This window comes from Dendropsophus ebraccatus, chromosome 4 (genome assembly GCF_027789765.1).
Source record: "Dendropsophus ebraccatus isolate aDenEbr1 chromosome 4, aDenEbr1.pat, whole genome shotgun sequence".
Taxonomy (NCBI): domain Eukaryota; kingdom Metazoa; phylum Chordata; class Amphibia; order Anura; family Hylidae; genus Dendropsophus; species Dendropsophus ebraccatus.
This window is the reverse complement of record NC_091457.1, coordinates 141,619,756-141,750,904: the sequence shown is the minus strand read 5'-3', so window position 1 is coordinate 141,750,904 and position 131,149 is coordinate 141,619,756. Positions and strand designations below refer to the sequence as shown.

Sequence of the window (131,149 nt, the reverse complement as noted above, 5' to 3'; positions counted from 1 at the left end):
CATATAGAATAGCCCCCCTACATCCCCCTCCTATATAGAATAGCCCCCTGCATCCCCCTCCCATATAGAATAGCCCCCCTGCATCCCCCTCCAATATAGGATAGCCCCCCTACATCCCCCTCCCATATAGACTAGCCCCCTGCACCCCCCATATAGAATAGCCCCCCTGCATCCCCCTCCCATATAGAATAGCCCCCCTGCACCCCCCTCCCATATAGAATAGCCCCCCCTGTGCATCCCCCCATATAGAATAGCCCCCCTGCACCCCCCTCCTATGTAGAATAGCCCCCCCTGCATCCCTATCCTATATAGAATAGCCCCCTGCATCCCCCTCCCATATAGAATAGCCCCCCTGCATCCCCCCCATATAGAATAGCCCCCCTGCATCCCCCTCCCATATAGAATAGCCCCCCTGCATCCCCCTCCCATATAGAATAGCTCCCTGCATCCCCCTCCTATATAGAATAGCCCCCCTGCATCCCCCTCCCATATAGAATAGCCCCCCTGCATCCCCCTCCAATATAGGATAGCCCCCCTACATCCCCCTCCCATATAGACTAGCCCCCTGCACCCCCCCCCCATATAGAATAGCCCCCCTGCATCCCCCTCCCATATAGAATAGCCCCCCTGCACCCCCCTCCCATATAGAATAGCCCCCCCTGTGCATCCCCCCATATAGAATAGCCCCCCTGCATCCCCCTCCCATATAGAATAGCCCCCCTGCATCCCCCTCCCATATAGAATAGCCCCCCTGCACCCCCATATAGAATAGCCCCCTGCATCCCCCTCCCATATAGAATAGCCCTTCTGCTTCCCCCTCCCATATAGAATATCCCCCTGCACCCCCCTCCCATATAGAATAGCCCCCCCTGTGCATTTCCCCATATAGAATAGCCCCCCTGCACCCCCCTCCCATATAGAATAGCCCCCCTGCATCCCCCTCCCATATAGAATAGCCCCCTGCATCCCCCTCCCATATAGAATAGCCCCCTGCACCCCCCTCCCATATAGAATAGCCCCCTGCACCCCCCTCCCATATAGAATAGCCCCCCTGCACCCCCATATAGAATAGCCCCCTGCATCCCCCTCCAATATAGAATAGCCCCCTGCATCCCCTCCCATATAGAAAAGCCCCCCTGCACCCCCCTCCCATATAGAATAGCCCCCCTGCACCCCCATATAGAATAGCCCCCTGCATCCCCCTCCAATATAGAATAGCCCCCTGCATCCCCTCCCATATAGAAAAGCCCCCCCTGCATCCCCCTCCCATATAGAATAGCCCCCCTGCACCCCCATATAGAATAGCCCCCTGCACCCCACTCCCATATAGAATAACCCCCTGCATCCCCCTCCCATATTGAATAGCCCCCTGCATCCCCCTCCCATATAGAATAGCCCCCTGAATCCCCCTCCCATATAGAATAGCCCCCCTGCATCCCCCTCCCATATAGAATAGCCCCCTGCACCCCCCTCCAATATAGAATAGCCCCCCTGTATGCCCTTCCTGTGTGGCCACATGTGAAGGGGGTTAAAAAACAAAACAAAACAAAAAAAAAACATTCTCACCTCACCTGGCTCCCCAGCAGCTTCGTCCTCCTCGTCTTCGGTCCACGACAGCGGTGCCAGCAGCCCCTCTCTTCTCTCTCCTCCAGGTCCTCAGTGGCGCGTCAGGGAAGTGACGTCACCGCTGGGGGCCTGGTGGAGGTGGCTGTGGAGGTGGCTGCAGACGTGTCTGCGCGCGGCACGTCTGCGGCTCTCAGCACTTCGGGGGGGATCAGGCGGGGCAGAGACACACCACCGCAGCCCCCTTCCCCCACTACTGCCCGCACACCTCGGCCCGGCTGGCCCGCTGGAGGAGCACGTCAGGAGCGGGCCGGGAGAAGCAGGCTGCGGTGGCAGGAGCGGGCCGCAGCGGTGTTTTTTTTTGTTTTTTTTTTATTATGCGGCCCACGGACTGGTAATCTGGCCAGCCCAGCGGGCATTTGCCCGCCTTGCCAGATTACCAGTCCGGGCCTGCTGCTGAACTTGGATAAAGCTCTAAGGTTGTCTGGATAACATGGATACAGCCAATGACTATATCCATGATTTCCACATAGCCTTAGGGCTTTATCCAACTTCAGCAGCCACCACTAATCAAATGCCGAAAGTTCGGGTTCGGATGGACTCAAGCATGCTCAAGGTTCGCTCATCTCTAATAAAGACATTTTCCCTACAGCATGAGATTTGTTTAGACCGATTTTCTTTTTTTGTGAATCGAAAAAATTTTAAAACCGATTTTTTTTTTTTTTTGGTGCAGAGGTAGGTGATAAATCTGTAGGTTTCTAGGACATGCCGCCTTTTTTAAGGAACCGATTACAATATGTAGGTTTTGATTTTAAATGTTGGACGCTTCAACCATGTTCCAAAAATTCTGGCGCACCTAGAAAAACATTTGGGTTTGTTTTTGTAAATTCCCCCCACCGAGAGGACCGACTTTATCCTCTCTTTTATGTTCTCCCCTCTATAACCTAAACCTCCACCAAACCTAAAGGCCCAATTTTTGGTAGGAATTTTCCATTTGCCGTGTTTCACAGCTCAGCACTTTCCCTTTTATCTGCAGGCTCATTTGCGTTTTAGACCAGACGTTTGTATTTGCATGTAAGGGCGGCCGTCCCTGACCTCCGGCTGTAGAGACGCCGGCTACAGCACTTCCAGGGAATGTGTCATCAGAAAATAACCTATTGTTCAAATCAGGTTTTCATTTCAAAGTGTACCTATCATTTAAACAAATTTGTGACGTGTCATAGCGGCTTGTCGGAGGTTTTTATCACTGGGGGTCCAGATGCTGAGACCTCGGGCCGTTCCCTAAAAGAAAGGGGCAGAAGCGCTTTGCATTGCACGCTCTGCCCCCTTCATCTCCGCTCTCAGCGGTGGACAGGGGTCGCCTAAAGCCATTGGAAAATACATATTTCTGACGGCTTTAGCCACTGAGAAGTTGCGCTGCTGTCTGCAGCAGCGCTATGTAGCTGGGGCGCACGCCGTTATGGATGCGCGTTCTAAACTGAATGCCTGCGTGCATGCGCAGACGTGATTGCATCATCCATACGGGGCCTAAGGGGTGGGGGGAATGCTTCATAGTCCATAGCACCGCATTACGCGTGCCTGGCGCTTGCTGACGTCATCAGTGGGTTTATGCAGCAAACGCCGGAGGACAGGAGCCTAGGAGGCGGAGAGCCAAGAGAGCCTGCGAGACAGCCTGCTAGTGTAAAAAAACTCATGAATGAAAAACAGTACACACACACACACCATACACACAATACTGTGTAAGGGTGGGTTCACACTACGGAATTCTCACGGATAAACTCAGCGGAATTCCGCCGACTGTACGCGCTCACAGACGCGCGCCTTTTCGCCGGCTCCATAGACACCATTCTATGGGCCGGCTGATTCCGCCGAAAGAATTGACATGTCAGTTCTTTTGGCGGAATGCGAAATCAGCTGGCCCATAGAATGGTGTCTATGGAGCCGCCGGAAAGGCGTACGTGCGTGAGCGCGTACAGCCGGCTGAATTCCTCAATGTCAACTCACCCTTTAAGTGTAAGGTGCTTTGTGTGTAATCATTACATAGTACACAAAGCAGCTTACACTTATACAAAGCACCAATGAGAATACATAATGCCGTCTAGAGGAGCAAACGAGCGCTCTCAGCGCTTGTTTGCTCCTCGTTTCCTGCTCGCTGCCGCCGCTATTCTGAGCGGCGGCAGCGAGCGGGAGGGGTGGCGGGGAGCTGCGGGGGGGCTGCTCGGAGGATCGCTGATCGTCCGGGCAGCCCATAGGATACAGCAGCGTCTGCTGCCGATGCTCCTATTCAACAGAGCGACGGCAGAAGATCGTTGCTGTATCAGTCGCTTGTTTTTCAACATGTTGAAAAACAAGAGACTGCAACGGTCAGCCGACATGAACGATGTCGGCTGATCGTTGCACTCTACATAGTTGCCGGACTATTATACGGAGCGACAATCTTCCCAATTGGTCTGATTGGGCAGATTATCGCTCTGTGTAATAGGGCCTTAAGCTGAGACTTCCTGTCCTGTCTGTGGTGGTAAGAGGAGGCTGCTGTAAAGTGATCTGTACAGCATTACAGCAACATGTGACACCATTATATAGCTCCCTGTGGAATGACCTCATAAAAATGTTCAACCATTGTCATTGCTCTGATGCATTTATAATAGAAAACAAAATTAGCAACTTTGCAAATAGTGTTCCTTATGTCATGTATCACTTTCCTCCATGTGCTTCCTCTTTTCTAGGAAACGGTAGAACACATGACTGCAGGCTCAGACAGCACCACTTGGAGGACATATATGTCTACATAGGAAATGGATACACAAAAACTGTAAGAGTAGTAAAAAATCCTGCCCATTTGCAATGTTGACTATTTTTTATTTGACAAGGATATGAGGCTTACTACAGGACAGCATTGGGTTTCACAGGATATTGGCGGCCATGTTTGTTAAGGAGATGAGGAACTACGTTGACAAATGATAAAAGAACAGACTGCAGATTTTAAATGTTTATTGTAGCTGACTGTGGTCCTGGACCCTAAGGGCCCTATTCCACCGGACGATTATCGTTTGCATAATCGTTAACGATTAACGATCTCAAACGACCTCTATTGCGAAAGACCTGAAAACGTTTACTCATTTCCATGGAATGATAATCGTTACTTATGATCGTAATTGCGATCGTTTTTTCTTCGCTATTTTTCGTTATTGCGTTCGTATCTATTGCGAACGACAGAACGATGTCTTATTCAATGCGAACGTTTTGCGAGCGAGCAACGATAAAAATAGGTCCAGGTCTTATAAAGCGATCAATGATTTCTCGTTCAGTCGTTAATCGTTAACTGCATTTCAACCGATCGATTATCATTTAGATTCAAACGATTTAACGATAATCTGAACGATAATTGTCCGGTGGAATAGGGCCCTAAGGGCCTTATAAGATCTAGAATATCATCCCAATGCTTGTCCATCAGCTGATCATGGGGTTTTGCACTATAAAATCCCGATTTATTGGCCACACATCTCCCATGTAAAATGGCATGTGCGGCTAAGGAATGAGGGCAGCAAAGGGCCACCCGAACCATCCGACCATCATTTGTGCGACACTCCGAGAATGTTAGTCGAGCCTTGTAATTGTCCCAATAAAGAGATTGGCCCTAATATTAACTAAAAAGCTCTATGGCTCCTCAATGTACCTTACTACAACTAGGGATGATTGAACAGAAGGAATTTTCATGTTCGAACTCGAACCATCGGCTTTTCATTCAAAATCGATGGTTCGAGTTCGAACAAACCTGAAAATTTCCGCTGTTCGATCATCTCTAACTACAACAAGCTTGAGGTGTATAGATAGCTGAGTAAAGATGAGTTAACCTTGAGCGCGCTCATCCGAACTCTCTGCATTCGATTACTGTTGGCTGAAGAAGGGACCAATTACGCAGCCCAATTACTTTCTGTAAGAGACCACCTAGATCAGCACTTGTTACTGAGCCCATGCACTGCCCCATAATCAGGCTGTAAGGGCTTTCGGTGTCTGATGTCCGTGCAGTCCTTGTAAAAAATAAACTCCGACATACCTCTCCACACTCCCTGACGTCCTGCTAGCTTCGGCCCGCTCTTGGCACTGTGTGAAATCAAAGGCCGCTCAGCCAATCACCAGGACAGTGCTGCGGGGCTGTCCCAGTGATTGGCTGTACGGCCTGTCACTTCAGACAGTATCAGGAGCGGGGAAAAGCTAGCAGGACGTCAGGGTGTGTGGAGAGGTATGTAGTAGGAGGTTTTTTTACACAGTCACCAGCCATTGGCCGCACATCCCTATTACACGTAGCGATGTCAGCTGATGAGCGTCGTCTCTATTACATGAAGTGATAATCGGTCTGATTCTGGCCGATTATCGCTCCATGTAATCGGACCCTAAGGCTGCATTCTCATGTTCCTCACGGAACACGGACATGGAATGCCCTCGCCCAGGCAGCATCTGTGATAAGGTGCTGGGAGCAGGAGAACTGTACAGACATGCTCCGCGCTGTAGTGACTTCAGCGCAGCACATATCTGTACAGTTCTCCCGCTCCCTGCATTTTATCACAGATGCTGCCCGGGTGGGGGAGAGTCCGTTACAGGCATTCCATGTCCATGTTCCGTGAGGAACACAAACCGTGAGAATGCAGCCTAAGGCCCCGTTCACACGTAGCAAAACTAGTGGAATTCCGCGGCGGACAATGCCGTTATGCTCCCTCTCATAATGGGAGTCTATGGGAGGCGCGCGCTGCTGTTCTCACAGTGTCTCTCCGCGCTGAAGAATGAACATGTTCATTCTTGAGAGCGGGGAGAGAAGCAGCGCGCACCTCCCATAGACTCCCATTGGCCATATCCATGTTTTCCAAGACTCTTTAGGGCTGCACCCAACTTCTCCAACCACTAGTAATGAAATGAGTTCGGGTGAGCGCGCTCGATGTTAACTCATCTCTAAAGCCGAGCACTGTAGGCGTCTTCAATTATTGGCCCATCCTTATGTTTACGTGTGTTGCATTTTTCAGTAGATTCTCGGTTGTAAAGAGCCAAGAATAATGACATCAGGAAAGGAAACAATGTTTCCGTGTTAGTTCTGGTAACATTGTTTTGTGCAGGGAGAGCGAGTACAAAAATATTCAGCGTCCGATGAGTCATGAGATCCCGACCTTTACAAATAGAATCGGTTACCGCTGTAATAGGAGACAACAACGTAACCTCCTGTCATGTGACTACTGCAGATTTTGTATCATGGATGATTTTTTTTAAACAAGTATTTCTTTAATAAAGTTTTAAAGAAAGAAACATAAGAGAAAGCAGACGGACAAGAAGTAAATTCTGGTATAGAGGGTTTTGGGGGTCAACTAAGCAAGATTGTCCGATGGCTGAAGAAGTTGGAAGTAGCCCTAGGAAGTCCTGGAAAACGTGGATATTGTCTATGACTGTATCCATATTTTCCAGGTAGCCTTGGGTCTGCATCCAACTTCTTAATAAGCTACGGTAATCAAATGCCAAGCATTGAGGTTTGGGCAATCCCAAGTGTGCTCGAGGTTCACTCATAATATTGTGCAATGAGTATAAATGTTATCAACACAAAAGTATGAAAATAGGAAGCAAATAATATACAAGAAAATATTGGTAGCAAATAAAACAGCCTGAATAGTGTAGTGCAGATAGCCTATTACACAGGCTCAAAGGGGTATTTCCCTCAACATAACTTTTCATATGTTGCTGCCCATGGTGAGACTAACCGTTCCTTCCATACTTGTTATTATCTATTCAGTCTCCTTCCCCTAGTTCTCAGCTTCTGCTTTCTGCTGAAGACACAAAGATCTGTGTGTGAGCTTTTCTTTCCATACAGAGCTGCAAAAAACCCCACACCCAAACTGAGCACAGGAGTGGCAATGTTTTAGAAAGAAAGAGGCCATGGTTTTTTTAAGCCTGGACAATCCCTTTAAATATCTGATGTTTGGAGGCATTTGAAGGAGCAAAGCTTGAAAACATATACGAGAGCTGAAGTGAGATCTAAAGTAGGAAAAAAAGACTTGGCTAATATCAAATTTTTCTTGGAAGAATTTTAAAGGTGACGGATAACTAGACTAACTAGGTCATAAAAGTGGCATAGGTCAGTGTTATACCAAGGACCAGACACGGAGGAGGTCAGACTCCCGCTGAGAGGGTGTAAAGTTGTTTGTGATCATTTCCAACCACTGTTTCCTGCAGACTATGTCTTGTGTATGTGGAAGGTGTGGACGGAGAGTTGTAGAGCGCACAGTCACTATGAGACAGCAGCTTTGTGCTAAGTCCTGCCCTCAGGCTGTGGGAGTCCGTTTACTAGTGAAAGGGGAAGTAACTTTTACATAGAAAATTGAAGTGAAAAAGTCCATTCTGAAAAGCACCTATTATCTATAAATAAGCAGCCACGCTGATAGTGGAGTTTTCCATAAGACAATGTCCGGTATGTTAATAATAAAGTCCACCATCAAGTAGATTGCGATACTGTGGACAATAAAGTTTTATAATAAAGGGAACCTGTGATCACTTTCATGCAGCCTGAACCATGAGTTATCAGGGCAGTTCCCTGTGGCTTCTGCCGGCCCCATACGGCTCGATCTCACAATTGCAGATCTCAGACATGACACGGTCAGTTTATTTGACAGTGGCACTTTAAGGCCTATGCACAGGAACGTATCACAGTCCCCTACAGCTTGCACAGATCTATGTTTGTTCATGGCTCCAAAACTATAAAGAAACCCTGCGTAGTCTCATCCTGCAGTCATACCCTCTCCCATCTGTCCTATCCTATCTTTCAATCAGAAGGTAACAGAAGATCAGACTACACAGGGTTTGTTTGTAGTCTGTAACCATGGAGATATAGATATCCAAAGAGAAGCTGATGTCCAGTAAACAGGAATAATCTATTGAACGTTGTTCTTTGTTAACCACTTAGCACAATTTCACATACATGTACATGTTGTCACTGTCGTCACTCGAAATCGCGCAGTGCCAGTTTAAAGGGGTTATCCAGCGCTACAAAAACATGGCCACTTTTCCCCCTACTGTTGTCTTCAGTTCAGGTGCGGTTTGCAATTAAGCTCCATTTACTTCAATGGAACGGAGTTTCAAAACCCCACCCAAACTGGAGACAACAGTAGGGGGAAAGTGGCCATGTTTTTGTAGCGCTGGATAACTCCTTTAACATAAACTCCAGCCAGCAACTGGTCACGGTTAGCCTCGGCCAGGGATCGCTGTGATTGGTTTGTCATTAGTGTTAAGCGGCGAGGCTGAACTGTTCAGTTTCAGGATCTGACTCCTGGTGGCTGCAGAAGCTGGATGCAGCCCTAGGGATTCTTGAAAAACATAAATACAACCTATGGAGTTAAATGCCGAGCTGTTGGATTCAGAGAACGTTGTTAAACCCAAACAGTTCGGCTTCTCCAATCAACACTATTCATTATTGCAGATGGACCAATCGCAGTGTATAGTGAAAGGAGAGGCTGGCTTTTGACATCCTTTCCAAAACTGATCTCCTCCGTTGCATGGAAGAGGACATTAGAGCCAGGAAGACAAGTACAAATACAAAATTAACCCTTTCCTTCCTGATCATCGCCCCTGTCCCGTTGCTGTGTTTGATCGCCGCCCATCACTGTACCTGATTGGGAGCTGATTGGAAACAGGGGTTGCCTCCCAGCTGTCAATCAAACAAGGTTGGGAATGGGAGAGAAAGCAATGAGACATTACAGGCACCAGAAGCTTTGGAACGCCTCTTTGACACTTTGCAACAGAGAATAAAAACATTTTTATATGTTCTGGAAGCACAGATGGATGCGCGGTGGGTGACTGATGATTTTAGGTTTGGGCCTAAATAAACGACCAGTCGATGACATGATCACCAGCTAATCGTTTTCTCTAATCCATTGAGCGATAATCGTCCGAATCGGGCAGATTCGGCCGATTATCGCTCCGTGGAATAGGTCCCTATGTTTGTTTTTTACCCTCTCCCTGGGTAAAAAAACAACAACATGCAATTCAATACACAAAACTAATTCTATTCAGATACTAGACTGACATCAGCGAATAACATTAGAGACAAATAAACCATTTACATGAAAAAAATGCTTTATTCGAACAATATAAAATACACTTATAAAGGGACTTTAAAATGCTTCAGAAAAATAAATAGCATTCACTATATTTATATACACACATATATTAGATATATGAAAATGTTTAATACATGTGACTCGTAATACAGAATAAGTACTGTGCACTTGTATCTGACCCACACACAGATACTACACCTGAAATATGCCACACACCTCAGCTGGTAATAGGATCCATAAAGAGCTGCGTAGCCACTGAGTAAGCCATGGACGGGCAAAGTAGGAGCTATGGGGTCAACAATGGGATTACTGAACCCTCCTCTTGCCAAGGAAGCCACATCTGCTAGTCTAAATATGGGCAATGATATGGGATAAAGTGGATAGACTGGAACTCGGAAAAGTCTGATGGACCACTCCAGCTGGAATATGCATGGTGGCCTGAGCTAACTACACTATCTAGACTAGAGATGCGGAACCTTCAGCTCTCAAGCTGTTGCAAAACTACAATATCCATCATGCCTGGACAGCCTTTGGCTGTCCAAGAATGATGGGAATAGTAGTTTTGCAATAGTTGGAGGACCGAAGGTTCTCGACTCCTGATCTAGTCACACATCTTTTTGGGAATATGGCAGCCATTTTTGCCTAAATAGTCCTCAAATTAAAAAAAAAAATTGTTGCATGAGTGCAAAAGTGAACGCTGGTGTATTGCAAGAACCTCCTATGCGGAATATAGACCACCAAAGGGGGCCTGGGGCAACAGCAGGGGATTGAAGTTGCCCTGTCTATTTTGTAGGTGCACCAGGTGGGACTGCCTTCTTGTAAAGACAAACCCTAACAGGGCACATGATAAGCGGAAAAACCCGAAAATAATAGGGTTTTAAGGCGTCTATGGCAAACAAAGGCTGTAGAAATTTATTATTTTTTTTAGGGGACTTAAACAGTTCTGTGCTCTTATAGCAAATACAGGAAATGCACCAACTGGATGGAATAAGTCATTTGGGTGCTAGAAGTGAACTTAAAGGGGTTATCCAGGGTTAGAAAAACATGGCCACTTTCTTCCAGAAACAGCAGAACTCCTGTCTCCAGTTTGGGTGCAGGTTTAGCAACTGCATTACATTGAAGTGAATTGAGCTTATTTGCAAACCGCACCTGAACTGGAGACAAGAGTCGTGTTGTCTCTGGAAGAAAGTGGCCACTTTTTTCGAACATTGGATAACCCCTTTAAAAACATCGAAATATTTAGACCCCACCTTCAGGACCGCCTTGAAATGCCCCCATAAAGCAAAGTTTGCATAAATTTCTCCCACTTTGTGACCAATTTCAGAGAGATTGCCCTCAGAAAACTGGGACTGTTGGGTCTAGGTGGCTTATTAAAAGGGGGGAGGGGGGTCTGCTGTTTTTCCAAAATTGTTGCCTCTCACCTCTATCATCTCCATTCAAGTGAACTACTAGAGTGGCTCCATTTCTGAAACTAAGCAGACCCCTTTTCCCCCTAATAGACAACCTCTCTAACTTTTTGCAGTGTGGCTTTCCAATGAACACACCAGCCTTTAGCAAGCAGCAGAGAGCCATTCATAAGAATAAGCCTTCCTATATAAATCACTCAATAGGTCACCAACCCCAGTGAGCAGGTATAGAGTATCCGATTATTATTAACAGCAAGATGTCTAAAAGGTTCTAAGTGTCCGAACTTGTGCCTGTCACTTACATTGGAATCCACGAATCCCACTAAAAATTATACGCTCAAGTAGTAATGCTATCATTATCAATAACCATTAACAGAAATCAATTCTCCTATAAGACATAGCAAACATTTAAAATAAGCATTTCCCACCCTTTACCCTAAATTCTTTAAAATAAAAATATATAAATATGCAGAAAAATAAACGTCTCAAACATAAATAAGAAAGCAAAATAAGGGCAACCGGGAAAATCAGAGAGAAATGGCCTGGAAACTGAGGTCTGTGACGCCCCCCACCCCTCCCCAGCAATGTGAATTCTCTGTCCCATATTTTGTCAAAATGATTTTTAATTATTTATTTATTTATTAAGCAGCTAATAAAATATTTAGTTTTTTTTTTGTTAGAGTTTCTCCGGAAGAGGTGGAGCAGACCCATCTCGCCATAAGTAATATTACACGCGGGAGCGGGGTACTTGTCGTATGCCCAAAACTGGCCACTTTAAAACTTACAGTAATATCATAGCATGATGTCTAAAAAAAAGACATTAAAGTACCTTGCACCAGTATGGGCAAATCCACACGCGGCAGCTTGTTCAGAAATCTGCCTTCAGATTCGGATATAGATTCACAATGGATTTTGCCCCTGTACATTGAAGGAGTAAAGTCCATGGTGAATTTTTTTTTTTAACAGAAATAAAAAAAAATGTAAAACATTTTATCCACATCTGCCATGTGTGTATTTACCCTATCAGTATGCATCAGCATGAGTCCCCTAGCCAGGACAACGCACATGGCCTCACACTAGAGATGAGCGAACTGGGTTCGGGTTCGAGTCCATCTGAACCTGAATGTTCGGCATTTGATTAGCTGGGGCTGCTGAACTTGGATAAAGCTCTAAGGTTGTCTGGAAAACATGGATACAGCCAATGACTATATCCATGTTTTCCACATAGCCTTAGGGCTTTATCCAACTTCAGCAGCCACCGCTAATCAAATGCTGAACGTTCGGGTTCGGATGGACTCCAGCATGCTCCAGGTTCACTCATCTCTACCTCACACACATCCATGTTATCAAGGCTTGGAGTTCCTGGTGGAGATTGCTCAGGGTCCAAAAGGATTTTGGGTCTGCCATCGACTAGCAATGCCTTGCTATTTTCACATTAGTATAAGTCACTTCCCCTTATTCTTATCCATTCAATAAGTTTCTTCCAACTTGTTGAAGTCATCATATATACACCATGTCGTGTATTACTTTTCTTCCTCTTCCTCCAAATTTCTAAGCCACCAAACCAACTGAGCCTGCTAAAAAGGGAGATTAACTCCCTCCATCAGCTACACCACTCATACACTGCTGATCGCATGCAGCATTCCTACCTATAGGTCTTCTCAGGCAACAATTACCGCCAAGAACATACACATAGCAATCCTATAAAAAGCCATTAAGGCTGCCTTTCATTATCATTACAACCAGGAGGACAATAGCCCGTATGACAAAAAAAGAATTAAAACTATCTGCAGCTCTATTCTACCAACTTTATAGCTGCCATGATTACTTGCAATTTCCCCAAGTCTATAGATATATTTATAGATGCCACTAATTCCTAAACATAGTACCACAGAAATGGTGCCACATATTTGTAGGGGGGGGTCTATACACAAGAAACAAAAATTCTCAATCCCCCAAATTTTGGCACGAACGGCCAAGCATCTTGTGTATATGGAGGTTTGCCAACTTGGAACAATCGGGCAATGTCCGAACCCTTTGTCTCAAGGGAGATAAGCCATCCCCGATGTTGTATGACAGTGGCTTAGTCCCACTTTCCCATTGAGAACACATAATCCACATTATGAAGAGGTATAGTGGTTAAAGGTGCATGACCACCTTTAGACTACAGCAGGTTATAACTGGTTTGCCATCGCTACCGTAACCCCCTGACCTGGTCCCTAGCTGAGAACATACACAATTGAGTAGTCCCTTCCTATATAGGTCACATTAGAAAGATCTCAACTTTTTTTCCTTGAATTAACCTTCTCAGTACTATAATATGGTTCCTTCTTCTCAGACCTGAAACTCTCCTTCCACATTTTAGTTTACTACATCCTGTTTTCCGTTCCCGTCTCACATTCTCTTACCTTTGGACAATATCTATTTCACTCCAATCCCTCACATCTTTTTGGACCAATAAACCCCGAAGGATCTGAAATCCTGAAGCAAATCTCCACGAGGACCAGCAAGGCCATGTATAATGATCCATTGTCATTCACCCTCTCATGTCGAGGTGGCGTTTTCCAATTTCGAGGTGGTTTCTTAAAGTAAACCTGTCATATAGGTAATCTGCAGCATTTATACTATAATAAATATTGGTAAAATAAATTAAATATTAACTTAAGGTTATATAATAACTTTGGGGTTTATAGATCCTATCAGACGGAATGTTAAATGTTTCCTTACTAGTAAGAATGAGGATACGATTTTGCATTAGCTAAACAACCAGTACAAAATATAATAGTCAACATATTGTTGGGTCAGGTTTACTTTAAGACGACACCACTGCTTTGCTGAAAATCACAATATTTCCGGACGTATGGAGCCGACATCTTCTTTTCGGAAGAGACGGGTTTATGGTTCATACTGATGAATGTTTGAGTCTTTGGGAGACTTGCTCTCTGGTGCGTGGCTTGTAGGTCTTGCCGAGGTGAGATGGGGTTTGGGTTCTCAAGCAATTGCCTGTGTTAAGAATAAGAATTCCCGGAGGACTTCACGATGGTGATGACGCTGGTGGCGGCCACTTTAGCTGGAGTGACGGCGCCTCTGGACACTGAGTGAGCAAAGTTCTGCAGAGCCTCATACTTGGCCCTCAATGCGTCCAGTTCCAGTTTTATGGTGGAATTCTCCTGTGCCAACTTCTCCACTTCCTGCTGTAGGTCATTCTTCTGCTTCTCCAGTTCCTCCTTTTGCGACACACGCTTGACACGGCAGCTGGCGGCGTAGCCCCGATTCTTTAGGGTTCTCCTCCGCTGTTTTAGCCGGACTACCTCCTCCTTGGATAAGCCACGTAAGTGGTGGTTAAGCTCCCGTACAGACATAGACATTAACTCATCGTCTGAGAGCACCGGCGTATTCTCACCCATTTCTCTTTTCACCTGTGGGGGAAAAAGAAGAAGAAGAGCTTTAACATTTTATTAAATTCTACATTGCAATGACAAAAATAAGAAGTCTTTAATTATAACATAATGTATAGATGCAACCAGTCCAGTTACGGAACAGTAAAACCAACCAAAACTACAACAACTGACCAACAAACAGTCTACATATTATATATAAAGTGTCACTGTTGTTTGGGAAAACTTTTGACAGTTCATAGAGACGTCAAAAGTTGTGATCTGTACAAGTCTGAATACTCAGACCCGGACCAATCGGGAGAACGAGCTGGGAGAGGACCATGCTGAAGCATGTGCTCTCCCCGCTCTAAGAAGAAAAAAAAAAAAAGGTCGGGCTCCATAGACTTACATTATGAGTCCGACTTTTTTTTTTTTTTTTTTTTTAAACACAAAGCGGGAGCAGACGGCGTTGCACCACATCCTCTCCCAATCAGTATGGGTCTCACTCAGACCCAAACCGATCAAAACTTTTGACATGTCTCTATGACTGGTCAAAAGTTTTCCCAAACAATAGGTACACTTTAAATTTCCAGTCATGTTTTAAGGCTTCTAACTAGAGTCTTAGAGAGGAAGCTACCTCCAAAAGTTGGTGTCAGAGATCTGCTTTGCATACCCTTTCTCCCACAAAGTGATGGTATAATGTACAGATATGATTGAGGAAAGTCCAACCTTAAGGACCTTCACCAATCCTGGGAAAGAAGGAGTCGCAGTGCTATTAGCAATATGCCATAACTTTATGAGATTGAGTAACACTTTATAGGAGTTACCCAGGAATATTGGTCCTAGACAGAACCTAGATGTGTAATTGGGAGGGTGCAACTGATCAAGTGTATGAGCCCAAGTTACAGTAGGATACAGATCAATATACTGATGTCTAACTGTATCCAAAATATTAGTTAGATGTTATGGCTGTCCAGCAAGTGCCAATCCCTATGGGTCTGCTAAATGCAATGGTCCAAATTTTGGACCCCTACTGATCACATATTGATAGTTAGTGTTGAGCAAACTTTCCAAAGGTTTGGGTTCGGCTGACCCGAAATGCTCAGCATTTGACCCCCACTGCCTGGAAAAGTTGGTTGCAGCCCTAGGCTGCCAGGACAACATGGATACAACATATGGCTCTATCCATGCTTTCCACAACTCCTTTGGACAGCATCTAACTTCTCCAGCCACCGAGAGTCAAATGCTAAGCGTTTGGGTTCGGTAAGTTCGCTCAACGCTTGATGGTCTATCAAAAGGCTAGACAACTGATTACTATGTATTATAATATTGTACGCCTTATGTTTATGCACCTTACTGCCACTTTAACACTTCCATCCTTCTAGCTGTGTTCTCCCAACATAAACTAGAAAATCAAGCTCCACTCTTGGGCCTCCAGCATCGCTTCAAAGGCTTGAATAAGATTAGGATGAAGGGATTATCTTCTTTCAAGAAACAGCACTACGCTTCTTTATGGGCTGTGTCCGGTACTGTGGCTCAACCCCATTTACTTCAATAGAAGTGCAAGAGTGGTGCCATTCCTGGTTTTTCTAATTTTATCCACCCTCCTGTACTAGCGTATTTTAGACGGGGCCACTGTGGCTAGTGAAAGTCGTAAAGAGTAATGGCATATCTGCTGATACATGTAAACCTTCACTTATCGTCCCGCCACTGCTGACTACAGCCAATACGCAACACTTGGCCGCTCCACGATAAGAGACAGGAATGCTACCTGTGACTCCACACCCAGCAGGCTATAGGAGCTTCTAATTACCACCATTCACATGCCCTGCCCATGTAAGAAGAAACCAGATAAAGAGGAAGATAAGGCGCAGAGCTGGCACATGCTTCAATAGTCACTGAAGAGCTTTATTATTGTTTCTGGGATGGAGTTTTGATGGTTGTTCAGTGCGCAAAATTAACAATAGATAGGGTTTGCCAAAATCGTCTCACTTCCTGACATTCTATTCAGGGTGTTGGCAGCGAACAGCAGAAAAAGGATTTCTTGTGTTAATAGGCTGAGCATGTAAATATATATATCTCAATAGAGAGACCATCACTTGAAATACCCGACACCATTGGATATCCTTTTACAGTTTATATACAGATATCATCCACTGTATTACTTATACTGTGCTGATCTGGAGTTACCTCCAGAGCTGCATTCACAATTCTGCTCTCTGTCATTGACAGGCTCAATGACCGATATCCTCTTAGCTGAGTTCCTATAATGTAATTTATTTATCCCCTACATCAGATCACGGTACAGGGGCCGGTGTATAGACTACAATTCAGATAATGAAAATCCGCAGCCATTGGGCCAGAATGAAACGCAGACCAGAATTAGTACAAAATAAGTAATGCAATGAATACCAACACGTAAACTATAAAAGAGTCTAAATGTGAACGTATGGTTTTGGGTGCGTTTGCGTGGATTTCATACTGCGCGTTAAGTCCTCACAAAGTACCCCGAAAGGGATTTACTGTGTAACTGAATAAAAATAAAAAATTCACTCATCCCATTCTCTTCTTGTCTTTTAGAGGTGCTGCAGTCTCTAATGATAATGGCACTGACCACATTACATTATGATCAGTTGGGATCTGCAATCCCCAACAATACCAATGAGAAATGGCCCCATATTTCCTTCACAATGGGCAGCTGGGTCGGGAACAGGGAGGGAGGTGCAATGAAAAATCTTTGAACGGTTGGCATCTATCCGAGGATCATAGGGTCCCTGTGGATGGACGCCTACTGATCAGGAAGTGATCACATATCCTAGCAATATGCAATAATTTTTTTTAGAGGAAAGTCCCTTTAAGCTGCAATACACTATTCAACGCATAGAGATTTGATTGTAGAATAATTGCTGAATAGTGAAGTTTAGGGGCATCTACTGTACTGATGTTTTATGTTCTTTACAGGGCAAACTGGAGGTAACTAGCTGATCACCCCCCCACACACACACACACTCCCTGCAATCTTGAGGATTGGAGTCTCCCATTAAGGTCTCCATAAAATCTTGTTAGCCGTATCCACCACTCGCGGGGATACGGCCGACAAGGGTTTGGCTGTCGTTGAAGTGTGTATGGGGCAGTGCTGACCGCCCACCTACAGATAATGTCGATGGTGATAGGGGTTGGGTGTGATGGAAAAATCACTGCCCGATCCCTTTGTTCTGGGAGAGATAAGCTGCAGCCATGGTCAACATAGCACATATATGATATGACTAAATGAAATGGCTCACAGCACCAGGCCCACAAGTGCTCATGTATAGACGCTTGGTTTAGGTTCAGAATGGTTGATGTTCTATCAGAAATATAAGTTTGGCTAATATGTGAATGGATATAAAACTAAAAGTCATATTTGTATTTTTATATTTATTTTTCTATCTTTTTAGTCGAGATAACTAAATTATAATGTCAAGTGCAACTACATGCAGTACCTTCAATGCCTTGGCTGACAGTCCATCAGACGACATTGTCACCCGGGGGTCACGACCTGTCTGGAAAATTGAACAATTTAAATGCTATGAAAGATAAAGCCGTATGACAATACAGCAAACATTGTCCATATAGACGGGACATTCCTGTTTATTAATTATTAACTGGGTCCACAGAGGATTTCCACCCAAATGGCATGTCAAAGTTATTTTTCATGACTGTGACTCTTTCATTTCAGACATCCAACATGTAAAAAGTTATTGATCACAGCAAGTCCCGGTGCGGAGACCCCCTGTGATCAGGAGATATAGTCGTGGAGAGAGAGAGGCAACAGAGCCATCCACTCCCCAGCCACTTGCTATTTCCGACTATGTAGTAATATAAAATTACATTGTAGGAATTTGCCATTGTGGGCATCTGGTCAGGGAGTGGATTGCGCTCCTGCCCATCTCTCTCCCTGACTATATTTTGCGAGACCCACTGTCATCACATCTAAAAGTAGTAGCCAAAGTTCAGCAGATATGTTTTAAAGCTATTGACATTTTCTTTTACGTTGCTGTGCCCGTTTTTGCAAGCGTGACAATAGGAATTGCCGCCATATTGGTTGGCATTGTTACATTTTGGGTGGAAATCCTTCATCTCCATGATGCACACAGAATACACTCACAATCAGACATCTAATAAACTCAATAGGATAGAACATAAAACAATATACACTATCTATCCATTGGGCCACCAAGCCAAACATAATCCATTATGCAATCTACGTCATGTAAACAATTTCAGAGTAAAAGGTTCTGTCAGCGCTCGTTTGCTCCTCGTTCCCCGCTTGCTGCAACCGCTATTACACGCGGCGGCAGTGAGCGGGTGAGTGCAGGAGGGGCCTCGGGGAGCTGTGTGTGGGTCTCCCGGGTGATCGCTAGATTGTCCGGGCAGCCCATAGAGGATAGTGGTGGTCTGCTACCGCCACTCCTATTCCACAAAGCGACGCCAGCAAATTGCTGCTATCACAGTGGTTTGTCTTTCAACATGTTGAAAGACTAACAACAGCAACGATTAGCAAACATGAACGATGTCGGCTGATCGTTGCCTTCCATTCCACAGGATGATTATCAGCCGTAACGGACGATAATGTAACGGAATAGGGCCTTAAGATAGCAGGAATATGCTGCCACCGCTCCGTGTAAGGCTTCGTTCCCACTGAGCAAAACTAGCGGAATTCCGCGGCCTCCCTCTCATAACGGGAGTCTATGGGAGGCACGTGCTCCTGCTTTGTCCGCGCTGAAGAATGAATATGTTCATTCTTCAGCACGGACAGAGCAGGAGCGCGCCTCCCATAGACTCCCATTATGAGAGGGAGGCTAACGGCATTCCGCGGCGGAATTCCGCTATTTTTGCTCAGTGGGAACGAAGCCTTACAGGAGCGATGACAGCAGACCGCCGCTATCTTCTATGGGCTCCCCGGACGATCTAGTGATCACCCGGGCCCCCCCCCCCCATCTGCAGCTTCCCCTGACCCCCCCGGCTCTTACCCACTCGCTGCTGACGTGTGTAATAGCGCCGGCAGCAAGCAGGTAATGAGGTGCAAGCGAGCACTGACAGCGATTGTTTGCTCCTCTCCATCACCCCGTGAAATATAGGCTTAAGGCCGGGTTCACTTCAGCATTGTATGGTCCGATGAATGGTCATTTCATAGACACAACCATATACAGTACAAGTACTTTCACACCGGCCACACATGATCGATGGCGCCAACGAATAATATTTCTGGGAATATTCTGAAAATACAGGGGATATCTATTGCACTAGTCTTATAATAACATTAACATTGTTGCCCATAGCAACCAATCACAGCTCAGCTTTCATTTCTCATATTCCTCTGGTAATATGAAAGCTTGGCTGTGATTGGTTGCCATGGGCAACAACGTTAATCTTACTATACAGCAGCGCAATCAACCTTCCCCATTGTTTTTATTGTTATATTTCACCCAATTAATGTCTGTTTTGTTTTTTTTTTATAATTTTTTTTATCTAATATGTATAGGTACGTCAACTCCTGTTACAGCTACTCTGGACCTGTCATGTCCTACAAGAGAAAGACTGCCAGTCAGGTTTCCAAACAAGTCTGAGTCACAGCGACTTCTGACACAGAGCTTCATATACTACAAACATCCATTCATACAATATATTGTGTTTTTCAGGTGCTCAAGCTTTGTAATATTGCAATCTACTAGATCAGGGGTGTGAGACTTGTGGCCCTCCAGCTGTTGCTAAACTACAACTCCCATCATGCCTTTGGCTGTCCAGGCATGATGGGAATTGTAGTTTTGCAACAGCTGGAGGGCAGCGAGTTGGACACCCCTATACTAGATGGTGTAGACAAGACTGGTCCTCCTATTTAGGTTGCATTGAAAGAACACACACCAAGTCAACCTTCAGTCTTCATTACAGGGAAGCCAGTGAAGACGGGTTCTGCTGTGTCCACTATATCCTATGGAGGGGGGAGGGGCCGAGAGAGATGTGTGAGCAGGAAGAAGAGACATGAAGGTCAGCTGTTTGTAGACTGGGCACCTAAAACCCTGGATTCAGGGGTCAGAAAGGTCAGTGCTTATCTAGGAACTTTCTGAGAGGAGATTGCAGGGTGTTGTGCTGTGCAGGACTTCTCTGTGCTCACTCACTCCTCTCAGCCCCTCCCCTCTCCATAGAGCATAATGGACACATAAATCCTGCTTCTTCTGAAGTGAGGGGGGAGCTAGGAAACTGCTTTTTCAGTACAGAAGGAAACTCTTGCTAAATAAAAACTATTACAGAGTTTCTTAAAATCACTTGTACTATAGATATTTATTGTTTTCAGAAAAATGATATTGAAATGACAGTTACCCTTTAAGAGAATAGGCTGCTTTCAGACACCTCTGGTGGTAGCTGATCCCCCTTGACAAAAAGAACAGATCAGGCAAAGAAAGTGAACATGCCTGATCATTTAGAGTCAGCAAATACGCTTTAGCAAGTTCAAAATCTCATACCTGCTATATTATCTGGACTCAGCAGAGAGTTATTTGCAATACACATAGGCAGCTCCCAACTACCGAGGATGATTCATGCAATCTTACTTCCTCAAAATGTCACCTGCATTGCTGGAGCTTCCCCATTACGTGTTATGTAACAAAAGGAGACCTACACAGAATAACAGACTGAGGGCAAGGCACTAAGCCACAGATAATATATATATATATATATATATATACACACCAACATATAGCCAGTGGTGGTCAGTGTCACTGTTTTTATGCATACTGTATACTATGCACTGTGAAGCAATTGGGTCGGTCCCCATCCCATATGTGCCCCTATCCCTTTGTACAAGTTTCACAGTCACCTCCACGGCCCACCCCAAAAATGTATTCTTCACTCAGCTGATAATAGAAGAATTATAGTTCTATAGTTCTCTGTGTTCCCCTATTTTACTGTGAAGCAATGTAAACTAAAGTTTTGATATACTCTGAAATAGTTTTATCCATTTAAAACCTTAAAGAGCATGTACAATCAAGTGTAAAATATCAATAGAGCGGCACTGACCGGGGGGGGGGGGGGGGGGGGGGGAGCTGGTGCCCTGTTCCTTTTTTTAACCACGGCCCAGTTCCCGCACACGACGCTGGTACATTACCAGCCACCAGCCGGAGCTGAAGCACTGGAGGTGGGCCAGCCCGCTCCCAGTGAGAGGAAACCCCTGCCCCTCTGTGACGCTGCTCCATTGACTCTAATTGACTCCAGTGCTTTAGCCCCAGCTGGTGCCCTGTAATAGACCGGCGCCGTGCGTGGGAACCGGGCCATGGTTTAAAAAAAAAAAAAAAAAAAAAAGGGCTGCGGCACTGGCTTACCCACGTCGACGCCGTTCTATTGATATGCTACACTTAAAGCGAATGTACCTGATGGTACATGTCTTGCATTCTAAACACAAACTACATCCAGAGAAACACATTAAGCACTGCCAGGGCATGATGTAATAAGAGCTGTTCTCCTATGCAAATGTATCAGTAAGCGTATTGTATCAGCAATGCAAACAACAGATCTGTGGCCATATAGGGCTTCTCCCTATTCCTCTCCCGCAGCGGGAAATCCCAGCAGAGTCAGCAGCTGTAATACATGCAGCCGATCAGGAAATACAGCCTTGTCTGTCCAAAGCTGCTAACTGACAGCTATTCTTCCTATCTACCCTAGCAAGTCGGAACCTCTGGAAGCAGTTAAGCATCCATAATAACAAAAGGATTATTCATGTTAGAAATGTCCGATTTCACATTGGCTAGATGGCTGAACTTAAAGATTGGTGGGTTTGGCTGTTGTAATATGTATGGGCAACTTAAAGGGGTTGTCCAGGCTTAGAAAAACATGTTTGCTTTCTTCTAGAAACCGCACCACTCTTGTCCTCAGTTTGGATGTTTGTTTTTTGCAGCTCAGTTACATTAAAGTGAATGGAGCTAAATTGCAATTCCGCACACAAGCTGAGGACAGGGGTGGCGCTGTTTTGGCAAGAAACCAGGTGTGCTTTTTTCTAATCCTGGATAACCTAAGGTGTCCTGCCCTTGTTGTAGTAGAAGCTCTGGTGTCCAGCCACAACCAAGCTCCTGCTCTAACAGACAGAACTGAAGGAACCACTAATACCAACAATTTAACCCCTTAGATGCTACAACACCCTTTTATTTTTTTAGGGAAGAGGCTCCCTCTGACCCCTTTAAACATAAGAACAGGGTACCATCTGTATTCTTTTATTTCTATATTTAACACCGATAGAAATATTTTAGTATGTTATGTAAGCTATTAGAAGATCAGATGATCACATCAGCTATTGGGACTAAAAGTAAAAAACATCAATGAAGTTGAAAACAAAACAGAAACACTTTTTAGGCCCCTTTCACACATCAGTATTATACAGCACCCACTGTAGTTGCTACATATCTGTAAAAAGGCCGTGATCTGTACCTATGATTGGGTCCATGCAATTGTGGACGGCAGTGCTGTCCGTAGCTGCGGATGCCACCTTACTCTTATACTTTTACAAAATGCCTTATGGGGGTGGGGGGAATAAATTCCCTAAGTTATGTCTCTCATAATTTTATTTTTCATCATGTTTTTTATTGTGCCAGAGTGGTAAAACGCTAAAATCGTAGTGACGTATTGCACAATAAATATTATATATATACCACTTCGTGAACATAAAAAAAAAAAAAACTATAGATCTACCATTCTATATTTTGCTTTGTTTTAACTTCAAACCCCTCTGTCCCCCCTCCCCAAGACCCAAAGTAAGATAAATACATGCTAACCCATAAGTTCAAATGACTCTAAATACAACTCGTTGTTTGTTGATGCCAATGAAAAAAAAATAAACATTTTTCTATGGCCACCAAGGGGTTAAACTAGTTTGCATCCTCCACAAATGGTCGGCCGCTGTTGGCAAACTGTCTTGAGAAATAACTTGTGGTTTTGTCTGACAGGGGAAGGAATTGGTGAACATATAATACAAAAAAGTCATTGTTATTATTTTGCTTTACTTTAAAAGTTGGGGGGTCACCTCTTCTACGTGAACCAGCATGTCGCTCTGTTCGGAGCCTCCGTCATGTGTGACGGGAAGAATAGCAGAGAAAGCAAAGCTATAGTTTTTGTAAGAAGGATGGACTTCCGATAGAAGCCAATGACCTCCTTCATTATGTTGGCGTTATTGAGACTCCCAACAATTGCTATATATCTAATATATATATATATATATATATATATATATATATATATATATATCCATCCATCCATCCAGGAGAACCAGTCACTAGAAATTTTATAGAAAGTCTATGGTCCTGTTCCCTGTCGTGCGCACAGACTGGGGGGAGCTTCCGATGAGAAGGAATAAGCTGCAGTACCAGGCGCAGCCACTATATCCCATACGGCACTAACCAAAACACAGCAACCCCCTCGATCAGCAGGTGCTCGGAGCAAGACCCGCACTATTAGTAACCCGGACCATCAAAAATAGAGTCCCAGAAAACCCCTTCAATTGCAAAAGTTAGTTCTACCCACAATAAATGACATTAACTAGATGTATACCAGTCAGAAAACCCCTATAATCCAAACCTGTGCTGGCGTCTTCCTTGTGATATTTTGCCATCTCATCCTATACCTGTACGCTGCCCGTACTTCCTGCCTCCCCTCACATGAGCGGGATGGTCACCGCTCTGTGACTAAACATTAACTCGCCAACAGAAAGGTTATAAATTCTTCTTCTAGAAGGGAAGTTACTAGACCAAGAAGAAGAAATGAAAGCTACAGAGTATGCGGAAGTATCTGTAAAAAGAATGTGGGTTATATCTTACAGTACAATTCACAAAAGAAGAAACCGTCGGATTAGAGGATCAGCGTCCATAACAATATAAAGAAGAACTCCGATGTTGTTATGCTCATCGAGTGTGTTATCACAGCCGACTACTTCTATATAGTACAGACGACTGAACGCTTGTTATATTCCATTCAGTTGGGACAACCAATATGGCCACCATTCACCATTGCTGTCTGTTCATTGCTCGCTTGCTCCTCTTTCCCCAGACCGCTGTTGGCGTGTGTAATAGCGGGAGGAGGAGCAGGCAAGAGCAAGGGAACTGCAGGGGGGGGGGGCTTGCTGCCCGATCATCCAGGCAGCCCATAGGAGACAGCGGCGGTCTGCTGCCGCCGATCCTATTTCGTGGAGCAACGTCGGCAGATTGTTGCTAGGCTGATCGTTAGCATTTTGAAAGACAACAATCAGCCGACATGTGTTGTCTTCTATCACACAAAGAGATTATCGGCCGCAGTCGCCGATAATCACTTTGTTTAATAGGGACTTTAGTCCATTCCAGCCCTAAAAAAATAAGCGTTTTTGTTGTTATGTAAAAAAGGCTAAAAAGCCCAGAGGGTGTTCCCCATCATGGCAAGAGCCCAGGGATATACAACGTCCACTTTACTTAATGATTCAATAAAATGGGGTTGGTGGATGCAAGTGGATACAGAATAAGAATAAGACATGAGCTGGACTAACCTGAGCTTTTGCTTGGCTGGGAACACCCCCTGGGCACTTGAGTCTCATTACCACGTGTCTATTTTTCTCCTCCGTATTTCTGCTAACAGGTCCACTTTAAAGGGAACCATTCACCCCGTGGCCCCCGGCAGAAACTGACATACAGTGACATAAAGGTCAATATACTTACCACATCGCTCCCGGTCCCGTCCCGGATCCCGTTGTTGACACGGAGAAATCGCCGATTCTTCTTCTCCCGCCCATTATGGTAATGAGCTGAGATGAGTCCAACGTCCATAGGAAACGACGGACGAGTCCAACTTATTCATGAGGTCCTCTTCTCGTCGCCGCCCATCCACGCCTCCTGGAACTTGATTGACGTCTTGAGTCTTCTGCCGAATTCCCGCGCAGGCGCCGCTGCGATGGTCTCGTCACCTCTTCTGCGCCTGCGCGGTAAACAGGATACGTGTTCGAGCCAATCGGCGCACGCGCAGTAAACAGTGAAGCTGCGGAGCGGCTTCAATTGTGAACTGCGCATGCGCCGAACACGACTGTCACGGCGCCTGTGCGGGATCCGGCGAGAAGAAAGAAGACGAGGAGGAAGAGGACCTGGCGTCAATCAAGTGTCGGAGGCGGGGAGAAGGCTGGATTTCGGACCCGGCGGCGCTCATTACCATAATGGGCGCGAGAAGAAGAATCGTCGATTTCTCCGTGTTAACAACGGGCTTCGGGACGGGACCGGGAGCGATTTGGTAAGTATACTGACCTTTATGTCACTGTATGTCAGTTTCTGCCGGGGGCCACGGGGTGAATGGTTCCCTTTAAGTCTCCATATTTCCCGGTTTTAAACATGAAGAATGGGGAATCCTATCTGCGACCCTCCGCCTATTGCAAAACCACAATTCCCATCAAGCCTGGACAGCCAAAGGATGTAGTAGCTTTGCTACAGGTTAGGGAATCCTGCTCTAAGTGTACTTGCCACATATGAAGAGTCTATAGATAATAACGGTAATGACATTTCCTCATTTGCCAAAAAATACAACTTGGATCCAGACACAGGAAATTATACTTTTATTACTATTAATGAAATAATAATCCTAAATACAGTGGTGCCTCGGATTTACGAGCATAATTCATTCCGGGACCGCGCTTGTAATCCAAATCCATTCTTAAACCAAAGCAAATTGTCCCATTAGACATTATAGAAATGCAGACAATTGGTTCCACACCCCAAAAATAATGATTTATTATTCTGAATAACATGTAAAACAGATGAAACAAACATTCAGAAACAGCAGAATATGTGATATTATAAGTTACTGTACAGTAATGGAGAGGATGGGAAACACAAGGGCGGACAGAGACTGCAGGGAGCATGAAGGAATGAGCAGGGCAGATGTGGGCACATACATGCAGCGCTCTCTGTCCGGTGAGAGAGGGGTTACAGCTATGGAGAGATTACCTCCACAGTCCTGTCCCCTAATGTGAGCCCCAGCCTGAGGTGGATCTGCTATGATTGGAAGGTGAGGGAGACTTCCTGGGTCAGAGTACACAGTTGTAGACCCCGCTATGCAGACCCTGCCCCTCCCCCACTCCCCCCCCCCAACCCAGTATAGGGAGCTCTTAAACCAAAGCAATGCTCTTAAACCAAGTCACAATTTTGAAAAACTGTGAGCTCTTAAACCAAAACGCTCTTAAACCAAGGTACCACTGTACATGAAATAATCAACATGATAATGATAGAGGACCAATCAACATCTTCTATACGTGAACCGCCTATATATAAGATGAGACCTCATATATATGATCTATATGTTATTTAGAGTTATTGCTTCAGATATTCTAACATCAAGCCATCCCAGATTAGAGCGGCGCCACGGCTATCCAGCTTCCCTCAATAACAGTAACAAGATCTAAAGTCCAATAACTTATTGCCTAACTGAGTGTCGGAGCTCCTCCACCCGACTCCTATACACCAGGAGATCTAATGTAGTAGAATACCTGAGGATCTATGTGTTGTAGGGGAAGGGCAGAGAGGGGTAAAGGTACATGAGGTGGCTTAGCTGTGGATTTTCCACATGGATTCTTGTACAGCAAATCACAATACCAGGAAAGTAGATATAGGCCTCATTCACACATCCGCAAAATATGTCTGCAATCGCAAAACAAAAAGGACAGGTTGTAGTACGGACCACATCTGCGGAACGTTTCCTCCATAGAAATCTATTAGAACCTCCATGATTCGCAAAACATCTACAAACCATTAACAAATCCACAGAAAATGTGGATCACAACACAAGTAGTTCAACTTGAATAGCTAAACACTGACTAAACTGTACAATTTCTGGGGATCTGTTTTAAAAAAAAACCAACATGGATGCTATGGATGTGCACTACAGAGGGATTGCAGGTACAAAATTGTGGAAACAAAATATAGTCTGCTATATACTGACGTGTGAATGAAGCCATACTAGGGAAATTTTCCTGACTGAAAATGTCCTGCAGCGTAAGGTTGGGTTCACACTACGTATATTTCAGTCAGTATTGTGGTCCTCATATTGCAACCAAAACCAGGAGTGGATTAAAAACACAGAAAGGATCTGTTCACACAATAGTGAAATTGAGTGGATGGCCGCCATATAACAGTAAATAACTGCCATTATTTCAATATAACAGCAAATATTTGCCATTAAATGGCGGCCATCCACTCAATTTCAACATTGTATGAACAGATCCTTTCTGTGTTTTTTATCCACTCCTGGTTTTGGTTGCAATATGAGGACCACAAAACTGACTGAAATATACGTAATGTGAACCCAGCCTAAAATAGTTTTCCACAAGTAATTCATCTAGTGTACATTTGCCCCAAGAGAGGAGGGAATGAATGGTAACGTTAAAGAGTAGGTTAAAGTGTCACTGTAATGTTTTGGGTTTTTTTTTGTTGCAGAAATCAATAGTACAGGTGATTTTAAGAGACTTTGTAATTGGGTTTATTAGGCAAATATGCCATTATCTGCATATTTCCCCAGGCCCCCCCCCCTCCTCTCTCTTATTCACTGCTCATTATCGGGAAATCTCGACTAGTTTACATCAGTCGGGCCCTGTGTAACCTATGGAGGGGGGAGGAGGGAGATTAGTCGCCAGTAGAAAGTAGACAACAAAGGATTACACTGCGGGACCTGTGTGAAAGCTGATATTCAGAGGGCAGAGAGGTCAGTCCTGCCGTCAGAGGAGATAGTCTGGTGATGTAGCTGTAAAATTAACTCTTTGCTGTCCTGTTTTGGTGCCTCATCTCACTCAACCCCTCCCCTTTCTATAGAAAACCATGAAGACAGGGAGGAGAACTTCAAACTGCTTTTTTTCATGATAAAAATGCATTTTTCCGCTAATAAACCCGATTACAAAGTCTTTAAAATCGCCTGTTCTATTGATTTCTGCAAAAAAAAATTAAACATCAGTGACACTTTAAGTCATATAACAATCAACAAAAGTGTATTGCAATAGTGATAAAACCCTGGAGGCCTTACTGCTTCTGTTCTGTTCACAATTTATTCCTGCTTTCCATTGGAGGTATAGGGAGGTTGTATACGTCTAGGGCACAAAAACTCTGTCATACATTAGACAAACATCAACAAATCCTGCCATCACTAAGAGATCTATGGGGGCATTTAGACTTTTTGTTGATGGCAGATGGTCTGGGAAAAGAAGGATATTTATCGCCCCCAAGGGAGAGGTGTCTGCCTGCGGCTGACTGCATGTATATAGTGGTCGGAATGAACAGCTGTCAGCTGCACCGGTATTGAGGAGACAGCTACCTAAGGTGTGTGACCTCTCTAGGACATCATCTACCCCTGTATAATACAATGAGGTCTGTGCCCTAATACCACTGTGCTCAGCCTCTTCCCAGCATCCCGAGCCTCTTAAAAGGGGTTATCCAGCCAAAATCTTTATCTTTCAAATCAACTGGTTTTAGAAAGTTATATAGATTTGTAACTTATTTCTATTAAAAAAATCTCCCGTCTGCCAGTACTTCTCAGCCATTGTATGTCCTGCAGGAAATTGTGTTTTCTTTCCAGTTTGACACAGTGCTCTCTGCTGACACCTCTTTCCTAGACAGAAACTGTCCAGAGCACTAGCAAATCCCCATAGAACCCCATAAACCTCTCCTGCTCTGGACAGTTCCTGACATGGACAGAGGTGGCAACAGAGAGCACTGTGTCAGACTGAAAAGAATACAGCACTTCCTCCAGGACATACAGCAGCTGATAAGTATGGTAAGACTTGAGATTTTTAAATAGAAGTATATTACCAACCTATATAACTTTCTGTAACCAGTTGATTTAAAAGAAAAAGATTTTTGCCGGCGTACCCCTTTAATTCCCTACTGCGCACCGGAAGTTGTCCCCACAGATCTTTATTATCTAACTGTATAACTGATCTTGTGTGAATTGTTTCCTCATTTATACCAATGGAGAAAAAATTGTCAATTTGCTAATCTTCTGTACATTAATAGTTGAGCTAAATCGACTAGATATTTCCTATTTATGTCGCCCACATGCTCCCGATCCCCATATGCACACTGGGCCGAGGAAAGGAGAGAAAGCCACTGCCAGATACTTCTGGTGGCGGCTTACGTGCAGAAGATTAAAAGGATGGGGCATGTGGAAATTCAACGAGCCGAAGGTTTTTATCTGCCAACGTGGAGACAAGATGTGATGGTTAAGGTTAGCGACACCATGAAAATATGTCATAAAAAGTCCATTTTATAGGTCAATGGTTTGTATATACAGTATTGTTACTGGATATTCATATATCATATGTGTCAATGGACATCAGGATGTGAAACACTTTAAGTACCAGTGATGGGGGGGTTGACAGAAGACAGTGCCAACATCATGTCAGAGATTGGAGCTGGTCTTCCTGCCAACAATATATACACTAGGCTCCATCTGTCCCAGTATCCGGCTCCGATATCTACTTTACTACTGGGAGCACAACACTCGGATTTACTGATCAGGCAGTAACATTAAGACCACTGACACTGGAGGTGAATAATAGGGATTATCTGGTGACAACAGCGCATGTCCAGGGATGGGATATATTAGGTAGAAAGTCATCAGTCAGTACTTGACGTTACAAAATTAAGACCATAAATAGGCAAATGTAAGACTCCTGGGGAAAACTGTGATGGCTGGGTTGGAATATTTCCAAAATGGCCGGTCCTGTGGGGTTTCCCTTGTATACAGTGGGTAGTACCTACCAAAAGTGCTCCAAGGAAGGACAACATGAATGGGCAAACAAGGTCATGGGCTGGGATGTCTGGTCTGATCTTATAGGAAGCTACTGTAGCATATATTGATCAGCCACTCACTAGTCACTGTGGTGACCCACCCCAACCAGTGATGGTCTGAGCGGCTATTTCCTTATATGAGAAGGTGAGCAGCAGGTACTGGATGAGGAATAGTCATACGAAAGGGATCACCCAAAAATATATATATTTTTTTCAAATCAACTGGTGCCAGAGGTGTTAGAGATTTGTGTATTACTTCTATTAAAAAATCTCAACTCTTCCAGTACTTATCAGCTGCTGTATGTAGGAGTGATGTCTCTCCTGCTCTCCAGACTGGAAAGAATACACCACTTCCTGCATGACATACATCAGCTGATAAGTACTGGAAGACTTGATTTGTTTTTTAATACAAGTAAATTCTGGCACTTTTTGACACCAGTTGATTTGAAATAATTTTTTTTGTGAACTAGTCCTGTTAAAAGTAAAATCACCTACGACTTTATCCAACCTTGCACTCGCCAGTGATTGTGAAACTACAACTCCCAGCATGCCTAGACAGCCCCTGTTGTAGTCCAGTGCTTCAGGATATGTTCATATGTCGAACAAAGTCTATCCCACACTTATAGTCCTCCAAAGTGACAGCTGCTCCAATCCTGACGTGACGTCACGTGTTGGTGTCACACTAGGACTGGGCTGACGTGGTAATGACTAGAAGCGTGGCACAAGACGGATCAGGTGATATCACTGGGAAAGTTTTATGATTTATCGGATTCTCAGAAAAAAACAATTCCATGAACTCCTATGTGCAACATAACGGAAACTGCAAGAAAACGATTGCATAAAACCCCTTATGGTCCCCGTAGCCGAAGGCTTCTAACCTTATATTATCACCTAGTATGAGTTATACATGGGATTAAACTCCGGAGATGGACTTTATACCATGCCAAGTGATATTCTGGCTTCTTGATTTCCGTGTTCTACCTGAAGGGTCACTGGCTTAGTGCTGAGCAAGGACTTTCTATGGGGCAATCTGCCGGGGTTGTACTTTACATTTCCTGTTTTTATATTTGAGGCTTTGATATATATTACACCATCACATGAGGGAATGTACAGTATATAGACTTCTATGGCCATATCCCATGTCAATATAAGGACACGGCCATTGCTCAGCCACATGTCATACCCCGTGCATCCATTAACTGGGCCCAGTCATCTGCCGGAGCCTCTCATCTTAGGCCCAGCCATACAAGTAATGGTCATGCTTTCTACTATCTATACTCTAATTCACATATATGGAACTGATCTTTAATAACAAAACTTTCACATGTGAATTCATCCTTAACCCCTTAGTGACTGCCGATACAGCTTTTATTGCCGGTCACTACTGGACCTTATTCTGACCCAGTCAGCTTTCTACGGTGGGCGTCAGAATAAGTGTTTGCAACACTTCTGAGCCAGCATTGCAGGAGATCAGCTGTCAGTATGGCAGCTCATCTCCTGCTGCAACTACCCGGAGTGGTAATTTAACCAGTCAAATCATGTAACAGGTTGCGGTGGAGGAGAACAACTATACTCACCTGACTGGGTTTCCGATCATCTCCATGACAATCTCGGGGGGCTTGCCATTGATCAAAAAAAATGTCAGAAAAGAAATGAAGAAAATCGAAAACTATACGTCTTCCCGCAAAAAACAAGCGCAAAACCAGTTTCATCATGCAAAAGATAAATGCGCTATGGATCTCACACAGTGACGACAGTTTTTTAATTTTTTTTTCAGGAAGACAGTTTCTATTGTGCCAAAGTAGTAATAGAGAAAGAAAAACTGTACGAATTTGGTATCGCCATAACCGTAGTGACCCATAGAATACATTTATGTTAGTTTTAACCGCATGCTAAATAGTGTAAATTTTATATTAAAAAAAGAAAAATGATGGTTTTTCCATTTTTTCCATGCTATTTTGACGTTTTCCCACAAAAAAAACCCCAAACACAATAGTGACCAAATTTTGCTGCTGACATAAAACATAATGGGGGAGATTTATCAAACTGGTGTAAAGTAAAATTGTTTTAGTTGCCCCTAGCAACCAATCAGATTCCACCTTTAATTTTTTAAAGAATCTGTGAGGAATGAAAAGTGGAATCTGATTGGTTGCTAGGGGCAACTGAGACAATTCTGCTTTACACCAGTTTGATAACTCCCCCCAAATATGCCTAAAAACAAAAACAAACAGTCTTAGAATCGCTAAGCTTTAGCTGTCCAGGCATGATGGGAATTGTAGTCTTGCAGCAGCTAGAGGGCCGAAGGTTCCCCATCCCTGTGGTAAAGCATCACTGAGCTATAACCACATGGTGAGACAGGTCAGATTTTGAGAAATGACCTCTTGTCATTAAGGCCCAAACTAGCTGCAGCACCAAGGGGTTAAAACATGTTAGACAGGTTTCATCTGCAGGTCTCCAATCCGTCCTGACAACTGTCAGTCAGGAATGAACTCACAGGACAGGCTTCAGCCGAGGCCTAAAGGAAGATGGCGGGAGGATCTCAAGATCTCACTGGACCAGTTATTCTATATAAATAAAAAGGCAATACGACGGTATAAGGTCCTGTATGACTCCATGTTATGATGCTGAAAGGACTCTGTGGTTCTGGTACTAAATTGTATTAAAAAAAAAAAAAAAATCACAAAAGCCGCGTTCTGTAAAATTTAAGGGGACGCGTAGACTACATGGAATCAGGTGAATTACTTTGAAGTCTATGGGTGCTCCACTGAATGTCACATATCAAAAATGCAGCATGCAAAGAAGTGTACAAAATCTCAGTCTGTACGCCGCCATATACAAACAGAGGTACAAGTCCTAAAACTATATGGCCACATGTATAGAACAGCATCTGCAGCTGCGGCCCCCACAATCTGTTGCTGGGGTCCAAATGGCTAGAGGATATGGCTTACAGGAAAATATCTATACACCACCATGTAATAATAAGTATCTACTTAGTATATTAGCACCATGTGATTGTAGGTTAGTGATACCATACAATGGTGCGGCCTGAACCATAATACAGTACTGAAATCCTTAGGGCCCTATTACATGGGACAATTATCGTGCTAAAAATCGTTAAATTGTTCGGATTTAAACAATAATCGTTCTGTGTAATTGCAGGCAACGATCGAAAAATCGTTTGTATGTCGTTGATTTAGATCTCAACTAAAATTATCGTTAATCATTCGCTGTAATTCCACATTCGTTCGCTCAAATTCCGCGTTTGTTCACTAATCGTTCAGTGTAGTGGTGCGTTTACACAGGCAGATTTATTTTACAGATTTTGGAAGCCAAAGCCAGGAATGGATTTGAAAAGAGGAGAAATCTCAATCTTTCCTTTATGACCTGTTCCCTGTTTATAGTCTGTTCGTGGCTTTGGCTTCATAAATCTGTCAGATAAATCTCTCTGTGTAAACACACCCTAATTGCACATTGTTCATTGTTTTGCTGAGATCAGACTAACAACCATCGTTCTGTGTAATATGGTGAACGATTTTAGGTTATCGACAAACAATCTCGTTTGCGATCGCTTATCGTTAATTGTTAAATATCGCTCCGTGTAATAGGACCCTTACTAATGCACAGAGATACAGCTCTACTGCAGATAATCTGACTATACACTAAACTATCTCTGCATTAGAAACATCTATGCAATATTAAATTGGGATATCTTTTTGGGCGATCACGGCTTACCGACGTCAGGGAACAGACTTCACAAGGTGGTGAACGTCTTCCATACCCATCTCACCCCATGCCCACTGCAGCTGCTCCTTTAGCTGCACATTATTCAAGGGAGCGGGTGAAGATCTCTTACCCCATTGTCCCATTTAAAGATGGCACTGTGGTGGGTGAAGACCTCCTGAAGATGCCCGTGAAGAGGGTCAGCTAACAAGTCCCTACAGCATTCACCATTCAAAGATTGTGGTAGAATGACTAACAGTTCTATTATATGCCAGAAAAACATTACCCCAGACCATGACATCACCAGCCTGCCGAACCCCAACAGTGTACCGCTCGGATATGGCTATATGCTGTTGACGCCAGATGTGACTCTGGCCATCCATATGGTTCCAAATAGAAACAGACGAACTGCAACGTGTCAAGGTCTATTGACCTCCTATCTTGGTCCATGCCAGGCGTTGTTGGCGATGATACAAAGGTCATCAGGGTGCGCTTATTGGTCTTTGGCCCTTGAACCCCAATCGACACAAGGTAACCTCCTGCTGATTGTGGAAATTTGTCATAGTCGCTGGCTATTGTACTGCTGGGTAGAGATAAGCAGACCGTGAGCAGCCCTAGGTTGTATCCATGTTTTCCAAGACTCCCTCGAGTTGCATCCAACTTCTTCAGCCAACTGTGGCGCCATGGAGAACATGGATACAACCTATGGCTGCTCAAGGTTCGCTCATCTCAACTGTTGGGTCACTTGGTCAACTTCTAAGATACTAAGGATTTCCACCTGTCTCTGAGGTTAAAGGAGTTATCGGGCGCTACAAAAACATGGCCACTTCCCCCTACTGTTGTCTCCAGTTTGGGGGGGGGGGGGGGGTTGAAACTCAGTTCCATTGAAGTAAATGGAGCTGAATTGCAAACTGCACCTGAACTGGAGACAACAGTAGGGGGAAAAGTAGCCATGTTTTTGTAGCGCTGGATAACCCCTTGAATTATGCATAGCCTGCCATTGTATGATCTCCTGTTGGATGTTTATCCAGCCCTGACATCATTGTTTGGCAACAACCCACATGTGTGGCCATTTCAGAAATACTGCCCCCACCCCTCCCCCACACACCTCCAGACCCTCACAATCCACCCACCAAGACACCCGAGTCCCCACGTGTCCCCGTGACTGGCAAATGTCATCTTCTGCTATGCAGAGTAGAGGTCAGCAGCTCATTGTTGTGACACGGCCACCACGTGGTGTTGTGTTATTGGTCACAAGGTGTCACATGCCAGTCATCGCTCTGTGCAAAATAAGAAAGTGTTTCTAACATTAGCGTTCCTTTAAGGCGTCTGTAGATTTCACCCGAATACAATTTCTCGCTTTCTTCAAGGGGCTCCGACGTTCACAATAGTCTTTTATATTTGTAAATAGTGTGTTCTATATTTGTCAATATTTTGGTATTGGAAGATGTAAACAATAGAAAGGGCTCTTAAAGGGGGTCTGCGGCGTGGAAAAGGTTAAAAAAAACCTTGGATTAGAGAACGTTTACAATAATATATTCCGACCCTTGGTTATCTGTTGCAAAACTACAACTCCCAGCATGCCCTGACAGCGGAGTTGTAGTTTTGCAATAGCCGCAGGTTGGGAAACACTCCTGATTGGATCACGGGAATACTCAGTCAACTTTCCCCTCATTCCCGGTATTCCTCAGCTCCGATCGTTCCCATTTTAGGAAACCAAATCCAGGAATAAGAATGTGACCCCCTTCTTCCCATACGGCGTCCGCGAACCTCTCGTAACTTTCTCCTTGCCCATTCTGAGACTGCTCAGACCTCTCCTTCCACGCCTCCTGCGTGTTACTTACAATAAGATACAGGCAACACCCAAGGAAAGAGAAGAAGAAGAAGAAGAAAAAAAAAAAACAGGAATGTTACGTAAGGAATGTTACACACACTCTCGCTCCTCTCCGGAAGACAACGCTAACAACATGACTTCATCTGGGAGCAATCAGCAAAGGAAAACACAGCCAGGGCCAGGACCATCCCTCCCTCCGCTGATCCATGTTACACAATGATCAGTATCCGTCACCGTCGTGCGTGCCTACCTGTCGTAGGTGTATAGCGTCACGCAGCATGGCGATCGCTGATCTCTGTAGATCTACTATCCAGGCAGAACTGTCATAGGCACCTGCAATTGGACTATGGACTATAGTAAATAAGTTATAGGAAGTGCTAGCCCCCTATAGGAAGAGGCTCCCCAGCACTCACTGTTTACTAACAGAATATAGCACCAAAAGCACCACTTCCCTCCTAAACGGGGACTACAACTCCCAGCAGCGCCTAACAACAGGTTGCAGAGCACGGCCGATCCCGGATGTACCGTGTAAACACAGCCCTAGCGCCTGCCGCACCATCTTTGGTATAAGCCCCCACCCTGCGGCGTGGTAGGGCGGCACATGGGGTGCCGGAGCCCACTTACCTGCTGTGCTGAGGGGCGCGGGGCCTGGAGGTCCCTGGAGCGGCCGTGTGCCTGGCGGAGGGAGCGCTCAGATCTGCTGAGTTGTAATGTTACAGTTTCCTGGAATTACTCACTCACAGATTCCTTTCATTCATAAAAACACAGTCATGCACTGACGTCATCGCCGAGGAGGAGCCAACGGCTGTCACATGATGGGAGCGCTGATGTCATTCGCATGCCTGGCTGGGATTTAAAGGGGCAACGTCACTTAAAAGTCTGGCTGCTGACTGTATATGGGAGCATGGCCGTGTCCTGGATCTACAATGGACTCATTTAGAACAGGCTATAATACTAAAATTACTATATTCATTGGCCTTTTTCTGCTAAGGTTGCTAGAAGGTGACTAGGGGTATGTTCACATCCAATTTTTCCATGTTTCCTGTTTCCATGGAAGCAGAGACCCTTGTTGTGTAGGCCGGCTTATATTTTACAATGTTTCTACTTAAAGGGGTTTTCCAGCGAAAATCATTTTCTTTCAAATCAACTGGTTTCAGAAAGTGATATAGATTTGTAATTTACTTCTATTTAAAAAATCTCAAGTCTTCCCATACTTATCAGCTGCTTTATGTCCTGTAGGAAATGGTCTATTCTTTTCACTCTGATACAGAGCACCAGCAAATACCCTTAGAAAACCTCTCCTGCTCTGGACAGTTCCTGTCAGAGACAGAGGTGGCAGCAGAGAGCACTGTGTCAGAATGAGAAGAAAGAAACACTTTCTGCAGGACATACAGCAGCTGATAAGTATGGGAAGACTTGAGATTTTTTAATACAAGTAAATTACAAATCTATATAACTTTCTGACACCAGTTGATGGAAAAAAAAAAAAAAGATTTTTGCTGGATAATAATGAGACTCTGTCAGTAGGTTTATGCTGTCCTATCTCAGGGTAGCATAAACTAGTGACAGAGAAGCTGAACAGAATGATGTATTACTTACATTGTTCTGTGCAGCTGATCCAGAGATATCCTTCTGAATAACATGGGCAATAAACAGTCCTCTCCATTGTGTGCATGAGCTCAGTAGTCCTGGATATTCATGAGAAGCAGAAAAACTCCGCCCATCAGCTGCTGATTGGCAGTTATCTATACATTCTGTGTATAGGCAGTCACCTGTCAATCAGCAGCTGGGGGAAGTAGAGGGATGTGGCAAGAATCCTATTCTCCTGCATATTAGGAGAACAGCTGAACAGAATGATGTAAGATCTGTTCAGCTTTTAGAAGCATATAAACATAGAAGATTGTCGGCAGAAAAAGACCACTGGGTCCATCGAGTCTGCCCTTTTACTATTACCCTTCTTATCATCTTAGGATAGATGTATGTTTATCCCAGACGTGTTTAAAGTCTGTTATTGTAGATTTACCAACCACATCTGCTGGAAGTTTGTTCCAAGCATCTACTACTCTTTCAGTAAAGTAAGATTTTCTCACATTACTTCTGATCTTTCCCCTAACTAACCTAACAGCAATATACCTCGCCTTATTGGGGAAAAATGCTTCATACGCACAGGAAGTTTTGTATTATGGTGTTTTTCAATGTTTCAGCATTTTTGTTAAGTCGCAGTTATGTGTTTGTACGTTTTCTTTTTTTTTTTTACAGAAACGTTGGAATTTTCCCTCCATCTGTATAAATAGAAAAAAAAAGCAATGAGGGAATTTATCGAGACAGGCATACAAGTGCATCAGCAGATATATGGCGGGCGCAGAAAACCACACGACCTCTGGAGCTGGCGTAGATTTATTTTACCATTATTTATAATAATTGTTCACAATCAACTATTTTATTATTTACATTTATTTTTTTTTATTATTTATTATTTACACCTGATGATAAATCGCCTCCACCCCATCAAGTTGCTGATCTTTGTGCACACCCAATCTGCACCTTTTTCCCGAAGTACGCCATGCGCACCCCAATTGTTTAATAGAAAATCTGGAATCACATGACTTGTATTAAGAAAAAATGCAAGGAATAGAATTCCAGAGATAAAAATGCCTACAGTAATTTACACTGAATTGAGGAAAAGTCATCGGCGGTCTGTTGCTGCAGCTCCTATTACACAGAGCGACGCACTGCAGACTCACACTGATGTTTTAAACATGTTAAAAGACATGATCAGCTGTCATCTTGCATGTTGGCTGATCATTGCCTTTTACCATGCGCTATTAGGCTATGTTCCCACAGCGTATTGTACCGGCCGTTTACGGAACAGCCGGTCTCTGAAATGATCATCCCGGATGATCTTTAGCGCCGCTGAGTTCTGATGTGGGTGCATCCATGCGCGCCCGCATCAGAACTTTCCACTGCACGCTATAGAGCGAGCGGCTGGATCCGCTCGCTTCATAGTGTGCACTGACATGGGTTTCTGCAGCCGCTATTCAATGAATAGGGGCCGCAGAAAACAGACATGTCAGTTGTTTGCGGCGCCGCGAGGGATCCCGGCTGGAGCGTATCCGATGTGTATACGCTCCAGCTGGGATCCCATAGACAGCTATGTAACGTATATATCCATAATAATCATGGCTGTTGTACAACGGCCGTGATTTTATGAAAATATACGTTATGTGAAAATAGCCTAAGGGTCCATTTACACAGAAAGATTATCTGAAAGATTATCTGCCAAAGATTTGAAGCCAAAGCCAGAAACAGACTAAATAGAGGTCATAAAGGAAAGCCTGAGATTTTTCCTCTTTTCAAATCCATTCCTGGCTTTGGCTTCAAATCTTTGGCAGATAATCTGTCAGATAATCTTTCTGTGTAAATGGACCCTTGTGCTGCGTTTACACGGAACGATTATCGTTCAAATTTTCACAATAACGATCGCATTTGAGCAATTATCGTTCCGTGTAAACACAACAAACGATCAAGCGACGAGCGAGAAATCGTTCATTTTCATCTTTCAAATCGTCGTTCGTTAAAAATTTGCAGATCGCTTCGTGTAAACAGTCTTTCAAAGATTCAAAGATTATCGCTTTGTGTAAACGCAGCATAACACTAAGCAGTCATTGGCCTGAAAGGTCAGTAATCGGTCAAGTGAGGCTGATAATCATTCAGTGTAATAGGCTCCCTTTACACAGACAGATTTATCTGACAGATTATTGAAGCCAAAGCTAGGAACAGACTATAAACAGAGAACAGGTAATAAAGGAAAGGAAAGGTAATTTCTCCTCTTTTCAAATCCATTCCCGGCTTTGGCTTCGAAAATCTGCCAGATAAATCTCTCTGTTTAAAGGCACCCTATGGCAGGTTTCACATGGCGTTTCTGTCTAAAGTATAGAGTTTTTAGTCGGACAGAACAGCACAGCAAAAGAAAAACGCAAAGCGACAGAAACTAATAAAACATTTTGGATACACATTCTATAATAGAAGGCTTTGTATCAGTTATGGATCCGTCACACTGTTCTTTATGCTCTCAAACCGCATGCGTCCAGCAGAAAAACTGACCTTCAGTGTGTTTGGTTTGAGAAAGATTTGGCAGGGGGTCTCTAACGCACGGGTGTTAAGCTTGGGGGCCTCTAGCTGGAGGAATGGGTCTCCTGTAGAGATGAGCAAACCTCAAGCATGCTCGAGTCCATCCGAACCCGAACTTTCGGCATTTGATTAGCGGTGGCTGCTGAAGTTGGATAAAGCCCTAAGGCTATGTGGAAAACATGGATATAGTTATTGGCTGTATCCATGTTTTCCAGACAACCTTAGGGCTTTATCCAACTTCAGCAGCCACCGCTAATCAAATGCCGAAGTTCGGGTTCAGATGGACTCGAGCATGCTCGAGGTTCGCTCATCTCTACAGGAGATTGGCTGTATCCATGTTTTCCAGACAACCTTACCGCTTTATCCAAGTTCAGCAGCCGCAACTAATCAAATACCGATTGCTCGGGTTTGGATGGACTCGAACCCGAACCCAGTTCGCTCATCTCTAGTCTCCTGACATCACTTTTCGCTGTGGCAGGAGAGCTCTACTTTGCAGTTTGTTGGCATATGTGCTTACACTTATTTATTCAGGTGTATTTATATCCACATGTGCTAAGAGTTTTGTGTATATCTTAATGATATGAATACTACATACTACTATATGAATACAGACGCGTCTGTAGAAGCACGAATCACGTGTGAAACAGCTGTCACACCCCCTGTAACCAACATGGTGCTGGCATCCTTGGTCCCTGCTGCACGGAGTTTTTAATGAAATGAAATAAATAAAGAAGAATTTTATGGTGAGTGCCCCCCGATCATCTCTTTTTTTCTACTTGTATCATGATATATTTACAGCCTGAATAAGGGGTGAGCACCACATCTATACATATTTTTTTGTATATATATATATATATATATATATATATATATTATTTTTTTTTTCACGTTCCACTTCCTGCTACATTTCCCTTCTCCTACGGACTTTATACTAGTGCCAGCCACTGTATCTTAAAAAGTTTGGATGTCATGTTTTTTTCATCTTATTATTAGTGTTCTCCAAACCCGAACGTGCAGCATTTGACTGTCGGTGGCTGAAGAAGTTGGATGCAGCCAGTGTCGGACTTGGGTACCTGGGGCCCACCAGAGGAAATGATCATAAGGGGCCCACCAACGAAGAACCAGTAAGAAACAACATGTCAGTCAATGTTATTGCAGGTGCTAAAGCTGAGGGGCCCACCGGAGGATCCTCCAGTCCTCTGTTGGGCCAGTCCGACATTGGATGCAGCCCTAGGAAGTCCTGGAAAACATGGATACTGCTTACGGCCTATGGCTGTATCCATGTTTTCCTGGCAAACCTTGGGTGGCATCCAACGTCTCCAGCCACTAGAAGTCAAATGCCAAACGTTCAGGTTTGGAGAACATGAACAGTTAGAAAAGTCCTTTCAACACAACTTATTATATATATATTTTTTTCTATTATGTTTTCTCTTGTTTCTATAAGAACTTTATTTCAGTGTCTATCTCCTGTTATATTCGCTGCCATTCTATTTTCTTTGTGTGTATTTTTTCATGATACTTCTTATTTATCAGTCTCTTTTTCTGTGATGTTATTTTTTTTACCCATGAGTGACTTCATATTTACATAATTACAGTACCTTGCCCAGTTTTGTAGTTGATGGAACATGCTCTGATTGGGTCACAGTTACTAGTGGGGTACCGCAAGGGTCAGTATTGGGTCCACTCCTTTTCAATTTATTTATTAATGACCTTGTAGAGGGGCTACAGAGTAGAATCCCCATATATGCAGACGACACTAAATTGGGTAAATTAATCACCACAGAGGATGATAATATCATATTACAGAGAATAATGGAGAAGCTGGAGGCTTGGGCAGATAAATGGCAAATGGCGTTTAATGTGGATAAATGTAAGGTTATGCATTTGGGCTGTAGAAATAATAAGTGCAGTTATGTGCTAAATAATAAAACATTGGGTAACACTGCTTCTGAAAGGGACTTGGGGGTATTGGAGGACAGTAAACTCAACTTTATTGATCAGTGCCAGGCAGCAGCTAATAAAATAATGGGATGCAATAAAAGAGGCTGAAATGCTAAAGATGAGAACATAGTGTTACCTCTGAACAAATCACTGGTCAGACCACACATGGAATACTGTGTACAGGTTTGGGCACTGGTATATAAGAAGGACCGGAGCGGGTGCAGAGGAGGGCGAAAAAGGTTATTAGGGAAATGAGTGTGTTAGCGTGGGGCTATTCAGTATAGAAAAAAAGACGTCTTGGGGTGATCTGATTACAATGTACAAATATATGAATGGACAGTACAGAGATCCTTCTGGTGGTCTTTATACACCTAGGCCTGTAACCATGACAAGGGGGCATCCTCTACGTCTAGAGACGTCTTTCTGGTTATGAGTTCAGTGCTGGGAGTTATTAAAAAGACAGGCCAGCATGGGAACAGATAGGTGCACAGTACACTAGTGTGCAGTATATTCATATACAGTGGTTAAAATAAGTATTTGGTACACTGCTGAAGTTTTTCCACCTACAAAGAATGGAGAGGTCTGTAAGTTTTATTTAAAAAAAATTCCAGACAACCACATTGTATGATTTTTAAATGATTAATTTGCATTACATTGCATGAAATAAGTATTTGATCATCTACCAACCAGCAAGAACTCTGCTTCTCACAGAGTTGTTTTTCTTTAAGAAGCTCCTTCTACTCTGCAGTCATCACTTGTATTAAATAATGTATTATGTATTATATATAATGTATTAAACTGTCTACACACTCAATGAATCACACTCCAACCTCTCCACCATGGCCAAGAACAAAGAGATGTCTAAGGACACCAGTGACAAAAGATAAACCTGCACAAGGCTGGGATGGGCTACAGAACAACAGGCAAGCAGCTTGGTTGGAAGGCAACAACTGTTGGGGCAATCATTAGAAAAGGGGAGAAACACAAGATGATGGCCAATCTTCCTCGATCTGGGGCTCTATGCCAGATCTCGCCTCATGGGATGATTCTGAAAAATGTCAGGAATCAGCCCAGAACTACAGCACACTACCCCATGGATTAAAGTCCTGCAGGGCACGCAAAGTCCCTCTGCTCACATAAGCATATGTCTAGGCCCAATTTAAGTTCGCCAATCACCATCTAGATGATCCAGAGGAGGCATGAGAGAAAGTCAGGTGGTTATATGTTAATAAAAATAGAATTTTTTGGTATCAACATCACTCGCCATGTTTGGAGGAACAAGAAGGATGAGTACAACCCCAAGAACACAGTCCTAACCATGAAGCACGGGGATGGATACATCATACTTTGGGGGTTCCTTTCTGCAAAGGGGACAGGATGACTGCTGCACCGTATTGAGGGGAGGCTGGATGGGTTAAGATCTGGAGAAGATCTGTATGGAGGAGTAGGACACAATCCCTGATGAAGAACCTGGTGAAGAACTACAGGAAACGTCTGACCTCTGTAACTTCTAGACCAAATATGAAGTTATGTTTTTCTATTGTATCAAACACTTAATAATGCAATAAAATGCTAAATAATTATTTAAAAGTCATACAATGTGATTTCCTGGAACTAATATTATAGATTCTGTCTCTCCCAGGTGAAGTGTATGAAGTGTACCTACTATACAAAGTACACACCTCTCCATTCTTTGTAGGCTGGAAAACCTGCAAAATTGTCAGAGTATCAAATACTTATTTTCCCCACTGTATGTTCAGTGCCCTACATATGCTGAATACAGCCCTACATATGCTGCGTACAGGAACCACCGTGTCCCACATCTCCGTTACTCATACAAGTGAATGGGGTCATGTTGCAAGTCACAAGTGGCATTTACTCGTATGAGAGATAGAGTCACAAAATACACAATCTATTCTTACAGGGACCAAATGCAGTCAGTAGTGCAGTATGTTCCATCCATTGAAATTAATGGACATGTCTCGGGGAAGCAGTAAATATAGGGCACTTTGTAATGTGATCACCTTATTCACCTCGATGCATGTATGAGTTTACTTGTACCTCGTACATTTTTATATTACTGGACCTACAGCAAAAAGCTGTCGTTTTGCTATGATAAGATGCAATACAACTGCTCGTGAATAACCATGTCATGGAGACATAGCTAACACACTCCTACTACCACAGGGTGGTACACATAGGTTCTGCTGTGCAGGTCATAGAGCCGGACCATCACAGGGTCTCTGTACATATAGCGCAGCATCCCATGTTACTACAAACATTTTTTTTTTTTTACGACTCACCTTGGTTTTGCGTTGAAGAGCTTGTACTGGTGACTCCCATTGAATCCTGTTTGCGCTATACAAATAAATTATTATTATTATCCATGCCTCCACCTGCAAAAGCCATATAGCCAAAAACTGCATTGTGCATGGAAGGGGAAACCTAAAAGCAAATGTGGCTGTTTGCAAACTCTTGTCCTATTGCACACGGATTTACCTGACAGATCATTGAAACCAAAGTCAGAAACTGACTAAAAACAGAGAACAGAACATAAAGGAAAGTCTGGGATCTCTCCTCCATTCCTGGCTTTGGCTTCAATAATCTGTCTGTGTACATTACTCCTAGCCACTATTGGAGAAACTGTAAAGCATCAAGCAGTCATGCTCAAATTGAGCAGTATTAGAACAACAGTGAGTATCTGCCTGGTGGCAGTGGTATATGTGGTCGGGATGTGCACAACATACTACCCCCTACCCCTGGCAAAACATAGCTAGTGTAACCCTGCTATGTAATAAAGGGGATGGTCTTTACCATAAGCATGCATGCGCCTAACTGAGTGTAAACATCCAATGTTATAAAACTGCTTGGGTTGAGCATGACTGCTTGTTGCTTTACATTTTCTCTAATATTCTCCCCTGATGACACCATTTAATACAGTGTTTTTTTTCTTCTTTGTCCTATATATACAATCAAGCTTATGTTTTAAGTATTTCCCACATTTGTACATTATCTTGATATTACAGGGAAGTTCTGTTTCATCTCCAGTTATAGTGCTCTGTGGTGCACTAAATATAATAATATTAAAGGGGTTATCCAGCGCTACAAAAAAATGGCCACTTTCTTCCAGAGACAGGCCCACTCTTGTCTCCAGCTTGGGCGGGGTTTTGCTGCTCAGTTCCATTGAAGTGAATGGAGCTTATTTGCACCTGAGCTGGAGACAAGAGTCGTGCTGTCTCTGAAAGAAAGTGGCCATGTTTTTGTAGAGCTGGATAACCTCTTTAAAGACAAAGACAAAAAATAAAGAGGGGCTTGTGTGTCTTGTGGCAAAGCCAAAAATATCTGGTGCAATCTGTCATAACTGTGTAACTTCTTACACCAGCATAAGTGTGAGCGCCTTACTGGTTACCACCAATAAGCGCATCATCGTAATGGGGGTTAGAAGGTCCGATATGTCCCCTGACCCGCTAATAACCTCCAATCCCACTGACAGGGGATAACTTTTTGATCATGGCAATACCCCTTTAAGAGATGTTCACATACACTTTGTCCACACAATTTCCTTTAGGGAGATTCCACTTACTGTTGTTTCTTTGTGGATTTTGGATATATATTAGCTAACAAGCATAGGTGTTATAAAACTACAACTCCCAGCATGCCCTGACAGCCACAGGGTGGGAGTTGTAGTTTAGCAGCACCTTAAGAGACTCACATTGGGAATCACATAGACCAATAACATTATTGTATGTTATTTGTATTATAGCTCATCTATATACACTTATATTCATCTGTATGGTTAAAAATAAGTGCGCCATTATCCCTTCCATTCCTATATCTGGAAATGGGTCAGTTTTCCCACAGTAAAGATGGCGCCCGTCGTCCTCTCTACGTCTTCCACAAGATGGCTGCTGATACCCCGCTTCCTACTAATATGCCAATATGGCTGCCCAGCTCTTTCCAGACATTACCCGCTACGAGTGGACTACTGTATTGTCGCTATATCCCTGACTACGGTAATCTCTCTACCTATTGGCCGGCCTCCCGGAAAGTCCCGCCTTCTTAGAGCGCTGATTGGTTAACCGTTACCGTAGGCGAGCCACGATTGGTTAAGATTTCTCCTACCTGTCAAAATCTTGCCAGTGCGGAAGCGTGTGACAGCCGGAGGGCAGGTGAGTGCTGATGGCTATTACAGCATCACATGGTCCCTGATACCAGGTCCTTCCATGCACGGTTATGAGTGTTACTATCTATGAGGGCAACTCTGTTATATTGTTATATAATGCAGTTCTATATACTAAATATTATCAACCTGAAGCAGAACTACAACTCCCATCATGCCCTGACCTGTGGCTCTACAGCTGTTGCAAAACTACAACTCCCAGCATTCCCTGACAGCCAGATAGTTTAGCAACAGCAGGAGAGCTCCAGGGGGGGGGCTGTGATACATATATGGGGTATATATATTATATAGTGTGATTATTATTATTACAATTTCTACATCAAACAGTCCTTGGTATTAAATACGGTACAATTTAATATAAGTAGGGCTCAAATAATAGATATGGTGGCGATATGTACGTACCGTAGCATCTCCTGAGCTGATGTAGGGATGTTAAATAGTCATACTTATGCCCCGCCCTTCTAAAATGTTAGCCACACCCCCAGCTGGTCCCAAGTACATTGTTCCCCTATTGTGGACCTCTACAGTGCCCCTTTCTGTTACCTGGAACGCCATTGGCTCAGGGATGGCCATAGGGCCCGGCGTTTGAGTAGCGAATGTGCACCTGGCTCAAATACCGTAACAAGCTGGGAAAGATCAGCTCCTCTCATTGAGCCATATTCACACCTCGTAGTTGTATGATGATTTGCCATAGTCAGAGCTGACGTTTTTCCCAGCAAGACCAAAGATTTGCCCTGTGTCTGTATCTATATAGAGTGGCCAAGGAGAAGTGGCGTTTTCCACCCTCCTTGGCAGCACCAGTGGCGCAGACCAGCACTGGCGGGGGATTGGTGAGACACAAGTTCATTTATTTTTTGGATACCACACTGAGCAAGATTATACGTAACAACAATCCCTTTAACACACGACACATGTGAGCTCTGCATATACTTAAAGTGTCACTGTCGTTTACATTTTTTACTACAGGCGATTTTAAGAAACTTTGTAATTGGGTTTATTAGCCGAAAAAGGCATTTTTATCATGAAAAAGCAGTTTGAAGCTCCCTCCCCCTGTCTTCATTGTTCTCTATGGAGTGGGGAGGGGTGGAGGCACCAAAACAGGACAAAAAAGAGTTAATTTACAGCTATATCACCATTCTATCTCCTCTGAAGTCAGAACTGACGTCTCTGACCTCTGAATACGGCTTTCACACAGCTACCACTGTGTAATCCTTTGTTCTCTGCTCTCTGCTGTCGACTAATTTCCCTCCCCCTCCCCTCTTCATAGGTTACACAGGGCCCGACTGATATAAAAGTGTCGAGATTTCCTCATAATGAGCAGTGCATGAGAGAGAGGAGGGGGGGGGGAACTGGGGAAAGTCTTTTTGAATGCAGATAATTGGCATATTGGCCTAATAAACCCAAATACAAAGTCTCTTAAAATTGCCTGGACTATTGATTTCTGCAAAAAAAAAAAAAAAGAAAAGACAGTACCATCAGTACATTCGCTTTAGGCTTTGCACGCGGCAGGGTTTTATTTTTTGAACCGCGGCCCGGTTCCCACGTCAGAACTGTTCTATTTCATTGATTCTGATGGAGCCGCATCATAGAGGGGCGGGAGTTTCCTCCCATTGGGGGCGGCCCGGCCCGGCCCACCTCCAGTGCTTCACCCCTGACCAGTGCCCGGGAATAGAAGGGCGCCGTATGCAGGAACTGGGCCGCGGTTCAAAAAAAAAGGACCATGGCAGTGGCTTCCCTGTGCCGGCGCCGTGCCGTGGGAGCAGCCCTATAGACTACATTCAGCCCTTGCAATCCGCTGTGGGGATAAGACTGGATATGTTAGTATACGACATATACCACAAACATAGTTTACTTTCAGGTGTGAACATGGCCTTGGAATTTGTCACCCATGTTCAGACAGGAGATTGGGGGTTCCCCTTCTTTGTCTATCAAACATTCACCACATTTACTTCTGAAAATTTGTTTTCCAGCGACTTCCATGGACTTTTTTGGAAAAATATTCAATACTGTGAGCGCCGTGAGCAACCTTTTTACCAATCCTTATCGGGTGAGGGAGGTGCCACTAGTGGACTATGTCGGCTGCTATCGGATCAAGGAAAATGGTCGGGTGTTGCTTTACAAGAGCAAGACGGCAAAATTGTGGGAATGTCTCTTAGTCAACCCACTCAGTCCACAGAATGCTTTTCGGTGAGTGTATACACAACTTTTTTTTTTTTTTTTTTTTTTTTTAGAACAGTTCACTAAGTGCGTGTTCACACAGCTGCAGGTTTATGGACCAATTTCTCAACCAATTTCTCAACCAATTTCTTTGTCAAAAACCCCTCTAAGGGGGTAGTCCAGCGGAAAGAAAAAAATTCTTTCAAATCAACGGGTGCCAGAAAATGCCAGAGATTTATAATTAACTTATATAAAAAATCTCCTTATCAGCTGCCGTATGTCCTGCAGGAAGTGGTGTTTTCATTCCAGTCTGGAAAGAGAGTTTTTTTTTTAAAGATATTTTATTAAAGGTTTTTTTTGTTATAACTGTACTCGCATTAATTCTGTACATTAAGAATGGTGTACATCTAATCAATATAACATGTCACATCACACAATATTTTCGTACAGAGAAAACAGTGTTGTACTATATATAGTGTTGAACTATATGAAAATCCTTAGTAGAAAGGATAAATAACAACTTTTGTAATTGACAAACAGAACAGGTAAAGGAAATGAATACAGAACAGATCGGTATATGTTAGGAATACATTTCGTGAATATCGGTGTAATATTTTATTATATATTGGGGCAATATATAGATAAAGTCGGGAAATGAAGATTTAGAGATTAGTATGATTAAGGTAACCTTGGGAGTATAGATTCTCGGTAAGAGATCCAAGGCGACCAAATATTCAAGAATTTGTATCGGGTGTTGGATTCCCAATGAGGTCTGAATATTTGGTCTACCTTTAAGAGCCATGGAGGAGATTTATCAAACATGGTGTAAAGTGAAACTGGCTCAGTTGCCCCTAGCAACCAATCAGATTCCACCTTTCATTCCTCACAGACTCTTTGGAAAATGAAAGGTGGAATCTGATTGGTTGCTAGGGGCAACTGAGCCAGTTTCACTTTACACCATGTTTGATAAATCTCCCTCGTGTTTAGCGAAGGCACTTCTGTATGAATCCACATTGTAGGTGCTAATAGACGGGCAGCTGACAGAAGGTGTCCAGAAGATATTGCTCCACCATTTGTATATTATTGGACCACCACATGTGTAAGAAGGAGCCATGGGCTGATTTGCAGCGCCAACAAGTTGCATCTTTCTGTGAGTTATAATGGGCAGACACTTCTGGTGTTATATACCATCTGGATGTAATTTTATATCCGTTTTCTTGTGTTTTTACGCATCTGGAGGACTTGTAGGTTGCTAGGAATACTGACTGAATTTCATCTTTAGTGAAGGTTTTATTCAAATCTTTCTCCCAAAACTTTATGAATGGAGGAGCAGTCGTACGATGAGGAAGAATCAATTTTTTTTTTTATAAAGAAGTGAGATGGTTTTGGTTGGATAGTTGACTTGTGTCAAAATTTCCTCGAACCAAGTAGGGGGCTCATGGAATTTAGGGTGTTTGCAAATATTTAGTAAATGTGAGCGGATATATGATAATAGGATAGTATGGGAGGAGGAAATTTTGAGAGAAGAGGATAAGGGTACTATTGCATGGAACAATAATCGGCCGAATCGGCCCGATTCGGCAGATTATCGCTCTCTGTGATAAATACAACGATCAGCCGATGACAATGATCATCGGCTGATCGTTGATATAGGGTCTGACCTATTTTCGTCGGGCGCCGACCACGCACCGCTATGTGTAATAGCGGTGCGCGGCCGGCGACTGACGATATACATTACCTATCCACGTTCCAGGGCTGCTCCTCTGGTGTTCTCCCTGGGTCCTGCTCGCTCTGGCTTCAGAGTGGCCTGTCAACTGACAGGCCGCCCGGCCAATCACAGGCCGCGGCGGCCCCGGCCTGTGATTGGCTGAGCGGCCTGTCAGCTGACAGGCTACTCTGAAGCTAGAACGCGCGAGACCTGTGGAAAAGCGGAACGCAGAAGCAGCCCTGGAGTGTGGATAGGTAATGTATGTAGTTTAAACAAGGGCTGCAAGGACATCGGTAACAATGTCCATGCAGCCCTTGTTAAACAATTATCGGACCGTGTAATAGGCCCAGTAAAGGAGCGACGATCTAGCAGATCCCCATTGCTTTGGTTGTATGAGGAAGCGGTTTGCTATTCTCGGACGCTTAGAAGACCAGATGAATTTATTTATCATCTTCCTGATTGAAGCAGAAAATAAATTAGCAATGGGTATGGGGAGAACCGCAGGAGAGGTTTTTTATGGGAACTTGCTACTGCTCTGGACAGTTCCTGACATGGACAGAGGTGGCAGCAGAGAGCACTGTGTCAGACTGGAAAGAATACACCACTTCCTGCAGAACATACAGCAGCTGATACTGTAAGACTGGAGATTTTTTTTTTAATAGAAGTAAATTACAAATCTTTGACAATTTCGGACACCACTTGGTTTTAAAAAAAATGTCGCTGGAGTACCCTTTTAAAAATGCTTGCTCCCATTGACTACAATGGGATACAGGGAAATGTATGAAGTGATGTATGAATAGGATCTTTTGTGATCGTTTAGCATTAATGAGAGAAAAAAAATCGCTTGGTTTAATAGGACCCTTAGTGCGGTAGTGCGGCGCAAAGAAATTATTCACAAAATAACACACATTACAAAGTTATACAACTTTGTAATGTATGTTATGTATGTGAATGGTCCCCTTCCCCAACCCCCACCCGTGGACCGGGAAGTGTGATGCACTATACATACCTGATTTGTGTCGACCGCCGTCTTCTAACAGTGATGTAATCTTCGGGAGGCCGGCCGAACCGCTCCTGCTGTCCCTCATGCCGGCCCCCCTCTGCCGCGTCATAACTGTGCTCAGCCGCGATTGGCTGAGCATAACTGTGCACTACACTTCCGGGTCCACGGGCGGGGGTCGGGAACACGGGGAAGGGGGCCATTCACATACATAACATACATTACAAAGTTGTATAACTTTGTAATGTGTGTTATTTTGTGAATAATTTCTTAGCGCCGCACTACCCCTTTAAGGCCCTATTACTTGTAGCGATTGAGTATATTAGAGTTCAATAATCTCATAATATAGTTAAGCCTTATTACGTGCGGGCGGGCAGCTTGTTTACTAGCAGACAGACTGGGCTTGGAAGACACATTCCTTGGGACTTGACTTTGGGCCAGCTGGGTTATTGGAGGACAGGTTAGGGCAGCGTTAGATAAGTTTAGAGGATACAAAAATGACAGCGATGTCTTTGTCTTCACTTGTGGGAGACATTTTTTCAAGAGTAGGAGATCTAATAAATATGAGCGTCATCAGGTTTCACTATTTGGGTATGTCCCTCTAAATTTCAATGTCTTGGTTAATAATAGGGTTTCCCTTCTGAGACAGCCCCAGTCTATGCGCCCTATTACACTGAGCGATATTCGGACGCATTGGGCCAATTTGGCCGGTTATCGTTTTGTGTAATAGAGACAGCGATCAGCCAATGACAACGATCATCGGCTGATAATTTTTAAAAACTTGGACCTAAAATCGTCGGGCGCCAACCGCGCATTGCTATTTGTAATATTGATGCATGGGTGACTGTGGTACCGACCTGTGATTGGGCTGCTCAGACGCTGCTGCCGCCGAGACTTGGAAGCTGCAGAGCACAGGAGAGAAGACCGAGAGCAGAGAGAGGTAGGGTGTTATGTGTTTGGGCAAGGGCTGCATGGGCATCACTAAAGATGTCTGTGTAGCCCTTACTGCTCAATTATGGGGCCATCTAATAGGTCCAGTAAACGAACGCCAATCTAGCAGATTGTCGCTCTTTTACTAAAATGATCTGGCCATAGTCAGCCCGTGTAATAGGACCCACACGTTCAGTGATTGTTCGTGATTGTGGTCCGCTAGCTACCTCCTTGATCCTTGCAAAACAGTCCGTTTTGCTTCCGTGTCCGTTTTTTTTCATGGATGGGTTTTATGGCATTTTAAATTACATTGATTACACCACATCCGTGAAAAACATGGCTCTCATTGATTTCTATGGAGAATCTGTTCCGTGCTTCCGTTCCAAGTTATGACGTCCTATTTTTAAACGCAACGGATCACGGATCTGTGAAATCACGGAACGTCTGAATAGCCCATTGGAAAGCAATGGGCTCTAAAATTGTCAGTGCGCACGGATCCGTAAGCACGGACAACTTCCCGTAATGTGTGAATGTAATGTCCTGTTGGAGCACATGGATGTGATAGAGTTGGTGCCAGAGAAGAATTGCTGCACCATTATGTAATCTTCTTTTCTGTTAAATTAAAATCATTACAGGTATATTCCAGCTTAAAGGTGTTGTCCATGATTAGAAAAAACAGACCTACCCCTGTCTTCAGGTTGTGTGCGGTGTTACAATTCAGCTCCATTCACTTCAGTGGGGGTGAGCTACAAAAATCATACACAAATTGAGGACCTGAAGAAATTGACCTGGATAACCCCTTTTAAATCACTTTTCCCCTATCCACAGCAAGTAAGTGTCAGCAATCACAGTCGGACAAATGGAGTAGTGAGTAGTATATGTGGAGGTAGACAAGTAGAGAACTGGGCATCTCTTTAGACAATCAATAGAGTGACACCTTGAAGCTCTGAAGAAGACAAACACTTGGGTTCCCATCCTCAAGCTCTGACACTTATCCCCTATCCATAACTTTGTACATTTCTTTACATAGTTTGTGGGTGTCACACCTAACCATTGGCCATGTCTGTCTTTGTATCTCCATTAAAGTGCATGGGGTTCACTGCAATACTAAACACAACCTGTGGACAAGTGTGGCGCTGTTTTTGGACGAAAGCAGCCATGAATGGAAAATTTTTGTTTTTTGTGTCTCTTCAACTGGATCCCCATTGGTCACTGGGTAAACCCCTAATCTGCCCAGAAGATCCAGGGCTCCCATTCCTTCAGTGATTGGCTGTATATCCCCGCAGCAGCTGGTCACGGGGAACGACACATGGATTCTTGTCCTGTCTTCGTTTTACGTATTTACTGATGATTTCCATATGTCGTTTTAGTCTATTTCAGTTGGATTCGGAGGAAGAAGCTTTTCATCAGTTCCAGGAATATGCGACCAAACTGCGTCCATTCTACGAGAGCTCCAGACAGGGTCTCCGCATGGACACCATTCAGCTGCTTACAGACTGTCTGCGATCACACCCCAACTGGTCTTTGGCGCACGTGGCGGTAGAGATGGGACTTCGGGAGAGCTTTAAGCACAACGGCATACTGAGGTGTGAAGCAGATGATGGCTGTAATGTTTTGTATCACTTCAGTGTACTGAGACGCCATTATTATGTGCTGATTTATTCATAGAATGACGCTTGGCTAAGTAGTCAGGACTGAGCATTTCCTCATTACATTTCTTCCATGTAATACTTTGTTTAGAGGGAATATCTTGTTTTCACCTAAAAAGCCAAATGCTCATATCCTGCTTTTATCTTCACTGTCCTTCACATAAATTATGAAAAATGGGCGCTCTCAGATGCTTCCATTAACCGTCTATGAGGAGGGACAGACGGCTCTCCAGCTAAAAATGTGCATTTGGGGCTCCACGGTCTTGAATATTTTTTTTGGGCAGAGGACATTTAACCATATTAGTCCCAAGAATAAGCAAACTTCAAGCATGCACTGGTCGTCCTAACCCAAGCCAGTGGTATTTGATTAGCGGTGGCAGCAAAAGTTGCATGCAGCCCTAGAGACTCCAAGAAAACATGGATAAGGCCTATGGTTGTATCCATGTTTTTCAGGACTCCCTAGGGCTGCATGCAACTTCTGCAGCCACCGCTAATCAAAACCTGCACAATGGGTTAGGACGACCAGTGCATGCTTGCTCAACTCTAGTCAAGATTCTTCCTTCTTTCCATCCTGTCAATCATGAAATTGCCAGGTGCTGAATGACTGCAGATTCTGCTGAGGCTTAACAGACCCATATCAGCTGTGCACTTAGGGTGGTATTACACTGAACGATTATCATTCGGATTTGAATAATAATCGTTTAGTGTAATAGCAGACAACAATTAAACGACCAACGAGAAATCGTTGGTCGTTTAATAGAATTTGGACCTGTTTTTATCGTTGATCGTTTGCAAATCGTTCGTATGTAATAAGACGTCGTTCACAGGACGACAGGACGAATGCAGTAATGATCATAAGTAACGATCATCGTTCCGTGTAATTGGGTTAACAATTTTAGGTCGTTCGCCATAGCGGTCGTTTGAGTTTGTTTATCGTTAATTGTTGATTGTTGAAAAATCGCTTCATGTAATAGTACCCTTAGTCATAAGGCCCTATTACACAGAGCGATAATTGGCCGATTATTGACCCGTGCAATAGAGACAACGTTCAGCTGATGATCATGTCCCGGCTGATCTTAATTTTACATCCTGACCTCAAATCATTGGCTGCTGACCACACATTGCTACATGTAATAGCGATGAGTGGCCGCTAGCTGAAGATTGAACTATCAAGCAACTGTCTGGTCTTCTCCTGTTCTCTGCTTCCTCCTCAGCGCTGTAGCCTCAGAGTGGCCTATCAGCTCAGACAGGCCGCTCTGAAGCTACAGCCACAGCACCGAGGAGGAAGCAGAGAACAGGAGAAAACCGGGAGCGTGGAGAGGTAGTACATAACAGTTTAGGGCAAGGGCTGCATGGATATTGCTAATGATGTCCATGCAGACCTTCCTAAACAATAATCGAGCCATGTAATAGGCTCAGTAAATGAGCACCGATCTAACAGATCGGCGCTCATCTACAATAATGATCAGCCTGTCTAATAGGACCCTTAGGGGCCGTTCACACGTTCCATAATTACTGTCCGTGCACGGACGATGTGCCATGGACCATAATTCGGAACTTCCCGCATCAATATTCATGATGATGCTAGGCAGTTTTGAAACTGTTTAAATCTTCACACTATTGTACTGATACAATACTGTACTGACACTCCAAACTCCATTCCGTGGCGCATCGTCCATATTAACGGAACATGCAAATGTCTGCTTACAGGGCTACAAGTACAAGGAACATCAGCAACAGAAAGAGACATTGCAAGCTTTGAATGCCCCCCATAGGTCTTTTATTACTTTATGACTATTGATATTCTGTCCTAGTTCACTTATAAAGCTGCTTATATGGTGAAACATGTTGGGGTGGGGGGCATGTTAAATGCTGGGAATAGTTACTTTTAGTTAGTTACCCGTGCATTATATGCAATACATTTTCTGTCATTTACAGAAGTGTGAATAGTACCGAATGTGATGGGGGCTGCACCCCTCTGCACCTGGCCTGCAAGAAGGGGGATACCGAGTGCATACAGGAGCTGGTGGAGGAGTGCCAGGCCAGGGAGGACATTGCTGACTTCAATGGGGAGACCGTGTACCACTATGCTGCCCGTCAGAACAACCCCCGTGTTATTGAGGTTATTATTTTACTCCTTTTATGTCTTTTTTTTTTCTTTTGTTCTTTAATTGTGCAGGGATATGGCTACACCAAGCTTCTGTAGTCTCCTCACTATTATTCTTCACTCACACAGTGCCGATTTGGTGCATTTTTTAGCCAAAACCAGAAGCTCCTTCAAAATTTATGAACTAAAGGGAAGATTTATCAAACATGGTGTAAAGTGAAACTGGCTCAGTTGCCCCTAGCAACCAATCAGATTCCACCTTTCATTCCTCACAGACTCTTTGGAAAATGAAAGGTGGAATCTGATTGGTTGCTAGGGGCAACTGAGCCAGTTTCACTTTACACCATGTTTGATAAATCTCCCCCTAAAAGCTTACACTATTGTACCATATCTGTGGTGTACAAGGATTGATGTGAGAGCCATCGCCATCTGTGTGCTTCTGTCATGTATATCTTCTCTGACACGTTCTGCTTTATGTATTTTTTGTGCCCAGATCCTCTGTTCTGTACCTTCCATTGGTATAAACCACCTGAGCAACGCGGGAGAGACTCCATTGCATGTGGCTTGTCGCATGGGCAAAACAGAGTCTGCTCTGGCCTTCTTGCGTGGTCATGCGCGATGCGATATCCTGGGAAAGGATGGATACCCCATTCACACAGCTATGAAATACTCAATGAAAGGGTGAGGAAGACGCAGTATCCATTCAGGAAGAACTCGCTATAGAGATTGGATTGTCCGTGGTGTCACCAGTTCCATTCTATAACATGTAACTTATTCATAGAAACATAGAAGATTGTCGGCAGAAAAAGACCACCTGGTCCATCTAGTCTGCCCATATATTAGTATCTTAGGATAGATTTATGTTTATCCCAGGCAGGTTTACATTATTGAAGATTTGCCTACCACATCTGCTGGAAGTTTGTTCCAAGCATCTACTACTCGTTCACTCTTTAAGGGCCAAACACTGCGTAATTCCATGGCGGACCTCTCCGCCGTGGAATTCCGCCGTGCTCAGTCTGCTGCTGTAAGTGAATTAGAGGGCACGCACTCGTCCGCTGCTGCCGCTTTCCGCTCAGAGAAGTGACATGTTATTTCTTTAAGCGGAGAGGAGCAGCACACTGAGCACGGCGGGATTCCGCAGCGGAGAGGTCCGCCATGGAATTATGCCTTGTTTACTCAGTGTGAACTGGCTCTAAGGGTAGCTTCACACACACCATATTGCAGCAGATTTGATCTAAATAACTGAACACAGCATTAAATCTGCACCATCAAATCTGCTGCAGATCTGCTGTGGATCCTGTACGTGTCAATGAACCCTTAAAGTAATATTCACTGTAAGCCCTGCTGTATATATTGGTTTCCATGGATAGTTCTGCTCTGTACTAGGCTATGCTGCAGCAGTGTATTTTGTGCCTGTCTGGGGTATAACGTGGTATCCTGTGGCAGCATCATCTGTGCCTGTCAGTAGCATGACATGGTATCCTGCGGCAGCATCATCTGTGCCTGTCTGGGGTTTGACGTGGTATCCTGCGGCAGCCTCATCTGTGCCTGTCTGGGGTATTACGTGGTATCCTGCGGCAGCATCATCTGTGCCTGCCTGGGGTATGACATGGTATCCTGCGGCAGGATCATCTGTGCCTGTCAGTAGCGTGACATGGTATCCTGCGGCAGGATCATCTGTGCCTGTCTGGGGTATTACGTGGTATCCTGCGGCAGGATCATCTGTGCCTGTCAGTAGCGTGACATGGTATCCTGCGGCAGGATCTTCTGTGCCTGTCAGTAGCATGACATGGTATCCTGCGGCAGCCTCATCTGTGCCTGTCTGGGGTATTACGTGGTATCCTGCGGCAGGATCATCTGTGCCTGCCTGGGGTTTGACGTGGTATCCTGCGGCAGCATCATCTGTGCCTGCCTGGGGTATGACATGGTATCCTGCGGCAGCATCATCTGTGCCTGTCTGGGGTATTACGTGGTATCCTGCGGCCGCATCATCTGTGCCTGCCTGGGGTATTACGTGGCATCCTGCGGCAGCATCATCTGTGCCTGCCTGGGGTATGACATGGTATCCTGCGGCAGCATCATCTGTGCCTGTCTGGGGTATTACGTGGCATCCTGCGGCAGCATCATCTCTGCCTGTCAGTAGCATGACATGGTATCCTGCGGCAGGATAATCTGTGAGTGTCAGTAGCATGACATGGTATCCTGCGGCATGACATGGTATCCTGTGACAAATAAAACGTACTTGTCCCCTAGCCGCAGGATAGGGGACAAGTAAAAACTGGGGGGGGGGGGGGTCCGATCTCCAGGTCAACCCCCTTCTTATTTGTTTTGAACAGAGCCGAGGGTCGGCTCATGACTCTGTTTATTCTCTATGGAGCCCCTGGAAAGAGCCAAGTGCTGTACTCCTTCCATAGAGAATAAATAGACCCTTTGTCACATGTTGACAAGTGGCTCTATTCCAAACAAAGAAGCTGGGGCTAATATCATATAAAAAAAAATATGAAGTAAGAGCTGCAGTACCCCAGCATGGCCACTATACTTTGTATGGAGCCATCTGCTTCCTGCTCTGTTCACTCTGTATGTGTGTGTCACACATCTGGCTAGCAGGTGATCGGCTATAGACTATAAATAAAAACGCCCTGGAAATCCTCTTTCTAGTTGCAAATGTTTCTATTCAGCCATTTATGATCTATCCTTGATACCGGATTACCGGATGTGCCACTCACCACTTTAAGAGCAATGAATATAGCAGAATCACATTCATCAGCCATACGTTATGCAGACTGAGATGTTCATAAAAACTATTAACCCGTGTTTCATCTAGATGCGCTGAAGCAATACTGGATGTTTCTGCAAACCAGGTCCAAGTTGAAGACCCCAAATACCAGGCGATCCCTCTGCACTGGGTGAAGACGGCTGAGGTAGGACATGGCTGAATGGAAAATATAAAACCTTGTCTGGTTAGATTTGTGGTGCACAACCTATGACCTCCAGGTATTACAGAATTATAGTTCCCATCATTCCTGGACAGCTGCTGGTTATCCAGGCATGATGGGAATTGTAGTTTTGCAACAGCTGAAGCTCTATACAGTTTTCTGTACAGATTCTTATACTGTGTTCTTTCTCTAGATGGCGGTACTACTGCTTGAGCGTGGTAGTAAAGTGAATGCTTTAAGTAGAACAGCAGAAACCCCATTACACATTATGGTCAAGAAGGATCGGTTTGAGTGCGCCATGGTGCTCTTGACCCATGGAGCAAACCCCAATGCAAAGGGTGAACATGGAAATACAGCCCTACACCTTGCTATGAAGGTAAGCAAACATTCTTATTGGTTCATTAGTGTGAACAGGGGTATATACAGTACGTTGTTATCTGTGATACATTGTATATCATAGTCAGGGCCATATTTACTACTAGGCACCCGTGGTCCAGTGCCTAGGGCAGCACCTTGCAGGGGGCAGCACCAGGGAGCAGGGGAAAAGAAATGCATGTGGCCAAAACCACTCTCCCCCACGCTCCGAAAGATGGGGCGTCTTCAGGTTTAGTGCCTAGGGCAGCAGCAGCTGTTAATATGGCCCTGATCATAGTGGCTTATTCACCACGCCAGATAAGAGTCACAAATTTCAGTGGTCACTGGAATTTAAAGGTGGTAAGTTTTAATCTTGGGATAATCCCTTTAACCCCTTCGCGTCAGTAACGTGTATATATATGTTTATACTGCACATACCCCGTGCAGTAGGAATGCATATATAATATATATACACGTTCCTGTAACTGAGGGGGTTATTGATGAGAGCGGGAGCACTGCAGGGAGAGCGATCCCGCTCTCATCAGTCTCCGGGGCTGCAGGTAATGAGACTCTCATTAACCCCTTAAACGCAGTGATCTACAGCGATCGCGGCTTTTAAGGTACTCCGTGACAGACCAAGCATCAGTCACTGAGTGATTGGGTCCCGATCGCATGTGCCGACAGGCGGGGGTAACCGTGTAAACTGACACAAAAAATAATGCACCTCGATTGCTGATTTTATTAAATTATATATCACAAAAAAATTCATAAAGAGCAATCAAAATTTTTCTGCTACAACAAAAAGATATTAATAAAAACTAGAGATCATGGCGCAAAGCATGACACCCCAATTAGCCCTGTAGGTAGAAAAATAAAAGCGCTATGGCTCTTAGAAGGCATTGCATTAATTTGACCCGGACCTTCATGCATCAAAGGGCTCTGTCTTGCAGGGGTTAATAAAGAATAGAGTTTGTGTGATCTGCCCTCCCTGATTACTTTGATGCTTCTCTCCCATTCCTCACTGTTCTCTGTAATACTGAGAGAATGTAAAGGGGAGAACAGAACTGGGAGCAATGTTCTATCATAGTCAGCAGGACAGCCAGCTGTGTGAAGGAGTTGCATAGACTGCACAGCAGTAAAATAGCATAGAATAGGGCATTTAGGGAATGAATAATAAAAAGGTGTCCATGGCTTTACCTTCACAGCTTGAAATATTGCTACATTGTGCTCAGTAGTAAAGTCAGACAGAAATCCTCTGCAGAGGTGCTTACATGGAGAGGCACGGGAATATATGACTGAATCTACATCTGGGCATGGGCACCTGGTCACTGGCATAGTATGGGTCTCTGTGGCATTTAGTATATTGTTGCTTTATGGCTAACCCTGTATACAGGTGTTGTAGCTAACTCTATACAAAGGTGTCCCCAACCTGTGGCTCTCCAGTACAGTATTTGCCTGGCTGCTTCTTAGTTAGAGACAGGAATCATATAGTTTGGAATTAAACCTGTGCAATCCTTTATCCCAGAGCTAGGCTGACAGCCCACTCTGCATATGGCTATTACGTGTCTATAACCATTAATAGTTAGGCCCAGTTCACACTACTGCCACACAACTCCTGCCTTCTATCAGTTACAATAGGAAAGCATGACATGTCGCACGCTCACCCATTGTAACTGAGAGAAGGCAGGAGTCAGCACCAAGTCCGAAAGAAGGAGTTCCGCCCGGAATCGCAGTGCCAATTCTGTAGTGTGAACGGGGCCTTTAAAGAGGCACTGTCACTAAAAAAAAACTGTTGTCATGCCAAAGAGACATTTCAAGAGTTTTGATCGGTCTTGATCTGAGTGTTCAGACTTTGACTGATTGTGAGAACGACCGGGAAGAAGCCATGCTCAGCGCCGTCCACTCCCCACTCTGTGTCACGTGACAAGACGGCCTCATAATAATAGTCTATGGCGCACGTCTTTTCTCACTGACACAGACCACGAGGCAGCATAGTCATCTTCTGGCTCGTTCTATTGTTAAGTCAGGGTGTGAACTCTCAGACCCTGACTGATAAAAACTTTTGAAATGTCTCTCTTACATTTCTAAAGTATATTTCAGTGACAGGTACTCGAATATCTAATCTTTTAACTTGATACATTATTTAGCTATAGAATAAATGTGCCTCAATAGGTAATGTCACTGCTGTGCATAACGTTTTACCATAGCTTGTCCACTAGGTGGCAGTGCTCCTCCACTTTTCTCATCATAGGCGTCTTCAGGTAGCTGCTCTTATACCCTGCATTACTATGTGGATATCACCAAACTAATGGAGACTGAGGATAAGGAATTGGTGGTCACGGCTGATGTCCTACCTAATAGCCTAAAGACCTCTGAGCTAATTTTTTTGATGGAATGAGATTATACAACGTCCAAGGTACAAGAATTATTGTGTGAAGAAAGATCATCTTCATACTTTTCTTTTCCAACAGAAGGATCACTTGGAGCTCATCAAAGCCCTTATGGTTTTTGGGGCAGATGTGGAACAGGCAAATGATTTTGGAGAAACACCAGGACTCCTTGCAGCCAGGTCAAGCAAAGGTAATACATTGGGACAAATGGTGATATGACATGTATCCAGCTCCAGGAGATACTGCTTCTCATTGAGGAGATCCATATGAATTTATGGCAACTTAACAGATTCAACCTAGTAGAATTTTAGCAACTAAATGTGGATTTATCATAAGATTCATCCATTTATCAGTACATGCCCATAACACTTTGTACATGTGTATATCTGTATACTTAAAGGGGTTATCCAACTATTTCAAATCAACTGGTTTCAGAAAGTTAAATAGATTTGTAATTTACTTCTATTTAAAAATCTCAAGTCTTCCCATACTTATCAGCTGCTGTATGTCTTGCAGGAAATGTTTTCTTTTCAGTCTGACACCGTACTCTCTGCTGCCACCTTTGTCAGGTACTGTCCAGAGCAGGAGAGGTTTTCTGTAGGGATTTGCTACTGCTCTGCACAGTTCCTGACATGGACAGAGGTGGCAGCAGAGAGCACCGTGTCAGACTGGAAATAATACACCACTTCCTGCAGGATGTACAGCAGCTGATGGGAAGACTTGAGATTTTTAAATAGAAGTAAATTACAAATCTATATAACTTTCTGTAACCAGTTAATATAAAAAGAAAAAGATTTTCGGCGGAGTGTCCCTTTAAGGTCCTTTTAGATGGTCCAAAGTGGGTCTGTTTATGGGACAAGATCGCTGGATCGTCCATGCAGCTATTTAAGTATATTGCCGTCGGCTGCAAATCCCCTGTTTACACGGGGAGGTGTACAGCCGATAGTGTTATATTTCAGTGCGGCACAAAAGATACAATCAGTCGAGGAGCAGGTGTTTTCCCGCTCCTCGGTTGATCACCAACACTTTTACACAAGCCGATTATCTGCCGTAGGTTCACTTCTAGCAACACTCCTTGCCAATAGTTGAGGCCCCTTATGCAAGTATATTTTAAAGGGATTATCCTGGAATGAAGTTATCTTCTATCCATAGAGTAAGGGCCCTATTCCACGGGTCGTTTAAAGGAACAATATCGTTCGTATTCGGGCGATATCGGCCGCTACGAACGATATTCGTCCCGTGGAATAGAGTGCAACGATCAGCCAACATCGTTCATGTAGGCTGATCGTTGCAGTCGCTTGTTTTTCAACATGTTGAAAAACAAGCGACTGATATAGCAGCGATCTGCTGCCGTCGCTCCGTTGAATAGGAGCGTCGGCAGCAGATGCTGCTATATCCTATGGGCTGCCCGGACGATCAGCGATCCTCCGAGCAGCCCCTCCCGCACTCACCCGCTCGCTGCAGCCGCGTTGAATAGCGGCGGCAGCGAGCGGGGAACGAGGAGCAAACGAGCGCTAATAGCGCTCGTTTGCTCCTCCAAACGACTCGTGGAATAGGGGTATAAGGGCCCTATTCCACCGGACGATTATCGTTTGCATAATCGTTAACGATTAACGATCTCAAACGACCGCTATTGCGAAAGACCTGAAAACGTTCAGTCATTTCCATGGAACGATAATCGTTACTTATGATCGTAATTGCGATCGTTTTTCTTCGCTATTTATTCGCTATTGCATTCGTATCTATTGCGAACGACCGAACGATGTCTTATTCAATGCGAACGAGCAACGATAAAAATAGGTCCAGGTCTTATAAAGCGATCAACGATTTCTCGTTCGGTCGTTAATTGCTAACTGCATTTTAACCGAACGATTATCGTTTAGATTCGAACGATTTAACGATAATCTGAACGATAATCGTCCGGTGGAATAGGGCCCTTAGTGATCAGTCTGAGGGTCTAACTGCTGCGATCTGGAGAATGGACGTCCCTTGTCCTCTAGTGAATGGAGCAGCAACACACATACTTGACTACAGCTCCATTCACTCCCTGTGGGATGGCTGAAAAATTCCGAGCATGCTGACCTCAGTTATTCTCAGGAGTCTCATAGAGCGTGAATGGAGCAGCGGCCGAGCATGCTTGTTACCACTCCATTCACTCGGGGAACAAAGATCCCAGTTCTAGTGATCAGTGGGGATCCAAGCAGCCAGACTCCCATTGATCACTTATCACTTATCCTGTAGAGATGAATGAACTTGCCGAAGATCCTGGTTCACATGAACCCAAACAATTTGCATTTGAATCCCAGTGCCTGGAGGAGGTGGATGCAGCCCGAGGACTGCCTGGAAAACATGGAGACAGCCATAGGCTTCCGGCCAGTTTGCTCATCTCTAGTGATAAATCTATCACTGCTAATCTCTTTTCTCTCTCTCTCTCTCTCTCTCTCTCTCTCTCTCTCTCTCTCTCTCTCTCTCTCTCTCTCTCTCTCTCTCTCTCTCTCTCTCTCTCTCTCTAACGTTTGTTCATCATATAACGCATTACTGTATTATTGATGTTTTATAACCTGTTTCTTTCCGTCATCCTCTTCAGTTGCATCAGAGACAGCTCACATTTTCCATTACCATTGCAAAAGTTGGATCCATCCATATGTGATGTTTTTCTCCCCCCTCCTCCCCCTTTTTAAGGATCCAATCGCAAGGTGCTACTCAACATGCTTTGTAACGTAGGAGCAGAGCGCTGCTTTCCCCCTGACACCCAGCTTCCGCCAGCTGCCTCCTCCCCCGCCACAACAGCGCCCCCAGTGGACAGACCTAGCAGCATAGGTAACCTGCCTGTCTCCTGCTCAGATCTTCCCCCTCTACTATCATAACGTTACTGGCAACTCAAAACTTGTCACATATTAACATGAACCCGAATGTTTAACCCTTTGTCTGGTTCTGAGTTCCCAATAATGGTAATAACTTGCCCCTATCTCCCCTCGCTCCTTTTTTTGCACACTTCCTTTATAAACCTCTGCTGCTCCTTTTATTTTTCCAGGTTCTCTTTGTGTTTTCAGCCCGTGATGTGGGATTCCCTTCTCTTTTATTGCACAATCCTTTCTTCTTTGTAAGCTTTCCTATTAAGGTCTCTGTGTCTAGGACTTTGTATGTCTATGATACATGTAGCTATGTTATACATGGCAGCCTCAGTATATTATGGTCTGTCTCCTAAAATAGACTTTTTATGATTTTTTTTTTTGCTTTTTCTTCTCTTTTCTATCTGCTCTTTATTCAGTTGCTGGAAAGATTCTTTATCTATTGGCTTTTCTGCTTTACTTTCTGTAATATATTGTTCCAGTGCTGGGATAACTTGTCTTGTAATTGTAATGTAGGTTTCGAGGACTTGTTGTATGTTTCCACCGCTTTAAGCAGTATGCTGGCACCTCAAGACTGCGTGGATTTTACAGGAGATGGCCTGAGAACGTGAGTGACCCTTCATCTCTTGCCTTTGTTTCCCTATTTCTGTCATCGTGTTCTGTGGATAGAGTTTTAACACTTCGGCTTAGAAGGAAAACATGATTTTATAACTTGACTGATGGCAAAGTTATAAAATCATGTTTTTCTTCTAAGTGAAAGAATAGTTAAGGCCATGATAAGCTGCAGCATGCATGCCTCCTTTCTCTCCCCCCCTTCCTGCTTGGCTTTCTTTATTTAGCCTTGTTCATCAATCATGCAGGACAGGGAGGCAGGAGGCATGCATGCAGCTGTTTAGAATGGTCTCAACCATTATTGAGATTAGCGGAAAAATATGATTTTAGAACTTTGCAGACAGCCCTCAACTGGTATCATCTATCTGTCCCTATCAGCCCATGTCAGCAGCTCTGACCATGATATACAGCTGTCAGATTCCCCTCATGATGTCCATAACTATCTGCTCACAGCTACCTCCTGTAGAAGGGAGAGTGAGGAGACCCTCCTATACATTAGAGAGTCAGCTGGACCTGCCAAAACCAGCCTGGTCGGATGACTATTCACTAATTTGTATGGGGATCGGTAGTTAACAGACATGTTCTTCATTTATATACAGGGCCAACATATTCTGCAGCGCTGTACACAAATTGTCTCTATCCCATTTTAGGATTCACATCGCTTGCCTAAAATAGGGCACTGACAGGACATTTATTGTACCGGAGAACCTGTCCTGTCCTGCAATATATTGATAACTTCATTTGAATTGGCAAAATGTAATTCTTAATTGCCCCTGTGGTGGCGCTGTAGGGAAATCAAACTCTTACTGACACTTTCCTTGCAAATTACAGCTGATCAGTGGGGTCTCCAGTGGGAGGACTTTGTGGCCTACTTATTATCAATGGATAATTTTTGAAAAGTAGGGATTGTCCAAAGTAAAGTAATGCAAAGTCCCAATTGGGAAGGAGGTGACATCAGAGGCATAACTTGTAGTTATTCTGCTTGGGTAAGATCTGTGTATATAAGAGAGCCCTATAAAGGTTGGTGGTTGTATGTTATATCTATAATGTCTGATGTACACAAGCTATTACAGACCTATCCGAGACAGCCCAAACCTATGGTGGGCGGCCTTGTGATTCTTCAGCTGCATTTAGCCAAGCTCTTGCCATACTCATGTGTTACCTGTACCTGTGATCATGAAGATATTAGGTATTGTATGCAAAAAAGAGGGTGTAATATATTTGTACCTTCAGACGGGATCGTCTTCTGTGCTTGGATGGCGGCGGGATACGTGGACTGGTTCTTATTCAGCTGCTTATCGCCATAGAGAAAATAGCCGGCCGTCCCATTATAGAGCTCTTTGATTGGGTTTCCGGCACCAGTACTGGTGGCATCTTGGCATTAGCCATAGTACATGGTAAGATGACCTTCACTTTCCCTTGTCTTATAGTAAAGTATTATAGATATGTGTTTGTTAACCAGCTCAGCTCGTGGAGCTGCACCATTTACACGACTCCTATTAATCTCAGTGGAAGCTACGCAATTTGTGACTTTGTTGGTTTCGGCTTTTTGACCAAAATTTTACAACATAGAAATACACCTTTTGGAGAGATGTTTAAACATAAAAATAACTTCAAAAGTAAAGAGTAGGTTCACCTCTCGACCATAATTATGCTCATTCAATGGTTGTGGTTCATACCTTGTAGAAAAGTGTCTTATAGGATCCGGAGCGGTGCAAACAAAGTCCAGGAGCTTGCTGGACATGCAGTACATCAATCCAAAAAGTTTCCGTAGCACTCAAGCTCGTAAAATCATGATCCTTTATATTTCACGAACACCTATACATCCAAAAAATACACAAGGAGTGTGCAGCAACGCGTTTCAACGTGACCGTCTTTTTCACAGCTTATACACCAAATACATAAAAAGCTCATATATATATCAAAGAGTAAAAACAAAAAGGAAGTTGACCACTTACCCCCTCCTCTGACTGAGCGTCTAGGTGAATGTAATGCGCATGTGTCAAATCAAGACGCGCTTGTGACACCTGTATACAGACGCTGTGGTGGTGGGGATAAGTGATCCTCCTAGTGGATGAACATAAACATTACCAACTGTATTAAAGAAAGAAAAACAAACGGAGATAAGTATTTTCATAATCTAATTTCACATCATAATTTAGCTAATAAATGTACATCAAATCTGTTTTATAATTGAGTCCTTTGGGGAAGCGAGTGTCCATATTCAATATCCAGAAGGCTTCTCGGTTGAGAACCTTCTGTGACCAGTTCCCTCCTCTGCAATCTTTATAAACTTTTTCCAAACCAAAAAATGAAAAATATTGCAAATCGCCATTGTGCACAGTTATAAAATGCTTTGCTGCACCTGATACGTTTTCGCTTTTACGGCTAATATCATAAATATGTTCCGCGATGCGGGTTTTTAATCTTCTTGTGGTACAGCCTACATATGATTTTCTGCAAAAAGAACATGAAATGACATAAATTACATGGTCTGTATTACAGTTTAAAAAGGACTTGATACAAAAACTCTTTTTCTGGTCGTCTGTATTGAAATTAACTTTTTTTTTTTTTGCATATTTGCATATATTACACAGGGGTCCTCCACATGGGAAGAAACCCTTTTGGGACAACCAGGTTTTGCCCTTGTTCACATTATGTTTTGGTACTGTGGGGGAAATGATGTTACCAATCGTAATCCCTTTTCTAGCAACTACATCACACCCCCCTTCCAAGATCTTACTTAATTTCTTATATTGATACAAGATTGGTAAATGTTTGTTAAAAATCTTTTTTATTGCTCTAGGAGGGCAGGGGTTTGGGTATCCTCACTGAAAATGATTGTAAATTTCTGATGGTTGTGGACCCCATAACCCCTGCTTTCCATGGACTCCCTAAGGTTCACAAAGCTACATTCCCCCCCCCCCCCCCCCCCCGTTGAGACCTGTAATTTCCAGTATAGGCTCACTTTCTGAGAAAATCAGCATTTGGGTAGATGAATTGTTACAACCCATAGTCAAGAACTGCGTAGCCTACCTGAAAGATAGTAAGGAGGTTCTAAAATCAATGTGCAACCTCAAATGGAAAAAATCATATAAGTGGTTTTCATGTGATGTAGTGGGTCTTTACTCCCTCATAACTTAGCATTGGTCTCGCTTGAATATCACCTCAAGAAAGCAAACCTATATTCTAATGAAATTAATGAATTTATTATGTCAGCTGTAAACTACCTTCTAAAAAATAATTATTTTTTATTTGAAGGTGAATATTTTTTCCAGGTCACTGGAGCCCCGATGGGGTCGTGTTTCTCCCCCACGCTCGCAAATTTATACATGTCGTGGTGGGAGGACATGTTCCTCTTTGGGGACATAAATCCGTTCAAAGAATGTATTGTGTGGTATGGGCGGTACATTGACGATCTCTTGTTCATTTGGGATCGCAATGTACCGCCCATAGAGGATTTCATTGAATACATCAATGGGAACAACTATAACATTAGGTTTACCAGTACCAGTCTGTTGGAGACGGTCGACTTCCTTGATCTTACTCTCACGGGAGATGTGGCGAATGGTACGGTTATAACTTCTATATACAGGAAGTCGATCGCTTGCAACAGCATTCTGGAGGCTACTAGTTGTCACCCTAAACATGTGATCTCTGCAATTCCAAAAGGAGAGTATCTCAGAACAAAAAGAGCATGCTCCAGAGAAGAGTACTATGCCAGAGAGGTCAAAAAGATAGATGAGAGATTACGGAAAAGGAAATACGCCCCCTGGATGCTAGACAGAGCTAAACGGCTATCGGCCGACAGAGATCGTTGGTCTCTACTGTTCTCTTTAAACACCCATGGAGACAACAGTGGAGATGATAGATCCAATAGAAGAATAACCTTCAGTACACCGTATAGTCTGCAATTTTCTGCAATAAAAAAGATTTTTAACAAACATTTACCAATCTTGTATCAAGATGAGAAATTAAAGGGGTATTCCAGGGAAAATCAATAATTTAGCAAAGGAAAGGGTTAACCAAGGTTAACCCTTTCCTAATATACTTACCTGTTGTTTTTTGGCCCCCCAAGGAGATCTCCGGTCCGGTCACGTGATCTTGCAGCTTGTGGCTCGGATCCTCTTCTCCTTCCGGTTCGGTGACGTCACCCAGCCGGCGTCGCTCTCCGTCTCATTAGCAGCAGAGCACTGAACCCTGACTGGCTTGGTAGCGTGCAGCCAATCAGGGCTCAGTGCTCTGCATCCCCACACGCTTCAGAGTGGGGGTCCCCTGAGGCTGCAGTAAATTATCAGGGGTCGTCGGGCTCAGTGCCGGTCACCAGTTACATGGGCCGGCACTGCACTACAGCAGGTGAATGCGGGGTCTGGCGTCAATCATCACTCCGCAGAACCCCCCCCCCCCCCCACCTTGTCAGCGATGCCGACCGAGCCCCGGCAGGGGATGCGGCGGGCGGCATTACTTCATTCATAGCTACCAGACACCCGGCTGCCCGCCGCATCCCCTCCCCCCAGGGACTCAGGGTCGGCATCGGTGGGGAAGTAATGTGTATCGGCTGCTGATCCCCCCCGGCCCCCCTCACTGTGTCCCTGTCAGAGATCGCTCACCCCCACCCCCGGAGCGTGCTGCTGGCCCCGATCTCTGCACTGGTCTCAGGCACCTGTACTCAGCTGACAGGCGCTGTGTGAGTGAGGCAGGAGAGATTTCTTGCTCTGTACACAGCGCCTGTCAGCTGAGTACAGGTGCTTCAGACCAGTGCAGAGATCGGGGCCAGCAGCACGCTCCGGGGGTGGGGGTGAGCGATCTCTGACAGGGACACAGGGAGGGGGGGCCGGGGGGGGGGATCAGCAGCCGATAAACATTACTTCCCCACCGATGCCGACCCTGAGTCCCTGGGGGGAGGGGATGCGGCGGGCAGCCGGGTGTCTGGTAGCTATGAATGAAGTAATGCCGCCCGCCGCATCCCCTGCCGGGACTCGGTCGGCATCGCTGACAAGGTGGGGGGGGGTGCAGAGTGATGATTGACGCCAGACCCCGCATTCACCTGCTGTAGTGCAGTGCCGGCCCATGTAACTGATGACCGGCACTGAGCCCGACGACCCCTGATAATTTACTGCAGCCTCAGGGGACCCCCACTCTGAAGCGTGTGGGGATGCAGAGCACTGAGCCCTGATTGGCTGCACGCTACCAAGCCAGTCAGGGTTCAGTGCTCTGCTGCTAATGAGACGGAGAGCGACGCCGGCGGGTGACGTCACCGAACCGGAAGGAGAAGAGGATCCGAGCCACAAGCTGCAAGATCACGTGACCGGACCGGAGATCTCCTTGGGGGGCCAATAAACAACAGGTAAGTATATTAGGAAAGGGTTAACTTTGGTTAACCCTTTCCTTTGCTAAATTATTGATTTTCCCTGGAATACCCCTTTAAGTAAGATCTTGGAAGGGGGGTGTGATGTAGTTGCTAGAAAAGGGATTACGATTGGTAACATCATTTCCCCCACAGTACCAAAACATAATGTGAACAAGGGCAAAACCTGGTTGTCCCAAAAGGGTTTCTTCCCATGTGGAGGACCCCTGTGTAATATATGCAAATATGCAAAAAAAAACAGTTAATTTCAATACAGACGACCAGAAAAAGAGTTTTTGTATCAAGTCCTTTTTAAACTGTAATACAGACCATGTAATTTATGTCATTTCATGTTCTTTTTGCAGAAAATCATATGTAGGCTGTACCACAAGAAGATTAAAAACCCGCATCGCGGAACATATTTATGATATTAGCCGTAAAAGCGAAAACGTATCAGGTGCAGCAAAGCATTTTATAACTGTGCACAATGGCGATTTGCAATATTTTTCATTTTTTGGTTTGGAAAAAGTTTATAAAGATTGCAGAGGAGGGAACTGGTCACAGAAGGTTCTCAACCGAGAAGCCTTCTGGATATTGAATATGGACACTCGCTTCCCCAAAGGACTCAATTATAAAACAGATTTGATGTACATTTATTAGCTAAATTATGATGTGAAATTAGATTATGAAAATACTTATCTCCGTTTGTTTTTCTTTCTTTAATACAGTTGGTAATGTTTATGTTCATCCACTAGGAGGATCACTTATCCCCACCACCACAGCGTCTGTATACAGGTGTCACAAGCGCGTCTTGATTTGACACATGCGCATTACATTCACCTAGACGCTCAGTCAGAGGAGGGGGTAAGTGGTCAACTTCCTTTTTGTTTTTACTCTTTGATATATATATGAGCTTTTTATGTATTTGGTGCATAAGCTGTGAAAAAGACGGTCACGTTGAAACGCGTTGCTGCACACTCCTTGTGTATTTTTTGGATGTATAGGTGTTCGTGAAATATAAAGGATCATGATTTTACGAGCTTGAGTGCTACGGAAACTTTTTGGATTGATAAAAATAACTTGTCCCCTATCCATATGAGAGGGGACAAGTAAGAGATCACTGGGGGATCCTCTGAACTCTTCCCCCCCTCCCCCCCCCCCCCCCCCCCCCCCGACTCTATTCATTCTCTATGGAGCCACTGTAAAGAGCCAAGTGCTGGTGGCTCCATAGAAAATGAGTAGAACCACGAGTCACATGCCATACCCAGGGCTGTATTCAAAATAAAGGGTCTGGGGGCCAAACTGGAGATCACCGTCAGGTCGTACTCCCCCCACAATCTCTTCTGTCTTCAATCTATCCTGTGGTTAGGGGACAAGTTAGTTTTAAGTTGGAAAACCTCTTTAATTTACAATACAGACAAGTGACTTCTATGTTCGCAGATCCTATGATGTCCTCCAGAGGGCAGCACAGGCCTATCAAATGGAGATACCATGTTAATCCGAAGCGTGCCTTATGTTCATTTAAACATATAGAAATCTGGGGTTGTCTGATGACTCTGAATTCAGAACTAATTCTAACATCTAGCAACTCATTGGGAACCTTGGTCCAGTTTTAAGCAGTTTTGTTATTTCTTGTATACTTCTGTATACTTCATCATAGCAGTTACATCCCTTGTGTTCTTTCCCTGTCTATTTGTTTATAAAGTACAATTTCAACATTTTCTAAAGCTTAATTTCAATATTACATGTCATAGTAGGCTATGGTGTATTGCTAGACATCACTTTGCTGTAGGCTATGACATAACTATGCTGTAGGCTATGACATCACTATGCTGTAGGCTATGACATCACTATGCTGTAGGCTATGACATCATTATGCTATAGGCTATGACATCACTATGCTATAGGCTATGACATCACTATGCTATAGGCTATGACATAACTATGCTGTAGGCTATGACATAACTATGCTGTAGGCTATGACATAACTATGCTGTAGGCTATGACATAACTATGCTGTAGGCTATGACATCACTATGCTGTAGGCTATGACATCACTATGCTGTAGGCTATGACATCACTATGCTGTAGGCTATGACATCACTATGCTATAGGCTATGACATCACTATCCTGAGACCTCTGCACACAAGGTGCCACAGCCCCTATGGCGTTTCTTCTGCACAGTGCCAATCCATTAAAGTCTTCCTAGTTTAATATCAATGTATCCTGTGTGTCCTGCGACTCTCCAGCTGTTGCAAAACTACAATTTCAACCCTGATGGATGAACTTGGCAGTAAGGCAACCTTCACGTGTCAGCCGCAATGAGTCTAGAACATACAAGTGGTGCATGTCTTTTCCTTGTAGTTTGTTCTGCTCCTGGTGTTTGCTGACAAACACTGACGTAAAACAGCAACTAATATACGCAAGTGTGAACGTGGCCTTAGGGACTCAGTATTATATGACGGATATGTGAAGACATAAGGACTTTGCACAAGGGCTGGAGAGATTATTAACTGCAATCTATATGGCTTTACTTTCCCTTAAACGTAGTTACACTTTAAGCGCTTTCTCCCTCTAAAAGATCACCCTTATCGCTTCATTATAGCTGTTGCGTATGTCACGCCTTGTTCTAGAGACGCCCTGAGATTGTGACACCCGTAGTCCTTTGTTATTGCAGGAGATAAGCCGCTGCCCAAGTAACCTGGCAGTAGTGAAGGCAGCCTGACGACAGAGGGTGATGATGCTGTGTAAGCTATTGGCATCTAAAGGCCCTTTTACAAGGGTCGGTTATTAGCCGGGAGGGTTGCAAGAAACGCCCCTTTGGCCGATAATCTCTCTGTGTAAAAATAACAGCGATCAGCATAGGACGGGGAAAACCGCTGTGTAAACAGGACATGTGCAGCCAACAGCAATATATTTAAATGGCCGCACAAATGATACAGTGATCGTTTGTGCGGCCCAGTCGCTTGATCGGGCCTTTCAGAGGCGTTGCAAATGAGCGCAGATCTCGCTGATCGCACTAGCTGGCAGCCGCAGACGGGCGAAGATTGTTAGATCTAAAGGACCTTACATTTTGATTGATCCCAGCAGTTGCGCATACTGTGCCCCTGTGATCACAATGCCTTTTAACTAAATAGAACTGAGGTTCAGCGCCACAGCTTAATGATGTGTAGCACCAAAGGGTTAAAAACATTCTTGTTTTGCAAAAAAAAAAATGTGCCTGGAACGTTTTCTAAAAAAACCTGTGAAAATGTGCATATATAATATATGCCTATATGTTATGCAGGAAAGTCCATGGAATATCTCCGCTGTCTGTACTTCCGCATGAAGAACGAGGTTTTCCGCGGTTCGCGTCCATATGAGTCTGGACCATTGGAGGAGTTTTTAAAAAGGGAATTTGGGGAGGAAACAAAAATGACGGATGTGAAACACCCCAAGTGAGTACAAGCGGGAGGAGAGGGCTCTGTTTTATTTCTCCTTTCCCCATATCACTCTACTCTGATGCAAGTTTAATTCTTGTCTGCCATAATGTTGTGTTTTTTTGGGGAAGTTTTCTGTGTTTCTCAGCTTTTTTGAAAATAGATGTGCTAAAGTGGTGGTCTGCAGTGAGTGTGTGTAAGGGCTGTATTGCCTTCTCGCTTCCCCTCCCATCCCTATCCCTGTTTGATTGACTGTTAGCTCGCACCTGTGCACAAGTACAAGATCACTTCAGGGGCTTCGAAAATGTCTTTACCGCTTAGAAAGCTAAGAAAGCAATCTTGTACATTCTGGAAGCACAGACTGATCAATGAAAGGCCCCATGTGTTTCCTTGGTGTAACAGCATTTAAAGGGGTTATCCAGCGTAACAAAAATATGGCCATATTTACCCCCCTCTCCAGTTCAGGTGCGGTTTGCAATGAAGCTCCATTTACTTTAATGGAACTGAGTTTGAAACCCCACCCAATCTGGAGACAAGAGAGGGGGTAAAGTGGCCATGTTTTTGTAGCACTGGATAACCCCTTTAACAGTGTCAACCGTTTGTACGGTGAATTACACATAAAAGATGCAAATGTTATTTTTGTTCTGTCTTTCCAGAGTAATGGTGACGGGTACAATGTCAGACAGGCACCCTGCAGAACTGCATCTCTTCCGAAACTACGATCCCCCCAATACAGGCCGACCACCCACATTTAAGAGGCTTGCTTCATTCCGTCCAGTAACACTACCAGAAGGTAAGTAATGAATACCACCATGACAGTAGTTAGTATCTGGAAGGTTGTACAAGTCCATGTAGTTCACCTTATTTTTCTGGATTGTCAGTCATTATTCCATGTTCATTAAAGGGGTTACCCTAAGAGTAAAACATACCCTCACATGATTTGTGATGGTATATGATGTATGGGGTCCAGACGCTGGGATCCCTAGTGATTTTGAATGGAGCAGGGTCTATCATGCATGCTGTAGCCTCATTCTCTATGACAGGGATGGGGAACCATTGGCCCTCCAGCTGGTACAAAACTACAATTCCCATCATGCCTGGACAATTGAAGCTTTAGCTTTCCAAGCATGATGGGAATTGTAGTTTTGCAGTAGCTCGATGGCAGAAGGTTTCCCATCCCTGCTCTATGGGAATGACTGAGATACATGGATTGGCTGTCTCTGTAAGTCCCATAGCAAGTGAATTGAGTGACATTGCATATGACCACGGTTCCATTCACCCAGGGGATCAAGGACCTGGTAGGGATCTCAGTGTATCAGTAGGGATCTTGTTCAGATTGAAAGGAGAAAGCGTATAAATGTTTTATCTAGGCATGATCTGAAATATTCCATCGACAGACTGGTAGTCCCTGTAGCTGTTGCTGTAGCCTTATGATGTGTAACTCTTTGCTTACCACTTCTAGGTGAAGAGGCAGAAAGTACAGAGCTGTGGTGTGAAGGTACGAGCAGTGTCTGCAGCCTGTAGTACCATCTAACCCCGCTCAGACACACTCTAGTCGCTGACCGTACTGTAGCATCACTGCTAGCGTGTGACCTGTAGTATCACAGTAGCTCTAGGCCATTCAGATGACTCATTATATTTATCTGCTGTTTAATTCCCATAGAGGAAAATTCAATTAGAAATCTGCTGATGATTTTATTGTATTCTTGTTTGTCTCTTGCCCCTTTTCTTGTGTCATTTTCTCACTGATCACAGAGCAGCTGGTATGGCGCGCTGCCCGCTCCAGCGGTGCCGCTCCCTCCTACTTTCGCCCCATGGGCCGTTTCCTGGATGGTGGGCTGCTATCGAATAATCCCACTTTAGACGCCATGACTGAAATACATGAATACAACACCTGCATGAATCGCCAGGTGAGGAACATTGTCTACCAGAAAGGATCAGTAGGGATCTCCGCACTCAGACCCCCATCAATACAAACTTATGACATGTCAGAATTTTGATGATCTAGATCGGTACTGATCAATATTTATACAATGTATTTTTATGTTCTATACAGGGTAAAGCCGAGCAGGTAAAGAAACTAGGTGTGGTGGTGTCACTAGGAACCGGGAAGCCTCCGCAAATACAAGTAAACTCTGTCGATGTGTTCAGACCATCCAACCCATGGGAGGTGATGAAGACTGTGGTTGGAGCAAGAGAACTGGGCAAAATGGTTATAGACTGTGTATGTATAGACCAGCCTTAATCTAGTATCGTATACATTCAATGTTTGTTCACGCTCTTATGACTTATTTCATCTCAGTGCACAGATTCTGACGGACCTGCTGTCACTAGGGCCCAGGCGTGGTGCGAAATGATAGACGTCCCATATTTCAGGTGAGCTTGCTGTCGAGGGTGGGCAAAGGATTGGCACTTTTTATAAACTAGGGCTATACAGCGATTTTGGTTATGCAATGTTGAGTCTCAGAGAAGTCATCATGAAATCAGAAATACATTGAGCACTCTGTCCGAGAATTGCAGCTTGTTGCACAACTGTGTTAGAGTTGATATTTGGCAGAAAAAGTAAATCTAAATTATAGATGGGTCTCAATATTAGGACTACAGTTAAACTGATGAATAAGCTCCTTTGTTAGCTTATTGGGCCATCCTGAGCCATCAGCTGTTGGCTTCACATCTCCCTGTGTAATAGAGCTGTGGAAAACCTGTGCCAATATAAGAACTGCACTCATTTAGATAGGGGCTCAGGCAACCTAATACCTCCCTTACGTTGTGCAAGTTTACATGGGACTTGTAATCTGCAATCTAGAATCAGGGTGCGATTGTCTGCGGTAGTTGTTTTGTTGCGGTAATAGATAATTGATCATAGGTAATAGCGCTTAGTTCCCTCCTGCTTCCTGTCTGTGCTGTTACACACAGACAGCGCAGGGAGCAGCATGACAGGCTGCCCGAACCATACTGTCCTATGTAATGAGCCAGGTAAGGTTGATAATTGTTTTGTGTAATAGGGCTTTTAGGTTTTAGGTCATGACACAACCATATTATCCCTGAAACAGGGTGTTGCAATGCTACAATCTTCATGCTCCATGTAGCTTTAGGCTGGATTCAAACTTCCCGTAAAATTGTCTAATCGTACAATTTTAGAAACATTTCAAGTGGATGCAGCCATTCACACGATCCGTGCCACGACCCCTACCGTAAAAAATTTGGACCTGTCCTAGTGCGGATCGTGGCATGGATCCCCCCCTTCCCACCATAGTGGCATAGTGTGCGCTCCTGTCATCGCATCTGACAACTACTCACCTACTCCCCCATGCCGGCCAGCTACTTGTTCACCACACGTGGTGTGGACTACGCTGCCTACTTCTCCTGGCACCAGCACGAACCAGCGTAGTTCGTGCCACTTCCGGTGAATGCGTGTAAGCCGGTCGGCACCAGGGGAGTATGTGAGTAGTTGTCAGATGCGATGACAGGAGCGCACATTATTCTCTCCTGTCATCTCTGCTGCCGGGCGGCTTCACTTCCACTAGGCGATCTGTGCTGCGATCCTCCTCCGGTCACCGTGGCCCAGATCATGTGAACGAGGCCTTAGCCTAACTTCCATTTATCTGTGAGTAATGATGCATTCAATTCTCCAATGATGAACACCATTGGCTCATTTGTCATTTGATTTGTCATAAAACACATTTCTGATAACGCTTTAAGGACTAAAGAAAAATTCAGGTTAAAAGCTATATGTTCGATGGCTGTAATATTACCTCTGGTCCTACATATTGTCCAGGCTGGATATGCTTTCTTAAAACCATTGTTAGGCACCACATGATCCTGCTTTGAAATATATATATATATATATATATATATATTTATTTATATATATATATATTTATATATATATATATTTATATATATATATATATATATATATATATATATATATATATATATTTATTTATTTTTATCCTAAATGTAGGCTGAGCCCACAGCTCCAGACAGACGTCATGCTGGATGAGGTCAGTGATGCTGTCTTAGTGAACATGCTGTGGGACACCCAGATCTACATCTACCAGCAGAGGGAGGAACTACAGAGACTGGCAAAACTTTTATTGGCGCCCTGAGGACTGAGTTCTTACAGTAAGTTCTGTAAATTGAGGCTTATAGCTGTAAAAGTCCACTAGGCTGTATCCTTCTATAGCTCTTAGCTGTGTATATAAGTAGTATGCCTCTGTGGTCATAGATACATAGACCTAATTCTGCTGACAAGTATGTGAGGATTAAAGGGGGTATCATCCCAAGATTAAAGTAATCCCAGCCACATGATAGGGGATAATTACCTGATTAGTGGGAGTCCAACCACTGCCCCTCCAAGTGATCACGAGCACTGGCACCCCCTGTTTAAATGGAGCATCAGTTGAGCATGCACAGTACTACTCCACTCTGGAACTGATAGAGATAGCTTAATATAGAGCTTTGCTATCTTCAGCAGTCCTATAGCTATTAAAGGTCCATGCTTGACCCCCACTCCATTCACATTGGGGAGTGACAAAGGATCCATGTTCTCACAATCTGGATAGGAGGCAAGTTTTTAATCTTTGGATGAGCCCTTTAAAGTGTCAGCTATGTCCTGGTATCCCCTCTGCAGAATACATTGTTTCCAGCAATAACCTGCAACCTTATGTGTGACTATGGAGCTTATGTTTTTCAGGTATCTGCAGTGAAATTGTGATAATGAAGAATATAATTTGCTGTGAGATCATTGAGAACATGGAAGAAGCCTCACACCCCGTACAGGCCTTGTCTAACATTTCTGCTATTCCGTGCAGTTATTCAGTGTGTTCACCTACAACTTATATACTTCTATTATATTCTGCCCAAAATCCAAGAGTCTTACAGGAAGGAACATTACAGTTCACATATCAGTATAGTAATGGGCCTTTAGCATAGACATGTCCGAGGTCTCTGTCCTCCAGGTTATATTGCTGCTACACCCCCTAGTCACTGACATTTGGGCTTTATAGCCTTTGTTTCTATGTATTTTTTATAACTTTAGTGATGGACGACTTTTCTTGGTTTTTGGATGGTTGCAGATACCTATAATATCTGGTTACCTTGTAAGATAGCACAAAAAAAGAGGTATCTCACACCAGAGACACTGACTGGATAGCAGTCGGATATCCTTCAATGTCTGATAAATGGGAATTCGACCTCTGGCACTAATGATGAAGAGGATGAAGCAGTCGGCAATGTGCCCCCTCCATCAGCTTCCATGATGGATTTGGCAAATGTATGATGATCCATATTTCATGCATCCCATTGATTTGGGTGAATGACTTGAATCAGTCCAACAAGTCTGCAGGTTTAGTAAATATTGTAGAGTAGCACAGCCAACAGAACAAGGGAGAGAAGATGAAAAAGAATTAAAGACAGCGTGGACACAATGTCAGGCTGTAGACGCAATGGTCACTGGTTGTGGCTTCGTATTGAGATTCTGGTTAATAATACAGAAATGTATTTTATGAACACAAAACAATATGCAAATTGCTGAAAGCGTCACTGTCCCTTTAAAAAAATTTGTCACATATAAAAATAAAAGTTTTACTCAATCAGGGTCTGGATGTTCAGAGTGCTTTACTCCCCTGTACATATTGGTGAGTCGAAGTCTAAGGGCCCTATTCCACCGGACGATTATCGTTAAATTGTTCGAATCTAAACGATAATCGTTTGTTTGAATAGCAGTTAACGAGAAATCGTTGATCGTTTAATAAGACCTGAACCTATTTTTATCGTTGCTCGTTTGCAAATCGTTCGCATTGAATAAGACGTCGTCCGGTCGTTCGCAGTAGTGACGAACACAATTGCGACGACAAGACGACTGCAAGAATGATCATAAGTAACGATTATCTTTCCATGTACATGGGTGAACGATTTCAGGTCTTTCGTAATAGCGGTCGTTTGGATCATTTATCGTTAACATTTATGCGAACGATAATCGTCCCGTGGAATAGGGCCCTAAGGGTCCATTTACACTGAAAGATTATCTAACCAAAGATCTGAAGCCAAAGCCAGAAACAGACTATAAATCAGGTCATAAAGGAAAGCCTGAGATTTCTCCTCTTTTGAAATCCATTTCTGGCTTTGGCTTCAAATTTTGGCAGATAATCTTTCTGTGTAAATGAACCATTAGTGAGTCGAAGAGTGAAGCCAAATGCTTCTCTCAGTGGGAGTCTGAACACCCAGACCCCACCCTGACCAAGAAAAAAATATGATCCATGTGACCTCAAAAGTTTGTTAAATTGACAAAGACACGTTATATTGCTATTTACAAAGATAGTATTACTCAAGGAATTGCATAGAGAGTATTCAGAAAAGGCACAGTCCAGATTGTCATAAAGCAGAGACATTTTACTTTCGGTATTACAGTCCCAATTCTATGCTATTCGTGGGTCAGAATTTTTACAACCATCTGATTTAGCCAGAATACAAATCCTCCCTGAGGTTGCATTATACATCAGACTACAAGCTGCTATTCACAGCAGCCTGTAGTCTGTCACTGATCCCCATGTTACAAGCCATTGCAGAACAGTCTACACAGATAACACTATGCATCTGAGTGTATTTTCCAGGAATACAGCTACTGCCAAAGGTCTGCACTCCTCATACTAATCCATAAGTGCTAGTGTAGGGGATGTCACCTTATACTTGAACTACAGCTAGTCTGTCATTTATGTCTGTGTGTGAATGGCACCACATACTCTAGAACTGGATTATTACTGCTCTTTTTTTCAACGTGCACTAAAATGTTTTGAAGAATTTGCTTTGAATTTGTTATAAACCCGTATAGCGGTGACTAATGTAATAAAATAGAACGGTAATCTATACACGAGTGTTCCTTTCTTATCATTCACATCCTCCTATTTGTGTCTGCAACAAACAATACTTGGAACCAATTGCACCAACAGCTTTTAAAGTGTCACTGTCCTTAAAATTTTTTTTGCAGAAATCAATAGTACAGGCGATATTAAGAAACTTTGTAATTGGGTTTATTAGCCGAAAAATGCATTTTTATAATGAAAAAGCAGTTTGAAGCTCTCCCCCTGTCTTCATGGTTTTCTATGGACAGGGGAGGGGTGGAGGGAGATGAGGCACCAAAACAGGACAAAAAAAGAGTTAATTTACAGCTACATCACCGGGCTATCTCCTCTGAAGTCAGCACTGTCCTCTCTGACCTCTGAATACCGACTTTCACACAGGTCCCGCTGTGTAATCCTTTGTTCTCTGCTGCCGACTAATCTCCCTCCTCCCCCATCCCCTCTCCATAGGTTACACAGGGCTCGACTGATGTAAAAGAGTCTAGATTTCCTGATAATGAGCAGTGAGTATGAGAGCAGAGGGGGGGACCTGAGGAAAGGCTTCTTGAATACAGATAATGGCATATTTGCCTAATAAACCCAATGACAAAGTTTCTTAAAATCACCTAGACTATTGATTTGTGGAAGAAAAAAAGATAAAAAACCGACAGTGACTCTTTAACCTCTTAAGGACGCATGGCGTGCCGGGTGCCGCTTGTAGCCCGGGACCGCGGGTATTAGCGGGCGTGGTCCGATCGCCGTGCCCGCTAATACAGTAATCAGATGCAGCTGTCAAAGATGACAGCTGCATCCGATTACCGGACGCAGCACTTCTCTGGTGTCTAGTGGCGGAGATCGCTCCTCCAGGACGTTGTCCCGGAGGAGTGATCTCCGTGACTGGTGCCGGCCGGGGTCACCGCCAAAATGGCGCTGATCCCGGCTTGGCACTCGGATGCTTTCGGGTACAGCAGCCGAAAGCATCCGAGTGCCGATCTCATTGATCTTTGCTGTATAACTATACAGCAAAGATATCAATGAGAGATCAGTGTGTATATAGTAGAAGTCCCCCAGGGGGGCTTCTAGTATAAGTGTAAAAAAAAAAAAAATAATTTTTATTATTATTAATAAAAAAAAAACCCTCCCCTAATAAAAGTCAGAATCACCCCCCTTTTCCCATGTTTTTAATAAAAGTAAATAAATAAACATGTTTGGTATCGCCGTGTGCGTAATTGCCCGAACTATTAATCACATTCCCGATCTCGCACAGTAAATGGCGTAAGCGCAAAAATTGCGCATTTTTAGTCACATCAAATCCAGAAAAAATTTAATAAAAAGCGACCAAAAAGTCGTATATGCGCAATCAAGGTAACGATAGAAAGTAAACATCATGGTGCAAAAAATGACACCTGACACAGCCCCATAGACCAAAGGATAAAAGCGTTATAAGCCTGGGAATAGAGCGATTTTAAGGAACGTATGTTTGTTAACAATGGTTTAAATTTTTTACAGGCCATCAGATACAATAAAAGTTATACATGTTATATATCGTTTTAATCATAACGACTTGAGGAACATGCATAACAAGACAGTTTTACCCCAGGACGAATGGCGTACAAACAAATACCCCCCCAATAAAAGAAATGCGTTTTTTTGTTAAATTTTTACCACACTTTGAATTTTTTCCTGGTTTCGCACTGTACTTCATGCAAAAATTCAGCCTGTAATTGCAAAGTACAATTAGTGACGCAAAAAATAAGGGCTCATGTGGGTTTCTAGGTGGAAAAATGCAACTGCTAAGGCCTTTTAAACACAAGGAGGAAAAAACGAAAACACAAAAACTAAAAGTGGCTCCATCCTTAAGGGGTTAAATAGGTTTTCATGGATTAGAAAACACCCCATACAAATATCTGCACCTTTTTACTGGGTTTTGGGCCCACTCCTGGTTTTGGCAAAGAACACTGACCAGAGTATGAGTGAGCCGGCCTTCTAGTAACCAACAGCTCAATAACAGCACTGAGTGCACTAAAATCATATTGTCACTACTCTGAAGGGTTAATATAACAATAGCAGGCAAGCTTTTAAAATTCTTCAGAAAGTACACAAAAAATGTGAGTATACCCCTCCAAGTCCAGCACCGATGCCCCAGTCAAACCCAGTCTCTCTGTTTACTCGCCCTAATGATACACTCCCCCTGCTTTACTGGTGACAATCCTAACCCACTGCAGCCAATCACTGAATGACTGGAGTGATCTCTAATGCCCAATTACTTCTTCAAGTGACGTACAGCTAGATTTGCCACCATTGAGAAATCTATATTATTAAAACTTTTTAAAAATCAATATGAAAGTCAAACAAACATGTATCAGAGGTTCAGAAATTACCCAAAGAGTACAATAGAAAAAATATTAGCATAGTACATACAAGCTCTGGGACCCATTGGATGACTATTTTCTCCTGTTGGCCACTAGGTAAAAAAAAAAAAAAAATCCAGAAAATCAGCCCAAAATTAATGTTAGACACAGAGGGTCCCACATGTGCCCCCCAAAATGTATAAAACCGAATTGCACAGATTATGAACTTACAACATGTTTCTCTACTAAACTCATAGATTGTTCATCAGGGAATAATTTTGGTGTAAAAACAAATGAACACATGCAGGTAATGCACAGACATGAGGACAGATATGTCGGTGTTCCTGCTCAGGTTGGTGTTGTACAAAACTACTCTATGAATTCTTCATTGTACCAGAGAGTGCTTGAGGATAATGAGAGACCATCTGTCAGGAGACTGAAGCTCATATAACAGTAGATGTTGCACTTTGAGAGTGACCCTAAATACTGTATTTCAGTAAATCCACAAAGGGATGAATGGAAAAAATGGAGGATGGAGCAGTCAGAGCCCAGATCAACCTCCCTTTGATGTTGTGGGGGGGTGAAATGTACTGTACTTTCTGCAACAAGCTCCTCAAATATGGGTGAAAAAATGGAGGCGTGGGAACGTGTGTTTTTGTACACAAGAACATTACTTGTTCACTTTTAAGTCTTGTGCACATAAATACTTTTAAGTCTTGTGCACATAAATACATTATCTTACCTTTATTGATTTAAAGTGTCCCTATCATTATAACTTTCAAAGCCTAAATCAACAGTAGATGTGATAGAAAGCAAGTTTGCAATTTACGTTCATTATTATTTTATTTTTTATGTTATACTTACTTGTATTCAGGTCCAGTCTCCTGAAGGAGACTAAACACATGAAGTCCCTGGACAGTACAGAGTGTCGCTCTCAATGTGTTCATCAGTTAAATGATTGATGCCTTCTCTGTGAGTGCAGATGACCGGGACTTCCTGAGTTTAGCCTCTCTTTTTTTAACCAGCACAAGACTAAAAAGCTTCCTTCAGGAGACTGGACCTGGATTTCTGGTAAGTATACCTTTGTTTTAAAGAATGATAAAAAAAATTATGAATGTAAATTTCAAACTTGCTATATATATATATATATATATATACATATATATATATATATATATATATATATACTAGAAAATGTACCCGGTGCTGCACGTGTATAAAGCGTCAGTGTGTTAATTAGATTTGTTCTAAGGTGCCCAGGAGGCAAAGCTAAAGGTATTGTTTCATCTAAGTTAATCAATGGAATTAGTGTATACCTGTAGTGCATAGTTGGAGGGGTTCTGTATACCCACAATGTATAGTTTTTAGGGGTCTCGCATATCTGTAGTGCATAGTTGGGGGGGCTGTATACCTATAGTGTATAGTTGGGGGGGTCCTGTATACCTGTAGTGTGTAGTTGGGGGGGGCTGTATACCTGTAGTGTATAGTTGAGGGAGGTCCTGTATACCTGCAGTGTACAGTTGGTGAAGGTCCTGTATACCTGTACTGTATAGTTCGGGGGTCCTGTATACCTGTAGTATATAGTTGGTGCTGTATACCTGTAATGTATAGTTGGTGGAGGTCTTGTATACCTGTAGTTTATAGTTTAAGGGTCCTGGATACCTGTAGTGTATAATTGGTGGAGGTCTTGTATACCTGTAGTATATAGCTCGGGGGTCCTGTATACCTGTAGTGCATAGTTTGAGGGTCCTGTATAACTGTAGTATATAGTTGGTGGAGTTCCTGTATACCTGTAGTATATAGCTTTGGGGTCCTGTATACCTGTAGTACAGAGTTGGTGAAGGTGCTGTATACCTGTAGTATAGAGTTGGTGTAGGTCCTGTATACCTGTAGTGTAAAGTTTTGAGGTCCTGTATACCTGTAGTGTATAGTTTGGGGTCCTATATACCTGTAGTATATAGTTGGTGGAGTTCCTGTATACCTGTAGTGTATAGTTTTGGGGTCCTGTATACCTGTAGTGTATAGTTTGGGGTCCTGTATACCTGTAGTATATAGTTGGTGGAGGTCCTGTATACCTAAAGTATATAGTTGGTGGAGGTCCTGAATACCTGTAGTTTATAGTTTTGGGGTCCTGTATACCTGTAGTATATAGCTGGTGGAGGTCTTGTGCACTTGTAGTGTATAGTTTTGGGGTCCTGTATACCTGTATACCTGCAGGGTCGTATTTACCATTAGGCACCCATGGTCTGGTGCGTAGGGTAGCACCTTGCAGAGGGGCAGTACGCTCCCGTTCAGACTTGCCAGAAAATCTTTGGTCAGGTCTTGTATAGCGGTGTTATCCAGTCACAGTATAGCGGTATTGGTCAGGTCTGGTATGGCAGTGTTATTCAGTCACAGTTTGTCGGTATTGGTCATGTCTGGTATGGAGGTGTTATCCAGTCACAGTATGGCGGTATTGGTCAGGTCTGGTATGGCAGTGTTATTCAGTCACAGTGTGTCGGTATTGGTAATGTCTGGTATGGCAGTGTTATCCAGTCACAGTATGGTGTATTGGTCAGGTCTGGTGTGGCGGTGTTCTCCAGTCACAGTGTGGTGGTATTGGTCAGGTCTGGTGTAGTGGTGTTATCCAGTCACAGCATGGCGGTATTGGTCAGGTGTGGTATGGCAGTGTTATCCAGTCACAGTATGGCGGTATTGGTCAGGTCTGGTATGGCAGTGTTATCCAGTCACAGTATGGCGGTATTGGTCAGGTGTGGTATGACAGTGTTATCCAGTTACAGTATGGCGGTATTGGTCAGGTCTGGTATAGCAGTTTTTTCCAGTCATAGTATGGTGGTATTGGTCAGGTCTGGTATGGCAGTGTTATCCCGTCACAGTATGGTGGTATTGGTCAGGTCTGGTATAGTGGTGTTATCCAGTTACAGTATGGCGGTATTGGTCAGGTCTGATATGATGGTGTTATTCAGTCACAGTATGGCGGTATTGGTCAGGTCTGGTGTGTCGGTTTTACCCAGTCACAGTTTGGTGGTATTCGTCAGGTCTGGTATGGCAGTGTTATCCAGTCACAGTATAGCGGTATTGGTCAGGTGTGGTATGGCAGTGTTATCCAGTCACAGTATATGGCAGTATTGATTAGGTCTGGTATGGCAGTGTTATCCAGTCACAGTATGGTAATATTGGTCAGGTCTGGTGTGGTGGTGTTATCCCGTCACAGTATGGCGGTATTGGTCAGGTCTGGTATAGCGGTGTTATCCAGTCACAGTATGGCGGTATTGGTCAGGTGTGGTATGGCAGTGTTATCCAGTCACAGTATATGGCAGTATTGATTAGGTCTGGTATGGCAGTGTTATCCAGTCACAGTATGGTGATATTGGTCAGGTCTGGTGTGGTGGTGTTATCCTGTCACAGTATGGCGGTATTGGTCAGGTCTGGTATAGCGGTGTTATCCAGTCACAGTATGGTGGTATTGGTCAGGTGTGGTATGGCAGTGTTATCCAGTCACAGTATATGGCAGTATTGATTAGGTCTGGTATGGCAGTGTTATCCAGTCACAGTATGGTGATATTGGTCAGGTCTGGTGTGGTGGTGTTATCCCGTCACAGTATGGCGGTATTGGTCAGGTCTGGTATAGCGGTGTTATCCAGTCACAGTATGGCGGTATTGGTCAGGTGTGGTATGGCAGTGTTATCCAGTCACAGTATATGGCAGTATTGATTAGGTCTGGTATGGCAGTGTTATCCAGTCACAGTATGGTGGTATTGGTCAGGTCTGGTGTGGCAGTGTTACCCAGTCACAGTTTGGTATACCTGTAGTGCCCTGTATATACATGTACTGTATAGATGGAGTAGGGGGTCCTGTATACATGTAATGTATAGTTGGAGTAGGAGGTCCTGTATATACATGTACTGTATAGATGGAGTAGGGGGTCCTGTATATACATGTACTGTATAGATGGAGTAGGGGGTTCTGTATATACATGTACTGTATAGATGGAGTAGGGGGTCCTGTATATACATGTACTGTATAGATGGAGTAGGAGGTCCTGTATATACATGTACTGTATAGATGGAGTAGGGGGCCCTGTATATACATGTACTGTATAGATGGAGTAGGGGGCCCTGTATATACATGTACTGTATAGATGGAGTAGGGGGTCCTGTATATACATGTACTGTATAGATGGAGTAGGGGGTCCTGTATATACATGTACTGTATAGATGGAGTAGGGGGCCCTGTATATACATGTACTGTATAGATGGAGTAGGGGGTCCTGTATATACATGTACTGTATAGATGGAGTAGGGGGCCCTGTATATACATGTACTGTATAGATGGAGTAGGGGGCCCTGTATATACATGTACTGTATAGATGGAGTAGGGGGTCCTGTATACATGTACTGTATAGATGGAGTAGGGGGTCTACCAGTTATTACTGTGGATGTTGTGAGGCAGCTTCCCTAGCAACCATTGCTCCCTGTGAAAATGAAAGCAGTAATCCTATTGGTTGCTAAGGCTCCTACTGCCGTGTCTGCTGCAGCTAATTATATCACCTGTGTTTGCAGTGAGATTTTCCCATTCATCTCTATGGGGCGCCGCTCTTCCCCCTCCCTCTCCTCTCCTGTACATCTGGCGGGGACGGGACCTTCGCTAAAACCTTCCCGGGCACCCAATGTATCTGTGTGCCAAATTTGGGGTCAAACGGTTCAGGCGTTTGGAAGTCTATTTGGGACAGACAGACAGACAGACTTTGATTTTTATTATATAGATAGTGGTGCTTTGGTTTAAGAGTAACTTGGATTAAGAGTGTTTTGCAAGAAGAGCTCACAGTTTTTCAAAATTTTGACTTGGTTTAAGAGCATTGCTTTGGTTTAAGAGCTCCCTGTACTGGGTGGGAGGGCGAGTGGGGGATGGCGTCATCTGCATAGCGGGGTCTACAGCCCTGTACTCTGACCCAGGAAGTCTCCCTCACCTTCCAAATCATAGCAGATCCACTTAAGGCTGGGGCCTGTATCAGGGGACAGGACTGTGGAGGTAGTCTCTCCATAGCTGTAACCACTCTCTTCCTGGAAAAAGACTGCTGCTATACTGTGCTCACAACTGCCCTGCTCATTCCTTCACGCTCCCTGCAGTCTCTGTCAGTCCTTGTGTTTTCCACCTTCTCCATTCCTGCTTTAATGTGCCTGCACTCACACTCTGCCATTCACACTGCTTCTATAATGTGCCTGCACTTACACTCAGCTATACACATTGCTGCTATAATGTGCCTGCACTCACACTGCTCTATACATAAACTAATGTCACTGTCCTCCTGCACAGCTCTGTGATTCTCACTTCCTGATCATGATTCATCTATCATCGAAGGCCTATTGTACAGTAATGTCAATATGTGATAAGGGGTTTACCCCTTTCATTTTGCAACCAATTTAGTTTTTACTCCTATGGGGGCTTGTTTTTTGCAGGACAAGTTGTACTTTTGAATGGCACCTTAACCTTTACCATATAATGTATTATGGCACCAATGTGGTGTTTTTGGTGAAGTAGAATCCTGTGGCATGAAATTTCAGGCTTATGGGGTTAGGGGAGCGTGTCTGGCCTCACTGTGAGTTTAGTAGGGGGCCCAGGGAGGGAAAAGATGGGCTTAACACTATGCTGGCACAGGACATCTTGTCACGTGCACAGTCAGTAATGCAGTGAGTGATTTTGTCTCTGCTGAAATTAAAGGGGTTGTCCAGCGCTACAAAAACACGGCCACTTGCTTCCAGAGAAAACACGACTTATTTCTCCAGTTCAGGTGTGGAAACCCCACCCAAACTGGAGACAAGAGCGGTGCTGTCTCTGGAAGAAAGTGGACATGTTTTTGTAACGCTGGATAACCCCTTTAAGAAAGTGCCCACTCTAGATCAGGGGTCCATTGGGGGCTTCACCTTTCAACCTTGGCCAGAATAGAACATGTGCAACATTTTGAGCTGGGTTGTAGTGAGGTAGCACAGGAACATGACGTGTACAGAGAGGACTGCCAGACTCTTACACATCATGGCCACGCCCATATGACTCTTTTCAGGTCATATAGCACACAACAATACCAAACTTATTGTTAATCATACACATATTTATTTATTATATCATACATGGACAATCTATACATCATGTATAATAATGGTTCTCAGACTTAATAACATGTTCCCTTTAAGGGACTTTATATGTTATAAGTAGAGATGGAGAGTAGAGCTCACCTACAGAGGGAGGAACAGACTCTGTGTCTGTGTGGACTGTTCCTGATAATCTAGTGGTGCGCTCCTTCCCAGAGCACTTATTAAACTCTCGGGTGTTCTATTACCTGCATGATCAGGTATCATTGTACCTGGTGAATTATTAAACCATCCTCCCTTCCCTCTCCCTATGGTCAACGTTCAAACTCCGCTGGCAGAGATACCTTTCTTCTTCTGCTTCTCCTTGCTGGCTCCAGGAGGGTAGCCATGGCTCAAGAAATGGAGGCCATCTATTCCGCCACTATTACATCATACAAGGTGAGATCACCTCCTTATAACATTACCTTATAGATACAGAGAAAGAATTCTATTCTGCTTATATCTCACATTTAACAGGAGAAGGAAATTCTATGAATCTACCTAAACTTTCTTATAGTTCTACTATAAGAATTTATCAGTACTATATTAGTTATACTTAGTTAAGTACTATACTTTAGTTAATTAGTTAACTAAAGTTTTGAATTTTTTTTTATTATATATATATATATATTTGATACCCATCATCTTAACAGACTTTTGATCATAGTGACATAGTGGATGTTATAATGCAGAGACCCTCACCAGGGGAGAAGACCTCAGTTGAGCGTTTCTTCCCCTTAATTTTGATGGTTAGCGGGGGTCTCATTACCTGATCAAATCTTCGGACATGTCCCTCTAACCTGTTAATTGTTTGTTAAATATTAGTTACCCTTCAAAGACAGGCATGACCTGATAATGGATGGGGAGAAATTCTTTGACACATGAAGCCAATATTTTCTGCTTCATAGACTTTGGATTAGAAATGGATTCTTTATAAGCTAAAGGTTATCCATGTTCCCCCACAGCCTGGGTCCGCCAATAATAAGTATATGGAATTTAGTTGATGAATATATAGGGTTTAATTGTGAATCTTTTAAGCAGCTCATGTCTTATGATAAAAAAGGTGATGAAAGGAAGAACTTTATTACTTTTCCTGCACATTATGATTACACATAGTGTGGCGGATTTACTAAGGTGCTTCCATCAGAAAAGTGTCAGTTTTGTGTCCATTTTCCTTGCCAGTTTACTGTTCCGTCTTATTTACTAACGCCATGCGACACAAAAGCGCCGGAAACCGGACACACACGTCATTTTGTGTTTTAAAACTGAAAAGTGGGCGTGTCTTTTAAAAACCGCCATAACCGACATGTTTACTAAACAAACCGTCATTTTTTGATGGGTTTTTCCATTCTAAAAATCAGCTACTTCTAGTGTGGCAGGAAGGCCGGGTTTTACTTTTGTCTTGGGGAAAACCCGACAAAGTTACTAAGCAATAAAACCAAATAGAACAAAACCGGACAATCTCAGTAAATAAGGCCCAGTATTTTTTTTACTTTTTTGTGTTTCGAACCCACTTCTGGTTTTGTCAAAAATACTGGCTACAATAGTATGTGTGACCAATGACAGGTAAAGGCGGTAACATGGATTATCTTGCTGGCTCCTGTCTAGGGGTGGGATATATAAGGCAGCAAGTGAAATGTCTGTTCTTGAAGTTGATGTGTTGGAAGCCGGAGTATCTTCCAAACAGTAGGTCTTGTGCAGTGTTCCTTCAAGAGTTAGTACTAAAAGTTAATTCTGGGTATAATAGAAAGGTGTGAGAACACACAGGGCAGGGCATTGTATGTATAGGACTGAAAGCTTCTACAATGGGCACCAGAACCTGACTATAGAGCAACAGAAGAAGGCAGCCTGTTCTGATGGATGTTTTCTATCCTGTGGATGATTGATGTCTGTGTGTCACCTGGGGAAGAGATGGCATTGCGATGCACTATGGGAAGAAGACAAGCTATGTTCTGCTGAAAAACCTTGGATCCTAGCATGACATGGACTTTACTATGATGTGTATCACCTACTTAGACATCGTACAGATCAAGACCTTCTCTTAATGGTAGCAGGATCCCCTATTGGCAGCGGTCTCTTCCAGCAGGATGATTCCCGCCGGCCACACTGCCAAATGGTTCAGCATTGGGTTGAGGAAAGCAACAAAGTTTTTCAGTATTGCTAGGTAGGAGGAGGATGAAAACAATGACGTCCACTTACCCCCCCTGGCTCCAGCACTGGGGCCCGCACCACGCTGCTTCGGTCCCCGGTCTCCAGCTGCTTCCTGGTCTGAGATGGAACTTCTCAAGACCACAGTACAGTACACTTTCCGAGGTCTTGCAGAGTCCAGGCCTGTACAGGGCAGAGCTGTTCTGGAGAGTCCTGTGTGCTATGACGGATTGATATAAGTTTTAAGTACAGTATAGACATAAAGAACCTATATGCTACAATACACATAAGAATTGTTAATCAAGTCATTTTTTTATTTGCAGAAAATTTTAGGTCAGTTCAACCCGGCTCTGGAAAACCTTGTATACCTCGGAAATAACTACCTACGGGCATTAAATGGTAAGTGTGTCTACCATTGTCTTATTGTGGCATATATTAGGTATCTGATATTCCTGAAGCGTAACCAGAGAAAACATCCACCTGACGTTCCCTCTGAGCATTGGGTCATTTCCAAGGTTGTACATAGAGACTGTAGATTATAGTCTAGGGGTCCGGCTCACCTTGTATTGGATGGATGGATAAGTTGGCAGTGACTTCACTCTGCACTATATGAATACAGTCTAGATACACAATGTACATATTATTGGGGGGAATCAGGGTACATAGTTATCTGCGGAACAGAGGTTAGGGGTCCAAAAGGGGGCACTGTATGACTTGTACTGTTGTTGGTAACACTTTGTGGCTGGTACTATTATTGGGAGCACTGTGTGTCTGGCACTGATATTAAGTTATTGTTATTTCCCTTGTCCTTATCTGTCATTGGAGAACAACTAAAATGATGGTGATCCCTGATCTGTCACATGACAAACACTAACAGCGCCTGACAGACCCCATTGACTACAGTGGGTTCCATCAAAGAGTCCATCAGTTGTTGTTGGTATATGTGATGGAGACTCATAATGGAAGGCTGATGTAGACCTTAAGACCTTAAAACCTGCAATTCACTTTAAGTTGGGCTTGAAAAAAAACAAAATGCAGACTACTTATCAGTAATAGTGGGAAATGTTCATTAAAAAGGAATGATTTATATTTTGTTGTATACATAAGTGGCAGCTCCAGCAGGCCCCATTTACACTATGTGGCAGTGAAGGAGATAGCCAGGGCTGTACTCTCTTCACCAGTCCCATAGATTCTGTATGAAGTAGCAGCATGTATGCTCAACCACCACTAAAATGGTCATGAGTGGCGGTTCTAGAGGTGGGACCCCCTGCAAACCGACACTTACTACCTATCCTTATATTAAAGCGACTCTGTACCCACAATCTGACCCCCTCAAACCGCTTGTACCTTCGGATAGCTGCTTTTAATACAAGATCTGTCCTGGGGTCCGTTCGGCAGGTGTTGCAGTTATTGTTCTAAATAGCAACTTTTAAACTTGCAGCCCTGTGCCAAACGGGAGTATCTGTGCACTAACTTTGCACCATCTCTCAGTCCCTCCTCCCCACCCTCTTCATCATTAGGAATGCCACTGAAACATTTACTCCTGTCTGAACACTGCACAGGTGCCTTAACGATCCATGTTTAGTATTCACACAGCTGACGAATAGAAGACAATCTGCCTGGAGCATTCATAAAGATGAGGAGGGACAGAGAGGTTGTACCAGACTAATGCACAGACAAAGTGTAAATATAAGAATACTCTCCAGCAAGGGCAAGAGAGCCCGAAACGCGTCGGCCTTTTAAACATTGCACAAATAAAGGTTTAAAAACTTTTTAAAGCGAGCTGGAGAGTATTCTTATATTTACACTTTGTTGGATGCCCTTGGGTCCGGGGATCATTCTCGCGTGCTCCTAAAGAGGCACACAGCCTTATCAAGAACACCACACTTCAATTTGAGGAACTTTGGGTCTAGAGTGCTGACCATCTTCCTTTTTTCGTTAATGCACAGACAATCTAGGCCACGCCCATTGGGCACGGGGCTGCCAGTTTAGAAGTTGTTTTTTTAGGACAATAACTGCATCACCTGCTGAACGGACCCCAGGACAGATCTTGGATTAAAATCAGCTATCTGATGGTACAAGTGGTTTGGGGGGGGGGGGGGGTGTCAGATTGTGGGTACAGAGTCACTTTAAGGCTAGTGCTACATGAAGAATATCATCACCATGTAGCTCTAACCTAATCCATCTAAATTTCTCATTACCTTCTTCATTACTGGATTTCACTTTATTGTCAGCTTGTATAGATAGAGAAAGTCAATGAGGTTCCATATTGCGGGTCCTGCACCACTGTTATATATGTCAGGGATCCTTCTCATATCTTGCTGCATTTACAGTCTCTAAAAGTTTGATTATATTCTGGCTGGTGTCAATTCATATATCAGTTCTATTGTTATAATGACATCCCAGAATGAAGTACATAGCAACCTGACATTACAGACGCAGAGATAAGGCAGAGCCAATATGTCAGCCAATAAGTTATTCTTTATTGGCACAAACACGAATGACTCAGTCCTGAGGCAATGTATTAGCAGAACGTCCACGGTGCGGGATCGTACACGTGAGATGCCAGCGCCTTCTGGTTCTATATATACATACTGTATATATATATATATATATATAGTTATTGTCCACTGAAAGTTGTCATGGATGGAGGAAGCAGAACCAAAGATGAGTTATAGGGCAATAAGGGTGAATCATACAGAAACTATACATAAACTGTACAGACATGCTTTCACATGAACACTTACTTATTAGGTTGTTCGCTTATTGCATACTGGTAGGTGTTGTTTTATAATTTCTGCAAGCATAAAAAAAAGCTGCCGGGGAGTTTAATTCTGGTAGATTAACTGGAACTGCCCATAATCTCCTGCTTTGATATATCACAGGTGCGGATATCAGATACCTGCTCTGACCAGGTGTTGTGGGCTCAATGAATGGATAAAGTGATGTGAAGATTGACACTGAATTTGTAATATTCGCTTATTAAGCTAGACGGTCTTAAAACAACATATTTGATTAAGAACTGGTGTAATAAAAGCATAGAGATATTGTTAGATGGTTACTGTTCCAGTACACAGGCCATGTTATTCTGTCCAGCAGACTGCCTTGTATCTGCTCTCCTCTGTATGTGAGCTGTCCTCCAAGGGTTCTCTCCCCTCTGTCCACAATCTAATTGCTAAATGGATGTATTTGCAGAAATATATCACTTCATGAGCCCTACAAGTTAAAGGGGTAGTGCGGTGTTTACAACTCTGTAATGTGTGTTATTTAAATGACTGGCCCCCTTCCCCGTGTTCCCCCACCCCGGAAGTGTTGGTGCATTATACTTACTGTCGACCCTGGCCACCATCTTGTGTCTTGACGTTATCTTTGGGAGGCTGGCCGGACTGCTCCAGCCATCCCTCATGCCGGCCCACCTCTGCTGCGTCATCAGCTGCTCGGCTGCGATTGGTTGAGTATAACGACAGCGAACACGTAAGTATAATGCACCAACACTTCCGGGGTGGGGAGAACACGGGGAAGGGGGCCATTCACTTAAATAACACAAATTACAAAGTTGTATAACTTTTTAATGTGTGTTATTTTAGTGAATAAAAGTTAAACGCCGCACTACCTCTTTAAGGGTATGTTCACACTACAAATTAGGCAAGATATTTCAAGCAGAATCCCCGCCGCGGAGTCTGCTTAAAATTCTTCCAGTCCCATTGATTCAATGTGATTTCTCAAGCACAATCCACTTAAAAATTTATATGTAAATTCTTTGGGCAGATGGTGGATTGCACTTGAGAAATCCCATTGAATCACTGGGACTGGAAGAATTTCAAGTGGAATCTGCAGCGAGGATTCTGCTTGAAATTTCTCGCCTATTCCCTAGTGTGAACATACCCTAACAGTATCAGCAGTTTGGAATGTAAATTGCAGCTGACAGATTCCCTTTAAATAAATATGACCATATGTAATCAGCAAATGTGGAACCTAGCAGGCTTGTAATCAATCTACATGACCTTTCATTGCTATTTTTTTCCTATACCTCAGCTTGTCTTGCATTACAGTGCAAAGAAATCTGCAGCTATGGAAAGTGCTGGTTTTAAATTTTATCTGTGTGTAAAATGTATGTACAATGACCAGGACTGATATACTATATACACAGGGGTCCCTGAAGTTACAATATTTATTGGTTCCAGGATGACCATTGTATGGGGAAAATATTGTACCCTGAGACCAAAACTCTATGGAAAACTGGAAATTGGTACTGAAGATAAGATAAGCAGATAACTTACATGGATGAAGCTCCTTACATATACCAGTCAGAAAGAACTACTGGAGACTGTAAATTACTTTCTATGTAGAAGAGCAAAGCATTTTCCGGGTCCTGTACAGATCACACAGGGTGCCAGAAAAATAAAATGGTACTGGCCTTACCTGGTGCCCAAAGGAGCAACTAATTCTGGCACAGGTAAAGAGCAGTACAGGACATGTAGTATCACACTGTACTGTAGAGAGGAGATACTAAGCACAGCAGTACAGGACATGTAGTATTACACTATACTGTAGGGAGGAGATACTAGACACACACAGCAGTACAGGACTTGTAGTATCACACTATACTGTAGGGAGGAGATACTAGACACACACAGCAGTACAGGACTTGTAGTATCACACTGTACTGTAGAGAGGAGATACTAGACACACAGCAGTACAGGACATGTAGTATCACACTGTACTGTAGAGAGGAGATACTAAGCACAGCAGTACAGGACATGTAGTATTACACTATACTGTAGGGAGGAGATACTAGACACAGCAGTATAGGACATGTAGTATTACACTGTACTGTAGAGAGAATATACTAGACATACACAGCAGTACAGGACATGTAGTATCATACTATACTGTAGAGAGGAGATTTACACACATATACTGTATATATATACTTATGACTCTTCTCTATTCACAGCGCTATCTGAAGTTGCTGAGTCTTATTACAATGCAATTAAGAAGATAGGTGAACAAGCTTTGCAGAACTCTCCGTGTCACGGACTGGGTAAGTGGAGGAGAGAACTTCTCGACTTATAGAATCGAAGCAAAGAGTGTTCATAAAGTACTAGTCTCTCTGTTTGGGCGGTAGCTGGGCTCTCTTGGCACCCTGCTGGTCCTGCTAATGGAGTGACTAATATTGTTATTGGAGAAACTGGGATTTGGTTGTTTTTGTTTTGTTAGTTTTTTTGGATGAAATTTTAGTCATAGTATGCTATGACACTTATACCTCTTTAACCCTGACCAAATTCTCAAATTAATTTCCAGCCCCATCCTGCATTGTTACCTGCAGACACACATTATAGTCTCGCTCTCCAGCTCTTCGATGAACAATCTGCCTTCTTGACCTTCTTTCTGCATCAAAGTTATAGCTTTTTGGCTTGAATTTTTCCATGAAGAACATTTTGGACCAGATTCTGTACAGTAAATAGGTGTACCTGGGTCCCATTGGTTCCTGCCAGTTCTGAGCTGATGGCACTGCTTCTGATTTCAAAGAGTAGTAATCATGATGTGCCTTTGATCTCTTGCACAAAGTTTCGTGGATGACCACTATGTCTATGGTGATCAACACTCTTTCTACTTCTTCAAAGTAGCTTCAAAAAGAGCATTTGAAATCTTTGTATATCTCTGTATAAGTACACTTACATTCCATTCTTTGCTTAGTGTGGAGGTGATGGGAGGGTCCTGTACACGGAATACCATTTGTGATGTTCCGTGTACAGGGCAAAACCTTTTAAAATCCTAAACAAGCCGAGCTTGGTTGGCGATTCATAGCGTCATGTGATCGCCCCACAAAATACAAAAAGAAGCCCGACTTGGTAATAGAAGGCAATTACACATTATAAGGGCTAGGCAAGGCAAGTACAGAAAAAAAAATAGAAAGCCCCTTTAAATGATTTCCAGTTGTTCATATACAGTACAAACCACTTAGGAGTTTAGTGATAACCTTGCATTTTTCTACCCCATACTGCTTTACATATCTTCCTATATCCTATGAACATTGTCCTGATTTGGAGATGGGATAAGGCACAGACAGTACATACAACAATCAACCAATACACTCTCATTGTACAATTTAAAAGGCTGTTTTTACATCATATTAGAGACCTTGATTTGCCGTATGTACAGGGATGATTGGAACTGGAGATTGTGGTGTGATGACAAACAAGACAGCAGTTCCCTTTCTTTCTGTCTTTCTCTAATCTATACTGACTGAGTTAGCTGCCCCTATTATATCCCTGCATTAGCCCTAGACTAAACTATAGAAAAGAAACAAGCAGAAGGCACTAAGATACAGAAAGCCACAACTGAGGCAAAATAACAAAGGTTGCTAGAGAAATACATTAAGGGTACAAACCCACTAGACGTATTTACTGCGTGAATCAGTCTTAAAAATAAGCAGGCAAAACGCAGGTTGGCTTTATACGATTGTTCTGCGTTAAAATACGCAATTGCGTATTTTTGAAGCGTGAAGCTTGTTGTTAGCAAAGTATCAGTTGTTAACAACCTGTGCGAAAAACGCATGTAGCTTCATGCTTCAAAAATACGCAATTGCGTATTTTAACACAGAACAATTGTATAAAGCCAACCTGCGTTTTGCCTGCTTATTTTTAAGACTGATTCACGCAGCAAATACGTCAAGTGGGTTTGTACCCTAAGCACGACTCAAAACTGAGGGTCCTATTACACGGAGCGATTTTTAACGATTAACAACTAACGATAAACGATCACAAACGATATTGTTTATCATTAATCTGAAATCGTTCACCATACTACACAGATCGATGGTCGTTAGTTATGATCGTTATTGCGATCGTTACTATGATTGTTTATTCCTTCTGATCCCAGCAAAACAATGAACAATGTGCAATTACACTGAACGATTAGTGAAAAATACGGAACTTGAGCGAACAAATGTGGAATTACAGCGAACGATTAGAAAACAATTAACGATAATTTTAGGTTCAGATCTAAATCAATGATTAACGACACACGAACGATTTTCCGATCGTTGCCTGCAATTACACAGAACGATAATCGTTTAAATTCGAACGATATAACCAGGGCGTCGGAGTCGTGGAGTCGGAGCTAGTTTTGGCTGGAGTTGGAAAAAAATCTCACAAAAATGTAGAATTGAATTTTGATATGAATTTTACAAGTTTACAATGAATATATATTATGAGCAACATTCTAATAGGACACTGGCCCAATTACATAAGGTGGGTCAGAGAATATATCAGTAATAGGACACTGTCCCTATTAGATAAGGGTGGTCATGGAAAAGTTGTCGGTCACTATTTGGCAGTTTGTTTCTGAGCTGGAAGAGTCCATTGTGTGTGTGTGTGTGGGGGGGATCTGTGCTGTTCTCTTCCTGGATGCTGGATGACTGTATATGAGCAGCAGTGTAATATGAAGATATCCTTTGTAATATAGAGAAGGAGGAAAAGACATAAGTAGTGTAGCTGTAACCTCTGTCCTTAGTGTGGTGTTTTCTCTCTGGGAGAAGATTGTGTGTTTTTTTCAGTGTTCTATGGCTGCAGCTCTGTGTTTGTGTGTGTGTGTGTGTGCGCGTGTGCGCGTGCTATGACTGCAGCAGGCTGTGTGTGTATGCTATGGCTGCAGTAGGCTGTGTGTTTGTGTGCTATGGCTGCAGCAAGCTGTGTGTGTGCACTATGGCTGCAGCAGACTGTGTGTATGTGTGCTATGGCCGCAGCAAGCCGAGTGTGTGTGTGCGTGTGGTATGCGCTATGGCTGCACCAAGCTGTGTGTGTGTGCTATGGCTGCAGGGCCAGGGCCGGATTAAAGGGAGGGCACCAGGGGCACGTGCCCCGGGGCCTCCACCACTTAGGGTTCGAGCTGGTTGGGGCCCCTAGCAGAACGGTGCTGCTTACCCAGGATATCAGGCCATGTAATAGGGCCCTAGCACAGTGGCCAACAGCGCGCAGAAAGTGCTGTGTTCTTACATTGCGTTATTAACACAAACACAATGTTGGAATACAGTCTGATACTTTGCCCACCGCCCCCCCCCCCCCCCCTCTGCTCCTGTCTCTAGGGCCTGGCATCTTCTCCTGTACTGCAGTGACCATGTGCATAACAGAAGAGGATGCTGACCCATACAGCCAGGAGCAAGGAGGGGTCTGTGCTAAGTCACCTACTTTTTTTTTGGGGGGGGGGGGGGGGGGGATTGTCACCTGGGGCCTCCTCCAACCTTAATCCGGCCCTGGCTGCAGCAGGCTGTGTAGGTGTGTGTATATGCTATGGCTGCAGCAGGCTGTGTGTGTGTGTGTGCTATTGTGTGCCCCCACAGTGACCTTATATATCACTGTGTGACTTCTAAATGACTATGTGTGACCCCTCTCTATATCACTATGTGTGACCCCCTGTATATCACTATGGCTGACCTCTATATTACAGGTATCTGGCATTGTTAGCAGTGTTTCTTTAAGTATGGTGAATATTCAGTTAGAAACATAGAAGACTGTCAGCAGGAAAAAACCACCTGCTCCATCTAGTCTAGTTGTGAGTAGTTCAGGACATGGAGGCTGGAGACTGGCTGAATCCTCTGCACACACAGGAGAAGCTGCTTTATATACAGTATTCCTTTATTTACTCAGAAGTCGCCCCAGGATCATGTAGGACATTAGGGAGAAGCTGCTGAGCCAGTGTGATAAATAACTCCCCTGGTATATGACTGGCTATTTATGAAGAAACAGGAGTCGAAGTCGGTCCTGATAAAATTCAGGAGTCGGAGTTGGAGCTGCGGCTTACCGATTCCACAGCCCTGGATATAACGATTTTTTGCACGATGATCACCCCGTGTAATAGAGCCCTGACTCTATAGACCAGGTGTAGGGAACCTTGGCTTTCCAGCTGTTGCAAAACTACAACTCCCATCATGCCTGGACAGCCAAAGCTTTAGCTTTAGAATGAAGGGAGTTGTAGTTTTGCAACAGCTGGAAAGCCAAGGTTCCCTACCCCTGGTCTATAGTCATTTTCGAGCCATGGCTATATTACATGGAGAGATGGGTGGCTGATGCTTTTTTTCAGCCTGTCAGAATGTCCTGATTTGCCAAGGTGAGATTGTCATGTCCAGCTGATAAATCTAGTATACCAAGGGTAATTCCAGTAGACTAAGGAGAGGAAACCATTTTCTTCTTCTTCTTCTATGCACAGGTTGCAATTTGGCACAGTTGTATGAATATGTTATCTGTAGTTTTGGCTAAAGACACACATTAGATACGCAGTAAGCCAATAGATAGTGAGGGAGATCTAAGAAATGCTGGCGTTAATGTGGCAATAAAAAATAAATATCCAACAAACAGATCAGGACACATGGCATTATGACATTCAGGGAGGATGAATGAAAGGTGTCACTGCATGTGCAATACCGTGGGAACGTTGTACCTTAAACCCATTAACTCTAACCCTTTTTTCTATTACGTGTAAACTGCATTTATTTGACTCAAGGTTGCTGCAGGTATAGGACGGCAAATGAAGCATTTACATAGAAATAACCATAAAAACATGATAAGAACTGTCAGCTGCTAGAATCCATAAGGCTGTGTTAACACTTTGAGATTTTAGATGCGTTTCTTGGTTTACTTAATTATAGCCTAATTGACTATATGAGCTCTGCGCTTTAGTGTAAATTGATTGTCTGGGCTTTGCAATGTACCAGGCTTCATCTGATCGTTTATGACAAGAAAACCACCAGCAATGAAGCCTGGTAATGGTAATCACATGACAAAGCCTGGACAGTCAATACCGACTGAGCTCAGCCCAAAATAGACAGGATTTTGTTTTGCTGCAGGTTTACACTTTGCATTACAACCTTTAAGCACCACTGTTTCATGAAGGCGCCACTTTCAAGAGACAGAACGGACATAGATCATAAAAAAGTAAGGGGAATTTTTTTTTATTGATGACTTATTGTAAATCACCTAATTTTCTTTCTATCATTGAACATAGATATCACTTCCTACATTAAACGTGATTAGTAAAATCTTATGACACAGAGATGTGTATCAGTGGTCTGGAAAGTTTCGGACAAACTCACTATAATAACCATGAATAATTATATAGATATCAAGCCTGTGAGTGACTGAACTGGTTGAATATTTGTGTATCGATTGATCATTGCTCTTCGCTGGTACAAGGGCCAAACAATATTTTTGGACTTCACCAACCCACCAAAGCAAACTGCTGGTACCAACCATTTGATGAGAGTAAATTCTTACTGGTTGTGTCTTTAAAACTGTGCCTGGTGCCTTGGTTAACCCCTTAGCGACCCATGACGTACCTGGTACGTCATGGTGCCGTGGGGGCAGTTCAGAGAGGGGTCCCGCCAGGGTCCCGCTCTGAACGGCGCTGCTCCAGTCTGATATGTGTAGCCGGGGAGCGCCTCTATTAGCCGGCGTGGGTCCCGTTGCCGCGCCAGCTAATTAAGCCTCTAAATGCAGCTGTCAAACCTGACAGCTGCATTTAGAGGCTTTGCTATCACGTCCCTGGTCTAGTAGGATGGAGATCAGTTCTTCTGACCGCGTCGGGCCTCAGCGTCGCAATGACGCTGATCCCGGCTCGGCAATAGATTGCTGTGGCCTGCAGCAGGCCAGTGCAATGTATCACCGATCTAATCGATCTGTGCTGTGTATATACACAGCATTGATCTCTATGAGAGATCAGTGCTGTCTATATACAAGTCCCCCAGGGGGACTTCTAGTTAATGTAAAAATAAAAGTAAAAATGTTTTTTTATTAATAAAAAATCCCCTCCCCTAATAAAAGTCCAAATCACCCCCCTTTTCCCATTTTATAAATATAAATAAACAAATAAATAAACATATTTAGTATCGCCGCTCGCATAATTGCCCAAACTATTAAACTATCACATTCCTCATCTCGCACGGTAAAAGTACATGTCATGGTGCAGAAAATGACACCTGACACAGCCCCATAGACCAAAGGATAAAAGTGCTATAAGCCTGGGAATGGAGCGATTTTAAGGAACATATATTTGTTAACAATAGTTTGAATTTTTTACAGGCCATCAGATACAATAAAAGTTATACATGTTATATATCGTTGTAATCGTAACGACTTGAGGAACATATATAACAAGTCAGTTTTACCCCAGGGTGAACTGCGTAAACATGAAACTCCCTGAAATAAAAACAAATTCCTTTTTTTTCAATTTGACAGCGCAAATTATTTTTTTTCCGGTTTCACAGCATATTTTAGGGGAAAATAAAGTCTGTCAATGCAAAGTACAATTGTTGTCGCAAAAAATAAGGGCTCATGTGGGTCTCTAGGTGAAAGAATGCTATGCTAAAGTGCTATGGCCTTTTAAACATAAAGTGGAAAAGCACTTAAGGGGCTAAGGCAAAAAATGATCTTTTAATCTGCAGCGCTGTGTCATACTGGCGTGGCCTAGAGTGTCTGTGACATGTGCCATAGTGACACAGGTGCACTGTTTAGACGAGCGATGAATAGAAATCCTGCCTGGGTGTGTTCCTAATGATGAGCATGGTGGGGTGGAAGAAAGGAGAGACGTCACAGACCTGGGGCACAGACACTCTAGACCACACCAGTAGGACACAGCGCTGCAGAGTAAAAGATAATTTTTGCTCTAACCAGGGCATCAGGCGAATTTTTTTTTAAAAACACGACCGGTAAGGATTTACTCTCATCAAATGGATGACACTAGTGGTTTAGTGGGGTGGGTTGGTGGATACAGAATCGCTTTAAATGCCCAGTAGAAGACAACCCCATCTGGATCTGACTTTGGAGCCACTAGCTTGAGATTAGAGTCTGTGTTTTATGGGCTAGTTCACACTTATTTGATTATACCCTATGGATGACATGTCCTGTGAATACAAGAATGACAAAGATTGGATGCAGGGTCTTCAGTGACTATAATCAGGCAATAGTGGCCTGCAATAACTTTGAGTTTGGTTGCAGCATCAATTGGAATGTTTAGGATTTTAATATGAAGGCCCAATCTCTCAAATAAGGGTCACACACTTAAATGTGGTTGGGAACGCAATAACAGTCTCTGCCTTTAGTACATCCATGCTCAGTAATCACTCACTGTAAGTGCCATCCTATATACCTGGTGCTTTTCCAGATGGTCTAGACCACAGGTGTCTAAAGCTTTGGCACTCCAGGTATGATGGGACTTGTAGTTGACAACAGCTAGAGGCCTGAGTTTGACACCTGTGGTCTAGACTGTACTGAAGACTCTACCCAGCAGCTTTTTAATTCAGAATAGTCGGGCTCCACCAGGACCAGAGCTTTTCCTTTTAGGTTGTGTTCACTGGTATTCTCCATATACTGAATTGCCTCTTTTTCTGAATCTGAAGGAATAGGACACTAATTCTGTATAGATTCATTTTCATTTGGTGGGCCCAAAGAAATCCAGTCCAGTAGGTTTTTTTTGCCTATAGGCCGTCTATGATTGAGATGTCCTTACCATGGCTATAGAGTGCTTATAAATTGTATGGGATTACTCTCAACATATACGTCTGATGACGGGCATGAGTCTCATACAGAAAACCAGTATGAACAGTGCCTAATAGACACTAGTGTCATAAGAAGTGGTTAGCACTATAGCCTTTACAGCCCTAGAATCCTAGGTTCAAATCAGACCAAGGGCAATATCTACATGGAGCTTCTATGGTCTCTCCTTGTTGTGTTTCCTTTGGTTATATCAAAAACATACGTTCTATGACACTGCTGGCTCTTGTACAAATGTCTGAGATGGGAAGATTAGACTGTGAGACGATCAGGGACGAGAACTCCTGGTGCATTATAACCAAGGATATAAGCAAATGATAAACTCCTTAACCATAATACTACTACTTATTATTATTATTATTTAATATTCTGCCCAAACTTTTATCTTATCTAGTACCATACCATCTCTTCATTCTTTTTTTTTTCCTCTAAGCGTCTATATTCTGGACTACATAACTTTTTACAGTATTCTTCATGAATTGTCTTCTTATTCAATCATGTAAAACAAATCTGTTCCAGGAAGTCACTATCGTAATGTCAAGAGCTTATCTTCTCTCTCTTTGGAGATTCACTTATGACAAAGGACTTTGACACTAAAAAAAATAGATACAAATGCCATATGTAGTAGCAGCTTCCTTCCTGACTATCAGACTCTTGGTTTTCTTATTATTTCGGCTTTCCCTTAAACCTTGGTCAAATTTGCTAAAAAACCCAAATGATTTCCCCATACTGCACAATGAACCGTCTGGCACATGCAGGGTCTGTCCCCTATAGTGCTGTGGGAAGGTGCGGAATCACGATATAACAAAGCAGTTTCTTTGTTGAAGGAAAATTTTCCAGTTCGGAACAGTCTTGGTCATATGTAGTTCTAAACAGCCCAGAAGTCTCTCTCCTTTGAGGGGTTACTTGCTGGTTGTTTCCCCAGCAGTCTCCAGTTATATCCATACTCATAGGTAACAAGTGCCGCAATGTCTACAGCAGGGTGCTGGTTCTGATAGGAGGCTTAAAGGGATGCTCTAGCAAAAACGTTTTTTCTTTCAAATCAACTAGTTTCAGAAAGTTATATACATTTGTAATTTGCTTCTATTTAAAAATTTCAAGTCCTCCATTACTTAGCTGCTTTATACCCTACAGGAAGTGCAGTTGTCTTTCCAGTTTGATATGGTGCTCTCTGCTGCCACCTCTGTCCATGTCAGGAACTGTCCAAAGCAGTAGCAAATCTCCATAGAAAACCTCTCCTACTCTGGACAGTTTCTGACATGGACAGAGGTGGCAGCAGAGAGCACCGTGTCATACTGGAAAGAATACACCACTTCCTGCAGAAGATACAGCAGCTGATAAGTACTGGAAGACTTGAAATTTTTAATAAACTACAAATCTATACAACTTTTTGACACCAGTTGATTTGAAAGATATTATTTTTCGCTGGAGTGCCCCTTTAACATCCACAAAAGATTCTAGTCCTAAAGCAGGGGTGAGGAACCTTTTCCATGTCGAGGGCCGGTTAGGCATTAATAAAATCATTCGAGGGCCGCACTCAATGTTATACCATGCGTGGCAGTTAGTAGTGTGGGTTTGCAGCACACAGGGCAAGGCAAAGTATTGTTCCCCTAGTGCCCCTACTATTCTAGTTAACCCTCTGTGATGCCCCTTGTACCTGATGTGAATCCTTAGTGATGCCCAGTAGCCAGAGTTAACCCCCAGTGATGCCCCTGGTAGCCTAATTAACCCCCCCCAGTCATGTCCCTGGTAGCCTAGTTAACCCCCTCAGTTATGTCCCTGGTGGCCTAGTTAACCCCCCAGTCATGTCCCTGGTGGCTTAGTTAACCCCCTCAGTCATGTCCCTGGTAGCCTAGTTAACCCCCTCAGTCATGTCCCTGGTAGCCTAGTTAACCCCCTCAGTCATGTCCCTGGTAGCCTAGTTAACCCCCTTAGTCATGCCCCTGGTGGCCTATTTAACCCCTCGGTCATGTCCCTGGTAGCCTAGTTAACCCCCTCAGTCATGCCCCTGGTAGCCTAGTTAACCCCCTCAGTCATGTCCCTGGTAGCCTAGTTAACCCCCTCAGTCATGTCCCTGGTAGCCTAGTTAACCCCCTTAGTCATGCCCCTGGTGGCCTATTTAACCCCTCGGTCATGTCCCTGGTAGCCTAGTTAACCCCCTCAGTCATGCCCCTGGTAGCCTAGTTAACCCCCTCAGTCATGTCCCTGGTAGCCTAGTTAACCCCCTTAGTCATGCCCCTGGTGGCCTATTTAACCCCTCAGTCATGTCCCTGGTGGCCTAGTTAACCCCCTTAGTCATGTCCCTGGTGGCTTATTTAACCCCTCAGTCATGTCCCTGGTGGCCTAGTTAACCCCCTTAGTCATGTCCCTGGTGGCCTAGTTAACCCCCTTAGTCATGTCCCTGGTAGCCTAGTTAACCCCCTTAGTCATGCCCCTGGTGGCCTATTTAACCCCTCAGTCATGTCCCTGGTGGCCTAGTTAACCCCCTTAGTCATGTCCCTGGTGGCCTAGTTAACCCCCCAGGCATGTCCCTGGTGGCCTAGTTAACCCCCTTAGTCATGTCCCTGGTGGCCTAGTTAACCCCCCCAGTCATGTCCCTGGTGGCCTAGATAACCCTCCCAGTCATGTCCCTGGTGGCCTAGTTAACCCTCCCAGTCATGTCCCTGGTGGCCGAGTTAACCCCCCCAGTCATGTCCCTGATAGAATAGTTAAGCCCCTCAGTCATGTCCCTGGTAGACTAGTTAACCCCCCCCCCCCCCCCAGTCATGTCCCTGGTAGACTAGTTAAGCCCCTCAGTCATGTCCCTGGTAGACTAGTTAAGCCCCTCAGTCATGTCCCTGGTAAACTAGTTAAGCCCCTCAGTCATGTCCCTGGTGGCCGAGTTAACCCCCAGTGCCTGCCCCAAATAAAAAAAATAAACATCCCACTCACCTTTCCTCCGCTCCCACGCTGTCCAGGTCCTCTTCTCCCTCCTCTCGTCTGTGCCGGTCTTCTCCTGCAGGCGGCAGGATGACATCATCGCGCACGGCCCGCAGGAGTCAGAAGTTGTGCGCCGCTCTGCTGGGGAAGGAGCCGGCACAGACACAGTAAGATGTTGTGTATGCCGGCTCCTGCCTCACCAGCGCGGCGCACATCACAGGAGAGCCGCTAACTGCAGGAGACAGAAGATGTGCGCCGCTCTGCTGGGGAAGGAGCCGGCACTCACAGCATCCTCCTGGCAGCTGTCACAGACACAGGAGGATGCGGTGAGTGTCGGCTCCTTCTCCTCCAGAGTGCCGCGCCTCACGGGGGAGACGCGGGCCGCATCAATAATGTCAGGGGCCGGAGGTTCCCCACCCCTGGCCTAAAGCCTTAATAGGTCTTTGTGTAACAGTGAGTGCTGATCCACAGGGTGTATATACTTTCTCCTTGTATATATATTTTTCTCACCAGGGGGCGATACAGTCTGATGTCTGTACTGATGGAAAATGTCAGTGAGATTCTTGGAAAGATTCTCCAAACCTCTGAAGAGTTTCTGTTACTAGTTTCACATAACTGCAGTGTTCTCCCTTTTAACATTACAGGTCAGCTGCTTATCCAGATGGCCGATAGCTGCAAAAATGCGAGTGCCGGGCTCAGTGTAGTGGTAAGGAAGAGTGACTACAATCTTTATACTATTGCTTTATAATTTTGACTCATTGTTGAAATATTTAAAGTGAAAATTTATGATCTATCTGAGAGCAGACTGTAATAGTGGTAGAGAAGTTAAAGGGGTATTCCCCCCCAAATTATTTTTGCATTAATATGTTGCCCACCCCTAGCTTTCCATCTTTCCAATATAAACTTATTATGGATTCTGCACAGTTTTGCTGCTATCTAGATGCATTCACCCCCCCACCAAATGCAGAGAATCATCAGCTCTCAGTCCAACCCTGACACGCTCCCTGCTCCTGGCCCGCACCCTCCGAGACGGCATCACGTGTCCTCAGTCTCTTCAATGGGCCGGGTTAGCGCTTGTAGCCCAGTCCACTGAAGAGAGGGAGGATAGTGAGACAGTCACAGCTGCTGCTGCTGTTCACTGTCTGCCTCACTAAGAGCACCCAGAGCTCACCCGCCCCGCACCCTGTATCCCCCCACCCCCCGCAGCTCACCCGTTGGCCTGTGAGTGCAGCCCCCCTCCCCACCCCCAAAGCGATCTCCCGGCGACCCCCGTCCCCCTCCCTACAGCCCGATCTCCAGGTGTTCCCCCCCAGTATAGCCCGCAGCCACCCTCCATCACCGATCCCTCCCCCCTGCGTCTCACCCGGCAGAAGCTGTGGCTTTCCCAGTTCTTGCAGAACTACAGCTCCAAGCATGCTCAGCCTTCTCTCCGTGCATGCAGGGAGTTGTAGTTCTGCCCGAGCCGGGAGAGCCAGCCTGTAAGTGCATGTGATCCCAACCATGTAATGCCGCCTGCCCCAAACATGTAACCCGGCCGCCCGCATCGCCACCTCCGCACTGGCGTCTCACCCGGCCGCCCGCATCGCCACCTCCGCACTGGCGTCTCACCCGGCCACTGATCTCACCTGGTTGCTAATGCGGGCGGCCGGGTGAGACGCCAGTGCGGAGGTGGCGATGCAGGCGGCCCGGTTACATGGTTGGGGCAGGCGGCATTACACGGTGGGGGCAGTCGGCAGGCGGCATTACATGGTTGGGATCACATGCACTTACAGGCCGGCTCTCCCGGCTCGGGCAGAACTACAACTCCCTGCATGCACGGAGAGAAGGCTGAGCATGCTGGGAGCTGTAGTTCTGCAAGAACTGGGAAAGCCACAGCTTCTGCCGGGTGAGACGCAGGGGGGAGGGATCGGTGATGGAGGGTGGCTGCGGGCTATACTGGGGGGGGGGGACACCTGGAGATCGGGCTGTAGGGAGGGGGACGGGGGTTGCCGGGAGATCGCTTTGGGGGGTGGGGAGGGGGGGCTGCATTCACAGGCCAACGGGTGAGCTGCGGGGGGTGGGGGGATACAGGGTGCGGGGCGGGTGAGCTCTGGGTGCTCTTAGTGAGGCAGACAGTGAACAGCAGCAGCAGCTGTGACTGTCTCACTATCCTCCCTCTCTTCAGTGGACTGGGGTACAAGCGCTAACCCGGCCCATTGAAGAGACTGAGGACACGTGATGCCGTCTCGGAGGGTGCGGGCCAGGAGCAGGGAGCGTGTCAGGGTTGGACTGAGAGCCTATGATTCTCTGCATTTGGTGGGGGGGTGAATGCATCTAGATAGCAGCAAAACTGTGCAGAATCCATAAGTTTATATTGGAAAGATGGAAAGCTACGGGTGGGCAACATATTAATGCAAAAATAATTTTGGGGGGAATACCCCTTTAAGCTCACACAACGTATATTTTTTTGTAAAATCACGGCCGTTGTACAACGACCGTGATTATCACGAAAATATACATTACCTCTCCATCTATGGGATCCCGGTCGGAGCGTATACACATGGTATACACTTCGGCCGGGATCCCTAGCAGCGTCGCAAACGACCGACATGTCAGTTTTCTGCGTCCGCTATTCAGAAAACCCTGTCAGTGCACACTATGAAGTGAGCGGCTCCGGCCGCTCGCTCCATAGTGTGCTGTAAGGAGCTCTGATGCGGGCGCGCACGGATGCGCCTGCATCAGAACTCTGTGGCCGAAAAGATAATCCGGCCGGTACTGCAGAGACCAGAGACTTTTCACAGACCAGCTGTTCCATGACCTGGCCGGGTCACGGAACGGCCGGTCTAATACATAGTCTGCACATAGCCACATATGGCTTGAAGCAGGATTTATCAGTAAAATGCAGAGTAAATCTTGACAGGACTCCTAGGAGATAGAGTGAGAGTCCTGATAACTCCGCCCACACACAGTGATTGACAGTTCTCTATGCGTATATACTGATAGGGGCATTGAATGGGAGAGTGCGCCCCTGTCCGCTGCCGCCACTCTTCGCTCAAAGAACTAGCATGTTCATTCTTTGAGCGGAGAGGAGAGGGAGCGGACTAGCGCGCGCTCTCCCATTCACTCAAAGCAGGACACTGAGCGCGACGGGACTCCGCGGCAGAGAGCTCTGCTGCGGAATTGCGCCGTGTTTCCTCAGTGTGAACTGGCCCATACAGTGGAAACTGTCAGTCTTCCTGTATATGTGGGGTAAAAAGGACTCTCAAAGCCTTTCCAAACAGTTTTGTCTGGTGTTTTTTTGTTGTTGTCTACAACACATTGAAAACCTGTAGACAAATCGTCATTAGTTATCATCACCTACTGACTAGAGATGACAGCTGGAGCATGCTCTTCAGCATTTGAACACCGGCGGCTGAAGAAGTTGGATGCAGCCCTAGGGCGTCCAGGAAAACATGGATACAGCCTATGGCTACATCCAGCTTCTTCAGCCACTGGTATTCAAATGCTGATCAGACTCGAGCACGCTCAGATTGCGCTCATCTCTTTTACTGAACTGATTGATAAAAAAAAATAAATATCAAACTAATGTCAAGTAGAATTGTCTTAGTTGAAAAATTAAAGGTGGAATCTGATTGGTTGCTAGGGGCAGCTGAGCCAGTTTCACTTTACACCACTTTGATAAATCTCCCCCTATGTTCTTATGCCTCAGAATAACTTGTGGCCGTTTTTCTAGTTTCAGACATTACATGGCGAGATTGTCCAACAAATGGACAAGAACACAAAGCTGGATATGCAGTTTATACGAGTGAGTACCATCTGCAATACTAAATCTGTTGTACAGGGTGTATGTGCCCTCCTGTTATGCAGCATCTTTTACTTACTAATTTTGATAAATGTAATGATAGAGACGCCAATAACACACAAATAACTAAATCACTAAAAGCATCTAAAATCACAAAAAGTGTGGTTTATAGAGATGAGTGCAACTCAAGCCGAATGGTCAAGTTGCTCTCATCTCTAGTGGTTTATACCAAGACTAAAGTGTTTTGAACATTACTGCCTCTTACCTCTGATTAAGAAAAACAGGGACATGTCAGAGTTGATCAGTTTTGATCCCACTGCTAACACCCCCACCGATCTGGAGAACGAGCCGGGAGAAGCGCACACTAGCTTCACTTCCCTGCTGTCCATCAGCTCAATAGACTTATAATGGAGCCACCTGGCGAGAGATTGATGCAAATCAGGGAGTGAAAAGCATTTCTTCAGGTTTCTTTCCCTGATCCGTGGGGGGTGTCAGCAGTAACACCAAAACCGATCAGATCTGATATGTCCCTGTGACATGTAATGACGGTGCCCATTTAACGGTATTATCCTCATTGAACAATTACTATTTGTTATGCTACGTTTACACAGAACGATAATTCGCCTGATCGTACGATTAACGATGTCGGAGTAACAGTTTTTTTTTTCATAACGATCAGCGTTTAGACGGTACGATATATCGTACGGAAATTTGGTTTGCGATCGCTTAAAGCCTATCTCACACATTGGTTAAAACGGCGAACGACTGTTCACATGGAACGATCTGCGTATTGTTTGCGAAGGATCAACGACGATTGATCGAACCTGTTGAAAGGTCAATCGTTGATCGTTCGCTGCGTTTACACGTACAATTATCGTTCAAATACGACCATTATCGTGCAAATTCGCACGATAATTGTTCCATGTAAACGCAGCATTAGAATAGTCCCTTGACAATAAGCAAATTACAAAGTGGTGGGACACCCAGTGATCAGTTCTCTACAGGGAAAACCAGTTCTCTGCAGCGCCACCACAGGAGAAATGAAGCATTACACAGTGCACATTGAAATCAAAAGGTTGTCTGTGTAATGAAGGACTCCTTCAGAGACTTGCCTTCAGAGACCAAGGCGGCCATGGTAGCCCCTGCTTCTCTGTGGCTTTGGCGGACGCTATGTCCCTCATGGTGGGGCACGGGTCCCTCTGTACTCCAATCCCCCCCCTCGCATACTTCCCTACCCTGCTGGCACGTGTTCACACCTTCTAGGGCACACACGTTACCTCCACCGCTAGCAAGCCAAACCAGGGGTAGCGACTTTGGGGTCGCCTGCCACAGCAAGTCCATCCTACCCTCCGACAGGCTTTGGTGAAGACTCCAAATTGTGGCCTACATCAGCGCTGGTGGCGGTCCATTGGATCCACAACTCCAGTCGCTACAGTACACGTTCTCCACTCTGGCCAAGAGATGAGAAATAACAGAGGACCCCACTTTGTTCACATAAAATCCCCTAATAGAGTACTGTATATAAAAATTGCCTTTATAAACTGGAGAACCCATTGCTTGCTTATATTGAATACGGTTTTGTTGTTTTGTTTTCTACTGTTGCATAGGACAGCCAAACCCGTTACGAGATGGAGTATCGTCAGCGAGCAACTAACCTTGATAAATGTATGTCAGATGCATGGAAAATGGAGAGACAAAGGGATCGTAATATACAAAGTATGAAGGTAAGGACAAGACACAAGTGTTTATTGTAACACTACCGGCACTACAGTATGGGCACTGGGATTTCTTGCATGTACACTGGTGGGGAGATTTATCAAACATGGTGTAAAGTGAAACTGGCTCAGTTGCCCCTAACAACCAGTCAGATTCCACCTTTCATTTTCCAAAGAGTCTGTGAGGAATGAAAGGTGGAATCTGATTGGTTGCTAGGGGCAACTGAGCCAGTTTCACTTTACACCATGTTTGATAAATCTCCCCTGGGTGTGTATGTGGGTGTACTGTACCGATTGGTGGCATTACACACTTGTCCATGGCTAAAGGGATTTGCATTCACTCCGCCAAGATCATGATTGCAAGTTGTTATTGGAGCCTGATTTGCAGCGAGCTGATGTATTGATACCTAAGGTCATTGATCGAATGGAAATCAGAGCTTATACTCTTAGGGCCCTATTCCACGGGACAATTATCATTCAGATTATCGTTAAATCGTTCGAATCTAAACAATAATTGTTTGGTTGAATAGCAGTTAACGACTAACAACCGATCGTTTATCGTTTATCGTTTAATAAGACCTGGACCTATTTTTATCGTTGCTCGTTCCCAAACCGCTCCCATTGAATAAGACGTCGTCCAGACGTCGTAAAACGACCACAAGAACGATCATAAGTAACGATTATCTTTCCATGTAAATGGGTGAACGATTTCAGGTCTTTGGCAATAGCGGTCGTTTGGATCGTTTATAGTTAACGATTATGCGAACGATAACTGTCCCGTGGAATAGGGACCTAAAGCTGGCCATACACATATAGATAGTAGGTGTTGATTTCTGACGGGTAAGGGACCTCCTAACTCGTTCGATGGAAGGTGAAACGAGGAGCGTAGGGTTGAGCCCTTTATATATTGGGCCCCATAGTAGCCTCTATAATAGCGCCTCCCATGGTAATGTTGTTTTTACTCTCCTACAGGAAAAAGTGAACATGTTGCATACGGATATGCTTTCATTTGTCCGAGAGAGTCAGCGAGCGGCAGAGCTGGAGGAGAAGCGTAGATACCGCTTTCTGGCAGAGAGACATTGGCTACTGTGCAACTCCTTCCTGCAATATCACAACCGGGTAAGACGTCTCACCTATATAATGTTTATTTCAAAGCTTTATTCCAGGTAGATCATGGAAGAGAGTGTTGGGGTCAGCCATATTATCCAGTATACAAAACCTGTACAGGACAGAATAAACACGGATAGCATCAGGTTACCTTCCTATGTAAATAAGAGGGGGAAGGGGTGTTCACTATTTTTTTTTAACCAAAATTATAGAATTTTCCATTATACTTTTAGAAACAAGGGCCTAACTATCACCAACCGATAATGAATATACATTCTCTTCTTTGTTTAGGCTCAGGGTATGTTCAATGCTCGATTGTCTACTTGGAAGGAACAGATTGAAGCAAGCAGAACTCAGACTGGCCCGGCTGCACAGAATTATACCTCTAGTCGTACCACAAATAGCCCAAGGGACTCAATGAATATGGTAAGTCTTATATTATCAGAAAGTTATACATATATAGATTTGTAATTTACGTCTGTTTAAAAATCTCAAGTCTTCCACTACTTATCACGTGCTGTATGTCCTGCAGGAAGTGGTGTATTCTTTCTAGGCAAACACAATGCTCTCTGCTGCCACCTCTGTCTATGTCAGGAACTGTCCAGAGCAGTAGCAAATCCTCATAGAAAATCGCTCCTGCTTTGGAAAGTTCCTGTCTCAGACAGAGGTGGCAGCAGAGAGCACTGTGTCGGACCGGGAAGAATACATTATTTCCTGCAGGACACATAGCAGCTGATAAGTACTGGAAGACTGGAGATTTTTAAGCAAAAGTAAAGTACAAATCTGAATAAAAAACAAAAAAAACGCTGCAACCATATACATGCCTGTAACATTTGGTGTGAACCTTCTCCTAGATAGGTAAGGTGGAAAGTGTAGGAGGCGTCGCTAGTGCCCAGGAACTCACAGAGCTGGTCAAATGAAATGTCCAAAAGTGATCCAGCGAGACAGCCGTCCTTAATAAAATCCACTTTTATTTAGTTCAGACAAAGATAAAAAGATAAAAATGCATTGTCCATCTGTTGGACTTTTTATCTTTGTCTGAACTAAATAAAAGTGGATTTTATTAAGGACAGCTGTCTCGCTGGATCACTTTTGGACATTTCAAAGTACAAATCTATATAACTTTAAGACACCAGCTGATTTGAAAGATTTAATGGAGTTATATAGCACTAGAAAAAACATCTGCCATCTTCCAAAAAACAGCTCCATGTCTGTCCTCAGGTTGTTTATAGTATTACAGCTGGGCTCCATTCACTTCAAGGGAGCTGAGCTGCAATACCGGGCACAAACTGAGGACAAGAGTGGTGCTGTTTCTGGGAGAATGTGACCATGTTTTTTTTCTTATTCTTGTTGACCCCTTAGTCTAAGTAAATTGCAATCCGCTACAATCAACATTAGAAGTAGACAATTTCCTGAGTACATAACTGACAGAACAGAAACCTATTGCTATACATACAATATATATTAACTTGTGTATGCTCTGAATACACATATATAGGGCAGGATTTCTAAAGCAAAGTATATTTTATCTATCATTTAGACCCCGAGATCTGTGGCCGATGTTTTATCTATGGTACAACGTCAAGAGCAGAATAACGTAAGACCTCCAGTAGAAAGTACGGCAAGAGGTCTGCAGAGGACGCCATCTAATGGTCAGTCGGACTCTTATTTCTGACCTCATTGGCCTATTATTGGTGTCATTCATCATAACAAAATATTCTCTTACAGGAACCTCAGGCAGTTTTCGCACTCGTTCTAGTTCCTTTGGTGAAGTTGCGGTGGCAGCAGTGGCGGCAGCGGCAACAAATGTTGGAAATAGGAAGGTTCAGGCCATTGTGGACCACAAACCGGGAGGAAATCCCACCATGCTGCAATTTACAAAGGGCAGTGTTATCACCGTACTGGTGTCCGAAGCTCGGAACGGATGGCTGTATGGGAAACTCGATGCTCTATCCACGTAAGTTAGGTTGAGGTTACAATATACATGTTTGGTGTGGGGGTTATAACATTATGGGTCTCGCCTTGGTCTCTGACTGGCTGAGTGGGCCTTCACGTCATGACCCGGGTCCCCGTTCAGACCAGGAAGCGACCGGGGGACTGGAGCACTGGAGTCAGGGAGGTAGGTGCATATTGTTATGTTCAGCCACCTCCTCCCTGGCTCTTTTTTTTTTTTTTTTTTTTATAAAAGTCTGACCACAGACTTCTCCTTTAAAGGGGGAGTATCAGCAGGCTAGATGAATCTAACCTGCTAAGAGCCCCCTATAGCACTGGGGACGCTGAGGAATAAGTTATGTCTCTTACCTTCCTCCTCAGCGCCAGTCCAATGCCATTAGTTGGGGTAAACTACGCTCTGGAGTACCATTAGGAGCACTGCCACATCATCCAGTCCACCCTTTCTAATGGTAATCAATGGAGGGGGAAGGCCGGATGACATGGCAGTGCTCCTAAAGGTGCTCCAGAGCGGAGTTTAAGCTGGCTAACAACGCGGGACCGGTGCGGAGGAGGAAGGTAAGACACATCCCATCCTCCTCCTCATCCCCTGCACTATAGGGGCTATCAGCAGGTTAGATTCGTCTAGCCTGCTGATAGTTCCCCTTTAAACCATTGCCTTATGTAAAATACTGTGCTGTACAAAAGAGTTCAGGCACTCACCAATATTGTATGGTTTATTCAGCTGGTGAAGGCTTACGCTTTAACTTTGGCTGTCCAGGCATGATGGGAACTGTAGTTTAGCAGCTGCTGGAGGACTACAGGTTCCCCATATCTACCTTAGATGGTTTAGATGAAATCATGTCTAATGTGTATGGAGTCCTGTAGTTAGAATCATCAGGGATGACATACACACTTGTTTACCTGTATATAAATGTATATAAAAATCTTTATACTGTGTCATAAAAAGGTAACCTAGTGCAGCCCAGTCATATAACTATATGTAGTAAAGATCTGTATTTCCTGACATTTATAGCCCTGATAGGAGCGCTGGAGGCAATGGACACCATAGGGAATCCCATCCCTAATTTTCCTTCCTTTTGTCTTCACAGGACTGGCTGGTTCCCTGAGGCGTATGTAAAATCTATAGACGCAGACCTTAACCCCAGGCAAGAGACAATCCATAATCTATAAGGATTTCAGTAATGTAGTGATCCTGTATACTGTAATACCTGATAGGCAGCTGTATACTCACAGTATGGATCTGTCCATGCAGGTCCTCTATGCTGCGCAGTGCGCACAGTGCCAGCGATCTCCTGGACGTCTCGGACAATATTCCTCAGCCAGGTGGCTACAAGCAGAACGCCGCAGATCAGAGGCCGATCGCCAAAGCTTCCAGTCAAGCTCCTCCACCGCCTCCAATGAACAACAGTGTTAAAGTAAGAGCACAAAGGGTTAAAAAAAATACACTGATTCAACATATATCTATAGCCTTATTAGTCCACAGTTCACATGGCTAAAATTAGTTTGATAAAGAGTCTTTGCCAATTTCCGTACCCAAATATTCATGCTTTAAAGAACTCCAGTGATTTTTTTTTTTTAAATCAACTAGTACCAGAAAGTGATATAGATTTGTAATTAAGGGTATGTTCACATCTCATTTTTCTCCACACGTCGGGCTACACGTCAGGAATCATAGAAAAAAGGATGCGGACGTGCAGCCCGACGGCCACATGATGGCCACATTGATTTTAATGAGCAGGACGGAGTCATTATGTGACTGTGTTCTGCTCATTTGCGGGACGGACACTGCTTTTGGGCAGGACTCAAAAGCGTAGTCGACCATGCTTTTGAGTCCTGCAAAAAAGCAGTGTCCGTCCCGCAAATGAGCAGAACACAGTCACATAATGACTCCGTCCTGCTCATTAAAGTCAATGGGGCCGTCATGTGGCCGTCGGGCTGCACGTCCGCATCCTTTTTTCTATGATTCCTGACATGTAGCCCGACTTCTATTTAAAAATCTCAAGTCTTCCAGTACTGATCAGCTGCTGTATGTCCTGCAGAAAGTTGTGTATTCTTTCAAAGTCTGACACAGTCCTCTCTGCTTCCACCTCAGTCCATGACAGGAACTGTCCAGAGCAGGAGAGGTTTTCTATGGGGATTTGCTACTACTCTGGACAATTCCTGTCTCCGACAGATGTCAGCAGAGAGCACTGTGTCAGACTGGAGAGAATACACCACTCCCTAAAGGACATACAGCAGCTGATAAGTACTGGAAGACTTGAGATTTTTAAATAGAAGTAATATTCAAATCTATATAACTTTCTGGTACTAGCTGATTTGAAAAAAATATATATATATTTTTTCCCACTGGAGTGACATGCTGTTGCTGCCACCAATAGCTGTGTCGGGAACTGCAGGGCTGCTCAAGTTGTAGCCCCACCACAGTTACATATTGCTAACATTGCAGCATGCAGATACTGTGCCTCCCCTAGAACAGACATTACTCTAACATGCATTAGATTAGACAGCAATGTAATTGTTTCAGGACCAGGGCTTGAGCAGCCCTGCAGTTCCTAACACAGCCATTGGTGACAGCAGAGGGGCTGTGTCCTCCCTTACTGCTGTCACTCAATTTAATAGTGTAAAAAAACAACAACATTTTCTATATTAAAGTTATATTACTTTATTAAAGGAAACTTGTCACCCCTGTATGGCCCCTATACTATCCCCATACTGCCAGTCCCTCTCCCAGTGCCTGTCCTGCTGCCGAGATACGGTGCCTGCTCATCTATGCACTCAATATGCGAATGAGCGAAGATGAGTCTGATGCCCATAGGAAATCACTACTCCAGTGATTTCCTATGGACGTTGGACTCCTCTCTGCTCATTTGCATATCAACTGGGCAGGCGTATCTCCGCAATGCGACCGGCATCAGGAGCAGGATTAGCAGGATGGGGTAAGTATCGGGGGCTGTATCCAGGGGTAGGGTGGATTCGGGGGGCTGTCCAGGGGTGACAGATTCCCTTTAAGAAAAACTGTGGGGTAAAAGGAACATATTACTTTTCTGCACATCTCCACATACCCCATGAAAAAGGAATATCCCTTTAAGTTTTTTTTACGGAAAGACTTATCAGTATTAACCCAGTATAGAACTGCATGGTTATACAGATGAACTAGTACTAACTAACTAGCTACACACATACAGTCAGTGAGCTTCCGTCCTTAGCTTTGCATTGTGACCCCCTCCCCATCCACCCTGTTTAGGCCGCATACACTCACCCTCGTCTCTCTTCCCAGCAGGGTCCCTTTAGCTCCATCCTGACATCCATGACACCTGAGCCCCACTTCTGGTGGATACAGGATAACAGCTCTGACTGTTAAACGTATGATCACTGCCAAACCTGCATGGGAGACCCTGACACTGTGGATTAGATCTATGCACATATACAAGGCTTACGGCAGGGGTTGTGTGTGTGTGTGCTTGGTTTAAGGGATAAACGGTATATAGAAATTATTCAATGACCCACAATGCAGAAGAAAGTTTTTATAGCATTACTGTCACTTCAAAAAAGTTTTGATCACACAGGGTGTTCAGACTCTGACCGGGAGAAGCTCTTGGCTGAGCACTTCTCTCTCCGGCTGTGATCTTTGTTTCACTGCAGGAAACGATCTCCATATACTTACAAAGTCAGGGAATTGGGGAGTGAAGCGCTGAGCAGTCGGGATCTGGACACTCTGACCAATGATATTTTTGTAATATTTTTTTTAATTTTTTTTTAAGTGACGGTGCCCATTTAACCCTTCCTTAATCCCAAGCATGCTACATTGAACTCATCCAACCCCTGGTCATAGTTCTGACAGATATTACATTCTCCATTGTCCTTCCTATGCATGAAACTCTTCCCCCCCTGTACAGTCCGCGCCATAGTCAGGAGGTATATAGCAGGGTGTAGACAATGTTTTGCAGTGACTCACTTTTTACGCCTTAGTCTTCACCCTGTATATGTCTATCTGCTTCTAACCATGCTGTTTTTGCTTGCAGAGGCCTGCAGGGGTGCGTGGAGAGCTGTTTCCTAAGTAAGTCAATGGGAAGTTAGAATTTAATGCATTATAATATATTATTAACAAAATTAGGAATAAATGGCCTTAATGACATATATCATAGATATTAATGATGAAGGGGGGTAAGTATTTTTGAGCTGTGATATCCACTGATAGCTGCAGTTATCAAACACAACACTTTAGGCAGGATCTACATGATTTTCTTTGAACACATGTAATCCAAGTATCATAAGGTATAGCACCTTTAACCATTACTAATCCTAAGGGGGGGTCTTGTAGGCCATGGACATCCTTAACATAGTAACATAGTCCAACTTTTTATAAAGTCTTCATTAGAAATTTCCTGCCATTTAGCTGCCACTAAATAAAGAGGTTGAAGGGGTTACTCACCAGCTCAGATTGTGGACAGGGGAAAAGAAATCTTGGAGGACAGCTCACACAGGCTGGAGAAAGAGAAAAGACCAAACTTAAGGCAGTATAGTATAGAGATAATATAGACTATAAAATAAATAAGGGTGGTTTACATTTTTAGTAGGTGGGGTGCCTGACAGGACAAGCGCCTGGCAGATAGGCCTCTAAATGCCATGATCGCTATTTATTATAACATTCAGGGGGGTAAATAACCAACATCATTACTGACATTGATCATTAGCAGTTTCAGATAGCAGACACTTCTCCATACTTGTCCACCTGAACGCTAACATATAAATTATATTTTTAACATTTTCTAATTATATTATCAACTCTGCAGTTTACCAGGAGATAATGCTCTATGTTAGGTAACAATTCAGTCAGTATAATGTCAGTGTGTGGTTACAGAGGTTTTGGTGCTGTGTAATAGGAGAGCCGACCATACAATGCGAGTACCCCCAGCATACTTTGCTACTGAATGTGGATGCACAGCAGCTGTACACATCCTCAGTAAAGGGGGACACCTAGTGGTCGAACATATGACATTGGTTTAAACATAGAAAACTTAAAAAAGAGAGTATATTGTAAAACTGTTTGCGATCACAACCCCTGTTGATTGCTATAGTTCCCCTTTAACTACTTCAGTAGGGAGAGAGGTATAAGCTGCTGCCAGACATTTTTGGCAGAGATTACTTCAGGCTGCTTACATTAATTTCTTCCTGTACTTTTTACCAGGGGAACCAATCCATTTGCAACAGTTAAGCTTCGCCCTACAGTAACCAATGACCGATCTGCTCCTATCATTCGGTGAGAGGCGATCAGGAGGTTCGTACTGGGAATCATGCCGCCATGTACCGGACTCTAGTGGGTACAACAACAAATAATGCTCCTTATGATCATAAATCTGGTGTTGCGAGCTACTGGAGACAGACGTCACTGTAATATAAACCTACATCCAGTGTGCATCCATGGGGTGGAAGCAAATATTGGACATTGTGTACATTAAGGTTCCATTGATTGTACATATCAGATGTTTATGTGGATTTCTTGTGAATGATGTCATCTTCTTGAAAAAAAATAGATTTGGTGACGTAAAATACTTTGTATATATATACTGGAAATGATTATGGAAAAAAAAACTTACCGAACAATGTAAATAAACCAGATCAATATGTTAGGAAACCGCATGTGTCTCCTGCATTGCTTGCCTATTATTGCTGGTCTTTTTGGACGTGAAGTAAATCTGTAGCTGTGTATAATATTGTGAGCATATAAAGGATTCCTGCTTCTCCATGTATAGATAACAATAGGAAGAGGAACACAGAAAGATGAGAATCTGAACTTTGTTATGCTGCCATCTAGTGAGCAATAACATTATTGAAGTTTAGAGAATGCAGGAAGATATTAGACATAAGGGATGCCATGATGAAAACTTGACAAGTATTCAAGCTTTGGGGGTCTAACCACCTCCATTAATCATGATGAGTGTCTCTCTTTGAATTGTGCATGCCTGTTCAATTTACACTCTATGGAACTGCCAAACATAACCAAGCCCTGTCATAATCCAGCAGAAGCCACCAGATACAGTACATAGACTTTGGAGCAGGAGCCACCAGAAACATGGACTGTGCAGCAGGAGCCATCAGGAATATGGACTCTTGAGGAGAAATCACCAGGAACATGGATTGTGGAGCCATTAGGAATATGGACTTTGGAGAAGGAGCCACGAGGAACATGGACTTTGGAGCAGGAGCCCCCAGGAACATGGACTGTGGAGCAGGAGCCACCAGGAACATGGACTGTGGAGCAGGAGCCACCAGGAACATGGACTGTGCAGCAGGAGCCATCAGGAATATGGACTCTTGAGGAGAAATCACCAGGAACATGGACTGTGGAGACATCAGGAATATGGACTTTGGAGAAGTAGCCACGAGGAACATGGACTTTGGAGCAGGAGCCACCAGGAACATGGATTGTGGAGCAGGAGCCACCAGGAACATGGATTGTGGAGCAGGAGCCACCAGGAACATGGACTTTGGAGAAGGAGCCACGAGGAACATGGACTTTGGAGCAGGAGCCACCAGGAACATGAACTGTGCAGCAGGAGCCATCAGGAATATGGACTCTTGAGGAGAAATCACCAGGAACATGGACTGTGGAGACATCAGGAATATGGACTTTGGAGAAGTAGCCACGAGGAACATGGACTTTGGAGCAGGAGCCACCAGGAACATGGATTGTGGAGCAGGAGCCACCAGGAACATGGATTGTGGAGCAGGAGCCACCAGGAACATGGACTTTGGAGAAGGAGCCACGAGGAACATGGACTTTGGAGCAGGAGCCACCAGGAACATGAACTGTGCAGCAGGAGCCATCAGGAATATGGACTCTTGAGGAGAAATCACCAGGAGCATGGACTGTGGAGACATCAGGAATATGGACTTTGGAGAAGTAGCCACGAGGAACATGGACTTTGGAGCAGGAGCCACCAGGAACATGGATTGTGGAGCAGGAGCCACTAGGAACATGGATTGTGGAGCAGGAGCCACCAGGAACATGGACTTTGGAGCAGGAGCCACAAGGAATAAGGACTCTTGAGAAGAACCCCCCAGGAACCTGGAGTATTAAACCGGAATTACAAGGAGCATGGACTGTAGAGCTGGAATCACAAGGAACATGGACTGTGGAGAGGAAACCACTAGGAACAAGGACTATGGAACAGGAATCACAAGAAACATTAACTATAGAGCAGAAATCACCAGGAACATGGATTGTGGAGCAAGAGCCACCAGGATTGTACAGCCAGAATCACCACGAATATGTCTGGAGCACAAATCACCAGGAACATGGACTGTGGGGCAGAAATCACAAGGAACAGGGTAGGGGTAGGAATCAGATGGAACATGGACTGAAGTCATAGACTTCTGATTTTAGTGCCACATGTACCAGGTGAGATCAGGGACAATAACACTGATAGATGTGGGTGCAGGACTTGACGTGGTATCCAGAATGGTTTGGCAAAGGCAAAGTCCACAAGCAGGCCGAGTCAGAACCAGAAAGCAACCCTGAAAACGGACAAGACTTGGTACAGGCAATAGACAGAAAAGACTCAGATGCAGGATGAACTGATGCAGAGTCCACAATACAGGAACTAAACAGAACCAGAACAAGGCTGAACAGTGCTGATAGCTGATATTCAGGCAAGGACTAAAAGCATTAGGCTTATGCCACCTGGATTTAAAGTCATAAGAGGAGAGCAAAAATGATTTAGCTTTGCTAGATATGTTGTCCAAACAATGGAAACTGCAGGTCAATGTTTCCAGATGTAAAATAATGCACCTAGGGAGGAGGGAATAAGACTTCCCCCAAATAAGAAAAATAAGGCATCCTCCCCGGACCTCCCTGGAATTCTCACCCTGGGACTAAGAGCCAGGGGCGGTCTTGGCATTTCTGGGGCCCCAAGCGAAGTTATGTCTGGGGCCCCCCCTCGACATGTATTCCAAAACAATAGACCGCTGTGTGTTGCCCCCAGTAGTATATACCCCTTGTCCGCTACCGCCAGTAATATATTCTCCTTGTGTGCTGCCCCCAATAGTACATACCCCTTGTGTCCTGCCCCCAGTAGTATATACCCCTTGTTTGCTTCCCCCAGTAGTATATAGACCCCTGTGTGTCCCCCCAGTTATATATAGCCCCCCATGTGCTCCCCCAGAAGTATATAGACCTCCTGTGTGCTGCCCCAGTTGTATATAGACCCCCTGTGTGCTGCCCCCAGTTGTATATACCCCCTGTGTGCTCCCCCACTAGTATATAGGCCCACTGTGTGCTCCCTCAGGGGTATTTAGCCCCCCTGTGTGCTCCCCCACTTTGATATAGACCTTCTGTGTGCTCCCCCACTTGGATATAGACCCCTGTGTGCTCCTCCAGTAGTATATAAACCCCCTGTGTGGTTCCCCCAGTAGTATATAGACCCCCTGTGTGCCCCACCAGTATTATATAGACCCATTGTTTGCTGCCCCAGTAGTATACAGACCCCTGTGTTCTCCCGCAGTTATATATAGACCTGTGTCACCTGTGTGCCTCGCAAGTAGTATATAGACCCCCTGTATGTTCCCCCAGTAGTATATAAACCCCCTGTGTGGTTCCCCCAGTAGTATATAGACCCCCTGTGTGCCCCACCAGTATTATATAGACCCATTGTTTGCTGCCCCAGTAGTATACAGACCCCTGTGTTCTCCCGCAGTTATATATAGACCTGTGACACCTGTGTGCCTCGCAAGTAGTATATAGACCCCCTGTATGTTCCCCCAGTAGTATATAGACCCCCTGTGTGCCCCACCAGTAGTTTATAGACCCCTGTGTGCTCCCCCAGTAGTATATAGCCCCCCTGTGTGCTCCCCCACTTGGATATAGACCTCCTGTGTGCTCTCCAAGTTGTATATAGACCCCATTCTGCTGCCCCAAGTAGTATATAGACCCCCTGTGTGCTGCCCCAGTAGTATATAGACCCCTCTGTGAAGCCCCAGTAGTCTATAGCCCCCCTGTGTGTTCCCCCTGTTATATAGCCCCCCTGTGTGCTCCCCCATTTATATAGACCCCCGATGTGCGCTCCCCCAGTTAAACAGACCCCTGTGTGCTCCCTCTCCCATATAGTATATAACACAATAAAACAAACACTTATACTCACCCTGGTCCGGGCGTCTCCTCTTTTCTTCACTCTTGTGGCCGCAGGAAGGGTTTTCCCTGCGATCACAAGAGGCCGCACTCCCCTTGTCCTGGCGCCAATGCTCCAGTGATGTCACTGGAGCGCCGGCACCGCAAGGACAAAGCTGCCACTTGTGACCGCAGGGAAAAACCCTTCCTGCGGCCACAAGAGTGACTGACAGGAAGGGAGCCAATGTCTCCCGCCCTGTCAGTGCTGCTGCATGTAACTATGAGCGCTCATTACGAGTGCTCATAGTTACAGTTCAGATGGCAGCAGCAAGCGGGGCAGCGGCCCTGTCCAGCGGTCTTGAGCACAAGAGCAGGGCGTGGGGGCCCCCCTGGATGTTGGGGGCCCCAAGCGATCGCTTGGGGTGCTTGGTGCCAAAGACCGCCACTGCTAAGAGCGCATCAGTGGCAGGTCATCGGTGGGTCAGACATGTGGCGGCGTGACGTGTGGCAGTGGCATGCGGAAGGCTTTGGAAGTCCCTGAGGGAATTAGGTGAGTCCTGAGTGGTGGCGGCGGATGACAATGGGCGACCTTACTTTCTAGGTGTGCCTTACTTTAGGCTAGAGGGTAGAGTAGTTGAGGTGTCTTATTTTAGGAGAGTGTCTTATTTGCGGGGGAAACACAGTACTTTATTGAAAGAGTAGTAGATGCTTGGAACAAACTTCTAGCAGATGTGGTTGGTAAACCTGCCTGGGATAAACATATATCTATCCTAAGATAATAAGAAGGGAAATACTATGGGCAGACTAGATGGACCCAGTGGCCTTTTTCTACCGACAATCATCTATGTATCTATGATAGCTGAGCATCAGTGCAGCCTGTGACACACTTACCACACTTTTCCAGTTTGCACCAGTAATATGTCTTCCTCTTTGGTTTTATTAGGTTGGCTTTGCAATAAAGAGCTAAATGGATAGATCAGCTCTAAATGTCTGATCAGTTGAGGTCTATCTGTTGCAATGGATTTAGGAAGAAGGTGAAAAAACAGCAAAAAAAACAAAACAAGAGAGAGACGACTGCATGTGCCATTATTCCCAATATTGTAAATGGGGTGAAATGTGTATCGGAACTGCTCACCAGAATAGGTTGTGTAAATGCACTCACGACTCCTATGATAGCTCCAATGATCCTGAAATGGAGAGATCAGTACATGGAGGATAGAAATGGTGGCTTCAGCTCACACCTGACGTAATTATCTTTTCAGGAGTCATCCTACTTACATCAGGACAATGCTTGTTCTTAAATCATAAAAGGTAATTGGTGAACCAGAAGGGTATCAGTAAAATGGAGCCGCAGGTCAGCTCGTACTTTCGCCCAGAACTGCACCCCATATTTAAAGACTTACAAGAGGCACAATATTACATTTTGTTTTAACAAGTGGCATCCACACTTGTCTACAACACATATAAATATTTTCCTCTAGTCGCCCATAATACATAGATCGCTTTATGTCGTGCCCTTTCCAGGGCTGTCAGCTGCACATCCTCTATTACACAGGGAGATGTGCAGATGACGGCCAATTGTTCTGCAGCACAATATAGCCCGATCGGCCAACGGACGACCATTTGTATATTCATCAGCTGATCACATACCCGATTACACTGGTCAATATTGGTCTGTTCACTGACACCCACCCTGTATAATAGGGCCCTCAGTCCCTCGGAGCTGCTATAAAATGACAAAATATACAGTTTACAGGATTAGTGCAAAACCAGTCACTTAACAAAAAGTATTGATCTAATCCACTGTAAAATAAAGTTCTTGGCTATGTATAGTCTTTGGGCAAATGACATTTGACCACTTAACCCTAGGTTTATGAAGAAGAAAAGAATTTGCTAAGCAGGCAGGATTGGTATTGATGACTACAGGAAGTGGTGGCTTGTAAATGATTGCTATGACCGGGTACCTTTGCCCTCCGTTATGTTCTGGTATTATATAAGAGACGTCATACTTCTCCTTGCGTCATTGGTGCAGAGAGGTTAGGGGGTGGGAATTTTTAACATGCTGTGTTGACCCTGCGACCTTATTGCTCTGCCTGAGGGTTTTGGGTGATAAAAAGGCAAGGGATGAAAGAGAGCCCAGGCCCCCTGCATCCCCCAGTTACTGCTTGTGTGCTGCTATTGTTCATGTCCCACAGATGCCCAATTGTTCTAGCCAAGTGGTGCCAGCCAATCAGTGGTATACAAGCCTGTCCCTTCACTTCTCTTAGAGCAGATAACATCTTGTCCCGGCTCTAATTATACTTCTTTACTCCTTCGTGATGTTTTAATTTCTTCCCATTGAAGCTGCTCATTAGTATTAATTTAGTAATTGCACGATATCCTATATCCATCCTTGTCTTCATAGTCACATCGTAGTCATCGTCTGGTTTCTTATCTCTTGTCCTTGCATCTATTTTGAGGTTTTATTTTTATGCGTTTTCTGTCTCATTTATTATTTAGTATAGGCTTTGCAAATTCAAGAAGAGATGATAGATAGATAGTTAGATAGATATATAGGTGTTTGTGTGTATAGTATTGTATAGCACATATAGTATATATATATATATATATATATATATATATATATATATATATATATATATATATTAGTTACTAAAATATAATAGACTCATAAATGCTATAATACAGCAAAAATATGATGTTCTTAAAGGGGGTTTTCACAAACATTTGTGCCTACCTTATAAATGTCTGCCTGGATGGAATCCCAGTATTGGCATCCTGACTGATCCTGAGGGTGGAGGTGTCTGGTACCTGGCAGGGTCGCTTTCCATTAAAGTCTATTCCCTATTAACCATATATAGATGTTACATAGATAAATTACTCCATCAATAATGAGTACTCCACAGTCATTAGATACATAAGGCATATCAAATTAAAGTAACAATGTCCTGACATAGTAAACTACTACTACTAGTACTTTTCTGCTGTGGAAACGGCGTTTTTCAGATCCTGTGCTACCGATGAAGCTCTATGTTATATGAACAGTCCGACGTCAACACTTTAACACTGAAGGAAAAAATTGCGGCACTCACCGAATGCAGCGACATTTGGTGAGTGCCATGATTCCTTTCTTCAGCATTGAAGTGTTCAAAGTAAAATAAGATTAAAGGAGAAGTCTGTCGATTTCTTAAAGCCGGCAGCCTACAGGGGGAGGGGGGAAATTGATTACAAGTACTAACTTACCTCTCCCTGTGCCTACGGTGAGCAGCTAGACTGGCAGTGAGACCCTTGCTGGAAGTAATTTTCCCCCGAGTTGTGATGATGTCACGACTTAGGTGAAAAGGCCTGTAGCGGCTGATGGACTGGCTGTTCAGCCAGTCAGTGACTGGAACGGTGTCCCGCCCCAATCACTGACTGGCTGAGCGGCCAGTCCATCAGCTGGGTTGTGACATGGACACTCCGGAGATCCTGGAGCCCAGCCGTTGCTGCCACTCCCACCACTCACCGTGGACAGAGGGAGAGTTAAGTTGTTACTTGGAATCACTTTCCCCCTCCCCCGGCTGCCGGCTTTAATAAATCACCAGACTTCTCCTTTAAGGGTTTTCCGACCCTGTCCAAGTGATACATACTAGCTATTCTGTCTTAAAGTGTATCTGTGACCAAAAGAACTTTAACATGTTACAGATAGTGTTGAACAAACTTTCTGAAAGTTCAGGATCGTCAACGTTTGTCCAAACCTGAATGCTCTGCATTTGACTCCTGGCGGCTGGTTGTATTCATGTTTTCTAGGACTCCCTGGGAGTCAAATGTTGAGCGTTTAGGTTCGGACAAATGTTACCGAAACCGAACTTTCAGTCCACGCAACACTAGTCATAGAGACATATAAAAAGTTTTTACCAGTTTTTCATGTGAGCAAGAGAGTCCTATACACTTATATTATGCATTCATCTTGGTTGCGTGACGGAGAGCCTGGAGAGAACATGCTGAGCTTAGACTTCTCCTGACTTGTTCTCCTGATCGGTCGGAGTCTAAACACTCCGACCAATAAAAACTTTTGCTACATCTCTATGACAAATCAAACATTTTTATTGGTGAATTGACTGTTTAAGCCAAGGACCAACTTCACTTTTGCTGGTCCTCTACTACCACCCACTTGTGGTCCAGATTGGAAAAACAATTAGTTCTTAACTTTAAATGTATAACATTTACTAATAACATTTTATCTTGGATCTCCCGTCTTTACCGCTAATGTCCATTAAAGACTCTTTTAAGATTATGTGGTTAACAACCATTGGATTCATTTTTCAAGAAGAATCGTTCCCAGGACTCTGGGTCTCACTGCTTGGATTTCCATTACTCAGGAGAATGAGCAGGGAGCATCATCTCCATCCAGGTAGCCCCAGAGATTCATAATCGAGATGCCTAGAATGTTATCTGAGGAGTGAAATGGGATACCACACACTTCTTACGACTCCTGATCAGTGGGGGTCTCACTCAGAACATGCAAATTTTTAACTAGAGATGAGGGTATCAAATCTTACAAACTGAGATATATTACGAACTTGATACTGGACCAAACTTTTTGCAACGTTCGTAATGAGCTTGTAGAGATGGCGGCTGGACAATAAAATACAAAAAAAAAAAAAAAAAGGGTATTCTTCCCTCAATACCCACCTACGGGTCTCCGGTGTCCACAACCACCTCCAGCCCGCTCAGCCAATCAATGAATTAAACGGGACAATGTCGTGGCCAGTGATTGGGCTGTCACTCCAAAGATAAAAGTGACAGCCTTCTTGGCCAATCACTGACCACAGTGCCACTTAGCCAATCACTGGCTGTGGTGCTGTCCTGTCTCATTCAGTAATTGGGATGTCACTCTTGCCTCGGGGGCGTGACAGCTTGCTCAGCCAATCACGTAGCGCTGTCCATTCTCAGTCAGTAATTGGCTGAACAGGCTTTAGGTGGCTGTGGGGGACATCAAAAACCCAAGAAGGAGGAAACCAGGGGAGCGCAGACTGGTAAGTATTAATGAGCGAACTTGCTGACCAGTTAAAGGCCTGCAATAATTTAGCTGTCTTAGTGCAGTTCATTTAAGGTTCGGTTTGGCCGAACCTGAACTTCGCTACAAAAATCAGCAAACCTTTGAAAAGTTCGCTCATTGTTGTTTTTAATAATTAGAAAATAAAAATTAAGTAATCAGTGTCTCCATCATTACTTTATGCTGCCCAACATAAACCTAAGGATAAATTCCCTTTAAGGTCCATAGTGGAGAATAATCTCCAGGGACAAAGCCTATATTCAGAGCGAGAAGCAATCCAGAGGAATTTCCTACAGATCACGCAGTGTGCATACTCATACATTTATATACAGTCATTCTATGGACAACTTGTTTGCTTATAGACATAGATGTTCCTGAGCCACAATAAGATGTGCCAGGGGCATTCTGTACTAGAACGTTTTGCACAGCATTGACCTTATTTACTTCTAACAGGGTCATGGACGGTCAGGATTGATAAATTGTACTATACCTTTAACTGGGGTTGAGTACTATTGTAAATGTATCCTGTTTCTTCAAGTTGATGTTAAACGGCAACTCTGGCAACATTTCCTTTCCTTTCAAATCAACTGGTGTCAGAAAGTTATACAGACTTGTAAATTACTTCTATTTAAAAATCTCAAGTCCTCCAGTACTCATCAGCTGCTGTATGTCCAGCAGGAAGTGGTGTATTCTTTTCAGTCTGACACAGTGCTCTCTGCTGCCATCTCTGTCTATGTCAGGAACTGTCCAGAGCAGTTACAAATCCCCATAGAAAACCTCTCCTGTGCTGTATATCCTGCAGAAAGTGGTACTCTTTCCAGTCTGGAGAGCAGGAGAGGTTTTCTATGGGAATTTACTACTGCTGGACAGTTCCTGACATGGACAGAGGTAGCAGCAGAGAGCACTGTGTCAGACTGGAAAGAATATACCACTTCCTGCAGGACATACAGCAGCTGATAAGTACCGGAAGACTTGAGATTTTTAAATAGGAGTAAATTACAAATCTATATACCTTTCTGACACCGGTTTCTGGAGTTCCCCTTTACGCTATCTGGAAGACATGGATGATGGTGACGCAAGTAGACCTTCCATAGAGTGAGGCAGGATGAGAGAGGTGGTGGATGCCAAGCCTCTGCCAGAAGACTGCCATGCAAGGTAAGAGATGCTGAAGCAGAGAGAGAGCTGACAAGGTTTGCCAGGTAAGGAGGTAGCAGATGTTATTGAAATGGAATAGAAGAGGAGCCATGACCTGTATCGAGTGGTACATCATTGGCACAAAAGAAACTTGACATATCGAGAGACAGAGACATCATGGTGCCCGTATTGTTGGAATATTTGCTGTATGTATCCAAAAGGTTTGTATGCCTTGAAGGGGTATGACCACCAGGCAGGTATACACTCAAGCCACTTTGATTTGTGTAGACTCTGTGTAACCAATATGCAAAAGCCTCTATATCAGTAAGGCTGTGTTCACACTTCCATCTTGGCTCCATTCAGAACCTCTGTCAGAGAGTCTGATCTGAGCTGGATGGTCCAATTAAGAATAGACACTTACTGGAACACATGGAAGCCTGAGAGATTCCATTAACTTCAATGGGGGTCCATCAGATTTTCATGTGGTGTCCTTGTATTCCACAGGATTCTAGCGGACATAAAATTAGTGCTTCCAGAATACCTTAAAAAAGACCAGAACTTGAGGCAAAGCTCTCCAAACGGAGCCCTGACCAAGCTGTGAACCTGGCCTAAAGCTGATCTTATTACATTACAGATCTAGTCTATTGGATCAACCCTACGCAGGACCAGAGTTATATCCTACTCATCTATATGTAAAGACTAAATTAATTGCAAGTTTTCCTGGAATTTTCCTGGAAAAAAAATAGGCTTTGTAGTATAATATCCTTCACTAATTTTAATAGATAAACCAGTATGATTTTCAGGAAACACAGTAAATGCAGTGGTAATATGACTGCTAAAATAGGCAATATAAGGCTAAAATTACA

General features: G+C 44.1%; 3 protein-coding genes across 10 annotated transcripts; 2 read left to right on the top strand and 1 right to left on the bottom strand.

Annotated features, from left to right (window-relative positions):
• Positions 1 to 12,307: 12,307 nt before the first annotated feature.
• Positions 12,308 to 44,197, bottom strand: MAFF (MAF bZIP transcription factor F). Of its 6 annotated transcripts, none has more exons than XM_069967237.1 (3): positions 44,175 to 44,197; positions 17,922 to 17,981; positions 12,308 to 14,481 (listed from the first exon to the last, which is right to left on the bottom strand). In XM_069967237.1, the coding sequence occupies exons 2-3, from the start codon at positions 17,955 to 17,957 to the stop codon at positions 14,071 to 14,073; spliced, it is 447 nt and encodes a 148-aa protein (XP_069823338.1). In that variant the 5' UTR covers positions 17,958 to 17,981; positions 44,175 to 44,197; the 3' UTR covers positions 12,308 to 14,070. The 6 variants fall into 6 exon arrangements, with proteins under 6 accessions (XP_069823338.1, XP_069823339.1, XP_069823337.1 ...); XM_069967238.1 differs by lacking the exon at positions 44,175 to 44,197 and adding an exon at positions 36,424 to 36,574 and having other exon boundaries at positions 17,922 to 17,977; XM_069967236.1 differs by lacking the exon at positions 44,175 to 44,197 and adding an exon at positions 36,424 to 36,573.
• A 1,606-nt stretch (positions 44,198 to 45,803) lies between these two features.
• Positions 45,804 to 80,163, top strand: PLA2G6 (phospholipase A2 group VI). 3 transcript variants are annotated; one of them, XM_069967232.1, is made up of 18 exons: positions 45,804 to 46,040; positions 48,022 to 48,238; positions 53,217 to 53,432; positions 55,434 to 55,617; positions 56,096 to 56,283; positions 58,427 to 58,523; positions 58,732 to 58,914; positions 61,364 to 61,472; positions 63,965 to 64,102; positions 64,651 to 64,741; positions 65,980 to 66,143; positions 73,381 to 73,531; positions 74,170 to 74,306; positions 75,269 to 75,423; positions 75,570 to 75,737; positions 75,816 to 75,889; positions 77,481 to 77,641; positions 78,213 to 80,163. In XM_069967232.1, the coding sequence occupies exons 2-17, from the start codon at positions 48,030 to 48,032 to the stop codon at positions 77,623 to 77,625; spliced, it is 2,409 nt and encodes an 802-aa protein (XP_069823333.1). In that variant the 5' UTR covers positions 45,804 to 46,040; positions 48,022 to 48,029; the 3' UTR covers positions 77,626 to 77,641; positions 78,213 to 80,163. The 3 variants fall into 3 exon arrangements, with proteins under 3 accessions (XP_069823333.1, XP_069823335.1, XP_069823334.1); XM_069967233.1 differs by lacking the exon at positions 45,804 to 46,040 and adding an exon at positions 46,861 to 46,881; XM_069967234.1 differs by lacking the exon at positions 63,965 to 64,102.
• Positions 80,164 to 89,136: 8,973 nt separating this feature from the next.
• BAIAP2L2 (BAR/IMD domain containing adaptor protein 2 like 2) lies at positions 89,137 to 120,643 on the top strand. Its single transcript, XM_069968896.1, has 14 exons — positions 89,137 to 89,233; positions 91,306 to 91,381; positions 95,940 to 96,026; positions 107,094 to 107,155; positions 110,162 to 110,233; positions 111,838 to 111,954; positions 112,918 to 113,064; positions 113,344 to 113,478; positions 114,593 to 114,704; positions 114,781 to 115,009; positions 116,094 to 116,150; positions 116,258 to 116,420; positions 119,028 to 119,062; positions 120,194 to 120,643. The coding sequence occupies exons 1-14, from the start codon at positions 89,183 to 89,185 to the stop codon at positions 120,267 to 120,269; spliced, it is 1,419 nt and encodes a 472-aa protein (XP_069824997.1). The 5' UTR covers positions 89,137 to 89,182; the 3' UTR covers positions 120,270 to 120,643.
• The last annotated feature ends 10,506 nt before the right edge of the window (positions 120,644 to 131,149 follow it).

What these genes read in the sequence shown, in the direction of transcription:
- MAFF (XM_069967235.1), bottom strand. Translation starts at nt 24,078, where the DNA reads ATGAGATGGCAAAATATCACAAGGAAGACGCCAGCACAG. An exon ending in CAAGGAAGACGCCAGCACAG is followed by an intron (nt 17,982 to 24,039) that starts GTTTGGATTATA and finishes TCAATTTTCCAG; the next exon opens with ACAGGTCGTGACCCCCGGGT. An exon ending in TGTCAGCCAAGGCATTGAAG is followed by an intron (nt 14,482 to 17,921) that starts GTACTGCATGTA and finishes TTTCCCCCACAG; the next exon opens with GTGAAAAGAGAAATGGGTGA.
- PLA2G6 (XM_069967232.1), top strand. Translation starts at nt 48,030, where the DNA reads ATGGACTTTTTTGGAAAAATATTCAATACTGTGAGCGCCGTGAGCAAC. An exon ending in ACTGGGTGAAGACGGCTGAG is followed by an intron (nt 58,524 to 58,731) that starts GTAGGACATGGC and finishes TTCTTTCTCTAG; the next exon opens with ATGGCGGTACTACTGCTTGA. An exon ending in ACGGATGTGAAACACCCCAA is followed by an intron (nt 73,532 to 74,169) that starts GTGAGTACAAGC and finishes CTGTCTTTCCAG; the next exon opens with AGTAATGGTGACGGGTACAA.
- BAIAP2L2 (XM_069968896.1), top strand. Translation starts at nt 89,183, where the DNA reads ATGGCTCAAGAAATGGAGGCCATCTATTCCGCCACTATTACATCATAC. An exon ending in CTACCTACGGGCATTAAATG is followed by an intron (nt 91,382 to 95,939) that starts GTAAGTGTGTCT and finishes CTCTATTCACAG; the next exon opens with CGCTATCTGAAGTTGCTGAG. An exon ending in CAAGGGACTCAATGAATATG is followed by an intron (nt 113,479 to 114,592) that starts GTAAGTCTTATA and finishes TCTATCATTTAG; the next exon opens with ACCCCGAGATCTGTGGCCGA.